Here is a 121,896-nt window from a genome sequence, read left to right on the forward strand (position 1 = left end):
CTATATTTATTATTCTATTGATGCCGTTTATTGTAGGTGGGTGAAAATCAGCCGGTTGATATGTACAAAGAGAAAATAAAGCTAAAAAAAATACACATTTGCTTGAAAATATTGTTGGAAATAATACTAACAAAAAAACAGTCATCAACATCCCCCGGCAAAAAAAAAAAAAATGGAACAAGGGCAATAGCTCTGGAAAAAGCAATTGCGTGCTTCTCATTTTCAAACTCCATCAAGGTATTGATACCCCGAAGCCACACACCGAATGTGGTTATCCTATCTTAAACTGTTTCTGAGAAAAGCTGTCCCCTTTAACTCAGACAGAACCCAAACCTATATCCCCTGTTCACTTTGTGGCCAGGGATAATAAAGGACATATTATGAAAAATCCACTTTTGCAGTATTATTCAACACATATGAGGTAACTTGAGTGTCCACGGGCACACAAAATGTGAAATAAATCCATTCAGTCCTTTGTTTGTGGTCTGTGTAAGCCTTACAACGTAGAGAAAAATGCTCCGTTTCAAATTTTCTGAGTTTGTGACATCACAAGTTAAATTGGGCTCTGCTTCAAACTCCAGCTGCTGAAAACACAAGAAGGAAGTGGCTGGATTTAAATTTTAATGGCAATGCACCCTCCGTAGTTAGGAAATACTTGTTAGTGTGTGCCAACCACGACTGTTTCTACAACCTTATAACTCGTTTCGGGAAACCCCGTGGAAGAGAGGGGCTGGGGGAGGGGGGAAAAGAGCTGTTTTATACCAGGTCTTAAACCTCCTCTTTTGCTTGACTTATGTTATGATTTGACCAAACCCCAGCACAGATATGTCATTTAGACCACAGGGAACTGTTTTAAAAGGTGAAAAATGGGTATAATATGTCCTATTTAATAACAAGCGAAAATACCTGGAAAGACTATGCACAAAAAATACTTCAGTATTCTAAAAAATTTGTTCTCATATTTTTTTAAGCAATTTGTGGTTAAATAAAAAATATCTAAGAGAATAAGAATGATGATCTCTTGGTGAAAACCTCTCAAATTTAAGAATGATTAAAAGTATGGGGGGTGGGGGGGGCTCTAAACTGCCACACTGGCCTCATTTGACTGCACACAACTCACTGACTTCCTTGTTAAAGCATGATTTTTATGTCACACATGGTCCAACCCTCTCACGTTCACTCTGATGCATGTGAGACAAAGTGACACATGCACGACGCTGTCAGCTGGGCACGTTCCATACTAACCTGATTCACCATGACTTTGGAAATACTCCTGATGAGCCTGTGGATGCAGGTTCACTGCAATGATGTGAGTCATCTGTCAAAAGAAGGTAGGGCTCAGCCTAGTATATACTCACAACATGCTGCTTGCATGCAAGACAATTTTACTACAGAATAAATGCATTGAGCCGCAGATTTGGTGACATTTTTAACTTAATTTTTTATGAATATTCTAGACTTAAACCAATTTATTATTTATTTATATTTTGAGGATTCTTTGTTGATTTTGAAAATATTGAACCCCAAAAAAAAAAAATATCTATAAAAGGAATTTGTAAACAATCCAGAATTCATCACTCGCCGGTTTTTTGTTGTTTCTGGAACAGATGTTTTGCTTTTAAAGCACGAGCCGAACCCCAGATGTTTCACTCGCACAGAAGAAGATTTCACCTGCTTCTTTGAAACAGCAGACAACAACACGTATGATTTACTCTACACATTTCAAAGGTGGGCTTTAAAAGACTTAACTGTAAATAACGTGCAGAAAAAACGACCACAGCTATAGGAACTAAATCTTTTAACAAATAAAGGCATCAATCCCTAAAAGTCAACCATATATTTACTTTGTATATTTGATTTATTTATATTTTCTTTTTGTCATCTTTCGATAATTTTCAGTAAGACTTAAAAAAAGTTTGTATTCAAAATGCTTCTTTTGATCAACATTAATATAACTCGCTTTTGCAAAAAATTACCATTCAACCATGGTTGTGTTTATTTTTGTGTGCATTAGCTTAGCTGTTAGCTGTCAATTTGTGATTCAGGACCCACAATTTGGCCGTTTTCATTGGGTCTCAGACAAAAAAACACCCCAAAGAAACCTTTTGTGCTTTTATTTTGAATTTAAACTTGGTCGCCTGAAATGTCTAGTAATAAATTTTTAATTTTATTTTTTAATTATTATTCTTTTTCAAATTAAAACAACCCACAATCTTAAACAATTGTATTCTTTGCTTTCACTTTGTCAAAAATAAATTTAGTTAATAATAATTAAAGGAGGATTAAAGGGGAGAGCTTTTTGGGGTCCATCCATAAAGTCATCAAAATGATGATCCATTGTTCTATGAATGTGTGATAACCATATTTATTTATAAAAATTGTTCAAAGTGTCAATATTGGCAGAAAAAAGTCGAAACAATTAATTTAAACTGGCAAATATTGGGCCTGACAACCCGTGAATGTGGTTAAATTGGCAAAAAAAAAAAAGCATGAAATATGGTGAAAAGAGGTTAAAAGTGACAATAATGGGTCAACATATGCAACATTAGGTGGAAAAAATTGTGGGAATGGTTTATAAGTGCTGAAAATGTTTTGAAAGTGGACAAAATGTGCAGAAAAGGCATTGAATTTGATAAAGAAGTGGAAGAAATGGGAATAATGTAGCAAAAATGCATTAAAATAGCAAAAATATGGTAAGAAAAAATTATGAAAATAAGTTAAAATATGGCAAGTTTGGTGTCGTTGCGGATAAATGATCAAAAATAACCAAAATGGGTAGAAATTGTTAAAAAAAAAAAAAATCTAGTTCCTTGAAGGCATCTGGTGACCCCCTTCCAGGGTCTTGCAACCCCTATGTTGAGAACCCCTGCTTTAACAGAGCAGTGGAGAATCAGTCTTCATCTCTTTTTGAGTTCTAGGAGTGGGATTTTTGAGTTTTTACTGTACTTTTTTTTATAAATATTTTGTTAATTTACCCAACTCTTTATTCTAATATTCATTTGACACATTTTTTAAATTCTCAATGCACGTTTATGGATTTGTTGATTTGCGTTGTGTCCTTTGCGTCACAGTCAACCCACTGAGAGGTGTGAAATGTCAGCACAGGAAACAGAAGAGGGAACCTTCCTCCATGTCTGTGTGTTTCCAGACTCTCATGTGCTGCTGTTTGTGGATCTGCTCCTTGAAGTGGTGGAACGCAGAACCAACAGCACCACCTACACCCGCAAAGTCAGTGTGGAGGACAATGGTGAATGTTCAATACCTCTTATTTATATTTATTTATTTTTCTGTATTTATATTTGTTTTTCTGTGCTGTTTTTCTTGACTCATATCTGTTAATAATTCTATTTATTTCCTTAATTTTCCCTCCTGTATTTATATTAAGCCTTCGTGCTTGCTCTTTGGCTGCTGAAACATGTTAATTTACCCACTGTAGGATAAAATAAAGTATAATGTAATATAAAATCTAATCTAAAACACACTTCAAGGACACAATCTTAACTATATATCACTCTATGACTTTGCAGGAGCTTGTTTTCACACATGAACACATTAACTGTACAGTTTCTTTGCCAGGGGCAAGTATTTCATATCTCTGGTAAATAACTTTATAAGGTTTTATATAATTAATGATATAAAGCTGTGGTCTGTGCAAAACTAATTAGCTTTAAACTAATGCTTTTCAGATACAGTTTGATGCTGATATTTGATATCAGATGAAATATTTGTGAGATTGTTGAATCTGTGGACTATTTTGATTCTCCATAATATCAATAAAATAAATAAACAAAAAATGAAAAAGATAACGGTCCAAAAAAAAAAAAAAAGTAATTAAATGGAAAATAAATCAAATTAAAAATGAGTATCAGATTATATTGGCCTGCCTCTAAAATCTCCAATATAAGCACTTTGATACATTGTAGAATGTAAATTGTAGAATATGCTTATTTCAAAATTAAACTAGTGCTTATTTTACACTTTAAAAAAAAAAGTTTTATTTGATCTTTTGATGTTATTTTTCGGGGTTTTTTAATTTATTTTATTCAATGGTAGAATAATCTTATGTTTACGTTAAAAATTGTTTAATAATAAATCGGTCAGTTTTTCTCATATATCTATGTTTTGAGTAATATCATTTGATCTACCCTTTTCTAACATTTAACACTACAAAATAAGTATTAAAAGCAAAAAATATGGACGATTTCTGATGATATTGTATCAGATCGATATCAATATCGACAAATACCCAAAGATGCACTATTGGTTACATATCGAAAGTGAAAAAGTGTTATCTGATCACTCCGAGTATACCCCGGGTACATCTATAGACGTTCAGTTTTGTTTTATCACACACAGCCTTAACATGAGAAGCACATTGTGCAAACCTCCATCAGGCCTATTTCCTGCTGTGGTGTGACTTTGTCTTTGTGTGTTCAGTTCTTTTAGACGCACCCTTCAATGTATCCGTACAGCCAACAGGAGAAGTGGGACAGCTGGACGTCTCATGGTCCATAAAACTCAGCAAATACATGAGGAGAAAAAACACAGTGCACAGGATTCGATACTCGTCCAGGACGTTAGGAGAGAAAATAAAGGTATGAAAAAAAAAAAAAAAAAGAAGAAGAAGCAACAATCACTGAGAAAATATGTATCGAATATGGAACACACACCAAAGCAGACATGGGCAACTGGTGACCCGGGGACCAGCTGTGGCCCTCGATCTGTTTTTGTGAGGCCCACAAAGTAATCGCACAAACACACAAAATGACTCCAACACAAACAAACAAATTTAATACCAAATCCACAAAGTGACAAGTAAACACAAAAATAACAAACAAAATACACAAAATGACAACAATTCAAATCAACTGAAGAATTTACAAAAATAAAACACAAAATGACCTCAGAAACTGAAGTACACAAAATGTCTAAAAAAACACATAAAAGAGGAGAAAAATATACAAAACTACAACAAAAACTCACAAACCCATTGTTTTTACAGATATTAACACTGAAATGTGTCATCATTCTAAACGCTGACACAAATGTTGATCATGTGACCTTTGGATCAGATGGTTACAAATTTGCTAATGTTTTTTAATGCATTCTCTTTTTGTTTAAAAAATGGATTCCTGCTAGTTTTGAAAAAAGGTCATAAATACAGAACTATACAGTATATATAATTGTATACGCGTGTAACCCAGATTATACTGAGTCACACTAATCTAAATGTAAGATTATCTTAAGTTTTTGTGTGTTATGTGTACACCCTATAAGATCACCTTATATGTTCCAGTATTCAGGAGCTGATGCATCAAAGTCATGGAGTATACTTTGATGTTTCAGGCAAAGGGCCACGTACTGGGCTCTCTGGTTCCAGGCGAGGAGGTTGAAGTCCAGGTTTGTGTGAAAAGTTCTTCAGATGTTGGACACTGGAGCAGCTGGTCTCGCTCCGTACAAGCCGTGGCTCCTCAAAGCGCAGGTGCAAATGGCCTCAGATGATGATCTCATATAAACAGCAACAGATTCATGACTTTACATTGTGCTCTCAGATGACGTCTCACTCAAATGCTTCACCTCTGACCTGCATCACATCTGCTGCTTCTGGAACGGGAGCAGATACGGAGCAGAGATTCACTACAAGCTTTCCTACAGGATGAGTCCCAGGTTGCAAAAATAAAGATACCTAGCATCAGTACTCAAAGACATATTTGATCAATCATAATTTTCCTAATGATAGACCATCTCAAATGAGATTTTAAAAACCACAGAAATTGGTTAAAAGTTGCAAATTGTGGGTAATGGAATTTTAAAATGTAGGGAAAATGAGTTTAAACTGGCAAATAATGGGTATTAGATATAGCGAATGTGGTTAACTTGGCAATAATAAACATAAAATGTGGTGAAAAGAGGTTAAAACTCACAATAATGGGTCAACATATGCAACATTAGGTGGAAAAGTAGTGGAAAAGGTTTATAAGTGCTGAAAATGTCTTCAGGAAAAAATGTGCAGAAAAGGCATTGAAATTTGAGGAAGTGGCAGAAATGCAGTAATGCAGCAAAATTCTATTAAAAAGGAGCAAAAATAAGGCAATTTTTTTTTTTATGAAAGTAAGTTCAAATATGGCAAGTTTGGTGTAGTTGCAGAAAAAGGGTAAAAATAAGCAGAAATTGGCTCAAATTGTTCAAAAAATATTCATCATTTCTTGAAGGCATCTGGCGACCCCCTCCCAGTGTCTCGCGACCCCAAGGTTGAGAACCCCTGATTTAGCCTGAACTCAATGCAAACATTGATCATCATAGGATCTCTGTACATTTTAAAATGCAGACAAACCTTTTAATTTTGTTGGGATTTATTTTTGAACATTCGTAGTGAAGTTGGGAGCTGGACGGAGTGGAACCAGTGTCTTTTTGAAGGAAACTTCACTGACCTGTGTTGTTTCCATGGAGACGAAAGCAGAAAAGTCAGAGGAAAGCTGATCAGTATTTCAGGTCCCATCACCAGACTCTTCTATATCAAAGAATTCACTCTCAATCACTCAAGTAAGACGAGAAAAGCAACAAGATTACAGGACTATTTTGATCTAATTTACCACGTGCAGTAAATGCTTCATAGCTTAAATAAATGTGGGACCTGTTGTCTCTTTCTAGTTAAAACATCTGCACCAGGTCATGTGAGAGGAGTGATGGAGAAAAACAAGCTGTGTCTGGAGTGGGAAGCTCCTCTTCCATCTCTGCTGCCTCATCTGCAGTACGAGGTGGACCATCAGACCACCAGAGGTGAAGGATGGAAAGTAAGTCAATAACTTCATTTCCACTCATTTCAATCACATGCATTATTTATTTTAATGTCCTCTTTATCAGACCACTGTGTTTAAGTCGCCTTGTTTCATATATTCTCCTCTAGTCCTTATCTTTAACTATGGGGTCAGTTCATATCATTTTAACTCATTTTAATCCCAAGCACTTTGGTCTCAATTTTTGTTTTTGTTTTTGTTTTTACTAATTGTTCTTTAATAATAATAACAAATAATAAACAATAACTTTTTGGGTCCCATCCATAAAATCAGCAAAATGATGGTCCATTGTTATTTATTTATTTATCTGAATAATATCCACTGTTATCCAGGAAGTTTATTATCATTTGTGCCATAGTATATAGTCGTCTTAAAGATGTAAATCCATTTTAATCAGAAATAAACTGGGTTAAAAGTGACCAAAAATGGTGGAAAAGGTGGTGAAATGGGATTTTAAAAACTACAGAAATTGGTTAAAAGCTGCAAATTAGAGTGGGCAAAAACTGACAGAAAAAATGGTTTTAAAAAAAAAAAAAAAAAAAAAAAAAGGGTGTAAAGTGTCAATGTTGGCTTTAAAGTGGCAGAAAAAAGTAGGAACAATTAGTTTGAACTGCCAACTAATAGGCATGAAAAATGAATGAATGTGGTTAAGTTAAGCATAAAATATGATTAAAACAGGCTAAAAGTAACAATAATGGTGCAAAAAAAGGCAGTGAAATTTGATGGAGAAGTGGCAGAAACAGGAGTAATGTAGCAAAAATGCATTGAAAAGGAGCAAAAACATGGCAAGAAAAAGTGTTGATTTTCATGCATCCTTATTTTTCTTCCATTTTCAGTTTCCAATATCTCAAAAAATACACCAGCAAAAAACTAATAAACAATAAATGATTATAAGACATAGAGGCAAGCTACAATGACTTCATGTTAAGGATTTTCAATATCGGCGAGTGGTGAAATAACCCCAAAGTCGGGATCCAAAATAAAAGACGTTGCATAAAGAAAAAATGTTTCATATCCCAAGAAAGAGTAAACTTTACACTATAAATTAAAACATACCATATATGGACCACTTTCACCCAAGAACCAATGCATATATGCTGACTAATCATTAATGATGTGAACAGTCTATATGTACACAACTCAAAGCTGATTAAATTACAGGGAGCTGAGGCTAAAGTTGTTTAGTGAAGAACCAAACATGTTCCAGACCCAAACACTGACAAACTTTGTCCCAAATGTGAGGAGTTGACATGTCCACCAGATAAGATGTATAGCAGATATTTTTATGTATTCTGAGAGTAGGTGGAGCTGTATTACTATACCAAATTACAGTTTCCTATGTGGTGTAGTTAGTTTATCGTACTTTATTCCTTATGATAGTTATATTATAAATGATAGATTGAATGAATGGTGTGTTCCCCTCCCCAGAGGATCACGGGCCCTGAGACTGAAACGTGTGTTGAAGTTCCATCAGGATCCCAGTACAGTGTAAAGGTCAGAGCAAAACCCACTGGTTCCATTTACTCTGGCCACTGGAGCGACTGGTCAGACGTCCTTACTGGGGACTCCCCGACTGAAGTGGGTAAGCTTCAGGTTTGTTCTGATGAGTGTACCCTGTGAACAATGGTTCATTGAACACAATGCATCCTCTGTGATTGTTTAGGCCTGTGGCTGGTGCTTTGTATCCCTGTGTTAATGCTGACCATGGCCAGCGTCCTCCTCTGCTTCTTTTCTTCATATCTCAGGTTACATTTTTAAACTCATTCTCCTATTATCCTCAAACATTACTAACACATTTTACACTTTGGGTCAATCTGACCCCAGGGATATTTGCATGGAGAAAATGATTTTCAGAATATTGTTGACCAAGTTTAGGCACTTTATTTGTTGAATACATACATAAATAACCCCTTGATACTGGCTGCGTTTAAATAGTCCCTCAATCTCTGTTTCTTTCCGACAACATTTAAAGGGACACGCACAACCAAGCTCTTACGGAAACTCACAATGACCGACAAGGCACTGAGATCAAGTAAATTACCAAATTTGTAATTTTTTCAGCACGGCAGACGTCACTAACTTTTGCCGCCACCGGATTATTACGTCAAATATAGAAGTGCGTCTGATTGCAAGTACATCCAACTGCAGCAGTACAAGCAACGCCCCCTACAAACCACGAGCACGCAAGCAATTTTTCAATGTAAGCTCAAATTTAGCCATGAAGTGGAGGCAGTAGCGGTTGATGTTAGTGGAAAGGTTCACGTGCAGGTATTGGCTCAGGTGGATCAATAGGCCGTATTTTGTAGGGGGGGATGGTATGTTCGAAGCGTGGTTTGTAGCTGCTGCGGCGGCTGCGGTGGCTGCTGCTCGACCCTTCTCTATGATTGTCAAAACAAACGCGATCACCTTTTCCTAACACCTTTCCTTAACCCTGTGATGTCATCCACGGGGTTATGGAAAAGTGGATAGGAAAGAAGATAGGAGGGACTATTCGGACGCAGCGCAGATAATGCTGACCCACAATTCCTTGTGGCGACAACATTTAAAGGGACCCGCTCTTCCGCGTGTTCACGGAAACACAACGACAGAAAAGAAACGCAGATCATGTAAATTACCAATGCAATAATATGCCTTGAACAACTTTAAATAATCTAAAACCCATATTCGAACTATGAATGTCATGTGGATGTTGTAAAACAAACACAGTAAAGTCAACTTTTTGTGCAGCCTATTCTCATTATTTATTTATTCATTCAGATTAATATGGACGCAGCCTTAGAATATCTTGAAAATCTTTCATCCAAATCTTTTCTAATTTGGGGTGAAATTTAATTACAGAATGAACCATATTGATTTATGTTTTGATGCCTAATCAACTGTACCCATCAAATTAGTAAAAGTCATGAAAAATGAAGCAAAAAAAAATTAAGTTAACTATTATTTTTTTGAATGATGAAAATCAAATGGGGTCCAATTGACCCCAAGGGTCGGTTAATATCATATTTCTAAAATTCAAATCAAGTGTTGAAAACGTGCTTTTATGTGTTTTCTCCTGTTTGTTCCACTTCAGGAAGCTCAAGCTGTATTTTTGGCCTCCAGTTCCAAACCTTGACAAAGTCCTGCAGAATTTCCTGATGGAAATCAGCCAACAGACATGGGTAAATCATACAAGCGCTTGGTTTAAAAACACATACGTTACTAATATAACATATGACATTGCTCAGCAATGATTGAAGCAACAAAAAGGTTTACATTTATTATTAGATAATAATAACAAAGCCTATGAATAAATAAAGCAAAAAACCCCATGGTTGGATTGTACCAACTGAGTGAGAATTTTGATGCGATCCCAAAATGCACCACTAGAGGTCTCTGTTTAAAAAAATAATAATAATTATAATAGTAATTATCCTGATTTGTTGTGTTAAGACTATCATATGTCATATCATATATCTTATGTTGTGCAGTTCCTCATTTATTTTCTATCTATAATAAATTTTTGTCCCTAGTTTACAGCTTTTTATGCTATTTTTTATATATTTTGTTTAATCATTTGAATAATATTTAGTGTTTATTACACATGTATATTGTTTAATTATTTTCTGTGTATTATTTCAACCATTTTAATTTGTTTTTTTTTTTTTTTACATCTTGCCCAGGCCGCCAAATTGCTGGGGGGCAGCACTGGATACCCTAAATACCCTTTAATTGTATATAGCATATATATATATATATGTATATACTGTATATATATATTATGATTATTCTCAGACTTCCTCCACCCCAAATCTTTTTTCATTGCAAAATCACCAAAACAAAACATACTTAAATTAATTAATCGCGTATAGTTATTACTTTAATATATTTATACATAGATATATATACATAAAGTTTTTTTTTCATATGGCTAAAAAAACAGAAAATTTTACTGTAAATTTACAGTAAATTACAGGCAACGAGTTGCATTACTTTCACAGTAATAAAATACAGTCTGTTCTTTAAAGTAATGTTCTGCTAGTAATTTAATGTCTGCATATATTTAACAGTAAATTCTAAATTACAACATTATATTGTGATTATTACAGTTGAAACCTGTACAGTGATGATTTATTATGAAATATTACATTTTGTAAAATCCATATCACAATGTTTTCTACTCATCTTCAGGATCCTCCAGTGACTGCAAAGCAATGTCTGGAGGAAACCATGTCTTCTGTGGTGGAGGTGATGACCAGAGATGAATGTCCAGGTTTGGGAAAACCATCAGTGGAGATTTCTGAGCTCCTCTCGGCAGAAGAACGTTCCTCCTGTAGCACTGGGGTCACAGTCGCCCCCGATTATGTATCCCTGAGTAAGGAGAATGTCAGAAACAGTTACATCTACGAGCAGCTTCACAGAGAGGGAGAGGATTCTTCAGGAGATGATCTTCACTGCTCCTCCACCGATGGCTCAGAGAACGTGTCACGTTGTCTCAACACAGATTTTCTGAACCAGTCCTACCTACCTCTCGCTGAGTGTGTCAACACATTTACATCCAAGGCCAGAGCAGAGAGAGGACCAGGAAACTGCTACACAGCTAAAGGCCATGTAAGATACATAGATTAATGTAAAATAATATGCACTGATGCAAAGAATAGAGCAACAATTAAAATATTGCTCGAAGGAAGGTAGAAGCAGTCTCTGATCAAATGGGGCTAAAGCTGTTTATAGAAGTCTCTGGGTTAAAGTCCTACTTGTGGAAGCAAAGTAGAGGTGAATGCTACGCATTCCCACGAAAAATATAATTTTAGGAAAGATTTTAGCAAAATTTTAATAGACAAATTGGGAATGTAGCTGCAGGATTAAAACTTTAACAGCAGGTTTTCCTCAAAGTTTATGAGCAGCAGCTGTTACACTCTAACAGACCTAATCAAGCACTCACAGGTTTGCAAAAGCAGCCTAATTTGCATAAAATCTTAAATAACATTAAAAGTAAGAGTGTTCGCATTTTACAAATTAGATATTATCATTGTCAAAAGACATTTTTGATCTTTGACTGGTGTAAATCAGTTAATATTTGCATGGAGCATGACAAACAGGGTCCATTAAAAAATGTATATAAAATAAGGTTTTATATCCTCTACAGATTAGAAAGTGGATGACATTTTAGTGCTAAAATTGTGTCTCTGAGTTTAAAATTAACAGATATATAGCAGTGTAAAAAGCATAAAACCTAATATTACATTAAAAATAAAAGTGTTAGCATTTCACAAATCACGTAGCAACATCGTCACTGAGCAGCGAAACATTTTGACATGGTGTAGATCCGTTGAGTATTAGCAGGTTTCACATTGACACAACTGAAGTTTAAATTTGGTCGCAGACTGCCATATATATTCACAGCTTTACTGAAAAGACTGAAGAAGCTTTTTTTTTTTAAATATAAGCGCATTGTGTCAGTTTACTCACATGTTGCATTTGTGACAGAATCTTTTGTTGTAATTTTATTGTTCAATGTTTTTATGTGTATTAATGCAGTTATATTAGGGCTATATTAGCTAAATCTAATAATAATAATAATAATCAGGCAGCATTCGACATATTTTGGTGATGAACTTTTGGCTTTTTTTTACTATCCAGGAATTAAAATAAAGGAAAGCGATGTGTGGAGGAGTGGTTTGTTTTTTTTTTTGTTCTAATTGTTTTTACAATTTTGTATCGAGTACCGATATGTAAATTATTCTGTTGTAAATAAAGCACTAAATATGAACAGAATAATTTACTTTGAAATAACTCACACAGGTGTTTTAGGAGCGCGATACTTTTCTCTACCACTAGGTGGCAGCAGAGACCAACAGGCGGGAGATTAAAAAGCATTAAAGGCTGGATTTGTTCACACTATTGAAGCAACACCACAAACATTTATTCTGTCAACGACTGTCAGACATTTCTAAGCCCATTAGTAAAGTTCAGACTGATTAAACCATTGTATATTCATTTCTTGAGGTGTAATGCTTGCAGTTCCAGATATTTGGAACTGAGCTATGCGTTTGGTAAGCTAACGGCTAATGCACGTGACAAAATTAAAGCCTTTGGTCCATTTCTCAGCCCTTCACAGCATCAAAGTTTGCTAATTTGAAAGAGAATGTAACTGGGAAAACAGGAGTTATGAATTAAAACACTTTAAAGTAATGTTTCAGTCATTTGTGTATCACTGGTTTGTTTTTGAACAGATCATTTATTAAGTTTAAATAGTCATTTACAATGATTAATGTCAACGTAAGCACAACTGTGATTTTAAAAAAAAAATGTATTTCCTTTGTAAAAATGCTCAGATTTAGTCCAATTGATATCAAAATGGGTTTATATGAGATCAAATGAGTTCGATATTTCAGAAACAATGTTTACGCAATTTTTCCTCTGAGTAAAATTACCCCGCGGACCAAATTGGAATGCTTTGTGGGCCAGATTTGGCCCCCCGGGCCTTGAGTTTGACACCTGTGTGTTAGATGATCATTTAATGGATACCGTCCCTGTGATGGACTGGCACCATGTGCAGGCTGTACCCCCACCTAGCCCAGTGTGAGCTAGAGATAGGCACCGGCAGACCACCGCGACCCTGAAAAATAGGACCAAAGGGTCTGAAAATGGATGAATACTGTCTTTATTAGAAATGTTTTTAAAATTACAGAATAAAATACAAAAAAAACTAAAACCCCCCAAACACAAATCAGTGCTGTATGTTGATTTATTACACAAGATAACAACAACTGATCAATCAAATCAAATTCATGCTATTCAAATATTTTTCAGGAAATTTAGTTGTAAATTTGCTTCTGACGTCTTTAAAACTGTCATCTATCAGTCTTCCTCAGAGGCATCTACTGATTGCTTTGATGTATCTTTCTTAAGTAAAGCGTCAAAATTCAAAGACACATCAAAGCAATGAGTACATTTCAAAGTAAATTTCCTGAAATGAGTTTGTCTGAATAAATGGCACAAAAAAGAAGACAAAATGAACTTGCTGGAATTAAAACAAATTCACTTTATTAGTTTCCATAAATCCAAAGCAGAGAGGAAATCGTCATGGGTTCAAATAAGAGTCCTCAGCTGCAGACGTGTGTTACGCGTTTGTTTCTTAAGCACAGATTGAGGAGGTTAAAGCATCATCCAGCCCCGCTCTGTGAAACACACTGATGTCACATGTTTATAGCATCCACAGGGTGGGCCCCAATGACTGATACAAACAATAAATTCACTCATTCATGAGGCAATGACACAGCCAGGGCTGGAGAAAGTGAAAGGTGGAGAATGGAGAGGAAGAGAGAAAAAGTCTGTTTTTAAAGAGTCAGTGTTTACAGGATTCTCTCCTCCCAACAGGAATTCTTTCCATGTTCCATCACCGCCAACTTACCCATACGCTAACATCCGTAGAGGGAGGCTGAATCACCTCCTGATGTCATTTCCTCAACTTTCACCAACAATCGCTGGGAGAAACAACGTGGGTTAGGATATTTTAACATTTAACATTCTAATATGTAAAAATATCACATTTAAAGAACAAAAAACTGGAATGACACAGATACACACTACAAGGCCACTACAGCAAATCAATAAGGCTCTAAACAAAAATGCCCTCATCTATGGAAAGCCAGTTGCACACACATTTAATAAAATTCTAATATTATCATCCATTTTATAATTTCTGCCACTTTTCTTTCTTTTTGCTGGAAGCCGAGACCTCCAACCACAATTTTGTTGGGTGTATGGAAACATGCATAAAGCACTAGTAAAGCTTAACTATTAACTATTAGCTTTAGTCGTAAACCAAAGCTTAGCTCGTAACATTTTTTAAGTCTATTAGTGCTACTATTATTACAAAATTGTCAACTAGTAGACGAGGTTTCTTCACTCCTAAGTAGAGTTGGGCATCGAGCATCAGTTGGACCCAGGACTAACTTTCGATGCCCTGCCTGCTGAACACCAACGAAGAAGTATCCACCTGAAGTGTTTGCGTTCCCGCATTTAGGTTCAGACTATTTCAACCAGAAATACCTCTGGTTAACTAGCACAATTTAAACATGTCAACTTTTTTTGACCATGCCTCTTAAAAGAATTGGAATCTGGAATCGTTAGGAATTGGAATCCGAACGAGGAATCAGAATCGTTCAAATTCAAACAATGCCCAACCCTTCTCGAAAGGTCTACCTGTGCACCAGTGCCCCAAATACCTTTAATAGTGAAACAAAGCTTTACTTTCCTCGTATCCTCAAAATCTCACTGTAGTACTAGTAGACTAGTTTCATCTATTAGTACTACTAAAGCCAAAATATTCACGAGTAGTACTCGTAGACTTCATGCAAATGAGGTAGAAGGGATTATAACAAATCCAGCTACCTGATTGGTTGAAATATTGCCAATGGCAAGCCTGAATTTTGTATTTTCCCGCCCCTTCATTAGTATACAAGGGTTACTAGTAGTAAGTCTAAGTGTACTCATGCACTAGTAAACCTAAGTTGAGTACGTGTACTGAATATGTGCACTGGGAGAGCTTTACTATGGTTGATTTCACTAATTTTCCAAAGCAATCAAAGCAACTCCATGCTTGTCCTGCAGGAGGAAAAACGCTCATGTTTCAGCAGTTTGTAAACTGGTGTAAAAGGCTAATTTTACAGCATGCTCTAACCATCAACAGCAGCGGCGACACTGGGAACGATTCACGCAGAAAGTCTGGGATGTTTTATGAAGGCGCTGTATATTCAGAGCAAAGGTGAGATTAAAAAAAAACCTCATTCCAACACATAATAATGACACTGATACCATATATTCACAAGTCAATGTGGATACCCAACTCGTGGTCTTTACTACTGATGCATGGTATTGGATTTTTGGTCGATATCTGATTCTTTACAATAACAGATGTTGATACCAATAATTAGACATTTGTTACCACCCTCTATTTAGCCATTTAATGACTGTATTTGAGTGGTAGGAGCGACATATTCACAATATCCAAGCATTCTGTGTCATAGTTATGAGAAAAAAAACTATTTAAACCATTTGGAAATGGGTACATTCAGTGACACTTGGAGAATGTTGATTGGCTCGTACCTCCATTGATTTCAAAGCAGTCCTGCAGTCTGCTCCACACACACACGAGGTATCTACGTATATAATGTCTATGAATTGATTGAAGAACAAAGTCGATATATCTGAGGAATTGCCGGTATCAGATAACATGCCGATAATATCGTGCATCACTAGTCAAGTGTTTGTTTCTCTAGCAGCTGGTTCAGGTACTAAAGATAAGAACGTTTAAGGGGGAAATCCAAAGAAACTTTTGAGCGCCAATTTTAACCTTTTAAATCTTTGAGCAAATGATCTTCTTTCTTAGTTATTAGCGTGTTTCAACCAACTTGAACAAATGCATATCACCACATGTTTTATTTCATTACTTTCAACGTCTGAAGGTTCCATTTTGCGAGTTGAATGGGACCTTGTTTTTCCCCAGTTCCATATTCAGAACAGCAAATGATCTTTGATTTATTGATCCACAAGGCCTTCACTATGTCTGATACAATAATAATAATAACATAAGATATACTCTCCTGCAGCTTTAAACGATTAAACTACAGAAGCACACACATTATTATAACACTTTAAGTGTTGTTTGCAAAAATTATGACACCTTTCCCTAAATGATGACACCGACATAGAGCTATGTTGGCATTTTCTGGGTTAGGTGGAGGGATCTAGTGGGGTTAGGTAGGGTTGAGATTAGGGTAACGAAGGGTTAGGGTAACGAACAACACTTAATGACAGCCTTCATGACACCTTATTCATGCTAATGACAGTTGTCATGTCATAATGACAACGTAATGTTGTATAAAACCTAAAGTAAAATGTTACCATTATTTTAATATGAAGCATAAACTACAAACAATCAAATCATATTTAATTGTTTAATCTTCAACATTTCAAGAACTATATTTCAGAATCCAAACAAAGAACATTAAGACTTTCAGTGAAACTGTGAACAAGGCATAGTAATGTTTGTTTTAGCACCGAACCAATCACAGGCAAACACAGTTCAATGGTTAAAGAACAGATTGTGGTTCACCAAACAAAACTCAGCCTATACAGTACCAGGTTGTGAGGCGTTTCTCTGAGAGAAAAAAAAGGTAAAAAGCTGAAGGTAAAGGCTCCAAGATGTCAAGCATCAGCTGAATAGTGTACTGTAGGTGGGAGGAGTCAAACTATTAATTCTACCTCAATTACAGTAGGACTAACTGACAAATTTAACTTAATTTTTTCAAGTTACAGAAAACACAAATGACAATCTAGAGCACAAACAGTCACATGCAGCATCATTAAACAAAATGGATTATGACACTGAATAGAATGGGAGTTTTTTCCTCCAATATACAGTTCTTGAAAGACTTCACAGACTAACAACTACTTTTCTATAATCAAGTCCAGTTTCAAGGCTTCACAGTGTACACACCTGCTCTCTCCTTTCAACCTCCAATGCACTTCATTCACTTAAGTTCTGAGGGTGTAAACAGTCGACACTGGCTACAACTTTGTCAACACACGACCATTGGGTGATCTGACAATTAGAATTCATTATTTTACGTATGATCAGGAAACGAAGCGAACAGCAGTAAAATACACTTTTTAAACCTTTGAGATATTCTAACACTGCAAACTTTAACAGCAAACCCTTTTCTTTCTGCTACATTAAACTTTTTTCCAATTGTCATTTGGGTGCTGGAATAGTTTTGTAAAACCTAAGGATCCACAGTGATGGAACGCTCGCTCCTTGTGAGCGCGCTCAGATGTTTGCCCTCTTGTTGATGAGCACGGAGCAGCAGGTGAGGGCTCCGTCCACCTTCACCTTCTCCAGATTGGACATGGGAATCAGCATGTAGTCCTGTAGCTTCTCAAAAACCTGTAGATAACACAAAGAGGAAAGCGTAGTTGGGACCAAAAAGCTCCGTCCTGCTGAGTCATGTGGTCATTACACAATAGCTTCAGTTTCACCTGAACAGTTAATTACAGTGTTGAGTAAAAAAGCTCAAAGGAAGTTGGGGTCTGTGTCTGTGTCGGGCAGGAGAATTAGCCAAACACAGCGAGTCATCCTAACGAGTATCACCTCAAGGCCTGAGAATACACCGTAACGAAAGCCGACATGTGGGACTGAAACAGAAGCAGGAACTTACGCAACACTTTTGCTTTGCTTACTTAACTTATAAACTTGTAATTTTCCCTGACACATGAAGCCCTGCGGTGCAGCATAAACTGTGAAGCAAAAATAACAACATGTCAATGTTTCCTGGTCTCAGCAAAACACTTATTTTTTTTTTTAAAAAAGGGAGTGAGAACTATTACAACATTCCCTCATGACCCCTGTGGATTCCTCGCTCATCCCGTGGATGTTTTCCAGAAGAAAAACTAGTTTTTTCCGCCGACACGTCCAACCTTGTTCTGTGACACTGGGACACAGAATAAACACTTATTTACTCTACTTCTCACTATAAGGACTGAGCAGATACTGTAGGTCAATCAACCAATGACATTACTCAACCAAACTAACAGGACCAAAGGGACCAGAACTGGATTGAGGAAAAAAACAGAAATCAACAAAACAGTTGATGAACTCAATGTTCTATCAACTTATTGTTATTAAACAAATGACAGCATAAATATCTTATTGTGCTACGTACTGCCTCCTACTGACAGGGAGTATTTAACCACTACTACTCAAACATTGAGGGCCTTGATATTAATCTGTAAAGGGAAGATGCAGATTATTATTTCCCACAGCACGGTGGTTAAAAATGACTGGACCAACCAACTAACTATCAGATTGACGACGGTAAGTAAGAAGTTAACCTGGAAATGGATGTTAGGTTTGGTCAGACAGTAAGACTTTGGCCAAGCCCCAAAATTTTCCAAAAATACACTAAAATATTAACTAGGGGGATGCACCGAAATAAAAATTCTTGGCCGAAATCAAAAACCAAAACACCAAGAAAATATTATACAAATAATTAGTCCCATTGCATTTCTGGCTCTGAATGTTGACCTCACGAAAATTAAAACATTGCAATTAAATGAATTAATGTTAATGCTTCGAAGTATAAATCAATTAAAGATATGAAAATATTCATTTAGCACATGCTCTGTGTACTTTGATAGCAGCGTGGAGTATTTCTTGTTCGTTTAATCCCATACAAGTAATGATCTTTATAACGCTGACCAAGTACAATAGAGAAGTTAGGAGGATCTCTGTGAAATGTGCGCTGACAGACTCTGAAACCAGTTTAATGCTGCTGATGGGCGTACATGTGTTAGGCCGCCGTGTGGTCCGTGTTGACAAAGGCTATACATAACTACAGTGTCTACGTGACACAGAAACATAACAAAACAAAAAAATCACTTTTGGGTTATTTTCGGCCAAAAATCTTTGGTGGCCAGCAAATGTCCTCACTCCCTTGGTCGCAGCAGCACAGGTCATAAATCTACCTTTATCTTCTATTTCATTGTTTGTTGCATAATTTCTTTACTTTAAAACTTATCAAGTGACAAATCTACCCATGGATCATCCACTAATCCAACACAACAATGTCTAACAATCAAACAAACCATCAACCAACTAATGAAGTCCTAAAGTTTAGGCAACAGTTTTGAGTAATAACTTAAGGAAACTTAATATCCACCTTTAACAAAAGCTAAACAACATGAGTGTACTTCCTGTTTCCAATAGAAATCTCACAACAAACTTGACACCAGGCCAAGTGCTCATTACTGAATTTCAGATTTATGAGCCTGGTATGGACGACAGTGCTTCACACAATAGGTGCAGTTATGTTCCACTGAATCCTTGGTCTACAAACTTTCATTATCTCTAAACAGAGCTCTCAGGCGCCGTCGCCACCGCTACCCATTCAAAAGGTGCCACCCCCCTGGCCCCGCCTTCCCCTGAACCTCTCTCACGACCCCCTCCTTTTGTTCTGTCTTATGTAACATCACAGGCACGCCGGAAATAGGCCGGACGTCTGGACGGACAGTGTTTAAAGTTTGAAAGCAGAAGCGTGTCTCCCTAATTGTGCTGACGAATCTCAGAACATGCAACGGTTACTCAGGTTTGTTTGCAGGTCTTACACTGAGCCAAAGCAGGTCACAATCTTACCAGTTCAACACAATCACAAAGACTAACACACACACACACGTTTTTGGACTGGAGAGACCTTGCAGAGTTCATTATATACAGGAAAAGATTTGTCTGGTACACAGTGTTAGATTCCTCTCAAAAGCAAATTTAGACGAAACCGTTAAGGTTTCATTTATTCAGGCAACTTTTTTTCAGAAAATTTGATCTCCTGACATGTTTCGACTGCCAACTGCCAGTCTTCTTCGGAGGCATCTAGTGATTGCTTTGATGTATCCTTACAAGTTCTTTCATAAGGAAAGCATCAAAGCATCTACTGATCGCTTTCATGTGTCCTTATGAGTTCAGAGGCATCTAAAGGCACTAGATGCCTCTGAGGAAGACTGATAATTGGCATTCGAAACATGTCAAGAGATCAAATTTTACTGAAAAAAAGTTGTCGGAATAAATGAAAAAAGACAAAATTAACTTTCTGGAATTAAATTGACTAAACCGCTTTAGCTTGGATCAGAAACCCTGTTGCACATGTTGATGAAAACCATAGCCTAAAGTTATTTTTTGGTATGTTTTGAACCCTTTTCAGGTCTAAAGTCGACCAAATCGCCATTTAATTCTCAACTTTAATAGGGAACATAATTTAAAAAATATACTAGTGCTTGCCCTCTCATAAAAAAGAAGTAGGTAAAGTTGTTTTCTTTGCCTCTGAGCCTTTAGTATCACTGGCTCCATGGCTTTGGCCTCAGCCATGACCACTAAAAGGTCACTTCACATCAAACAGCAGGTTCTTTTGTGAAGACGACTCCGCCCTGGCTGCGGTTGGTTAGCTCCAGTGGTGAGAGTAAAACAACCTATTAGGACTTTTTTTCCCCCCTGAGAAACTTATTTTTCTCTGAGGTTTGTAATCATGAGTACTCTTTAAATGCAAAACTTTTTAAAAGCAGCCCAGTTTTTAGCCATTCCTTTCAGGTCTGAGCTCATCAGTTGTGAATAAACGTGATTGTGTCAGAGTGCCTCCACTGGGGGGTGTGGAAAAAAATAAACCAGAAGAATTTGTGGTAATTGTTATCACAAAAAGGAGAAGAAGAAAGGGGGAAAGTGTCTGTGACATCCTGTATCCAGGTATTTCTCTCTCTTTCACGTTAGCTCAGCTGGTTAAGGTGTCAATGGTGAGTTTCTCAAGCATCTGACCACAGGTGTAAGTGTGCATAGGTGTGCGGGAGTGTGATCATTACAGTGATCCACTCTGTCTCTCAATTTTCAATTCTATTCAAAAAAGCTTTATTGGCATGACAAACATCTTTGCATTGCCAAAGTAAGTGTGACATTAGACAATGTACACAAAAAGACATTAAAGAACCATAATTTGCATAGTGCAAAAATAATAAATGTTAAAAATATTCATGCAATATTCATGTAGTAACATCTATGTATCCCTGTCTGTCTTCGTACCTCTGTGTATTCTAATTTATTGAATATTTAATAGAGACAATGCACATTGGGCCAGAGTTAGCCAAAAAAGGCTAGTTCTCATCTGTTGTCCTTGGCCAAATTTTAAAAGGTATGTCTCCATGTTTGTCTCTGTGTCCCTGTTCTGTCTGTCTTAAAGCTGCAGTATGTAGAATTTTGTCAGTGTAGCAGCGTCACCTTGGCACTCTCAGGGTATTGTTCCGCGGTGCAGTGTAGAAGCACGTGGCCTTTGTTGGGCAGGTTCATGTAGATGCAGTTGGCGGCGTAGTCATCGGGTACGGTCAGTTTGTCGTAGCGATGGTCACTCATTTGCTGCATGATCTACAGAGAGAGAGCAAAGCAGTGAAAGTTGAGAATACGTTTATAAAGCCAGACACAGTACAGCTACTGAAACAATCCGACTGTGTGAGTCAGAGTCAAGGCAGCACCGCATCAAACCGCAGGCCAAACCACTGTGGTTAACTATTGGGGGGGGGGGGTTAATGGAGAACACAGATACAGACGCACATTCTTTCTCTGTGGATGTCATGTTGTTTACGTAATGTGAAGGAGTTGAAGGTAGGATGAGGAGGTGGTGTAGAGAGAAGCTGAGAGGACACATGTGACACCAAGTGGAAGCAAGAGGGGCGGGGCTTAAGGATGACAGCAGGTTTACATTTAAATCAGCTGTAACGTGCCACGTTACAGATGTTGAGTGATTAAAAAAACGAGGCTTAAAGGAAAACAACGTCAGTTTATGTTAAAATGCTTCATTTTTTGTATTTATATATGTTCTTTTGTAAAAGCAGTTTTTTCATCATCTAGTACAGTTGAGTGGCTTTGATAAAAAAAGGGTATATCACCACTGAAAACCCACTAAACTTTGATTTGATTCATTACAGCAGAACTGGATTATTAGTCGTTTTCTGAAAATTCATAAAAATTTAGCAATCTGCTTTTGCAAATGAATACATTCATATGTAATTAATGTGTATTTTATATCAATGAATCCAGGTAAATGTCATTTTTCATGGATGAGGCCTATAATGGGCCCCTTAGTGGCTCATGGGTCCCTTTGAGTGCATCGTCCATATTATACAGTAGTTTGTAAAGGTTATTTATCAGTTTCAAACAAAACATCCAGTGTCAAAATGGACTTAAAACAGTGATTTTCTGTCCAATTTGTAAAACCGACATAGATGGAAAAAAAAGGCATTTGAACCACATTTGTAATTCATACATTTTCACATAAATGAATTTGAAGAGAATTCGACACAGATGGGAAAATTGCAACATTGTAGACAAACTCTAGGCAGCAGCAAAAGTCATATGTCACAGTGTGTAACCACTGATCAATGTTGGGTGTGTTGAGTGACTGGAGCAGATCTAAATTATAAATGACAACATTGTCTCTCACAGACGCGAGAGGATTAAAAACGCTAAAAGGGTGTCGACATGAACTCCACCTAAGACGGATTCCGACTTACTTCTGAGTTTGTGCCAAGTAAGAGGTGATCAAAAATGTCCCCTCCCATTTTTATTAACCTAAATCACATGTGTCAAACTCAAGGCCCGGGGGCCAAATCCGGCCCTTTAGAGCATCCAATTTGGCCCTAAAGACAAGTTGAAAGGTCAGAAAAAAGCATTAGTTATTACCTGACAGCATTTTATATCTCAAATAGCTCAAAGAACTCTTAATTTTTCCAAAAATCGTGCATTTAAAAAAAAAAAAAAAATGTAAAAGATTTGTTCCTTTTAGTGAAGGGAGTCAAATCATGGAAACTCTCTAGTATAGTCACTCACACCCTTCAACAAGAGTAATAGTACTACAGCAAACTAACAGACTACTTGCTCCTGCACAAACTCTAGTAAATACCCAAAGTGGTATCTGGGCAACACAATGTGCTCAGTCAGAGCTCCCAAAACTAAATATTTACTACAAAGCAATTAAACTGGCTCTGGGAAACCACAAACTCAAGCAGTTGCAAAACACAGTGACAATGATACGTTATCTGCATGAAGCAGGTAAAGTTTTTCTGGGTTGAGTTTGCATGTTTATGTGTTTCTTCAGAGTTTGTATGAATTATTTCATATTTAAATCTACACTTTTAGGCTGCTGGAGACCATTTTTAATCAGAAAAAGACAGTGTAGGCCTCATGGATCAATAAATCAAAGATCATTTGCTTAAAAGAAGATGTAAAAGGTTAAAATTGCTGCTATAGAGGTTGTTTTTTTAATCTCCACTGTAAATACTTGGTTTATTCACATTGTTTGTTTTCATCTCCACTCTATATATATTGTCGCGCATTGCATTGTGGGATGTGGAGTCCCATAAACGAATGCATAAAAGTATTTTAAATTCCTTCTTACTGTGATTCATTGTGCATTTTTTTGCCAGATAAGGAGGACAGTGATTTCTTGACACAGTTTTGTTCTCGTTATTCCCAGTGATATCACATCACTCCATAAAACATTCAATTTCGGCCAGATTCAGATCTTTCTGTGTAAACCCCAAAACAAACATCTACCATTGTTTTGTCAAAATTTTCAGTGAAAACACCAGAAATGTGTTGAGAAGTCATTCTGGCAGAGTTTTTGGAGCCAAACACAAGAAATTCCGATAAAAAATGAAGTAAAAACACTTCTATGCATCCCACAATGCAATGCAGGAAACTTTTCCGACAATGTCTATAAACCCAAGTGTTTACGGTGGAGATCAAAACACACTTTCGAGTGGCAATTTGAACCTTTTACATCTTTTTCAATCAAACTGTCTCAAGATTTATTGATCGATGAGGTATAAACTGTGTCTTTATCTGATTAATTATCATCCCCTCCAGCTTTAAGCAAATATTGATTCCAGTTTAAAGTTAATGTGGAACATCAAAGCTGCTCTACAGTTTGAATCAAGTCCTCGGGCAGTTCAAACGTCAGTCCTCACAAACACACTTGCCAATGAGGGAACCTAATAATCTATCTATAAATCAGTGACTATATAAGCCATCACCGTATGAATGGAACAGGCCTGTATTCAATGATGTCTAACGTCTGAGCGAATGGGTAGTGGGCTCTCAGCGTGAGTGAGTGAGTGAGTGAGTGAGTGAAGGGAGCGGGTGTTTCAGCCTCTGACGGATGCTGTATTTTAGGACGATGACTTCATTCACGAGGCTCAGCAGTGACTGCAGCAGATGGACCAAATCCATCCAGTCAGGAGAGCCGAGCACAGATGAGCCTGATGAGTGCAGGCGAGGCTATGATGCAAGTATAACAAGGGCTTTACACTGACAAGAGCTGGAAGAAAAACACTTTAAAGAGAACATTTGAAAACCAACAGTTTTCACTTGCTTTCCTCAAAACAAAGTCGGAACAACCTGAAGTTTTATGACAAATTAGAGCAGATCTAATAAAAAGTAGGCTTTAATTGTACAAATGTCCGTATCCATAGCAGAAAAGAACAATATATATATATAAAATAGATAATAAAATCATATTTGTCTATATTAACTTGTTATTGTCTCCTCCCCTCACAATTTAAAAGCACAATACCATTATTTTAATTATTATATCACACACACACACTTACTGTATTATAATGTATAATATTTGTAAATACTGTCTCTGTAATTGTCTCTGTGCTTGTGTTGTATGTGGGAAAATAGTAAAAAAAAAAAAAAAAAAAAAAACAGTAAAAAACAAATATCCAGTAATGATACAGGCTTTGGGGTCGGGACCCCATATGGGGTTGTCTGAAATGTCTAGTAATTATTATTTTTCTAAAAGTGTATTTGCTGATTTTTTTTTTTCAAATTAAAACACAATCTTAAACAACTGTGTTCTATACTTTCCTCTATACATTCTAAACTACTGAAATGTATTCACAAAACAGCTCTAGGTGTCTAATGATGTATAATCAAAGCTTCTGAATACAATTAATTAGGATATGTTTGAGTAGCTTTACGTCCTCTATTAATGTATATGTATATTACTATATAACCAATCATCTGACGTTATAAGTCACATGTTAAAGGGATTGTTAATTGGAACTAAGTCAGACTGTATGAACGTTGTTTGTGTTTTGTTTATTGTTTTCGTGTGTGATATGTTATATTTATTTGTATACCGCACTAATAATACAATTGTACAACAGTAGGATTTATAAATGTCTAAAGGGATCGAGTGTGACAGCCTTTTTTTTTATGTTTTCATTTTGTGTTTTGTCATAATGTATGTTTTTTTTAATTTTCCTTGTATGATGTGTGATATGTTCAATATGTTCTTTACAAATAACACAAAATATTGTTGGAAAAATAATAAAAATACATACAAATAAGTAAAGTTCAAATAAAAAGCAGTAAAATATCTGAGCTGGCACAACTTGTCACTAATCCTGGCTACTCTGTATTTGTAATACATACTGTACAACAATCAATCAAAAACTGATTCTAGAAAAATGATGTCCTGAAATTCTTGATATGAAAATGGGGTCAATATCCAAAAAAGGTGGGGAACCACTGCTTTAGCCACTTTATTTCTGACACCCCTGCTTTGACACACGCTAAACCAAACACGAGTGAGACATGACGCTTATTTTTGTCAAAAAAATGGTTGAATTTTTCAAGCTCACAACAAATCAGGTCCTTTTTTCTCCGTGTAGCAGCAAACTGAAGCTAAAGATAGAAGCTCCCGTTTTAACCCCGTCTTTGTTCCACCGTTGCCACACGACCTGCATCCAAAACAAGCACTTTGTCCTCATTAAACGTGCATTCATACAATTGCACCTCCACTAAAAGAACATCGCCGCCTACATTTAAAACAAGGCTTGTTAAGAGTCATTTTAAAAAATGAGCTAATTGCAGCAGAAGGTGATGTCAGCTATAATTAGAAAAGCAAGCACTCTGTCATGAGGCCTCGCCAACAGCCACTCCTCACACAAGCTGATTAATATGGGCGAGAAAAAACAAAACAAAAAAATCAAGATAATTAATGCGTCAACACTGGGATTTAAATGATCATCCTCGAAAGCACATGCACAGATTCCTGTTTTTTTTTTTATTGTAGTTTAGTGATCAAACACTGACATGCAGAGTTGTTTTAAATACTCTTCAGAGACTTCAATGAATTGTGACTCATTCAGTTGTGATTGCTGCACCGGTAGGTGGAGATGTAACACCAGATGTGCTCATACAGTATACTGTGCATGTAGAAGGCTAGGATTACTAAACTCCATAGGTGAAGGTAATAGAAAGAAAACCTTGTCTGAATAAACAAAACCTTAACTTAACATGTTCAAAAAGACGACTAAATTAATATTGCTGGAACTATTACATGGAAGACAAGTGAAACTTCAAAGGAAACATCAAGGGCAATCAGCAGAACTGCTCTGATGAAGACTGGCAGTTGACAGTCGAAACATTTTTTTTAATTACATTTCTAAATCAGTACTTGTACTTTAGAATGGTTTAGAAGTAGTAATAGGTTACATTTCAACAGCAAAACATTACTGAGTAAATTATTTTTTGTGATAATTTCTTCGATTATATTCCCATTTGATTGAACATAATCCATATGTTGCTATTTGTGCCATTTCTGATCAACACCCAGACATTTTCTTGGGTTCATGTTGTTACCACATGGCACTGTTTTATAAATGTAGCTATACTTAGAGCCTGAGAATTATTTTTATCTTGAATTAAATTCATTGGTGATATTTTATTCAGTAACACTTTACTAGATGTTTTATACATAATGTTGATATTATGGTGTCATTATTAAGACATGACACCTGTCATTAACATGAATAAGGTGTCATGAAGGCTGTCATTAAGTGTCGTTTGCAACCCGAAATCTAACCCTTCATTACCCAAACCTCACTAGATCCCTCCACCTAACTCAAAAAATGCCAACATAGCTCCAAAGGTGTCATAATTTAGTGAACAACACTTAATGACAGCCTTCATGACACCTTATTCATGTTAACGACATATTATGACAGCGTAATCTCAGCCTTATGTGTAAAACTTCAAGTATATTTAAAAAAGAATTGTACATTTTGACAAACTTTTTATTTTATACAGATGCCTTTGTGGAAAATAAATTAACTTTTAATTGTGCAAGATTTAGTCTCTTTTTATTACCAAGATTTATTACCAAAAATAAATGTGGGGGCGGTGAAAGTAACTACAGTAGTAACTTTTACTTTAAGTAGTATTTAATTTAGCTACTTTTGACTTGTACTTTCAATCTAGTAACAGTACTTCTACTTGTAAAAAGCTTGCATCAAAAGATGGAAAGATCATTAGTGCATATTTGGAAGTCGGAGACAAATTTTTATGATGCACTCCCTGGGTTTTTTTTTTAAATCGCTGAAACCAAACTCAATCTTCGTGCAGCAATGAGAGCAAACGTGTGGAATAGAAACTGTAGTTGTTGCAGACAAGTTGAGAGGATGAATAGGTTGTTGCGGTGCGTTTATCCAGCTCTGAATCAACATGTGCAGCGCCCCGTCTTGTAGTGTTATTCCTGCTGAACACTTTTTCACAGCATGAGAGAGAGAGAGAGAGAGAGAGAGAGAGAGAGAGAAAAAGCCAGAGACAGCAAATACTAACAGAGCAGCCAGCAGTCCAAATGAATCGGCTGCGTCGATGTGCGTCATCGCAATGAAAACAATGCCAATACATTCATTCACTGGTTTGTATGAGTACAGCCAAGGGAATAAACACACACATGTCATACTTTGAGGGTTTTCTGTGCTGGTTCACTGGATCCAATGACAATAAGCCCTGGTCCTCCCATGCTGCAGAAGCTCTTCAGATGAAGCCCTTCAAGCACGGGCACCGTGGAAACGGCATAGTCCTGAAACACACGGGCCAAAGGTGAATTACGCTTAGTCAGCAGCCATCCATCCCATTTTTACCAATTGTTCCTTAATTATTGAATTGGCACACTGTGATTTTGTAGTTTAATCGAATGACTACTTTTTGAGATAGAGCCAGTTTAGTGAGGGGGTATCTGTCGATTTTCATGCGTCCTAATATTTCTTCCATTTTCAGCTTCCAATATCTCAAGAACTACACCACATAGGAAACTGTAATTTGGGATAGTAATACAGCTCCACCTACTCTCAAAATATGCAAAAATATCTGCTATACATCTTGTCTGATGGACATGCCAGCCTCTCAAAAATTGAAAAATGTTTGTTGGGGTTTGGGTCTGGAACATGTTTGGGCCTTATATGCCACATATGCCTCAGCTCCCTGTAATTAGATCAGCTTTGAGCTATGTACATAGACTGTTTACATCACTAATGATTAGTCACATACAGTATATGGATTAGTTATTGGGTGACAGTCTCTTGAAATCCAAAAAAATACTATTTTCATTTGTCCATAACTGCATGATGGAATGTAAGAAAAAATCTGATCTGTTTTAATTTATAATATAAAGATGACTCTTTCTTGGGATATAAAACAATTTTTCTTTATGCAACCTCTTCATTTTTATTTTGGACCCCAATTTCACCACTCGCGAATATTAAAAACCCTTTACATGAGGCCATAGAGTCAAATGAGTCTGTGAAAGCTCTCAGACTCCTCCTCAAACTTACATAAGTTCAAAATAAACACATTTGTGTTACGTAATACTTAATATTCAACTCTGTCTTCCACGTTTGACAAATTACATTCAAGAACTTCCTACTTCAACGGCCCAACCAGTGCAGCATTATTAAATGGTGCCTAAAGTGGCCATTAAAAAGGAAGTGGACAGCTCAGGGGAGGAAACAGCGTTAACGTCCAAAAGATGAAGTCACTGAAATTACAGAACCACTAGCTGCGTTTCCATTACCCTTGGAATTACGCAAAATCTAAATAGCACAATAAAAACTGGTAATGGAAACACCTGAATTTTGGAAAAACACTCAAATCAAACACTCAAATCGTTAAAAATTATTTCAGACCTTTCAATATTGAAATGTGTCGCAAAAGTGCTCACAGGACATGTCGTACATGGTCACATGACCACTTCTCTTTGCGAAAACAAGGCGCGTTACATGTAGACAGATGAGGAGACGGGGACATTTCTTATCATTATCCTTAAAAACTGCCACATTAGACGTGAAACAAGGAAACAAAGGAAAACAGTGTGTTATTAGGAGGTTTCCTGCAGAGAAGTCTCACGAGTTGAGATTTCACTGGAGTTATGAGGCTCCAGCCCAAAACAACGTTCAATGGAAACACATTCAAAGGGCAATTATACTTTGTCAACATTTAGAAACATCGCTTTTATTGTGTGAAAATCTGTAATGGAAACACAGCTACTGACTAGAGATGGTCTCTCTACTGTTATCATGGAGATTGTAACCAAAACATGATGTAAGAGATAACAGAACATACAAATACCATCACTTTTAGTGTTATTGACAACTTTATATGGCTGGTGATCAGATAAAATACTAATTAATATAATAAAACTCATGTTTATCAGCCATCTACAGTTAGCACAAACTATTCTAAAGCATTTGTTTCAATAGTGGATGGATGATGGATGGATAGATGGATGGATGGATGGATGAAACAGATATAGTGGAAATAGGGCCTCTTTTCTCTTCATTTAATTGTTTTGAAACCACTGAGCTGTTGAGTGAATTATGGTCGTATATGAACTTTGGACTTTATTTTTTATTTTCTAGACTTTTCCCTCCTGGTTCAATGTGAGAACATGTTGATGATCCTGTAAATTCTAGTTTCTTCTTGGGAAAAATAACTTTTACAAGTGACATCTACAGTATGCGATTTCATAATCGCCCAATACGTTCCAGGTCGTTTTTTTTAAGGGGCTGTGGTGTCACAAACTGAAGGCAGTATTTGTATATGTTCTCCATGGCTGCACTCCATTTTTTTTGCATTTTACAGTGGATGTTAACATGCATCAGGTCAATCATCATTAGGCCCTTTTCCACTACTGGGAAGTCACTGTACGTGCGTAAAATAGCATTTGGCAGCGAAGGGAAACTTAAATGACCTCAACGATCATTTCCTGAACATTTTTCTTAAATCCTGTTGAGGAGATCTGGTAGGTTACGATGGGAATTATGTAATTGCAACGGGAAATTATGTATTTTGTGTGTTTAATGTATGAAAAAAAATTACATTTGAGTAAAATGAAGTGTGAATGTTTTGGAGAATCATCAAAAAAACGCTCAGCCCAAACTTTAGATTATACATTTAACATTTTCCACTGCTCTTGAAAAGCAGCTGTAATAGCAGTGACTGCAACTTTTGAGTATAAAGATAAAAGGTAGAAAAAAAAGATGCTCAGTTTGTCTAAGGAATTTCTGTAAGTCCGTCTAAGTTCAATTTGTAATTGCGTTGGTATAACTATTGTGGCCATACTAGCCTGTCATTGCCCGATCCCGTTAGATCTCTGAAGCAAAGCAGGTCTGGGCCTGGTTAGTAGTTGGATGGCGAAAACTGAGCATTCCTGGTGCCACAGTGAGGTGGCAGTCACCTCAGTGGTATCTGTCATTGTGTCCTTGGGCAAGACATTTCACCCACATTGCCTAGTATAAATGTAGTGTGTGAGTGAGTGGTGGTGGTGGTCAGTCTGCCCCAGGGCAGCTGTGGCTACAATAGTAGCTTACCACCACTAAGTGTGGAGTGAAAGAACAATCCCTTATACAGTATCTGTAAAGCGACTTTGAGCGTCCAAAAAAAGTGCTATATAAAATTGATGCATTATTATTATTATTGAGTTGCGTGCAACAACTATTCTAACGGTACCAATTAAACAATAAAAAAACATCAGAAACCCCCCACATGCAGGTTGAAACGCACCGTAGGTGGCGACATCACACCGTAGAGGATCAAAATGACACCGTGGGGGCCCCTATGCTCAACAACACTGGCGAGAACCCTGTGCATGGTGCCTCCTCAAGCAGCCGACAGAAAGTAAAACGTAGACTATTCAAGCCTCTTTTGTTGAAAATCAGTCAATGGGAGTCTGTGTTCTATTTTTTCACTTGTTTGCAGCCCCAACAAACTGGAGACCGTTAATATTTTTTTTGTCTTTCTGGAATCTTCATAAACCCGTCACATTGTTAGTTTAGTTCTTGTTGGATTCCATTGTTGTTTTACCTTTAAATTAAGATACTTTACAAAGGTCTTTCTGAAAAGTAGGAAATGCATCAACATAGCAGTGATGAGTGTGATGTTTTAATCAAACAACATGTAGAACACTAAGAAACTACATGGCCATAAAGTAATAAACAAAAATGACTTTTTAATTTGATTCATCAACTGTGAGGTTAATCATTATGCAGCGTTTACAACAATACTTCATTAAACATGCTTGAAAACCACCTGAGACCCATAACCAGATGCTAACAGCTAAATGCTAGTGGGCCTCCTGGCAGGAACACTCATCAATACTTTTTTTTTTTTTAGCTATGCTATGTTTAAATTACAGCTATGCAGGCTAAAGGTCAACAACATAACACGAAGCTAACTACTTTAGCTGCAGTGAGCATTGAAAATAAAGAGCTTTGATGCACTGTATATTAATTTCAAAGACTAACTATCTTGTATGTTTTAATGTTTTGCTAGCTAACAAACTCAGCTAGCTTTGACTACAGAGCAAATGCTGTTGAGAAAATACAAGCAGAAGGAAAAGGAAAGTTCCATGGAGGAATGGAAGGGTTTAAATCGATGCAGAGATGGAGAGAGAAAGTAATTACAGTAAGAAAAGCAAGACAGATGGAGTATTATTACCTTTCAATTGTGAGGCTGCTCATTCAGCCCCTTCCTGTTTAATGTACATGGTTGCTGGCAGTGAGACTGTGTTTACAGATGTAGAAAAAAAAAACACCAGTGGATTGATGATAAGTAGACTACTTTCTGTGTAATGTTAATGTAAGGTCCAATAATTGCATTACTGCCTGACACAGCAGTGGTTGCTATATATTTGGCCATAAGAGTTTCACTCACGCAACTAGGAAGTTTGAAGTATTTTAAGTTATGATTATACGTTGTAAGTACAATACTGAACTTGAAAGGATCCATATCATGATATTTTAGACCTTCCAAAGTCAACTACAGCCACATTTGTAGTACGGACTAAAAGAACAGAAGTTGTTCTGGTAGCTGGAGAGGTGCCAGGGCACTTCTCAAGCACTGCCGAGGTACCCTTGAGCAAGGCACCGACCCCAACACTGCTCCCTTCATTGTAAAGCGACTTTGAGTACCCAGAAAAGCGCTATATAAAATTGATGTATAATAATAATAATAATTTGGTTAATATTTAACATCTGGCAAAAAATAAAAAAAAACAAATTTATTAATAAACATGACTTATTTTCTTTCAACCCGGAAGTTGAGACGCACGGTTCTTCTGGAGCGCCGCCTCTCCCTGAGTGAGTGCCGCCCACTTCATGAGGAAGCCCTAGAGCCCCAGTGAAGCAGCATGGCCAACGAGCACGCCCACAAAATTTGGTAAACACATTTCTAAAGATGGAGGAGACCCCGCAGACATTTAATCGGTAAATGAAAAACTAATTGGTTATGTGTTTTGTGGTGTTGCATTTCGTAAAGCCTCATAATTTGTGGAGTTTTAATGTTTATCATGCATACACATTGTAAAGAGTGTAACAAATAACCATATGTTTTTACTTATGGCTGTGGCCTCTCCATCAGTGGGCTTTATTGTGGGAATCGCTCCAGTTTGAAGAACTAATTTACTGGACAATCCACTTTGGAACTGGCCAAGGTTCACCAATAAGTCTTCTGTAAAGTGACGGTCACAGATACTGGCAGGTGTGTCGCATGCTCCCAGAGATAAATTCCAACCACTTCTGGCGGTTAGACTCTTCTTTAGGAAGATTGAACAAACTCTGAGGACTTTTGTAGCCAAACACACGTTTTCGCTTACCAGACATCAATGTTTTGGTACAAAACCAAAGTCCGACTATTTTCCCTGTGCAGACTGAATAAGAAAGGAAACAATGACAATCAAAAATGATGTTCTTCGGCCACTCGTATGCGTTTCGCTCCGAGAGAGTGGGCGTGTATGTTCACTGTGGCGGCACCGACAGCAGGCACTTCCTGGAGGGGGCGGTTCAGACTTTAGTGACGTCAATTGCGCTCATTTTTCAGAAGAGGACAGAGCAGCAGCTCAGAAAGCAGGATTAGTGAGGATTGCTCAGAGATGCAGGAAGGAAGCCCAATAATACATTAATTATGTTTTTCATAAGGAATTAATATTGTAACAAGGTTAAAAGCTCAAAAAAAGTTGATTTAGCATGATATAGGACCTTTAACCTATGGCACATCATAATGAGGTACCGATGCATAAAAGTATGACTTACATTTATAAACCAGTCACTTTGCAAACTGTGAGTGATTGGTGACTAAATTGTGAACACATTGTGATGGGTTAAGGTACATGTGTCAAATAAAAGGCCCAGGGACCAAATCTGGCCCTTCAGTGGTTCTCAAACTTGTTTAGCTCAAGTACCCCCGTTCTCTCATTTCTGAATCCAAGTACCACCTTTGTCTAACTACAACATTTTGCTCAGAATTCTATAAAAACAAAACCATTATAGAGCATGATAATGGAATGACCCCCGCCTAGCGCCCAGTGTGAGCTGGTGATAAGCACCAGCAGACCCTGCAACCCTGAAAAATAGAAACAAATGGGTCTGAAAATGGATGGATGGATGGATGGATGAATGGATAATGGAATGAAAGAAAGATCTAACTTTGTTCTAACTAAATTTAGTGCCTCACGAATATGTTTGTATCATTTCCTGTCATCTCCTGCCTGTTGTGGGACCAAAACAAACCCTTGTATTTTCAGTCCATGTTCTAATCAAGATAATTTTCATCCTCATTATTATAAGTATCATTTTAAACCAAAATTACACTATTGGAAATCCCCATATTTTTCATGCTTTTGTTAATTTTCCACTCTCTCTCTTAAGTACCCCCTGTAATGCCATCACGTACCCCTATTTGAGAAACACTGCTTCAGAGCATCTAATGCAATCTGCTGGACTAATGAGTGAGAATAACAGAAAAACCATTAATCATTGTGTGAGTCATTTTTTCAATATTAAATTGTTGAAAGAACTCAATATTTTCAAAACCCTGCAAGTTTCCTTAAATTATTCAACAAATTTTTCCAAAAAGTGATAAATGTCACTTGTTGCTTTATTATTAATGGTACCTTACATACTTTACATAGGGCACATTAATGTCCATATTGCTCGTTTTGCCAACCTAAAAATCAGCGACACACTTGGTCCGTGTTTGGCCCCTGAACTAAAATGAGTTTGACACCCCAGGGTTAAGGACATCTCCAGTTCGTACTTGACCTTTTGACCTGATCGCTCTCCAAGCTGTTAGAGTGAATAATGAGTGGAATGAAACCCGACAACTCACCTTAAAGGCATCTGCTAGGATTTCTGCTCCTTTCTGATTGGTCCGTTTGGAAAGTCCCACGAAAAATTCTCGACCTGAAGAACAAATTATTTAAATGAATTTAAACCAGTACAGTACAGTCTATATTAGTGGTTCTCAAACTTTTTTTGGCTCAAGTACCCCCTTTCTCTAATTTCTGAATCCAAGTACCCCATCTGTCCGACTAAAAAAATTTCTTCAGAATACCAGTAATAGTGATAACATTTTTAAACTTAGAATTTTGCAAAGAAGTGGAATTAAACAGTATCTAGCACAATGATTCCTAACCTTTTTTGGGTCATGACCTCATTTTGATATCAAAAATTTGTGTTTTTTTAATTTCAAAAAGTCTATTTTAACCAGTTACAATGTTGTATCAATTACTAGACATTTCAGGCGACCCCATTTAAATTCCAGACAACCTGATTTAGTGCCTTCAGAATAGATTTATTTCTATAGTTTTTATCATTTCTGGTCATCTCCCACCTGGTGTGGGACAAAAATCATTATGATTATCATTTTTAACTAAAAACTCATATTTCTCATGCTCACATTTGTTCATTTTCCACTCTCTCTCTCAAGTACCCCCTGCAGTGCCCTCGCGTACCCCCATTTGAGAAACACTGGTCTATATAAGTATATTTAAAATCTTTACACTGGCTCCCAGTCAGTCTCAGAATAGACTTTAAAATTCTGCTGCTGGTGTCTACATGAGTGAATGGGTTTGGTCCAGAATACATCAGTGAAATGTTAGTCAGGAATGAACCCAGCAGGTCTCTCAGATCTATGGACACAGGTCAGATAGTGGAGCCCAGAGCTCACAGTAAACATGATGATGCTGGGTTTAGTTGTTATGCTGCAAAGAAGTGGAACAAACTGCAGCAGAGCTAAAGTCAGCATCACATGTGAACATTATTAAATCAAAGTGAAAGGCACTTTTTTCCTATACTGCGTATGATTGAGAAGGAAATTTTTGGTCATGTTGTTGTTTATGTTTGTTGATGATTTTAAATGATTGTACTGATGATTTTAAATGATGTTCTTATAGATTTTAAGCTGTTGAATGTTTTCTGTTGTACTTTTTGATCATGTAAAGCACACTGAGTTGCCTTGTGTATGAAATGCGCTATACAAATACATTTGCCTCTGTCTATATTTTGGATCAAAATGAGGATTTGAAACTGCAGTAGCTGCTCCACTGAGGCAGGGTCTGCTGAGGGTTGCTGCAGCACAATGAGCCCAGCGATGGGATCCTAAAACTGCGTCTGAGCCTTTACAAAACGAGCCACTGCCAACAGGAAATGTTTTCAGCACTGCCACATTGAAGTCGATTTCAGCTGGAATGAACGACAGCACCAGGCCTCTCTGTCTAGAAGCTCAATTAGGTGTACCGTGCTTCTTACCATGGGCCTGCACAATGTAGAAGACATTGACCCACATTTCAAGTTACCACATGACAGTAACAGAATGTACAGAAAGTCCAGCAAAGACCATTGCGTTCATTCTCCAACGTTTCTGCAATGGCGAGACCTCATGATCTGCAGGACGGCACACATCGGTTGTGCAACAGATTGTTTTTGAGACAGATCCTACTCGTGCACTAAAGGGATCAGGTCACCCAGGTCATGCGCAGGAATGTTTGTGGAGAAAATCTCAAAACCCAGATGGATGCTTACAGACATGCTTTCATTCTTCCACTTACTTCAACATACAGTATATATATGACGGCGTGCCCTTTTTCCACTGTAACTATATGCTTTAATTTAAAGCAGGAGAAACGTCCCTATGCAGTCCTTATATCAACTGTACATGTGTAAAAGCTCAGATTTCTATTAAAACAAGTTGGGCAACAAGATGTCCTCGGAAATGGGGTGGAAGTGAGAAAATAAAAGTCTCAAATGTGGTCATAAGTCTCAACTAGTATTGGTTTCAAAAGCTATTTTAATTTCTTTTTTAGGGTTTTGTGTGACTTGTCAAAGAGGGGCAGGTACAATTTTTCTAGTAACCCTTTACTTGAAGTTTTATACATTAAGGTTGAATATACAGTGTCGTTTGACCCCAAACCTTAACCCTACCTAACCTCACTAGATCCCACCATCTAACCCAAAAAAATGCCAACATAGCTCCAAAGGTGTCATAATTCAGCGAAAGATGCCAAATTTGAGCCAATGACACTTAAGGACAGCCTTCATGACACCTTATTCATGCTAGTGACAGACAGGCCTTTATGTATAAAACTTCAAGTAAAGTGTTATAGTTTTTCCTTACAACCAAAGGTGTAGCATGAACTTTTCCCTTTATATTGTCTTTTTACTTATTTGCTATAACCAGCAAAAAGGTAACGAGACTGAAAGAGTAAACCACTCATTAAAATGAATGTCAGGAATGGGCCAGTTATTGTCTTTAACATATTAAAGAATAGATCAGAGGGATGCTTGTACGTTGCCGTCAAAAGCTCCTCCGTTTTATCTTAGATGTGATCTATTGGGTTGAGGTTTTATTAGGCACACAGTAGTTTGGTCCATGGGTGTTGATGTATGCTGGAAGAGAAAGCATACATTCCCAAGTTGTTCCTACAAACGTAAGAGTGGTAACTTGTCCAAAGTGACATTAAACCCATTTTCTTGTGAAGAAAAAACACATTCTTACAAATATAATCTAATGCACAATAGAGCTAAAAAAAAGTTTTATTTCCAACAACCTTTGACATATTTGATAAGGGATTGTCTTTTCTATTTATATTAAGATCTTGAGTCCAAAGCGCTTTGAGGTGATTCAAATTTAAACTGATGGTTGAAAATGTGATTCTCTAATCAACAAAGTTAACTACCTGTGAACAGCACATCTCCTCCATCCAGTGTTGCATTCTCATCCGTCATTTCAACGATGTTCAGATTCAAACTCTTCAGAGCGCCCTTCATCGCCTCCGTCTGGAAGAGCCACAAGAACAAAAACTCTGTAAACATCTGCCAACATTAAACAAAAGACTGAGCTCTGACGTACTTCAGCATTTCCTTCAGGATTAAAACAACAATATTTATTCAGACACCGGTAAACAACATAAGAGTCATGTTCAGTGTTGTCATTTTTTGAGTTTTGTAACACACACTCCTGGGACAAAATGCAAGAAAAACATTACCTCCAACAGGTTGAGATGACATCATTTAAGTGAGCCGTGAAATCAAGTCATTTTTAAAGGGACATTTAAAAAGTTTTACGAGACAAAGGCAGTGGAAAAAAGGTATGTTGAAGGACCAGCACAAACTCTTTCCTGTCCTCGTGTTCTGGGTCATGAGTCTTGCATAAGAGGGAAAGCAAAGACTCGCTGCCACCCAGATATCATCAGCATATATTTTGAAACACATCCCCTGTTGTTAAATTACAGGAAACCCATGTGCATGCCATGCACAGCCTCTCTGATGAACCCTAAACCAAGCATGGAAAGTGGAGGATCTTTTCATGTTCTCTGCTGTCTGACCGCCCAGTGAAATTTTACTGTCCTGTTTTCTGGGGTTCCTGTGAGAGTAGTTTCCGATTGTAGCCAAAAGCATCAGTGTTTCCACAAGTCCTATCTCAGAATGACCTCAGCCTTTCTCACTGAGCGTTTTGGTAAACATAACGATCCTGGTGTTTTTCAACTGTGGAACGATGCGGTCATCCAGGTAGATAGGCCTGAACAACAAGATAGCTTAGCAAAGTCTGCATGAAAACACAAGCTTATACACATTGCAGGTTGTTAAACACAGTAGAACAGGTAGTTGTCAGTCATGGTAAAGCACTTATTACTGATTTACCGTCTTTAAATACTAAAAGAGAGTGGCCCACTCTGAAATACCGGTACTCATTTCTGCCTTATGGTGACTTCCATGTGGCTTTTTTTTTGCCAGCCCTTCTGAATGTTGTGAAACCAAGTTTACCAAGTGACCATAGGTCAACCACTAAGAGGAAACATAGGCCTTGGGCCTTTGTGCTATGAATACATTTTACAACCTCCGATGGATAAAAGACCAAGCCACTGAGCCAACGGTAGGGCTGGGCGATATGGACCAAAACTCATAGCTCAATATTTTGTCAAAGTGGCGATATATGATATGAATCTTGATATTTTTAACTTATTAAAGTCTTACCAGAAAGACAATTCTGGGTTAAATTTGCTGACACAAAATGCTACACAGGCACATATATTAACTAACAGTTGCACAATATGTGGCACTTTGGTCTTTTTCTCCTCTAAGGGACAGCATGTGCGAGTGAGTTGTGTAGTGTGGCTTGTTTAAGTGAAGGTCTAGGTAAGGATGCACTCGACCTAGCCAACGACTGGTCAATTTTGGGCCGAAGGCATGACATGTTAAACTTTAAGATTGACTGTCTCCCTGATTTGTGATATTCTTACAAATATTTTAGTTGTGTGTGACTTGAAAAAATAATAAAGTGTGCCTTTGCAGAGGTGTGTTAGACCATCACTGTGATGCCATTGAAGTCAAGAGGACACAACTAAACCCCTTGTACAGTTGTCCCTCGCTATATCGCGGTTCACCATTCGCGGCCTTGGTGTTTCGCAGATTTTTTTTTTTTTTTACAGCGTATGAACGCGCATTGTGTTCTGCGTCCTGATTGGCTAATGCTGCGTTCACCCACCAGCGACAAATCCAACTCGGTGAGTTTCACTGCCTGCTGAAGCGAGGAGTTGCGCTCCTTTTTCTCCTCTCATAAACATGAACCACCAGTGAAAAGAGCAGGTGTGATTAGCGGCTAATGCTATCTTAGCTCAGTGCTACAGAGAGAATTTTTACCTGCTACTACCACCTCCTCGCTGATTCTCCTCCACGCCAAATCCTTCCTAGTCCGGTCCCGGTTATAAAGGCTGTGTCATACAGATCCAGGTGGTCACACACAGCTTCTACTCCATGGTTGAATGGGTGAACAGACCGGTATTCGTGTTGACGTGGCGTCATCGTTTGAATGTGTTCAGCATCAACGTCTGATCGCTAGCAGTGTGACTCTGAAGTGATGCATGTTTGAAAACAGGTATATGTTAAAATCTACAAAGATTTGGACTTTGAGAGTGTTTAAACAAGAGAGAAATGTTAATTCCTGTCTGAGAAAAGTGTATAAAGTGTGTGGTGAGGGGTTTTACAGCCTTAAAACATGTATAATAATTGTAAAAAATAAAGTTGATGACTTCGAGGATTTCGCCTTTTGCAGGTAATTTTTAGAACGTAACCCCCACGATAAATGAGGGACTACTGTATTTCTAAATCTGGGAAATCAGGACATAAACGCTGTAAAGATGATTATCTTTCCTTAGGCTCTAAGCACTAAACTGACTATTTTCCCTCTGTGAGCTCATTGGTGCCACATCAGACCCCTTAGTTTGACACCGGTCATCTTCCCTGGAATCTACTGCACTTTATGAGGCAGGCCTTTACCTCAGCACTCTGGCATTTCCTCCAACATCACAGGAGGTGATACGACCCAAAGGCTGCTCACGCTCTTCAAAACAACCACATGAAAACCTAATTGCCTCTAATCAGACATAACAGCTACTGTGTCGGACAGGCGTTTACTGTCTGACATATACAGTACATGCTTTACTGTAACAAAGCAGTTGGTGTTCAGGGAGCAAATGATTTAGAAAGTCAACATATCTGTCAACCATTGCATCACATTTTAGTGTTGACTGCAAACCTGCTACACAAATAAGTATTACACAATATAGTAAGGTGTGTAAATTTGTAAATGTCCTTTTGATTGGTATACAACAGAGTAGCCCTCGCTTTAATTTTATAAGGCCCCCAAAGTAAACTTACAGAAATACACAAAGACTTCTCCAAAAACGCAAAACGACGACACAAATACACAATATGACTCCAAAATGCATATACTTGACAGGAAAAATACGCAAAAGAACAACAGAAATGCACAAAATGTCTCATAAAGAGCAAGACAACAACAAAGTATAAAAACCCTTTGTTCTTTCCTGTGTTAATGCACACATTGGTCATAATTCTAAAGGCTAACATGAATGTTGATGATGTGGCCCTTCGATCAAACACATTTTCGTGGCCCTCGCTGTGATTGAAGTTGCCCATCTCTGGTATACAGCATTGTAACTGCTGAGTTTATACTTGTAACTACAGATGAATGATTATGGAACATTGATACTGCAATAAAGGCTTTTTCAGAGCAGAACAATAAGGGCTAAATTATTCTCTGCATACAATGCTTTACATTAGAGCTGTTTACATTAACCTGCATAACCTAATTGTCTTTCAGTGTTCACCATTACATTCTTCTTTTTTTTTTTAATGGCACTTTAAGAGGAATACTTTTACTTAAGTATCTGAATTCTTCTCGGAGCTCGATTTCTCACATCTAAATACTCTTTTCTCTTCAGGCTAAGCTAAAGAATGCTCTTTTCCTACTCGTGCAATGCAACCCATTATGTCCACCGTGAGGGACACCCAATACCAAACCCTGTGCAGATGCCAACTCACTCTGCCAGTACCACTTTTTCTCCCCTTTCTCCACAAAAGCGAGTGGTTCTTCTTCCCTCCTCTCTCGTCTTTCCTCCCTGCTTGCTTAGTCAGGCAACATGCTGTTAGCCTGCACCCTGCTTTAAATGAAAAAAGCCCTTTTGAAATTCATTAGAGGCTGAAGGCTCTCAGGGCCAGTCCGTCTGCCTGCCACATTCCTGCCGTTCCAGGGCCGGACAGGGGAGACGGGGCATAGAGAACAGCCTTTTATTTGGGACTTTTTATGGACCAATTCTTCCCCCCTCCAGCCCTCGGTACCTGAGGATATCGCATTCTGCTCGGAGAGAACATCGAACTGATAAAGCTGGGTGCATTTGGGAGGGGAATCAAGTACACAACAATAGCATTCTTGTGGGTGTTCATAGTCTGCATGAACCGGTCCCACGCTTCAGTATAAAAGACATTGCACCCTGGGCAGTCTAAATATGAGAAGGTTAACAGTTTTTGATAGACAAACCCCAATCGTTTATAAATATGACTGATCAAACATATAGACACTCTTGTATCAAAAACAACTTGGGTTTCTGCAAGAACTGCAAAGAAGCTGCTGGATACAATGGCTGTGTTTGAAATCACATACTTAGTATGATTAGGATGATGACGGTTCCCACTGAAGTATACTTTCAAGTTTCCCAAGATGCATTTCGAACAACAACGACAAAAACCTGAACACACTGAGGCTAAATATCTGTTGATTCGCCACCTTTAAAAGTTCTGAAAACATATTAAGTGAGAAAATGACCAAGTAGAATATCAACATGTGGTCATTTGATCCATAAAACTTGCGGAAACACATTTCATGCAGACATTTCAGAGATTTTCGGAGACCTGTCATTATGCTACTGATAGAGCCCTATTTACAAAAGAGTTAAAAACTAATGGAAGACAAGAAGAGATGCTTTTGTTTTGAAAAGAGGATGTTTGACTTTTAGATTGAAGCCGGTCACAGGATGATTTTATATTCCGCTCGCAATGCATCATGGGGCAGTTGGTAGCATACTTGGGAAATGTCCCAATACAGTATTCATCCGGGTATATCTCGCGTACTCATCTTTTCAGACTATCTAATGTTAACACTTTTCATACTCATATTGATGTCAGACTTAGTATGAGTAGTACTTTAGTATGCGATTTCTAACACAGCCAATAACTTTTTTCAAATTTTGCATTGTGGGAGGTGGAGTAGACGGATGCATAGAAGTGTTTTTACTTCATTCCTTCCGTGTTGTCTTGTGACTTCCCAACACGTTTCTGGTGTTGTCACTAAAAGTTGCAGCAGACGTTCATTTTGTGTTCAGTTTACACAGAAAGATCAAAATCCAGCAGGAAATAAATGTCTCTCGGAGTGAGGTGATATCACTGGAAATACCGGCAACAAACTAGAACAAAAATGGTGTCAAGAGAATCATTGTCCTCATTGTCTGGCAAAGAAACAAGAAATCACAGTAAGAATGACGTAAAAAAGCTTTTATGCATCCGTCTACGCTTCGGGACTCCACATCCCACAATTAATGAGTGTTTACAGAGGTGATGAAAACAAACTTTCAAGTGGCAATTTCAAACTTTTACATCTTTTTTTGAGCAAATAAACTTTGGTTTATTGATCTATGAGGCCTACACTATGTCCTGATAAATGTTTTTATCGATAGACGTATCACTGTCATCACTGCCAATGTAGTAGAAGTACAACAAGCATGCAACAAATGATCACATGTTCTCCACACCTCTCGAAAGGCTCAGTCTGGATTAAATGAACACGCTAACACAGTTCATTCCAGCATTGTAGAATTAATACATATTTCACTTTGTGCCTCAATGTTTCCTTGAATGAGGAATGTGCTTCGTGTAAAACAGTTGCAGTGGAGCTAAAGGTCAATAAAAAACCACAATGCATTTGGATCCATAACAGAATATTATTGATTTGAAAAGGCTTGATTAAAAGAATAATAAACCGTCAGTCAAAGTTGGGGAAAACAACTGACTTGCTTGTGAGTACAAGTGGATAGAAGTTTCAAAAATGATCCTTGTGCGTCACAGCTGAAGTCTTGGCTGGACATTGGGGTCACGGACGATGACGGTAACAGATAGAGGGAGTTCAAAGACACGTGGACAACAACAACAACAACAAAAAAGAAATAAAGAAGATAATAACAGCATTTTAAGACAAAAGATTTAAATGACCTCCTCAGATTTTTTAGTAGATAAAACTTCCGTCTCGTCTCCCCAACCCACCCCCACCTGTGCCTATTTGGGGGCAATGAGCACAGGTAGGGCTTGAAAGTTCACCTTTGTTCAAAGTTTCAGAACCACTACTACAGTGCAATCTTTTGGCGACAACTATGCATGCATTTTTTGAGAGAAAAACAAAAAAACATTATATTGCATAACTGACCATTACCAGCCCTGTCTAAGGAAGGGTTAATTATAATTTATTGGGGGGGAAAGATATAAAGAGAGGGCAGTGTTACACCTGAGGGAGGGAGGAAATATAAGAGATGCATTTTAATGTGTTGCTGATATTTATACATCCATTCACTGTAATTCAATTATATTAATCATTTGACTTTGATGCCAAATCCCAGTATTCATCTGTGTCTTGAATGTTCTCTTCTAAACAGTTATTTGTTTTCTTTAATATTCAAATATTAAGTAAAATTGCAACCGAACAATGGGCAGACACACTGTACTTTGTATAAAAATATATTTAATTGTCCTAGTCTGGCACAGTCATGGTGTTTAAATAACACATTCCTACAGACTTCTGTTCTCAAAGCCGTAAACGATGGGGTGAAATGAGCAAAAGTCACTCTGCAGCAGCCTATCCCTACCTTATCCAAACAAATCCTTACAGTATGTTGAAGCATACCAAGCATTAACACCTCCCCAACCCCACCCCCCGCAATAGCTTTCAGCATTACATAAATGTTGAGATGTGGGTCACTGAGGAAAGGGCACATATTTAATGGCAGCAGACGTGGAGACCTGTATATACCACATGGGCCACAGAGACCTGGCAGCGTGCCGCGGGTAAAGAGAAAGACTCGTCCTTGCACAGCTCTTTTCTGGGCGCTTAGAGGCATCGGATTTCAGATAAGTAACGCATGAGCATATTTTTACAATCATCTGAGGGATGAGATGTTAGTATGGAACGATATCATAAAGACTTTGATAACATAGGGAGTAAAAGTGCATCAGGTGTGATGCTGTGGAATTGACGTGGAGATAAGAACATATTATTATATACACTATATACAGCTGTAATAATTTATTCAGAAATAACATTAACACCACAAACTAATAAAGGTTATGGTTTAAAAAAAAATATTTATTACATAATTTAAAACTGCTAACCTGATATTTTTTTAGTAAATAAACTTAATGACTAACATTATTTACTCCAAAAAGATGGAAAAAAGGTCAAAATAGTTTTCATCTCCACCCTATACATATTTTTGCGCATTGCATTGTGGGATGTCCCATAAATCTTTAACCTACTTCTTACTGTGATTTATTGCGTGTTTTTTGCCAGATAAGAAGGATAGTGATTGACTTGACACAGTTTGGTTCTGGTTTACTCTCGTCATTCCCCATGATATCACATCACTCCGTAAAACATTCAATTTCAGCCAGATTCAGATCTTTCCGTGTAAACTCCAAAACCTTTGGGCCATCGTTTTTGCCAAAACTTTCAGTGAAAATACCTGAAATGTGTTGGGAAGTTATTTTGACAGAGTTTTTTGGGGCAAACACAAGAATCCATGATAAGAATGAAGTAAAAACACCTCTACGCATCCGTCTACAAGACCTCATCCCACAATGTAGGGCGCAAAACTTTTCTGACTTGTAAATACAGTTTTTACAGCGAAGATCAGAACAAACTTTCTAGCTGTAATTTCAACCATTTACATCTTTTTCCAAGCAAACCGTCTTAGATTTATTGATGTATGACACCAAAGCTATACCACTTATGTTGTAGAAGTATTACTTCTATTTACCCGTCTCCATTACTCTACATCCCACAATGCAATGCGTGAAAACAAACTGAATGTTTACGGTGGAGATGAAACCAACTTTCAAGCAATTTTGCCCCTTTTTTTTTTTCTTTGTGGAGTAAATGATGTTTGATTCATTGCACCATGATTTTATCTAACAAATTATCAAGGGTAGCAGCTAGGGCTGGGCGATATATCAAGATTCAAGATATATTGAGTTTTCTATTATGGAATTTTGCCTATACCGATAAATAGATTTTTTGTATTATACTCATTTTAAGAGTTGCTGCTTCAGCTACTTCTCAGAACAGCATTAAAAGCTCAGTTAAATTGATTTCTGAATGCATCCAAACACAAAACTACCCATAAACATCCACACCACAGAATTCACTCACACATGCTTTTGGTTTATATCGCCCAGCCCTAGTAGCAGCTTTAATGCAATACACTATCTCAATATGACAACTGCAGCACTACAATCTTTTACATCATTGATTTATAATCTGTTGTCCAACCCGACTTTGTCTGTATTTGCCAAGCTTTGTAACCCTAGCGGCTCCTTGTAATGATTAAAGATGAGGTGGTTCCTCTGTTAAATAACACGAGTGGATCTCTCTTAGATAACACGCTCGGTCATTGAGATTAGTCCTTATCAGGGCACAGGGTCCTGCAGATTACTGTGAAATCCTAGGAATACACCACTGCTTTTTAGATGTGTATCGACTAAAGAAATGTAACTCATGCATAGGTATTAGCTTGTTTTTTTGGACACTTTGTTGGTCAAAGCAGATGCTCAATGTGAACGGACACCGAAGCATGGCTGAGCACTATGAAAATAAACTGAAATATGAATCTTGTTTGACAAGCCCAGTGTCCTTCCCAGAGCAAATAAAGAGCTTTGGTCAACGAGCGGGGCTATGGAGAGGCTCTCACTGAGACGGCTCCACAAATACAGGAGCGCTGGGGACTAGGAGCTGCTGGAAAGCACAAGCATGGATGTGCTGCGGTATAAACATTTTGGAGCCTTCACAGTGAGGGAAAACAAAGGGGGCTTCAGCAAACACATCTCAACTTGGCACCGACTCCTGCATGTTTATTGGCTTTGACCCCCACAGATTGGACTCGGCACCACCGGGAGGGGAAAGCCAACAAACTCACCTACATCATGGAGAAATATGTCACCCCCCCTCCCCCCGTCACATCAGCCTATGCTGGTTAGATTAAATGTCTCTCCTTAACCCTCCTATCTTATCAACCTCGGGGTCAAATTTGCTCCATTTAATATTTATAATTTAAAAAAAAAATTGATTTTATTTTTGCTACATATTTTATGACTTTTCCAAATTTGATGGTTACAATTGATTAAGCATAAAAATATCATGATGTTTTTTTTGTGCTGAACACATATTGCACGCATTGGTGTTCCTCTAGGGTCAGCTCTTTCACAGTGAAAGTGACGTAGACTGAGACAGAGGATTATATAGTGAATAACCCAAAATATGTTACAAAAAAAAAGGGTAAATAAATATGTTTATGAGAAGAACTGGGGGTGGGGGGGCATCATGAATGTGCACCCCAATTTAGAAAAGATTTAGATGAGAAATTTTCAAGAAACACTAACTCTAAAACTGAAAGTTTGTTCTGATGGTGGCACTAAAGTACAGGTCAAGGTTTTATTATATTATAGTTATTTATGTATTCAATAAATAAACAAAGTGTCTGAAACAAAAACTTGGTCGAAAATTTTCTGAAAATAATTTTCCAGAGGCAAATATCCCTGGGGTCAATCTGAAATGTGTTAGTAATATTTGAGGATAATAGGAGGACTAAGAACGGCAGCCCCTGATGCTGAAATATCATTATGCATTACATGCCCAAAAAATATTGCTGAATTGCGGTTTTAATAAATCAAAAGATGGAAACACGTGTTAAGGATTCAGCATGAACGTCAGCAGTGTCTGTTTATCCTCTAAACTGACAGAATTCATGGCCTACAGGTCACTCTTCACTTCAGCACGGACAAGTAACGCCTTTTACTGCGTTTACCACAGAGCACTCCCCCGTGTTCAATTACACCAAAAGGAAAAAAGTGAAATCGAGTTAACAGGCTTCATTAAAATCCTACATTTCCTTGTTTTCAACAGCAGTTCCCTTTATCTAAAAGCTCTACATTAACATTAAGCCAGTGACGGTATTTAATATTTTACAGAACAACAGCAGGACAAGTAAACCAATAACGTTTAGGTCTATAGATGTAGTTAAAGGTGAAAAAGCTGGAAAAGTGCTCCTCAATCTGTTCTGTCTCTTTAACTCTCAGAGGAAACCCGAGTGGGAAACCCCACTCGCCATCACCTTTGGCCCACCTGAGCTGACAGACGTGCACCGACCACCCACATCTCCACAGAAGTGTGGGTGTTACTACAGCGTGTCAATCACTGCATCTGCTGCACAGAGGCTATAAAAGACTGTTTTTGTATGGTAGGCAATATATAGGGCTATGTGATACTGACAGGCCTAAAGCAGACACACACTTTGGATTTAGTAAAAAGTTGGCAATGTCCTGCATGGCAAACGGTGGCCAATACATGTAAAGCATATGAGATTATGTCTTTAAATGGGCTGCTGAGTTTTAATCAAAGTATAACAATGGTTGGGTTCAAAATCACATTTTAACGTACTACTCATACTAAGTCTGCCGTTAAAATGAGTATGTAGTTGGTACACATTAGATAGTATAGAAAGATTGAGTATGCGAGAAATACTCGGATGTATACCATTGGGACATTTTTGAAGTACGCACGGTGTCACTAGTCATACTCAACCGACCCATGATGCATTGTGAGCGGAACATAAAATTGTTCTGGGACCTGCTTCATGCTAAAAGTCAAACATCCCCTTTTCAAAACAAAAGCATCTCTTCTTATCTTACATTCGTTTTTAACCCTTTTGTAAATAGGTCTCTTGTTTTGAAGTTAACCAGAAGTTTTGTCAGTAGCACAATGGAGGGTGTTTCCGCGAGTTTTATGGATCAAATGAGCACATGTTGATATTCTACTTGGTCACTTTCTCACTTAAAATGTTTTCAGAACTTTCAATGGTGGAGAATCAACAGAGATATTTAGCCTCATTGCAAACACAGCCTTTGTGTATATCGCGCAAATTAATACAAGAAAGAAATTACAGTAGGTTATAAAATCCACTAGAATTAGCCTCCATTTGGCCCTAAAGATGCATATGAATGTGTCTATCAGTAGGGCCTCCAATTTTCCATTTCAAAATTTCTCAAATTCCTTTTCAGGGTTCATGTATTTCCATTTCAAGTTACAATTTAGTAATCTCTCTCTGTCTAGATGACTTTACTATAGGATTAATAGAATCAACTGTTATGTTTACATTTTATATGCTTCAAGTTTACGTAAACAAGATTTTTCGCTGAAATCACGCAAGATTATGTTAGCCCAAATGCTAGACCCTCAGCCACCCGTTCAAGAGGAAAAATATAATGAATGTGATATGGTCCCAAACTAGTCAGAAAATCCTGTACAGCAGAGCGATTGTGGATGCTTCTGCCATGACGCGTCACCAGTTCAACTGATATACCAACAACTAAAGCTGTTTTTGTACCACAGCCTCTTTCAGATTTGAATGCAGTAATAACAATCTGAACTGCTTCTTCATCACAATACATTAAAAACACTCTTCAAATGTAGCTCTGCGTGTATTTTCAATCACAGATCACTACTGAACAGGATTATGGGCAGAACTGTAGATATTTGTCAGTTTGTCACACTTTCTAAACTTTCAATTACCCATTTTCCGGTGAAAAATAGCGTGTAAATGTGAGGCACGAGAGGCATTTCTGTGTCATGTTGGGTAACTTGGGCTAGATTGTTTTGAAATGTTTTCTCAGTTTTAGAACATGAATTCTGTTTTTTCTTTCCATTTGCTGCGATCATGGAAAATAAGGTTCTCAATCTGCCTTCAAGTCCTTATCAGGGTTGCATGTAGATGGAGCCTATCAATGCTTATTTAACCTGAATAGCTTAGTTCATCCTGGACAAGCCACCAGTTTATCACAAACAATTACAAGCAGATTTCCTCATTGGACACTATAAACACAAGTTAATTCACTATCGATGTTTGTAGATGGTGAAGGCAGCAGGATTACCTGCAAAAGACTCATTTACTTTACCCTTTTAAAACCCAGCTGTATGATTTTAGAGGAAGAGGCTGTTTAACGTTCATGCATGTGACTGAATGACATTCGGAAACAATGCACTGATGTATCCTGGTAATATGTTTAAGGATGCACGACAAAGGGCGGTTTGGTTTGAAGTACATATGGTCGAAGATCAAAAGTGGAATGGAAAGTTGAAGATCTGACAACTGTCACCAGCAGCCATTTCACATATCCTGTCAGGCTTTCCAAGCTCTGCGGTTAACCAAGGCTTATTACCCATTCACAGGCAAATCTCGGTGTCCCTCTCACGTGTACAAGAGATGATTCAATTGAGATGATTTGAGTAGGAATCCCCATAGTTTTTGTTTTTCTTCCATGGGTTGAGGCCTCTGGAAAGCCAAAGTAAAAATACCCAAAGCTCCCACATTTTGAAGCTGTTTCAACATTAGCGAGGCCCAAGGTGTGCCACAGAACAGAATGTACAACTAAACCGTCTCCACAAGGGTTTGTCTGGATTTATGTGACCCGCGGTCTGACCCACCGTGACCTTTTCCACCAGTGAAGAAAAATACTTGCTGCTTTGGGAGAACTGAGCTACAAGGGAGTAAAGTGGCGGAGAGGGAGAGGGGTTTGGGTGAGTCACATTTTTTTTTAAAGGATTGTGGAAGGATTCCCCGTCTTTCTCTTCCCGCCCACGCAGGGACTCCTTTAATGTATGATGCTGAGGAAGCCCCCTGTTAGCTACAGGTACATTACTATTATTTTCTCCCACACTTAGTGTTTTATGATATTTTTTAATATGATCAGTTCAGGTACAGCATCTCTTCTCTTTCTGCAGCCACAGCATTCTTTCTTTGCTCTTGGAAAGTCTCCTGATGCCCTTTCATATCTGCATTCTCCTCATTGCTGAGGTGTTCCAGCTGTCGTTCTGCTGTGCTCCGTCCAAAAAACGATGGAAACACATTGCGTTCTGTGCAAGGAAAACACCATCAAACCAAACGGCTACACCCACACTTTCCAAAGGAATGTAGTGGATGCAATCCCAAAGGGGAAAAACATCACAGCTCGCCAAACAAAGTATAGATTAACTGACCATTAAGAGGGATTTCCCCAAACACACATGTGAAGTCAGACATGTGAGAGGGGCTGGATTGGAATGGAAAAAGGAAAAAAAAAAGTGTTTTTTAATCTTGAAAAGGGGGGAAAAAGATGGCCAAAAGGTTTCCCATAAGTGTTTAAGGGCTTTCCCAGAAAGACTTTTTCCCTTCGTTCGGCCTAAAACAGGAGGTCAGGTGTTAACGTTTAACAGCAGGGCTGGATCCTGAAACCTGTTTTTTTACAAATAAAGGAAAGTCATGTGGAATTGACCTTACTACTGATGACAAGTCAATGGGAGCATGTGTGCATCACAAAACAAAGCGTATGCAAGAGGACACAAGAACACTTTAGTATGAAAGCACGTGTTGAACAATCTGTAATGTGGAGTATTCTCAGATCGCTCTGGCCTCATATTTAGAATTGAGTGTAAAACATGCATGTTTTTGTGCCCTTTACGTTAGTGATACACCGAAATTCCGGCCACCAAAAAGTTTTGGTCGAAAATGGCCCAAAAGTGCATTTTCTTTTTTCAGGCAAAACACTTTCTTCACCGAAAAAAATCAGACCGAAACAGGATGTTGTGATAATGTTGGAATGTAAATAAATATTTTCATATTTAAAATGTATTTATTCTTTGTACCATTAATATTGATTGCAATGTTTTAGTTTTATTGGAAATAGTGCACATTTACACACAAATAATGTGCATAATAACTTATTTTGGTGTTTCGGTTTTCCATTTTCGGTTTTGGCCAAGAATTTTCATTTCGGTGCATCTCGAGTTTAAATAACTTGTTCGTCTATTTAGCCTTCGAAAACTTTGTCAGTCACCAACATTTCCTGTGCAGAAAGCTTTAATAAATCCCGCTGCAGGATTTGTAAAAAAGATTCTCGGGCTAACAGGAAAGGTGCGATTTGGGAATGATGAGCTCGATCTAGTATATACAGTATGTAGATGTTTATTTTGCTCAGAAACTAAAAGAAACAATTCACCTGTGGGCTTCTTAAAACTAGTTTTGTGTCGTAAAGTTGAGGTCAACTACGGATAAAGAGGAATCAATCAATACCGATACATACCAAATTTCTGACACCATCTAAAGAAATAAAGATGCAAAACAAGAATTATTTCTGCGAGGCATCACATACATAAACATGGCTTTAAGTCCATTTTGAGTAAATGTATGGTCAGCACTGATTCCAGGTGTTACTTCTGCAACACGGCACAAGTGCAGGCTCGAGGTATGAAAGTAAAGTATCACACGTCACAGTTTTTTAAAAAGCGCCACAGGCTGAACTCAATAAATTTTGTTTTGAGGAGCAGGTTGAATAACCCCTTGGCTTTTGCACTGTGGTTGCTTTTAAAATCCAAGCAGTAACCCCTAGTAACCGCTCCTCTCTGTATGCTAGATACCACAACTGGCTCAGCCTTGTGTTTTGAAACGGATAAATTGCAACCCAGATACGGATGCTATGATCGCAGGAAAGTCCCAGTCTGGAGATTCTAAAGAAAGATGTTAAATGTTCAGTTTGCATGGTGTCATGTCATGTAGGGTCAATGAAATTATAGTGGCAGCATCTTTACAGAGATGATTTGTGGCTCTGACCAAAGTGAGTTTGAGCTCTTATTCTTCACTTAGATTTTTGAGGCCCTTACAGGTGGTGCATTGTCCGGGAATTTGGCAGGACCGTATTGCTTGGTCAAACATTTAACATGTAGCTTTTTCATGCAATTTTGGGACTCAATAGCGCCACCTAGCGCTTGTAACTTTCCACGGGTTTGAACTAGCTGGATGACATTTGGTAGGTATATGTATTGGACCGTGACTAGTAAAAATGTAATATGGACTTATAACCTAAATCTAACAGGAAGTCTGCCGTTTTGACTTTATCGTGCCAAATTTGCCCCTTTTTCCTCAATTTTATCTGAGTTTTTGTTGAATCAACGAACAGGTTGACAGTTTTCTGGCAATAACTATCTTCAACTTGATGTAATCTTTCAGCTGAAATTCAACTAGGCGTGACCTGTATTTGTTAAGTGAATACGTATTTGGCAATTGAAATTTGAAAACATTTGCAAAAATGACAACCTGTATCTGGATTTGTTGACAAGTTTGTTCTTATTACTAATTAAATTGAAAGTAAAAATGCAGGAAAAACAGAAGACTGACCTTGATCTTAAATATGACTGTGTGAAGGTCAAGATCACACTTAGAAAGGAAATGTTGTTCAATGGTACCAGTCTGAGCACTGTATCTCAATTTGTGTCCAAGTTATAGGGAAAAAAGTTTTTTTTTTTTTTTTGTGACATCATGAACTTTGACCCCTACCAATCTTTATACTGGTAGGTCGTACAGCTTTGGTCCAACAAAATAAAACACTCCACCTGAAATGAGCTTTTTATGAATGTAAGCATCGGACTTGTATGATAAATATTGGTAGAGATATTGAAAATTTTGGTGTTTGACATTTGACGCGACCTTGACCTTGACATTTTGGCTCCAAAAAAGGTTGATTACATATCCTTGATATTGCCCCTATGAGATGACATACATGTCATTAGTGCTGCATTAATAGCCTAGGAGGAGTTACACGACAAAGCAAGAAAAAAAAAACTCCTACAAGAACAATGTATTTGGCAATTGAAAATTGCAAAAAATCACAAAATTACAATTACATTTAGCAGACGCTTTTATCCAAACAACATGAGCTTTTAGGGTTAATTTACTTACTCAACTTCACCAGATTGGATTCGAGCTGGTTATCCTCGGATTATAATCCCATATTCTTAACCGTTATGACACCAACACTATTTGTAATTTAAATTTACATTTATCTACATCTTATATATTTGATTTTTGTTTTTTTTCGTTTGAAAAACACGTTAATTCTATCATACCAGGTAAGAAAGAACTAATTGGCTACATAATCAAACATCAATTGAATCAAACAAAGTGTTCATGTTTCTTATGGACACAAAACAAGTCACAAAACTAATCCAAGCCATTGTAATGGAAGTTACAGGGAGACCATAAAACTACATAAATAACTTTTGATTCAGGCTTTTATTTTGTTAGAAACTATAAACATAACAGAAGTGAAGCTGTTCAAAACAACATGTGAACAGAAGCATATGTTGGGCACATGACCTAGCTTTTATGAAGCCTGAAGAGCCGCAGTGAACCACATCAAGCCTTTCCATGTCAGCCAGTTCTCCCATTCTCAGGTAGGTTAAGCATGACATCAGGTCTGTGGGTGGGGCTGCAGAGCCGTTATGAAACCAACATATGGGACGTATTACTTTCATAGCAGTCCTAACGATGAGAGACAATTGAAAAAATCTTTGGTTCAATGTTCTTACGTTAGAATCACTTGTGGAAATTCTAGAGAATGACGGTAAATACGGTGATAACTGTCTGTAGTTAATGTAGATATAGTTTTATAGCAATAAATAAAAAGCAACGTCTCATTTTACCACTAACTTTCTACAATAATCAAGGAAACAATTATCTATATTGATATGACAATGATAACAGCCCTCATCTGGTTGAGGTGGCCACGTCCACACGCACATGTACACGTGCTCACAAGGCTATACTTCTCACATACGGGGCCTCCATAAGAAAACAGCGTGTGCTGCAGCAAAGCAAGGCGGTCAGTAATGGAAACAGCACACTTTCCAAACACTTGAGGGAACAGTAAGTATCGCTGCTTAAGTGCGCAGGAAAAAATATACAACCCATGAGCCGTGACCCCTGCTCGCGCTTATTCCCGTCTCAACTAATATGAACACTTGCTGAGCCCATGCCAGAATTGTGAGACGACATAATAAACAAAAACCTAAGTCAAAAACAGAAAACAGCTGTGCATGTGACCAGGCATTGTTTGTAAAGGTGATGGCTTGTGATCCATTTGATTTGAAATGTTCTTGAGGCTTGTATATATAATGGTGCAGTGACATACTGGGATAGTGAATCAAACATGGACAGTTAGTGAGAGTTGTGAGAATAGGAATGAGATTAACTAAAAGATAAGGAAGGACATGTCAAATGCATGAACACCTTTCACGTTCTAAGAGATTTTGACTGAGCCCCAAATCTGAACCTTTACTCTGAAAGTCCCTCTTGTTTTCCGAGCCTTAGTAGCAGAGGCTCATAAATACGTTATGTAGGCGTGTCCAGAACTTATAATGATAATGACATTTCACAAATGACCCACGGACCTCAGTTTCAAAAAAATCTGAGGTTTTCACCAATTCTTTCCATGATTATTCAATAGAAACACTGTAAATGTTTAGTTTGATCAGATGAATACTTTGAGATAATTTAGCGAGGGGGGGACGATTTTCACTTGTCCTTATTTTTTTTCCGTTTTCGGCTTCCAATATATCAGGAACTACATCACATAGGAAGCTGAGATTTGGTATAGTAATACAGCTCCACCTACTCTCTCACAATATTACTATAAATGATTATAAGACATAGAGGCAATCTACAATTACCTCATTTAAAAGATTTTCAACATCTGCAAGTGTTGAAATATTCCAAAGTTGGGGTTTAAAACAAAAATGAAGAAGTTGCATAAAGAAAAAATGTTTTATGTGCCAAGAAAGAGTCATCTTTATACAATTAATTAAAAAAGAAAACAGATTTTTTTTCTTACATTCCCACATGCAGTTATGGGCCAATGAAAATATCAAAAAAAAAAGTTTTTTTTTTGGATTTCAATAGACTGTCACCCAAAAATCAATGCATATATCCAACTAATTATTAGTGATTTGAACACTATGTTCATAACTCAAAGCTGCTCAAATTACAGGAAGCTGAGGCATATGCAAAGTTATTTACTGAAGGACCAAATATGTTCGAGCCCCAAACCCAGACAAACATTTTTTGAGGAGCTGGCATGTCCATCAGATAGGATGTATAGCAGATATTTTTGTATATCAGAATCAAAATCAGAATTCCTTTATTAATCCCAGGGGGAAATTGCTTATGTTACAGTCATAGAAAAAAAAAAAAAAAAACACGGATAAAATAATAAAAACGTTAAGAAAGACGAAAGAAAGAATAAACAATAAATAAGTGTATAATTAAGTAAAAGACTGGTAAAAATAGGGATCAGATACACACACAGTACAGTAGTAGAAAATAAAGTAGGATAGATAATACTAATATTATTATTAGTAATAATAACAATAATAATAATAATACAAATATGATATTTACAAAATTCTAGAAAAATCGACACCACCTCACTAAATTGGCCTTATCTCAAAAAGTATCGATCTGATCAAACTAAAAATGTACAGTCTGCCTATTGAATTATTAAGGAAGAAAAATTGTTAAAAAAAATTCTGAATTTTTTTCTGAATTTTTTTTTTTTTTGAAAAAATTCTGAATTTTTTTAGCATCTGAGTGGGTGGGAGGTCCTGGAAATTTGTTGAAATGACTCAGAATGACCCAAATGTCAGTCTGATATCAGCAAAGAAAAACATTTGTAGATTTGTAGAATATTCATATATTTAAGTTAAACTAGTTGTTATTTTGCACTTTAAAAATATAATTTGTAGTTTTTTGTTAAATTCATTATGGTTAGGTTACAAGGCAAAGAGGTACATCGCTAGCCTTCCACCGTCCTCTCCTCACCGATATAGTAGTGGATCACATTTCGACCTCCCCCGTCTCTCAATCAGCCCCCTTCCATCTGATAACACACAGTGTTGTTCAGTAGCTCCTAAAACTCATCATGCTTCACATTCTCGAAATTCTGGATGCTGTGACCTCATTGGGTGAACGAAGGTGGTAGGAAAACAGCCCACGGCCGAGACTTTGCTTCAACATGGAAACTTAAGCTAACAAAGAATGCATGACTATGTGCAAACTTGACTGTGGATCGCACTTGTGAGTGATAACAACATGTTTTCCTATGTGAGCGTGCCCGTACTTCTTATGCTGCACACATTTTTGCAGGAACAAGTGGATATTTAAGATAGCATTTGGGTCATGTTTAATGGCTGATGAGATCCCAGTGGGAGAACATGGTTAATGACATTTATATGATGAAAAAAAATGATTACAAATGGAAAGGTTTACCCAGCTTTGATCAAACTGGATATAAGATATTTTGGAAAAGGATTTGTTGCTGAATTGTCCCTGTATCCATTTGTATACTAAATGTGTAGCGTACACACTCCTCAGTTATGGTTGTAAATAGTTATTAAAGTCAAAGACTCAAAAATTAAAATAAAAAACCAAACAAGGGAAAAGTGTTTTAAGTAAGTCATGTCAGAAACATCTTATTTTACTGTGGTTCTTAGTGGTGTAACAATACATAGATCTACATCGATACATCGATTAATTATCTAAAGATCCAATTACATCGATGCACGATGAAAACATCGATAAACCTCGTCATCTTATACGCCTTTATTTTGAAATTCACACAGCACGTCTGTACGTCCATGCCACCAATTCCTGCGCGAGGATGGTGGCATAACGTAACAAATGCCACGCGACAACAAAGCCTTGCAACCTTTGCTGCCACCCACATTTGTACACGGTATTATGCAGCCGCCGACCATTAATGCCCCGTTGCCGCTTCCTGAATGTGGAGCTAACCGTTATAAAACAAAAAAATGCGGAAGTAACCCGAGAGCGGCATGGAACCTGCATTGTTTACATTGTTGCTCGGCACAGCGAGGAGTCAAGGAGAAAAAGCCACGCAACTAAAGAGGTAAAAATGATCAGAATCAGAATCAGAATCAGAAATGTTTTTAATGGCCATGTACAGTTTTAAGGACAGTACAAGGAATTTGTCTTGGTAGTTGGTGCACAAAACAAACAACAACAAAAAATAATAAAAAAAACAAAGAACAACCCAGCAACAATAATAATAATGATAAATATAAAGGATGAGGGATAAATAAAGGATAGATAGAGAATAAAGGATGAATAGGATAAATATAAATATATATATATATACAGTGCAGCAGATAATGTCATGGTGGTGATCGGGTGGGGTAGGGGGGTTCAGTGGGTAACTTTGGGTGTGTTCATGTGGATGGTGGCAGAGGGAAAGAAGCTGTTTTTGTGTCTGGAGGTTCTGGTCCTGATGGACCGAAACCTCCTTCCAGAAGGGAGAGATTAAAACAGTTTATGACCAGGGTGGGAGGGGTCGGCCACAATCTTTCCTGCACGCCTCAAAATCCTGGAGGCGTACAGGTCCTGGAGGGAGGGCAGATTGCAGCCCATGACCTTCTCTGCAGAGTGGATGATACGCTGCAGTCTGGCCTTGTCCTTGGCCGTAGCTGCAGCGTACCAGATGGTGATGGAGGAGCAGAGGATGGACTGGATGATGGAGCTGTAGAAGTTCACCATCATCTTTGTTGGCAGACTGAACTTCTTCAGCTGCCGCAGGAAGTACATCCTCTGCTGAGCTTTTTTGATAAGGGAGCTGATGTTCAGCTCCCACTTGAGGTCCTGAGTGATGATGGTCCCCAGGAAGCAGAAGTACTCCACAGAGCTCACTGTAGAGTCTCCCAGGGTGAGGGGGGTGAGGGGGGCTGGGTTCTTCCTGAAGTCTGCTATCATCTCCACTGTCTTTAAAGCGTTGAGCTCCAGGTCTGTCTCCCACCTGTAGTCAGACTCGTCTCCATCAGAGATGAGACCGATGGTCGTGTCGTCTGCAAACTTCAGGAGTTTGACCGACTGGTGAGAGGAGGTGCAGCTGTTGGTGTAGGTGTAGAGCTGGGATTATAGTGTTGAAAGCAGAGCTGAAGTCCACAAACAGGATCCTGGCGTAGGAGCCTGGGGAGTCCAAGTGCTGGAGGATGAAGTGGAGAGCCAGGTTTACAGCATCGTCTACAGACCTGTTGGATCTATAGGCAAACTGCAGGGGGTCCAGGTGGGGGTCGGTGATGTCCTTGATGTGGGAGAGCATGAGGCGTTCAAAGGACTTCATGACCACAGATGTCAGAGCGACGGGTCTGTAGTCATTAAGTCCTGTGATCCTCAGCTTTTTAGGGACAGGAACGATGGTGGAGGCCTTAAAACAGGCTGGTACGGTGCATGTCTCCGGTGAGGTGTTAAAAATGTCTGAACACTGGAGACAGCTGATCAGCACAGTGCTTTAAGGTGGAAGGAGAGACAGAGTCCGGTCCACAAGCCTTACGGGGGTTTTGTCTGCTGAAAAGTCTATTTACATCTCTCTCTTTGATGGAGAAAGGTGTCTCTGTGGGAGGGGGGAGGAGGGGGGGGAGGGGGGGAAGATAGGGGAGAGAGCCTCTGTAAGCAGCTGTGGTGAGACTGTAGCTTTGATGTGGGGGGTGAAGGTGTTGGAGTGAGGCTGGTCAGAGGTGTGAGGGGGGTTGGAGTCAGGTCTGTCCCATTGTCTTTCAAATCTACAATAGAAGTTATTCAGACTGTTGGCCAGGCAGAGGTCATTAGCAGCAGCAGGGGCTCTGGGCTTGTAGTTTGTAATTTGCCTGAGCCCTCTCCAGACAGAAGCCGAGTCATTTGCAGAGAACTGATGTTGTAGCTTCTCTGAGTACAAACGTTTGGCTTTTCTCACCTCCTTTCCAAACGTGTACTTCGACTCTCTGTACCTGGCTCTGTCTCCACTCCTGAAAGCGACCTCTTTGTCTGCCCTCAGTCCTCTGAGCTTCGTTGTGAACCAGGGTTTGTCATTGTTATAACTCACCCTGGTCTTTGATGGAATGCAGCTGTCCTCACAGAAGCTGATCTAGGACGTCACAGCGTCTGTAAACTCATCCAGAGAACTGTTCACAGACCTGAAAACATCCCAGTCAGTACAGTCCAAACACTCCTGGAGTTTCTCCACTGCTTCACTGGTCCACTGTTTAGATTCCTTCACCACAAGTTTACAGAGCTTCAGCCTCTGTCTGTATGAAGGAATCAGATGGACCATCAAATGGTCCGATAGGCCCAGTGCAGCACGGGAAACGGCGTGATAAGCACTGCTTAGTGTGGTGTAACAGTGATCTAGTGTCTTCTCCTCTCTGGTCGGACAATTAATTAATTGTCTATATTTGGGGAGCTGGTGTGAGAGGTCCCCTTTATTAAAGTCACCAAGCACAATGATAAAAGAGTCCGGGTAGGTCCGCTCCATGCACAGGATCTGGTCGGCGAGTGTGCGCTGTGCCTCGCGCACATCAGCTGACGGTGGGATGTACACACCAACCAGGATGAATGAAGCGAACTCACGGGGAGAATAGAAGGGTTTGCTGTTGATAATAAAGGATTCCAGGTGAGGAGAGCAGTGTTGAAGGATCACTGTCACGTCGTTACACCAGTTGCTGTTCACATAAAAGCAGATTCCTCCACCTTTCCTCTTCCTGGTGAGCTCCGCGTCTCGGTCCGTTCTGTGAAGTTGGAAGCCGGCCAACTGCAGCGCAGAGTCCGGTACCGCTCCACACAGCCACGTTTCCGTGAAGCACAGAACAGAAGATGAGGAGAAGTCTCTGTTTCTACCCAACAGCAGCTGGAGTTCGTCCACTTTGTTACACAGTGAGCGCACGTTAGAGAGGAATATCCCTGGTAACAGTGTGCGTCGGCCACGCTGGCGGAGGCGCACAAGCGCACCAGCTCTTTTTCCTCTCCTCCGGCGCTTTACTGCGTGAGCAAAGGTGAGCGCACCTTTGAGTAAAATGTCCAGTAAATCCACAGAGGAAGCGATGAAAGTGGGAAATAAATCTTTGGGGATTGTTGCCCTGACGTTCAAGAGCTCTTCTCTTGAATAAGAGCAGCCAGTTGCGGATTTTACGACAAAAACAAGACAAAAAAGTGCGCGCCAACACACCACAGCAGCCATCCGCGGCGCCATCTTTTATTTATGAACTATATATCAGGAAAATAAATAATAATGAAAGCACAGCGCTATAGTAGTGATGAGGATTTTAAGACGATAAGAACTGAACAGAAGGTTGTTTTGCTAGGGGTTTAGCACACACGTGAGTGCACAGACACGCAAACTGAAATCTGATACTTTCAGTATTCGGCTCGTGCTCGTGAAAGTAGGGGACTTTGTTATTAATTTTAAATTATTCTTGGTATGTTGGAAATTACACAATTTCAGCTAATGCTGCATCGTTGATACGTTTTCATTTTCATGAACTTGTGCAAACCAGGACTATTTAAGCTCTTCCGTGCTGCTTAGAGACATTCTTCAGTGACACCATCAACAGGCCATCCATTAAGTAAGTGCTAATTAAGCAAGTGTGCATCCCTGTATGTGAAGTTGGGCATTACTGTTGCTGTACGTGTGTGGCGGGCAAGCCACATGCCTTTCACTGAAGCACATAATTACTAGCTGGTGATACAAGATCGGGAGGGGTGGGGGGGGGGGGGGGGGGGCATTGAAGGATAGCTGTACCAAGAGCCCTCATTCCAACAACGGTTTATTGAATGACTGTTGGTGAATGAGATTAGCTGCACAGGTGGGGGAACAGGCATGCCAACGCTGACATACAGATTGTTGTATACATGCATACATGAACTAATTTGGTAACACTTTACTTGAAGTTTTATACTTAAAGCTGACATTACGCTGTCATTATTATGGCATGACACCTGTCATTAGCATGAATAAGGCGCCATGAAGGCCGCCATTAAGTGTCGTTCATTACCCCAACTTTAACCCTAACCCCACTAGATCCCCTCAACCGACCCCAAAAAATGCTAACATAGCTCCAAAGGTGTCATAACTTAGCAAAAGATGTCATAATTTACATTTAGGGCATGTTACCATTGGCGGTATCAGCTCTACACAGCTCCTGCCCTCCTCGCTTTTGGGACCTGACACGCAAAACTGCCAGACTCCACGGATTGCACTTTTTTGCTGCCATCCTGAAAAGATCACCAACAAAAACGGTGGCCAGATACTTCCTCTCTGTGATGATTCTCTGATCCAATCTGTGTCTGCTTTATGCCTACATCACATTTTCAGACCAGGGTTGCTTTTTTTGGAACCTCAAAAAGGAGGCACTAAAAGCAGCACCAGGTACCATGAAGGAGGTCATTTTTCCCAGCAGAGTCGAGCCGATACCACCAGTGGAAATGAATGACATCCTTCATGCTAATGACAGATAATGCAGCGTATTGTCATATGTATAAAACTTCATGTAAAATGTTACTGACATTTCTATCCCAATTAATAACAATACAGGAGGCTGAAATGTATGTGAATCCTCATTGTTTTTGAAACTGTGGAGTAGATGAGGAACTAACCTGAGTAAATTAAGGCAAATTTCATAAAGATAAGTGAATTTTTAAAATTTCACCAATGATGAGAGATTGGGTTTTTTCTATTTTTAAAACTGATACAGAATCACTATATTGACCTGGATCCCCCTCTATCTTTGGTTAAAATTTTGTCCAAAACACGTTAAGTACCTTTGACCTAATCCTGATAACAGGTGAACAAACAAATGACAAAGTATTACCTCCTTGACAGAAATAAATATATGAAACGCATTAAAAAACAGAAGGTGAAGTCTTACATCACATCCCAATGTGCAAGCCAAGCTATAATCGATTTTTTTTTTTTAATCAGATGAAAAAACAAACCCAAACACATTAATTTTGTCTGACTCTGCTGAATCATTTAATAACAGTATGAGTAACAAATTGGATAAGCTTAGAGTCTGGCTTTTACGTAATACCAGCAGCCAGTCAGTCAGAACCACAGGATGCATACAGCGAAGCATGAAAACAAACATCCAAGGATGTCCTTTCTTTGTACCTAATGCTTTTCCCAGCCGCAAATACCAAAGTTAGCCCAAGATGCTGCAAAACAGATTCACTGACGTTTTACCTTATAAGGGTCTCAGTGCCGTAGGTCTACGGGGGTATGTGTGTGTACGTGTCGGTAGGCATGCTGCAGGAGCAAAGTTTGACACAGCTGTTGGTTCTTGTTGTCATTCTACGTTGGCGTTCTGGCAGCATAAGCTGTGGTTTGGTAACGCTCGATGCAGATGAAGGAAAGAATTCAACACTTGCTACGTCTAACGTAACGCTGCCTCTGTCCACAGGTCTTTGGCAAACGACGTGCAAGTAAAAAAAAAAAACCCACACGTGGCCGCTCTGAAGTACATTGTTGATGGAACTTTTGCAGCGTACGATCCCAAGCCTCTTTACTTAAGTTTCTTGAAGGTTCTGCACCATTAAGCCAAATGTATACTGGCATTTATGTGGGAAGCAAACCGTTTACCATTACCACAAGCACAAACCTCTTTAATCACTCTCACTGGAATAGGATTCCTAAGTTTAAAATACTTAGAATTAAAAAAAGAATATATAAATGTTTTTTAAAAAACGTAAATACAATGATGTTTTCTTTTTTGTTTGCCTGGGTTGTCTTACTGACGAATGTTGTCCTAGTCACTGTTAGCAATGCTGATTTTCTTATATTTACATGACTGCTTGTATCAGTACCATAAGATGACCTTTCACTAAATAAAGCTTGCAAGCTGTTGGAAATTCTCATTTGCCAAATTTAACCCATCCCACCCAAGTGTTTTCACTTCAAAAACACGTTGGATAAACATGGCTTCTGGAAAAACTAAATACTCAGAATATTCATATCCCAAGTATTTCAATGGTTGCTCATCAGAGGACCAGACTTTAGGGTTTCAGGTGAAATATGTTATAATAACCTAGTTCAAAATGGTTTTTATTTGGTGGCTGTATTTAATAAATTTAATTGAAGATAACAAATACATCTTATAATGGGATGATTAGATTTTCTGCTTCAAAATGACTGAATTTTTATATATAAGGGGTTTTTTTGTTTTAGGTTTTTTTTTTTAACCGCAGCATAAATTGTCTTATTTTATATTGAAAGGTCAGAGTTTCTGCAGAAAACATCCAATAATGATGTTAAAACACACAAAACAACAGCAAAAATGTGCAAAATGACAACACTAATACACAAAATGACTCCAATGACATACATTACAACAATAATTTCCAACATGACCGAAAAATATACAAAATTACTCCAGAAACATTATGAAAACAAAAATGCACAAAAATACTCACAAGACGTGCACAAAAATACAGAAAATGATAGAAAAATACACAGAACAACAAAAAATAATTCCCAAAATGATAGAAAAATATAATCACCAAAACAACAAAAGGTGCACAATAATTACTCTAAAAACACTGATAACAAAAAAATACACAAAATTACTCCAATACCATAAAAATATGAATTTTTAAAAGTTGAGGTGTTTTTATTATGAAACGGAAGCCAAAGAATGACCGATCCAAAGCTGAAACCCAACACTGGTGAGCACACCAACACATGAATAAAGCTGACATATGAACAGGTGACGTGAGGTGCCCTTGCTATAGCAAACATGTGTGAGCATAGCATTCAGAGGGCTCTGCCTTACAGGGTCAAAGCCACGAGGGTCAACTTTAAGGTGACGTGCAGGGTGGGCACACGCAGCGAACGGCAGAGACACCAGTTGTTGAGCTCCGGTTCAATCAGCTGCTGCTGCTGAAGAGTCTCAACAAGTGTCAGCCTCGTGCCAAACAGAAGAGTAATGGCTCTTCTTCAGTGGTGCACGGCAATGTTGCACGTGACAACAAATACTTTTGTGGGTGACAAACAAATACTGCTCAGCTATGTTTACCCTCTTAAGTCATCGAGTTACCTCACCTCCAGGCATGGTGTAAAAAAAAACTCTTAACACACTCTGAATGCTCTCACCTTTGAAGAAAAAGTCAGATGAAGGGTCTTCAACATTACAATTAAAGAGATTCTTAAATACGCAACATCCCAATGTACAAATAACAGCATAAGTGTCATACTGAAGGCCCAATCCAGCCCTTGAGAACAGTGTTTCTCAAATGGGGGTACGTGTGTCCCTGGGGGTACGTGATGGCACAACATCGGGTACTTGAGAGAGTGAAAAATTGTGCCAGTCTTGGTCCCACCCCCAGGCGTGAGATGACCTGAAATGATACAAATTATAGAAATAAATCTATTCAGGAGCCACTAAATCAGTGTTTTTCAACCTTGGGGTTGGGACACCATGTGAGGTTGCCTGAAATTAAAAATAAAATAAAATAGACTTTTGAAATTTTCTATTATTTTTTTAAATTAAAACACCATCTTAACCAACTGTATTTCTATACTTTTATTTCATGAAATATAAATCTAGCTGAACTAAAATGCAGTTAATTACATATAGCTCAAACATGATCAAAAACTAATTCTGGGGAAAAAAAAAATTCTTGATATCAAAATGGGGTCACAATCCAAAAAAAGGTTGGGAACCACTGCATTAAATACTGTTTCTTTCCACTTATTTACAAAATGAGATTCTTTAAAATGTGTGTTATCACTCATTCATTCCATCATTATGATAGAGTTGTTTTTAAATAGTTTTCTAAGCAAAATGCTGCAGTCGGACAAAGAAATAAGAGAAAGAGGAGAAAGTAAAAAATTATAGATCATGAATCACTGGGGAAGTTACCAAATAATTTAGTTGTATAAATCTCAGTTCCTCTGAATTTTATTGTTTACATGAATTGACTGCAGTCATATTTAATCGCAAACTGTGGAAAGAACTTCATTTTTTCAAATTCTACAATTTCTTACTAACAATGCCACAACATTTCTCTAAATTACACAAAAAAAATGATTTTTGAAGTAAAAAATCCTGCGAGGAGTGATATCTGTCATTTGGTGTTCGGATATTGTAGACGTTGATACGTAGAAGTGCTGTTGGCTTTTGTAAGTGCATTCATTCTGCGTTCTTTGAGAACAAGCGGCTGCACAGAAAACTATTCTGCCGTTCTAGCTGGTCCCTCCTCGTCTTTAATTTATAATCCATTTGTTGTTCAGTCTTTCAGCTCAGATGTTTGAAGCATTTATTTCAGACTGTGGCTCATCCCTGTGACTAATCGGGGCATAACTGCTTTAGTTCCACTTATATTTATCAATGTCTCAAAATGCCCGAGCTGGACGATGAGGGGGATCAGCATGACAGTTACAAAATATATTATATTAGACACTTAAACGATTAAAAAAAAAACAAAAAAAAAAACCCCTGCTTATTTTGTGTGGTGTATAATATTTTATTTAGTGATGAAAATAAAGCAAACAAAGAACAAACTGTTAGATTTACCGCTTCAGAGGAACTTTGGTTGTAGCAACATGTTTTTGTCCTGATTTGAGGTTACCGTGAATATCTAAACAAAAAAACTAAAAGTAAACAAATTAAATACGACCGATACAAAGACAGAGCATTAACTTCTGCTATTTAGTTAGCACACTGCTACCAACAAGGAAAAAAAACAGATGTGCGAAAAACATTACATTGGTACATTATTGCAAACCTTGCCAAATCCTATAAACCTGTCTATTATCGTTTTACCAGAAATTTTTGAGAAGTTTTCCCCTAAACAACGTCAGCTCCTTTGTTGTTATCGGGCAATGATGTCATAAATGTGAAGTGAGCGAATTATACCAGTGTTTTAACTGTTTACATGTGAATTCGTCCGACGAGCTACGGGAAGAATGACTCGGAAAGTTGGCTTCATAAAAAAGGTCTTCGTTCTTACAAAGGTTTGTTTGGATAGCAAATTGTGGAATTTTTTTCATTTCATCCCGAAAGCTTAAGGATATAAACTAAACCAAAAAGTCTGTCACAATGCAAGGAGGTACAGTCAAGATGTCATGTTTCCTACCAATAGAGGCACAGCGCACACACAAATACTTTCCTACAATCCGTCGGTCATTCCCTGGAAGAGGAAATCCCACTGATGTAAAAGACTGCCACTGTTTCATGGAGGAAATTCCACCAACAAAACAAAGCACAAAGGACTTACGTCAACAAGTAAATCACGTCACGTTTTGCACAAAATCCTGCCGTGACGTGACACTCGGGGTGTGTATTGCCTGGCATCTGGCGATACGATTTGTATCCCGATACATAGGTCACGATATGATATATCCAGATATTAAAGTATAAGGCGATTATTGCAATTTTTTTTAATGTATGTATATATATTTGCACACCTTCATGAGAACTCTATGTATCAAATATATTTTATTGGCATATTTTAAACTCAAAACATTGGCTTTAACATGCCATGTGGCCACAACTTGAAATAAAAAATAACAATCTGACTGTGGCTTTGAAACCAACTTTGACTTTGTGCAACTTAACTGAGGTAAATGCCTAGAACAACAAATAAATGCAGAGAGTTAGTACTTTCTTTTTAGATTTTTTTGAAAAAACACAAGCTGGTCAACATGCCCAGGTTTCAGTGCATTTCTTTGTGTAGATACGATGTATCCTCCAGTGGGAAAGACTTTCCTTAAAAAAAAAAAACAATATGAATACATTTTGAATCGATACAAGAATTGCGCAACGTATAATCGCGATATATCGCCAAATCGATTTTTTTTCAACACCTTCACGTGTCACCAGGTAAAACTATCTCGCTAATACACCATGAGCTAAACCCGTCTTTGTACCAGTGCATTTTCAGATTTGAATGAAATCTTAATAATCTCAACCGCTTGTTCAATACAAAACAGCTCAGCATTAGTTTTGAATCACAGGATAACATGTTCACTACTCCAACATTAACACGAAGCTGAGCTCAGATTTCCAACGAGATTATGGGCGGAACTGGATATATTTGTCCGTCACATTTTTGAGACATTAATCAGCCATTTTCCAAAGAAAAATTAAGTAAATTAGGGGTGCACTGAAACCAAAAATTAATAGACCAAGACTGAAAATCATAACACCGAAAGAAATTATACAAATTTCCATAATTGCATTTATGGCTCCAATTGTGTAATAATAAATATGAATATATTTATTTAGAAAATGCAGTTTTCAGCCAAAATTTTTTGATGGCCGGAATTTTGGTGCATCGCTAGTGTAAATGCGTGGTTTTGTCCCAAAACATGCATGTGAGGCATTTCCAAATAAAGTGAGAGAATTTTAAAAAAGGGATCAGATTCCAATTTTTCCTTTGATTTTCAGCGATTGCGTAAAATCCACGGCCCTACGTATGCAGGGTTACAGATTATGCCAAAAACTTTGGAAAGTCTTTGTCTTGTCTAAGAAATACTGTACACCAAAATGTGAGAAGAAATCCACATCTTCATTGACCCAACGTGAATAACTTGTTGACGACATTGCTATTGAGACCAAGTCTATGTTTTTAGCAAAACAGGCTAAAGGCTTTACTCTCAGATCTTTCAGTCTGTTGATCCGGCAGATTTTTCCTCTCACGGTGATTTGGGGCAGAGAAGAGTTAGGAATTAAGGGTAAGGGTCATTGTCATTTTGGAAAATAAATCTAGGCCTCAGAAGATTACGCCCACATAGCTCAGTCTAGATAACTAAAGCCTTTTAATACACCCACACGTCACTACTGATAATGAAATCTTATATCTGCGTAACCAACTAAAGACATATCTACACCCACACTGGATGGATGGGGTTTTGTCTCGACATCAAGTGAAGTTTACTTTAAAGTAATAAAATCGGTATTGCATCCAAGTGCATATTGTGTTTTCTTTATACATAGATATCTATTGTTGCTTGAATCCATGCATTTTTCCTGTGAACATCTATAAGGATAGCTGAGCGTTGGGCGCAAGGATTCGTGCTTCATTACATAATACAAGATTACCTGATTTGGTTGTACTGTAAAAAGCCTTTGATTGAAGCTAAAAGCATGAATTCAAAACAAACTAAATCCTTTAAGGGACGCAGTCATAGCCAAACAAAAATATTTAGAGTTTTGTTTAATTATTTCATGAATAACCTAATTTTTACATTTTATATACTAAAAACAACCTATTAGGGTGACCATACGCATACGTCCAGTTTTATCCGGGCTGTGCAGGGATATTTCACAAATTAATCAAATTATCCAGGTTTCCCATGGACCTTGAACGCATCTCAGGAAACACGTTAATTTAAATGACGGCGACTCCACTAATATTTGCTCTATCTGAGAAATTCCACCAGTTTCTGAAAGCTCTGTATAGCCAACATGGTGTCATTACGATGAATTCACACACACGTGATGGAATAATTGAAGATGCTGCTTTGTTTTGACAAAAACGTCACACATGAGGAAAAGAGACCGAGAACCAATGTCCAAGAGAACGAAAGAGAGATTTAAAGAGACCAAATAACAAAAAAGGTTATTTATTGTAGTGTATATTTAATGATTATTTCCTGTTCTGTAAGCCTTGGAGTTATTTGTTATAGTTTTAATATCTATGTTTCAACATTTCAATTCTCACAGTTTTATTGATTGAGAGTATTTAAGAAGGTTTACAGTATATGAGATAATTCAAAGACAGATTGTTAAAATGCTTAATAAAGGTAATTGTAGTACTTGGAGTACGTCGAGGTCAACCTAAGTCTCAAAATATGGTCACCCTTCATATGTATACATACTATACAATTTATATATAGTAATGTAAAGTCATTTTAAAAATTCATATTCAAAGAAAAGTTTGATTTTCTTCTTAAATTTTTAACCCATCATGAAAAAATAACATAAAATAAGCTTTGAAAACTATTCATGTTTTTAAAATCACCAATTTGTCATACACACAACTGTTCAAACATCCGAATTAAGTCGAGTACAAGTAATTATTGCTAAACAAACTGAAGAGAAATGGTTTCCTTTTGATGAGACACAAGGACTGATCAGTGAGCGTTCACCAGATACAAAACTGACTCATGGCCCATACTGGCACCACAGCCTTACATAGTCAAGCCTTCCTGTTACGTGTCCCAGGCAGACATGCCGACTCGTGCCGAGGAAGTGACGGCTGAGAGCTGTGTGACATTCCAGAAGAGACCTTGATGCCACGCCGCCATGACAAGAGCATTCCTGTGGGTGCACAGCATGGCCCACCATCTGTTTACTGGTTTATCTGAAACGTGGCCGGAATGTTGAAGGGCAATGATGTAAGTGCAGAAAACACGATGACAGACGAGGCTATATTCAGATTTCTACAAGGCTCAAGTTCACATGATTCACAGTGAAGAATGTGTGTGTAAAGCAGAAACAATGTTTTAAAGGGATCTCCACGGTTTTTATGAGGCCTAAAACCATTGATACGTCCTTATTAGAAGATCTATGGCTAACAAAACACATTATTTTAAACCATATTCGTTAATGAACTTTTAAAAAATGGGACTACTTTACCCTGTGCGCCGCCATGTTGAAATGACGTCATTGATGACATGAATCGCCCCTTTTAGTCCATTGAGTTCAATACGAGTGAAGCATTCAGGATGATTTCACAGCCTTTTCAGTCTTAATGACAATTTGTGCTGATTTGGGTCGCTCTACTTCTCTTCTGCATGGCATCTACGAAACAGCAGAGTTGGAAATGTCGCCCCCTGCGGTCACAGATTTTTTCAGGTCACGGATTTTGTTTATCAAATGTTGGTATTCTGATTTTTAGAGCAACCCAAAGCAGCACAAGTTGTCATTTTGACTGAAAAAGCTGCTAAATGATCCTGAATGTTTCACTCAAAGAACTCAATGGACTAAAAGGGGCTGATCACGTCATCAATGATATCATTTCAACATGGCCGCGCAAAGGTTCTAAAACGGTAAAGTGCTGTAGTCCCGTTTGTAAAAGCTAATAAAACGAATATGGTGCAAACAAATGTGTCTTGTTAGGCGTAGATTTTCTAATAAGGACATTTCAAAGGTTTTAGGCCACATTTGTAAAAACAATGGAGGATCCCTTGAAATGTGTAGAGAAACATGTGCTTAACAGCACAACCTGTCAAACCTCAAAAAAACCTCAGTATTTTAGAATGCAGTTTTAGTCAAACTGTACAATATGGAAAACTGAGTTTTAATGTAAAGAAATGTTGAAAATATGAATGTTGGTTGGATGGATGGATGGATGGTTGATAATGGAGACCACAAGTCTAAACCCTTAGAGCAGGGGTGACAGACTTATTTTAGTTCATGGGTGAAATACGGACCAGTTTGATCTCAAGTGGGCTGCAGCTTATAAGTGGGAAATTAATTTCAACATCAATGTGCCTTAGTTTGCACTTCCACGTATAAATAAAAATCATTGTCTGATCAGTCGCTATTTATTTTAGAAATTTTGTGGAATAATTTGAAGAAAAATGTAGGAGTTTGGAAAACGTTTGAGTTCCTTCAACAATTGCATTATTGGAGTTTCATTGAATCGATAGCTGAGTTGATAATTGACATGATTCATATTTGTCATTTTTTCCTGCATGCTGAATTGGTGTTCCCAAAGGGCTGGATTTGGCCATTAGAACAAGTAATGGGTGTTGAGGAGTTTTCTGTTTGTACCATGAAATAAACTGCTTTAGCCATGTTTGAAACGTTACCACAAATCAATACCTGCAAACCATAGGGTTTTAAGGTGATCCATCTCACTGGCTGTAAAACAACTCACTTATTTCCTCTCAAATTGTTGACATGATTAGCAAAAAAGTAAACAAGCCTTTAAAATTCAAGGTAACGTTTTTGTATTTGTAAACTGAGTGAGATCGTATAAAAGCAGACATGCTGTCAGAAGGCTGGAATGTGAATTTGAGCTTAGTGAGAAGGTGTCTCAGGTCCCAGTGGGAGCAGTGTGTGTGTGTGTGTGTGTGGGTTTGGCAGAAGAGATACACAATCATTGCTATGGTCCAGCTCACATTGTAATCCCTCCTTATAATCATTCAATCACCACCTAATGCTGGTAAACAGGTAAGAGGACAATCACTAAACACCTTAGCCAACCAAACCTGACCTCTGCCAGCTACACAAACACAAAGAGCTGTGTAGTTTTCAAGCACAAATACATTTTTCCAGGTGTGTTTCTGTCATCATCATTCTTTGGGTAGCGCATGTTTGAAGTGAGCAGGCCGTAGAACAGCAAATCGCTCACTCGGCTCCGATCGGGATGGTTATGAAGGTCTGATGGAGAAAGCAGCCGCTGTGATGGAGCTACTCGGGGGGAATAGAGTCAGAAAGGAGATGGAGGAATGAAGACAAAGGGGGCGGCAACAACAACACAGAGCTTTCTGACCCCGTTTCCTCCACTGGACCCCGACTCTGTCTGATTGGTTTTCATTTCAACTTCTCCTCTCGCCGTCTGATCAGTGGGTTTAGTCTGACGCGCCTCTGGAGCGTATATCCATCTGTCGAGCTGAGCAGCAAGATAGAGTCAGGAAGTTGAGCTGTTATTTTAATAGTGGTTCAGACTGGTGCAAAAACACCATGGCAGCTCATTAAATTAGTGGTGTTTAGTCCAAGTTCAGCTGGTCTCCAGCAGCTCCTCAATGTATGTTCTTCTTATGGTGGGCAACATGATGTATATAATCGTACAAAAAGTAGAATTATGATTTGTTGTACCAAAGAGGACAAGTGTACAGCATGATAGTATAGTGGTGCCAAACATTTAAGGCAGAGGTGGGCAAATTGTAACACAGCGGGGGCCAAAAAGATGTGTTTGTTTGATCTAAGGGCCATATTATCAACATTCATGTCAGTATTTAGAATAATGACCAATCTACTGTAAGCATTCATACAGGAAATAAGAGTTTTTATATTCTTTTAGTTTTTCAGTCATTCTGTGTATGTTATCTTGCTTGTTATGATTGCATTTTGCGAATTTTTGTTGTCCTTTTCCTGTAAAATGTATGTTTTTTGGAGTCATATTGTGTATTTATGTTGTCAATTTGCATTTTTTGGAGTAGCTTTTGTGTATTTCTGTTGTCATTTTGCTTGTTTGTAGTACTGTGGGTTTGAGGAGTATTTTTTTTTGTTTTCTTCTTGTCTTTTTGTTGTCATTTTTTATTGAATTCTTGCTTTTGTGTTCAGTATTTTTCCTTCATTTTATACGTTGACTTTGGGGGTAGCATAAAATTAGACCGAGAGTTGCATGTGGCTCCGGGCTGTCAGTTGCCCATGTTTGCTTTAAGGTGTCTAGCACCAAATTTGGATATTGTTCTGATGAGGTAAAAATGTACTTGTTTAGATCGTACTGTACCTCTCTGTACACTGCACATTTATGGTAGCACTACAAAAAAGCCAGCCTTCAGAGACCGCAAGTGGCTTGTAATGATGAACTCAGATTCCTCTTAAAAAAGCCCAGGTGAACCAGTGCCAGTGAACTATGCTTGAGCCTTTAAGAAACTCTATGTACAAATGTATCTGTTGACGAAAAGAGTCCAACAACAGAGTTATTCTTATTTTGATCAACATTGTATGCAGTGCTGTACGTTACTCCTCCAAACTTTGGAAGCACTTGTAGGGCCTCCCGAAAAGATAGGGTCTCTCTTTTTAATGGACTCTTTTTTTCTGTGGTTTCAATATATTGTCAGTTTATAATATGAACTACGAGTCTGGGATAAAGCCTATCTATCTATCTATCTATCTATCTATCTATCTATCTATCTATCTAAGCTTTGTTTCCATTACCCTTGGATATGCACAAAATAGCGCAATATAAATGGTAATGAAAACTAGGGATGCAACGATTCACTCAACTCCCGATACGATTCGATTCACGATACTGGGTTCACGATACGATTCTCTCACGATTTTTTCATTTACAAAATGGGACTGTAGACAAATTTTTTTAGAAAATACTGAATTATTTTTATTTTATTTTTCATTGTCAAAAGAATTCCTTGATAAACTATTCAAAACAATGCAATTTAACTAAAAATAAATCTTGAATTAAATAAATAAAGGAATAATACAAATGAAAATGAAGCCTATTAATTTAAATTCTGGTTCTATAATAAACAATGAAAAACTGCATAATAGTTCTTTTTCTTTTAAAAGTGCAACTGAAAATGTATTTTGTGCCTTAACAATTGGACTTAAAAAAAAAAAAAAAACGTCATTGCACTGATTTACGTCATATTTGTTTGGACCAGCAGAGGGCGCTGGTAATACAGTGATCGGTTGGCATGCAGATATCTTGCAGTGAAGAAGAGAAGCTATGCTAGCAGACAGAGCTAATAGAAAAACGTGACTTTTACAGATATTCAAGTAATATTACAGATATTCTTTCGGTGCTATTAACATATTTAAGAGTAGAAGGCAGCCAGAAAGAAAATATTAGCAGACTCCGCCCGCCAACACTTCCGGATAGCGCCCTCTGCTGGTTAAAAAAAGTACTGCGATTCAATTGTCAGAAAATCGATATCAACCGTGATACCTATGAATCGATTTTTAACTGCCTCACGATTAATCGTTACATCCCTAATGGAAACACATTAATTTAAGAAAAAAAACACTCAAATGTCGCTACAAAGTTTTTTTTGCTTTCATGAGGTGATATTCAGATGTTTCGATATTGAAATGTTTGGCAAAAGCGCTATGGAAACCCTGTTTTCACAATTACACGTCACAGAACATGTCGTGCCTGGTCACATGACCACTTCTCTCTGAGAAAAACATGGTCTCCTCTTCTGTTTACACTTACCGCACCAAGACATTTGTTAGCATTATACTATAGTAATAAATTATTACTGCCCCATTAGACAGCAACAAACAAAGGAATGCAAAGTGTTTTAAGGATTGTTTGAGTGTTCATTGTCCTGCAGCAAAGGGATGAGATTTCAAGCTTCAATGGAAACATGTTTAAAATGCAATTATACTTTTTCTACATTTAGAAATATCGCTTTTATTTTGCAAAAATCTGTAATGGAAACACTATAAGGCTTCATGGCTGAAAATACCTGTGAACTGACGATAATCTTTAGGTGGCTGAAAGTCAAGATTCAGTGCAATACCTTGTTGTGTAGAAGAGAAACATTTATTCTAAAACTGACAAAATACATCAACGGTTAAGAATCCATCGGTGAATTCAAACATGCAAGTTTAAAAGCAGTGAGAAATTGCGACAGTTGAGGGAAAAATGGACATAGTATCAGTCAATTCAAACCGATTGGAGAAGTCCAAGACACATTGGCGAGTATGTCCAGCTCATCCTGTAGTTACGTCACTGACGGTCTGACCTCATAATAGAGGAATGGCCAAGTTTCCAGATCACTCCAACAGTGAGCAAAACACTGATGAATGTTATCAAAGAAAAGGCTGTTCTGATCTCATTTGGCAGGAAGTGATAAGTTGCAAAATGCTACGAAATGCAATAAAAAAAATAAAAAAAACATTTGTGGTTGTTGAAATTATGAGTATGCAGCATGAGGGATTGTGGACTGTTACATTAGGATCACTACAAATAAATATTACAATAAAGTAAAAATCTTTGCAACACATAATTCCAAATAGCTGGCTCCTTCTCCTCAGTATTTATGTATTGTTTTAAACGTTAACAGGCTGAGCTCTTAGTGAACAGACTTGGACCGCAAATCAAGTGCAAACACAGCAGAGGAAACCAAAACAGGCAATGGGGCTATTTAGTCTACGCGTCTCCCAACAGATATGGGACTGATGTCACTTTCCTCTCAGACAAGAGGCTGGACAAACAATAACAGACGAGCAAAAAATGTGGCATTTAAAAGAGGGAGGAAAATATAGGGCAAAGGTGACATCAGGGTCGCTAACCAGACATATTAGAGGCTATTTCTAAACATACACGCAGAGTAAACAGGGTAATATAAAGAAAAGCACAAGAATAAGAAAAACTAGAAGACAGTCATCAACATCCCCGCCAAAAAAAAAAAAAAACGGAACAAGGGCAATAACTCCGGAAAAAAAATAATTGTGCGCTTCTCATTTTCAAACTCCATCAAGGTATTGATACCCTGAAGCCACCCACCGAATTTGGTTATCCTATCTTAAACAATTTTTGAGAAAAGCTGTCCACTTTAACTCCGACGGATGGACGCACGGAGCTCAAACCTATATCCACCTTCCACACCTTGTGGCGAGGGATAAAAATACAATCTCACCACTTAGTGTAGGCATAATTTTTGGATAACTCAATATATAACCAGCTGCTGAACAAAAATAACAAATCTGCAGAGTCAAAACTGATTTCTGATTTAATTAACAAATTAAACGCGAGTAAAGCTGTTGATATGTTTCAAATAATTTCTATCCTTGGTTTTCCACACATGTCGTAGAGACCAACTTCACAGAGCTACAATATAAGGGAGAACTACCCTAAACCCAAACAGCACAAAGAGATCACTGAAGAAAAGCAAGATTTCTGTATCAAACTAAAGGCCCGGGGGCCAAATTCGGCCCTTTAGACCATTGAATTCGGCCCACAGGAGAAGGTTAAAACGGAAAAACTAACTAATTATTGATTAAATTACAAAATAATTCAGATGTAATACTGTAACAAATCAATGAAATCCTGAAAATCCTGCAGGGACGGATATCTGTTACTTACAGTATTGCCTGGATATTGCTGGTGCCTTACATTCCTTATGTATCATTTATACGTTGTGTAAAGTGCAAACTTGGGGACATTAATGATGAAATTGCATGTTTTTCTGCCTAAAATCTTAAGATCAAACTACTTCGTATTTGGCCCTCGAATTAAAATGAGTTTTGACACCCCTGAACTAAACGGCAACAGGGATGTTTTAATCATGTTGTGAGGAATTAAAAGCAGTCACCAAAACTCAACAGAAGATAACTGAATTAACACCTAGTCCCAAACTAGACACATACTAAAAACAAGCTCAAGCTCTCATGAACAATATTTAAGTTACATTTGTTCACACCAAATGCCTGCAGCATTTGTTTTTCGATTACATAATGCAGCTTTGGCTCCTAACATGGTGTGTCATCAAACTAATACACAGGACACTTTGTGTCTGGTTGCAAGAGTGACGGCATCAGGAAAATGTATCTTCTGATATACAGAAGCTGCCAAAGAGTCTCGCTGTTATTGCCATTGTGACCCAATCCAAGTTAGATCTGTTTAGCATGCTGAAGAAAGTCACGTTTCACAGCTCATTCAGACAGTGCTTGAGTGTCTTGGTATGAGTGTTAAACACAGACGAGCAACAAGAATAGCCTCCCAACAACCTCACAATTAAACTACTGAGGAAGAACCCTAAAAAAACCCTAATTGTTCATTAGAAGCCAATAGATGAGTCTGGATTTGTTCTTACTCATGCGTTTTTGTCTTCTTCACATGCTTGATTTGGGAAACGCTGTCCTCTTATCTTCACTGATTTTTCTAAAAATGACATTGAGCAAAATCTATTCCACAGGACTATCCTGGTGTAAAAGCAGCCTTAAAACTACTGAGAAATGAATCAAAGCAAAAAAAAAAAAGCTTCTAGGAGAGGTTGTGGCTAGGCTGAAGTGGCTGCCAACCTGTAGGGTCAATAACAATGTACCACAACCCTGAATGTGAAGCTACCCCTGTGATAGACTGGAAACTAGTTCAGGGTCTAAATCAGGGGAGTCAAACGCATTTTAGTTCAGGGGTTAAATACTGAGCAGTTTATCTGAAGTGGGCCACAGATTTTAAGCAGAAAAATTAGTAAATTAATAATTTTTGTGCTCTAGCTTGCACTACCAAGTATAGAATATAAGTACGGCACTGATAATATCAAAGCAATAAGTGACAGATATCAGTACCTACAGGATCTTCACTTTCAATTCATTTGATTTTGTGACCCATTTTTATGTAATTTGGGGAAAATTTGTGGAATAATTTGGAAAATTTAACAGTTTGTGATTAAAAACAACTGCCATCATGTGATATATGCATGGGGGTAAATGTGAGCCCTAATAATATTGTGAAGTTTCATTGAATTTGTGTATTTATTTTGAGATATTTGATAATTTACATAATGATTCATGGTTTATGGTTTCTCTGACTTTTTTTTTGCTTGCTGCTGCGGGCAAAATTGAATGCTCTAAAGGGCTGGATTTGGTTCCCGGGCCTTGAGTTTGACACGTGTGGTCCAAATGAAGCAGATGAACTCTAGAACTGAGGATTAGTGTGAGATCGATGTGCAGAGATCTCCAGCATTGCCACATAGACAACTGTTGATGACTAATTGCTTTTAAGGTTTCAGATTAATTAGTGTGTAAGTGGCAAACACAGATAAATGCACAACGCAGACACAAGAGTAGCTGACCTAAAACACCCGGTTAAAAAAAGGTCAATCCATAGTATCGCTCAAATAAAGCGCCACTGCACAGTGAGTGGAGCTGTGAGGAACGGGAAACTGCTGTTCACTAAGCCTTATGGCTCAGTCTGAACAAGCTTCAGAAGAAGTGCTAGTCTTGGCTTTTACTATACCACAGCTTTTAGGATTAAATTGTGTGCAGTGTTACTGTCTGGCTTCAGTGCTGTGTTTATCTGAAGTCTTCACTCTTAGTGTTCCGGGTAAAGAAAGTCCATCCAACACATGAAAGGGGAACCATGGACTAGAGCTCAGCATGCTTCAAACACTCCCTTCCAGACGGCTGATGTCTTGGTTATTTGTCTGGTTGGTACAAAACGTTTTCAGGGACTCAAAGTGAACAGAGCTCAGAGCTATTTTTGATTGAAGGTTTTTATTGCTGAATTTAATGTTCAAATGAGAAAATCTTGTGTGATTTTTAAACTGATTTCTGTTTCAATCATGTAAAACATTGAATTACCTTGTGTATTAAATGCGCTATACACATAAATTTGCCTTGCCTTGTCTAATGAGACATTATTACAAAATAAAACTAACTCTTAATGTCAACAAGCGCTAGAAGTTTGTTCGTATCCCAAGTGAAACAAGAAGAAAACATATACATTTTAGGATAATAAGTTAACTTAAACAGTATAACATCTAAAAAGCCAGAGAACAGTTGTTAACTTTGTTTAAAACAATCTTGAAGGGTTTGGGGAATCAAATTAAAATATTATTTAATGCCTTGGTTGATGGCTGTGAGTAATAAACCTAAAAGAGTTGGCTGAACACAATACAAATATCTCAAAAAGTCAGAGTGATGATAGCTGGTGAGGTGGTGAAATGCTTTGGGTCAAAGTTGACGTGAATAGTGATACTTTGTGGGACTGATGCACTCACAAGCTTAAGTGGCAAATAAAAAATAAAAAATACAAATTTTTTACGAGGCTGCAGCTCAGTAGTTGTTAGTTAGTAGTAGTTAGTAGTTAGTTAACACTACTGTACAGGGTCACTGGGGTCTGCTACAGGCAATTAAGGTGACATAAGTTGCAAAAAACCCAAAACAGCTTTATGAGTTGGCTTTCCCCGACTTCTACTTCCTCGACTTCCTCATCCAAAAGTTTTGAAAGTATCTGGTCTGTACAGAGCAAATACTTCTGTGTCTATGCTTCTACCACTAACAGGAGCCAGAGTTATAGTGGATTTGTCCTTTCATTATTGAGTTATTGTTCCATCTCTGCATCGGTTAGTGTCAAGTAACCCTATTTCTGTTGATGCAGTGCATTATCTCTGGCAAACAAGACACTAAACATTGGCTACATACTCCTGTGCATCTCACAGTTGTTCTCACTGTAAAAGGCTTTGCTTCATAATGCGACAAATGCTTCATGACAACTGTGTGAGCTTCCTTGTAATTGTTCCATCTTGGAAAGCATTGGATGTGAGGCTCAGCTTAACATCCAAACTCAGAAGTGACAGGAACAGATGCCACCCTTTAACAATGTCTGACTTCATTATTAAAACACAATTATTGCCCCATGCAACTGCTTATAATGTGTGATTACCTCCAACCTGTCAAGTACGTTCTAGTTTGTTCCTGGTATTCACCTTACAGACATTCAATTAAGGCCAGATTTGGATCTTTCCTTGTAAGCCCCAAAATAAACATTTACCATTGTTTTGCCACAACTTTCAGTCCTAGAAAACACCAGAAATGTTTTGGGAAGTCAATTTGGGTGAGTTTTTGAAGACAAACACAAGAAATCACAGAAAGAATGAAGTAAAAACCTTTCTATGCGTCTGTCTTTGGGACTACACATCCCACAATGCAATGCACGAGACTTTGTCAGCCAACAAGTGTTTACAGTGGAGATAAAAACTAACTTTAGAGCAGCAATAGCAACCTTTTACATCTTTTCTTCAAACAAATTATCTCAGATTTATTGATCTATAATGCGACACCTGTTTGAGCTTCCTTGTAATTGTTCCACCTTGAAAGGCCTTGGATGTGAGGCTCAGTTGAAGATCCATACTCAGAAGTGACAGGAACAGATGCCACCCTCCCTTCAACAATGTCTGACTTCATTATTTAAACACAATTACTGCCCCCATGCAACTGCTTATAATGTGTGATTACCCCCAAGCTGTCAAGTACGCGTTGCTTGCAGATGAGGACTATTTCCAATGTATGACAATAGTGTCCCGTCACCTCTATTCAATCCATTAGCTCCCACGTGCCATGGAGAGCAGTCAAAGGAAATACTGGCAAACTCTTCCCGATAGCTTTACTCAAATGACCCTGGCATCTGCCAGAGAGTGTACTGCCTCATCGGGGGAGCGACTTGGCTGTTACTCGTTGAGCATTTTAAACACAGTAATCAGCTGCCAGGCTTTAAAGAGAACTAATGACTAATATTGTCCTATCAGAGCTTCTTTTGCTTTTAGTCATCATCTCTCTTTGAATCATCAAAAGATCCTCTTGAGTCATTACTGTAGTGAGCTTTTCACTTACTACAAGCTGGACAAGACACAAGATAGTAAGTTTGTAGATTTCTACCATGTGAAAGGCCAAAAATGTTCCTGACATTTTTCAGATTTTAAGGGGTTTGAACACTTTTTATAAACATTTTTACTGTATATAAGAAAATTACACACAGCACTAATGGAACCTTAAACAACTCCCCACTCTGTATTTTTTCAAGTAAATGTCAATCAAAACAGGTGCTAACCTAGCTAGCACTAGTAGCATAGACGGATGCATAGTGTTTTTACTTCATTCTTACTGTGATTTATTGCATTTCAGAAGAGGACAGTGATTGGGTTGACTCCATTTCTGTTCCAGTTTGATCCTGGTATCCCTCTGTGATATCACCTCACTCCGCAAGACATTCAGTTTTGCCACAACTTTCAGGCCTTGAAAACAACAAAAATGTGTTGGGAAGTCAGTTTGGTAGAGTTTTTGAAGGCACAGTAAGAAAGAAGTGAAAACACTGCATGTATCTATGGGACTACACATCCCACAATGCAATGTGCAAAACTTATCCAAAATTGGCAGCCAAGGAGTGGCATTTGCAACCTTTTACAACCATTTTCAAGCAAATTATCTTAGATTCATTGAGCTATGAGGGCTACTCATTGGATTTATCTGACAGCTTTAAGATGGAACTACATACAGTATAAAAGGAAACGTGAGAAACGACAATCTAGAAACATGAAACACGAGTATGCTCCAACTATGTTGTATCTCTGCAGACAATCGTATGAAAATTGCCTGGACATGGAAGGAAAGAGGCCAAATACTAATTTCCTCTGAAAACAACGACGTTAAAAATAGATACAAATGTTCCTTTTTTTTTCCTCAAACCACTACCAATAGAGGTCAAATGGTCATCATACACCAAACAGTAAGTGTGCAGTAGAGCTGCACTTAGCCTTTAATCGGCCTCCTGCAGTGTAAATGGGCTCATCCCGTCTGCTGATAAGAACTTCCTGTCCAGGCCAGAAGAATTCCAGTTCACCACGTTTCCTCCTGACCCTACAGCCCTGTTCTGTGATCACCTGCCAAGACCAATTCCAGTAAGGGTGAGAATGGTTTGGATTTCTACCCCCTGGAGCATGTTTATGATTAACATGATCTTGTGACAAAGATACATGAGCAAGCTTATGCAAACACACAAGACACATAATCGCTTAAGAAGAGAAGAGCCGTTAGAGAGTGTCGTTTAGCTTTAAATGTTTAGCTAACTAAACATTTAACCAACACGCTTAACACAGTGAATGGTGACCAAAGATAGCATACAGTAAATAACTGAACCATGAGAATGTATCTTTGAGTCGCCTTGTTTATTCTGAACATTTGTGTTGTGAAACACAGAAGTTTAGAGGTTTGGGAAAACTTTTTCTGTGGAAACGTCATCTTTACTTGTAACACAAATATAAAGATGACAAGGAATCCAAAATTGGTTGGTTTGTAAGGTAAAAAACTATGTGGCTGAGAAATTAGATGGTCTCCTTAGTTGTAGGTAGTAACAATAGTTGTTGCTTAGTTGTCCACAAAAGGAACTGCTGTGAGATCTTGGAAATAAGTGCACATGAACACATTAATTATGTGCTTTGTATGCAACATAAATCAACTGCTGTTAATACAGTAGCAAACTTCAAACTGGTCACAATGAATAAATAGGCAAATTTAAGTAATAGCACGCTCTGATGCAGGTAAGAATGTTTAAGTTGTTCCAAATGTGTTTTTATTATGCACATGTGAGTAAGTGCTGAATTGTTTTAAAAAGTTAAAACACTGTGGCACCTCCACCATTGTTGTTATGGGTAAACCACAACTTTTTTCTTTTGTAACTAATTCAATTTTCAAGCGAATCCGCTGTAGCTACAGACCACCTCATTCCTCAGTGGATAAGATATTACTGTGGGTTTGAATCTCCAAAGCAATTAGATGAGTTGATGGTAAGCAGGAAGAAGGCAGTGAACCCTGTCATTCTGTCAGAGACAATTTCCCTTAAGCTGCAAACACCGACCTTTCTGGGTATCCCCAGGAGTCGACGTGGGCTAAAGGAGAATTTATTTTTTCCCCACTGTCGGTAAAATGTTACTTCCTGTAACTACCTACTGTTGAAAAGTGACCCAAGTTAAAACTGTAAATGAACGAAGGACTAGCGTACTACACTTCCCACAATTGTGGGAAAGCATATGACTATAAATTCAGGTATTTTTGAATGCTTTAGCATTGCTGAATGAAACGCAACTTTCAATCATGCACAACATCTTGCACCATGAAGCCTCATACCACGTGATCCCAAGCTAATAGGTAACGACTTGTTCCGCTTATGTAAACACTTGTTCAACATTCAACTGAGGTTTTTACGTGGAAAAATATGGTACATTTTTTTTATTTGATCCTTGAACCTGATTGGCCATTAATGTGGGACTTTTTAAACTTTATATATGCAGTAAGAGTAGAAGAAAAAAATTGTTTTAGGAATATATTGCGATATTTCACTGTGCGATTATCTTATCGATCCGCAAAATGTCCTAATCGATTTTTTCAATCATGTTTTTTCACATTTAATTGCGTTGACATATATGCATACGCCGGATCACAAGGTGTCAGTGAAACATCAGACCTTGGTAAACTACCTCACTCGTCAATGCATTTTAGTTTGGAAGTTGATTGCACTTTATTTTCATAAACCATACTGCGTTCAATTATAGATGTATGTGGTTACTTTTTAAGAATTTAAGAACTTAACAGAATCAGAATCTGTTGTAGAAGCAAAAGTTTAACTGTTTTGAAAAATGTAATTTGACAGTTTGATAAACATTATATTGGTACTTGAATTACAGTTAGTAAACATTTACATGTTCTCAAAAGTTTACAAAAAAATAAATAAATAAATTGTATTTAATTTAATGTAATTATTGATATCGCTATGCATATTGTATTGTTTAGTATCGTAGAATCGCATCGTTTCACCAGATTCATGGCAATGCACACCCCTAATGTGCAGTAGGGAGTTAAACATGCAAGTAAAGGTACTGTATATTATGTCATGTAGCTATTTCTGATTCAGGAAGAGAATTCCATGATTTATGTCCATTATCCAATTCCTAAAATTGGAAGCTCAACCTACCCGTTATCTCAGCTAATGTGCAACACAGCCTGCACATTATGAAGTTTGATTTATTCCAGGTTAAGACAGATATTTTTCAAGTAATTTAATGCACTTATTTTCACCATTATCACACATTCTTCGATGTGGGAGGTTGCAGGTAATCGTCGGCCACAGGTGGCTCTTTATAAACCATATGAATTCAAAATATACCAACAGGATCAAACAACGGTGAGCTATTTAACCACAGATTCACACAAAGGGGAAACAGCGTAGATCCTTTCAAAACGGGGGAAAAAAAAGCCCTTGAAGAGAATTCTCTGCGTGAATGAAAAAAAACCTTTGAGGTTGCACCACCCCATGCTGTCCCCTGAGCATTTCCCAACTGTTGATGTCTTTTTTCCAAGTGCAGTGCCAACAGAATACTTCATCCACTCCACCTCAGAGGCCCGCATGTCCTCCTGAGCCTCTCCATGAGATTCACCTCTTTACTAAACTATTTGCTGGAAAACTAAATAAACACAGTTACACAATGGAAAGAGAGGGGGGGTCTTATATAACTGACACGGCTATACTGTGGCTCAAATGTAACCATTTTCACAGCTCTGAGTCTGAACTTGCAGAGAGACATGCAGAGTTTTTACCTTTTACATGCAGGGATTATTGAAAGTGTCTGTGCCGGAGAAAATTATTGGTTATTCTGAATAAAATGCATTAAAACAACCACCAAACAGTTAATATTATTGCATTAGTGCACATAATGATATAGAAAGCCAAGAATGACAAAAACTTGTTACACCATAACATATATTACGCATAATAATTTATAACAACAAAGTGAAAGATTTTCTATAAAAAAAACACATGAAAATATACAATACTGCATGGCAGATTTTCTTTGTTTACCTTTTTTTTATTCACGGTCACTGACGGTTGTATAGATACAAATTCTGGTGTTTTGGTAGTATGCAACATCACAGGTGCATTTTACCTTTCATTGCAAAACATCCTCAATTTTACTTGCTTTTTAGGTCTTGTTTTCTGCAACAAAAAACAACAATACAAAATGTAAAACTAACTAAATATGTTTCACTATCAGGAAGTCATTTTTCTAGACCATTATTTTAATGGAACAGAATAACTGGTCTGGTAATGTTAAGATAAATAACTTAAAATATGAAAATGGAAATATATAATACTACATGGCAAATTATCTTTGCTTTGACCTCCTTTGTTTTGCTTTTTTTATTCACAGTCACTGACGGTTGCATACAAACGAGTTCTGGAGCTTAAAGGTGTAGAGGAGGATTTTCCCCATTTTATTTGCATTTTAAGTCTCGTTTTTTGCAACAAAAAAAAAATAAATAAAAAGTTTTTAAAACAATAAAAAATGTAAAATTAATTTTTTGAAAAATTAGTTTCACTATCAGGAAGTCATTTTTCTAAACCATTATTTTAATGGAACAGAGAATGTTGCCAAATCAGAAATGAACGACTTCTTCTAATGACTAATTATTTCCGGCACATTTCTGCTGCCTCAGCAAGCTCTGTGCGTGACTTAAAAGAAAAAAGCTTGCGGAGAAGAAGTGTGTGTTTTCAGTCTGATCCTTGGCGTGAGAACAGGTCGAGAGTGGACATCACACCACACTGTGACAAGCCCAGCGCAGACACACACTCACACACCCAAACACCCAGTGCTCAGACCCATCACCTGACTCAGTGTCGCTCAGTTTCTTAACACCATCATAATAATAATAAATAAATGGGTTACACATGTTCAAAAAGAAACAAATATATATATTTGTGTTTATTCAATTCTGCCTCACAAAGTATCACAAATTGTAGCCAGACTCACTGAAATAATCCAAATATGATCAAATTTGAAGTGTTTTTTTGTGATGTAACAGATGTTGGTGGGTCATACCGTTGCATAAACTATAAATAGGTGCTAAAAAGGCATCAGGTGACTCCTTTTCCTCGAGGCCCCCGTCCACGTCTCGACACTCAGAGAACGTTTTGACACCAAATCGACAAATACTGTCCCACTCAGACTCATGTGGAAAAATGAAGGCAACTTCCTGCGTCTAAAGGCTCTGTGTACACGCACCCAGGAGAGACTTTCCTATACAATTCATAATTACATCTTAAGCATATTTTCCATTAACAACTATAGGACTATATACACACAATTTTTTTCAATATATAAATCTTTGTGAGAACCAGGATACAATTGTGCCAATGGGAAGGCACGTTGACCAGCATTGCCAGCAACAACTGACAATTTGAAGAAAAAAAAAAACATAGACTTGAACAAACCCTTAACAAACACATGCTGTCTATGTTCAAAAGAATAAAAAAGGGTAAAAGACCCTAGGCATTGATGCTCAATATATATATCGTATATATACACACACACACACACAGGTATATATATATATATATATATATATAAAAAAGGTGTAATAAAAAACTGATTTGGCAATATATCGCAATATTTCATCATGCAATTATGTTATCAATCCAAAAAATGTCCAAATCAATCGTGTTTTTCTTTTAACAAAAAAACATTTAATTGTGCTAACATATGCATAGCACGTAAACTCCAGTACCCATGAAGTAGTAAGATGAAAGGTCGTTCTCTTATTATTCATTTCTTTTAAAGTTAAGATGTATCAACATATTGTTTGATTAATAAATACATAGTTAAATAAAATAAAAATTAAATAACTGCTTTCAACTACGCCGGGGGCATGCCGTCAACGTAACGTGGAGGTTGGCCAACTGTACTTCTGCGTAGGGGGAACGCCTCGCTATGCGATTGGCCGCCCTGCCGCTAGACGGTTGTGGCTGTGTTGTTGTTGTTACAAATGAGCATTAAAAAGCCCTTGCTTATCTTCTGATCACAGAAAATCATGTTTTATGATTTTAAAGCATCTTAAAATGTAATTATTTCTGGATTATTACTGACCTACTGTACCTAACCATGGGTGTTTTGTTGGACACAAACATTAAAACAACGGTTTCAAAACATGCACATTATTTTTCAATATAAACATAGGAAACTCTTAAAAGTGTAAAAGTGTATGGAGCGCACTGTCGACTGCTCCGGTCAACAGTCACACCAGGGGTGAGGGGGCCCCAACCCTGTCGTAGAGCGGAGAAGGAGCAGCGAGATAACCTGGTCCACGGGCCCGGGAAACGGACCAATCACAGCCCTTGTGTTTCACGCCAACATAAAGCGCTACGTGCGTCAGGCTTTACTCTCGTATCCGAAGCAGCACGTATTGATGACGTCAGGTTTCTTCAAAATATGTCATGTCGTGCTTTAGGTCTTGAGGCCTTTGAGTCTGACAACTTTTATTTTGAAGCCTGAGGCTGTCATTGGCCAATATTTCATCTGACGGAGGTTTTGCTGAGACATTTGGTCTGATAAATGACAGAGGTTTTCTTGTGACCTGACGATGTCTTAAAATGTACACCGTACACAAATATAGAATATTGTTAAAAATATTCCAGTTCTGAAACCTACACTGTATGAACTGCTATTGAGGACAACTGTGCCAGACTCAAACACCACTATGCTGGAAGAGTGTTTCTAGGAATAGGAAAAACTTGCTTTTTAAAACCAGGCTGTACTGTACATCTACAGACTTGTCTCATAAAACCGACAGCTTCTCAGGGTGAGCATAACGCAGGGAAGAAAGCTAGCCGGGCCTTTTCTTGTGCTCTCGTCACTTCTGTTTTTTTTTTTTTCTTAAGGCTGAAGTAATTTCCCACGTTTTTAAACGCACCACAGCAAAGTCATCAGAGGGTTGACAACACATCACATACTGTTCGATGAAGCCGTTAATCTGATTAATGTTAAATTCCCGTAAGCGTTTTCATCTTTTTACGGTTACAAAAGACCTGGCTGGCTTCAAACAGTGACGATGAGGTTAAAAGCCACCTGGGGCAGCACAGTTTCACACGGAAACAATGTCCGGTTTCAGCGCTGTACTTTCAACCCACGCCAGGCGACATGTCTGCATACTCACGGCTTGATCGTGTGCAGAATCACATCATTTCTGGTAGCGTGAGCTCATTGGAAAGCAGAGCTTTTAAGTAAGCAGTCTGATGGAGGGCTGCTTTGATGTGCAGGCAATTGAAAACCGCATCTGGGGGAAAACAAATGGTGTCGACTTCCTGGTGATGATTAATACATGCAGGATATGGGAAGAGTTTGGACAGGTTCACACCTGTAGATCCACTCTGGACGCATGGCACATTTCTTCAGATCAGTTACATTTCTATCCACATTCATAGATGCATCAAACTGGTGATTATCTGTCTGCATGAACACCCAAACCAATCGTCTCATTTTCCTTAGATATAAACAATGCCTTGAAGAAGAAAATCGCAATTTGTTGGAAGTTGTTGTGTAATTGACATGTTTGTGTCATCCAGGACATGAATTCACTGAAGCATTGAAGCACACTATGAGCAACATTCCATGGAATATGTGTTACATTACCATTAAAGCTGATATCTGGAGTTTCTGAGAAACGTCTCGATTTCCTGCCCTAAACAGCTTCACTTCCTCCTACTGCCTGTGCAAATTTACCTCTACTTTTCTGCACGCGCATCGTGGAACATAACAAGGTTGCATTGATATAGGTCTATGGGTCAGGTAAGAGCCAAAATCATATTTACCTGTTTGCTGTTGTGACGCGCAGCCTTGTTTCCGTGCATAGTTCCGCATTCATTTTGATTGACAGTCTCCGCTACAGGAAGTCGAAGCCTATTGGGTCTATAGAACGAAGGCGGGACTTATATACAATGAATGACCACTGGCAGTAGACCATAGTAAATGACTAGTTAGATATTTTTTCCCATTTCAAAAGAATCATACATAAACATAGATTTCTCAGCTTCACGGGGATGTATAAAGCTGGTCCCAGGACAATTTTAAGTTCCGCTCGCAATGCATCATGGGGCGATTGAGTAGGACTAATGTTCCCACCGTGGTTCAAACTAAAGACTAAAGAACTGTACTGAGACCACCTCCAGAGGTCGGTCTCGGTACGGTTCCAAGCGGAGTTCAGTGCGCCTCGTGTGTGGTGAGAACACTGACTGGGCTCTGTTTTGCAGCAGCCTTTTTGGTCTACGGAGGCTTCCGTAGCACGCCGCACGGTGTATTTTGGGAAGCGCTAACTTCATTTCTTCACACGAGTTTGGTTTGGAGCTAACTAGAGATGAATCGGGGATAAACGTGGCAGAAAGATGAGGTACAGTGCCTCATGGAAATATGGGTAGATGAACACATTAGTCAACTGTCACCCTTAGTATGAGTAGTACATTAGTATGTGATTTCAAACAGCCTATATCTTTATCTGATTTTAAAAAACATCAATAAAACGTGTAAGAAAGACAAAAGCCACTCTGTGGATGTTATAAGTCCTTTGAAGTTGGTAAAATCCATAACCTCCCAAGCCATGTTACATATAAGATTTGATTTATTAATACACAGGATCCTTTCAATAAGTAGCACCACATAGTTGTGTAGTATTGAATTTGTTTTGTGTACATTCATACAAATCCATCTCAACTCTGTAATGACTTGAATGTGTGTGTGTGTGTGTGTGTGTGTGTGTGTGTGTGTGTGTATGAACAAATCGTGACAGCTTTCTCTGATCCCCGCTCCTCACGATCACCTCAGCCCCGCCCACTTTTAGCCCCAGGTTCACCCATCGCATCCCCTCCACACCACCACAGCAGCCCAGTGAGACAGCTGCTGCACGCCCAGGAACAGGAACTCCTCACAGGGTGACCCGGTCACACTCAGCCGTCACCGTGGGTGTGTGAATGTCTAGTTTGGTATGTGAGACTGAGCGGGCGGAAGACGCAGGAAGTTGGCCCGGCGTGATGGTGTTTGTGGGGGTAGGTGAGGTGGGGAGTCTCGCTGAGGTTAAGGAGGTGAGCGTGAGCGGAAACAAAGGCACATTTTTTACCCACTGGAAGCTGCTTTTTGTTTCACAGACGGATTAGACTTCAAAGACAAATCCCCAGATGTGTGATTCAAATGATTAAAATAGGCCTGAAAACCAGAAAAAATGTCAAATATTTTCCTGATCCCTAAAGTCCACTTTGAATGAAGTTGGTTGGTTTGTGTTTCACTTGGCAACAGTGATTTGTGCTCTCAGTTCTGTGCACACATGCAAACGTTGCACTTTGATCTGACTGTACTTTTGACTTAAGCGTGTTGGGGTGAATTCACGCCTCAAAAAGTAACAAAAGCAGAGTGACTGTAAACTCAATGCTTTTGACTGTTAAAAGTCATTAGTGATGCTTAAAGGTTGAATCAGGGGTCGCGTTAGGTAAATATGTTCTGTCATTGACCGGTTTTAAGAAAAACAATGACAGAAAAAAATCTAAAGGCAATCTGTCATTTTCACACATTGCAATTCACACCACTGACCACTTGACGCTAAGTGATCAAGTGTTTGCAAAGTCATGCATGCAATTGATTTAAAAGTCCAGTATTGTGCTATTTTTCACCATTTGTTCTAAGAACCCCAAAAACATAGTATTTGAGGTTAATTTTCCCAAACTCACCTGTTTTCTGGAGTCTTAGCCCTCTGAAAAGTCAGAGCTCTCCTAAAAACAGGCTGTTTTTTTAGCCTTCATGCATATGCATGAGTGGGCGTAAAGACACATGCTGCTTCACTGCTGCTTCAACGTGTGTTTATCACAGCAGCAGTAAATCATTAACAGTCTTTCTTTTCCTTTTAATTTTTATTTGATTTTATTCTATTGTAGAATAACCTTGTGTTTAAGGATCAAAATTTGTCGGTTTTTCCTCACACCTACTGTTGCCGACTGTTCTCTTGTTGTTGTCACATGTGACAAGCCATTGCATAACATTACACACTAAAAACAAAATTTAAAATGTATAATAAATGTGGATATCGTATCAATATCAGTAACAGCTTATACTCGAGGCTGCAATATCAAAATTGTATCAGAAGTGAAAAGGTTGTATCGCGACACCACTCCGGTTTTCCGTAAACTTGCGACAGTCAAACGTATAATTGCAGGATTGTTGGTTACTGAGATAAAGTAGAGCTGTTCAAACATCCCTGCTGTTCAACATATAGAGATTCTCATTCAAATCTTTTGATATACGTCACATTCAGATGATCACAAGTCTTGCGTGTAGTTTAAGAGGTTGGACTTTCCGTCGCACAACAAAAATAGCTGCTCCTTGATGTATTTTCAGTATGAGCCCAGCTTTGAGCCAACACACAACACTTCAACAGGGTTGTATTTTACGAGCGTTTATATCCTATTCCTGGAAATCAATTACTTTTTCCTGAACCTACACACCACAGTCGAAGGCATTACTGCTTTCTTGGGAGACCATCGGATGCTACTTGTGGCAAATATGACTAAATCTGAACGCCACTCCAACAAGTTCATTTGAGTAAGAGGTCCAGCAGGTCTGATGCAGTTGTTCAGACGGGAACAGGAGAGGTCTCCAAATGAAACATCCAGACAAGGACTCAGACAGACAAACAGCAGGTAGAATGTGGTATGAATGTGGCACACAGTTAGGGAAAGAATGTTGACCCCCATCCCACATGCTGCGAGCGTGTTCCAGGTGTCTCAGCCAAGAACTCAGCTCACACTCGGATGTCAAGTCTCCGCGGAGGAAACCAGGTCGGTTCCAGAAAGGAAGTCATATAAGAGGAGGAGCACAACAAGGACCCAGCCTCTACCGGCCCACTAGTCAAAATAACACTTCTGTGCTGCTCGCTGTTAGCTCGAGGGTAGTAGCTACGTGAGGCTTGAACGGAAAGGGGCCCACATGGTCACATAAACTGCTCATGCTGAACCTAAATATTACGTCTATGAAAACATGACCTAAATATTGTGTCTGCGACGCACATATTTCCATCCTGTCTCCAGACTTTAAGACACTGACGACTTTTACACTTGTTATGAGAGATTTTTACGACTATTATTTTCCAGACTTTTGTGAGCTCAACTTACTGTAAGTGCTAACAGCAGTACGCCATTATAACACACAGTAAGTACCAAGTGGCCCTTCCGAAACTGATAATCGCAGCACATGGAAGTCATCAAAGCATCACCTGGTTCAAAACGGCTTGAGCTTTCACATTATAGCGTGGCACAGTGGTTGAAAAACAAGGATGAAGACTTCTATGAGAAGGTTTTTGGGCAAAACATGTCAATAGTCCAGCGACACATTTGGAAAGATTGGAAAAAGGAAAGAAGGTCCACAAATTAAAAAATGCTCTTTCACTGCAAATATGTACTTAACTAGTTGGAAATGTTCCAAAGGAGATGTTAGCAACACTAGGGGTGTGCATTGTCATGAATCTGACGATATGATACACGATTTTGCCCTATACGATATATCCAAATATCAGTAATTATAAATTTCACATTTACAAGTACAAAATGGTATGAAATACAATTTATTTAATTTTTTTTAAGTTGCAAGAACAAGTAAATTTTATCTAACTGTAATACAAGTACAAATATCAAAAACAACTGGTATGTTTATTAAAATATTAAAATAAATTTTTTTCAAATAAGTTGAACTTTTTCTTTTAAAATTGATTCTGATAAATTATTAAGAAAAAGTAACGACAGTATCCATCCATCCATCCATTTTCAGACCTGCTTGTTCCTGTTCCTTGGTCGCGGGAGTCTGCCGGTACTTATTCTTGTTCTATCACCTGTTTTCATTATTTGTTAAATATGTTTTACTTGGTGTTGTTCTACCTCACCTTTGTTCATTTCAATAAATGTTCCTTTTATTAAATTGAAACTTGTACCATTTATCATCATCGTGTATTTTTTATGTTGTAAATTGAGGGAGCAAAAGTAGTACCGGCTCATGAAAATCAGCAGTCCGTATCGGCCATCGGCTAAGGCTGATAGAAAAAAACGGTATCGGCCCTAAAAAACCCGTAACGGTCGATCCCTAGTTCACCGACACCTAGTGACCGGGCGTTTACATGCTATGCATTTGTTAGTGTTTTTTTTTTTTAATCGATTTGGACATTTTTTTGGGCCGATACGATAATCTCATGGTGAAATATCCTGATTTCTCGCCAAATCAATTTTTTTCCGAAGCATTTTTAAGTATCAAACCACATCAATTATTTGCGATAACCTCCCATTCTAAAGCAATGATATTCCACTCAAACTCTTGAAGTTTACAGTCTTTGTCAGTGTTGATGAAGCCCAACTTTCACCACAAGTCGCCACTAAATCTGATGCATCGTGTGGAGTCAGATGACGATGTCTGATTCATGAATGCTTTGTAATTGCATCACACTTGTATTTCCTGTGGCAAAACTGAAGAAGCAAACATTTCCCTGAGTCACCATGTTTTTCCATTCAAGTTTTTTTTTCCATTCACCATATAGAAATCAGATTAAACAATTCATTCATTTACGCCAGTGCTTTTCAACCCCATTACCTGATGTTCGCCACATGGCCCAAAGATAAGTTAATGCAAAAGACAAGAACACATTTATTTTAATACGTTCATTTATTTCTGCTCCTCACTATATGGAATCAGAACAGTATCATAACGAATGAACTCTTGCAGGGTTTTTCACAAATGCACATGCTTTGTTTCACAGTTGTATTTCAGATTCACAAATGCACACAATCTGTTTCACAAATATTATTTTGAGGCACAATTGCAATATAAATCCACAGATAATGCAAATTGCTGAATGTGCATTTACAAACCGCTTCTGTGCTGTGAATTTTGAGACCGCCCTGACGTCGTGGGTCAACAAACGTCACCATTGGCTGATAAAACTGACTGACAGATCATATGGCTTCTTACATTTTCTCCACACTTTTCACAAATCAGTAGCTCTACAATTGGTTTAAAAGTGTGGAGGAAATGTAAGAAGCCATTTGATTGGCTGAATGCAAACACATCTGACTGGCTGATGAATCTGTCAATCAGTTTTATCAGCCAATGGTGACGTTTGTTGACCCACGACGTCAGGGCGTGAACCAGAGTGTGTGCATTTGTGAAACAGATCGCGTGCATTTATGAATCTGAAATACAAAGCATGTGCATTTGTGAAAAACCCTGCAAGAGTTCATTCATTATGATACTGTTCTGATTCCATATCACTACTGCATTAGCCTAATACCTGTTGAACAATTCATATTAGTATCTGTGGCAGACAGGAATATGCACATTGTACTATTGAAAGTGTCACTTTAAGTCACTCATTGTCTCATTGTTTACTGTTTAAGTTGTGACAGTGTGATAAAACAGCTTCTATATGTGAGGAATTGGTTCCTGTTCCAATCTGGTTCCAAATCCCAACACGACTTGTGAAAAGGCCTGTTTTCTTGTTGTGCTTTTTAAAAGGCTACAAAGAAGTTGCACTGTGCGATACGGAATTGCAGCTTCTTATTTTCTATTTACATCTTTGGTATAATTTTGTTGCATCATGTTGAATTGCATCGTATCGCACAAAATCGCATTGTATCGCATTGAATCGCCATCAAATAGATATCAAATCGTATCGAATCGGGAAAAGGGGTGAATCGTATTGCATCGTATCGCCAGGGGGCTCAATATATCGCGAAAGTATCGAGAAGCATATCGAATCGATGTCAGTGATGGAGATTCACATGCTTAGTTCAAACACTATTCCTGAAAATAGAATAAACATCAACATTAAGCAGAAGTTTACCACCCCTAATGGGTGTCTCAGTTGACTTCATTTTTGGTAGTGATGATCACAACGTCAATTGAAACAAGGCAAAAAATGATCTGACACTTAATGTCTGCAATAACTCGATGCCAATGCATCTTAAACTCTCCACACCAAGATGAACTTTGCATCCCAAATTGATTTTTGTTAAGCTGTCTGTCAATAAAATATGTACACAGGCAAAAACTTGCTAAATCTGATTGGCATGAGAAGTGCTTCTACAGTTCAAAACCTGCTTCACAGCGGCTTCATCATAGCAGTCCATACACGTGCAACAGTGAAGTCAGCTGTGAACTTTCCCACACCACATCTGACGCTGCTGCACAGCATTTCTGCCCAAGCAGAAAAAACGCCTGAGGACGTTTTTCAATTACACCATTTAACATGCCGTTGGATGTACTTTTTCTTTAGTTTACAGGCAACCATTTTAAAGTTTGGATCACTAGAATCGGTTGCTGGGCAACTAAAACAAAGTCAAAGCAACAGCTAACGTTGCCCTGTTACGAGAAAATACCAACTTTTATGTGAAGGTGAATATTGGTGTTTAACCGTATTTATTGCCAGTATTTAATTTATATCCAAGTTTTTTGTTGACATTCACAGGTTTTTCTTGTTATCATTAGCACAGAAACATGTAGGGACTCTTGATTTTTGGGACAAAAAAAATACAGAATTAACTTCCTGAAATAGAAATGTTATATTTATAATAATTTATTTTAAAACAAAATCGAGAGGAAATTGTAAAATGACAGGAGACGTTTTTGGGACAATATCACGATTTTACACAGAATGTTTTACCACAAATAAGTCGGCAGAGAGATGGAAATGTCTATTTTCTGGTAAAATATGATGTATTATGAGTTCACATCCTGAAATGGAAATAGCCATATGACATGGACTAAACCCTCACTGACTTATTTCGTGACAATCTCACATTTACGCACAATTTTCCATGGTTAAACAAGTGGCCTGATGTGTAGCAACTTTAATAAATGGACGGGTCAAACCTCATGTAAAATCTCATTCAGTGCACTTTGAGATAAATATAATAAATTGGAGTTCAACCAACTAATTATACACGATTCCGGGAAGTGTAAAAGTCAGTTAAGACATCCGATTAGAAAAAGCCAATGAAACTGAAACATATGAAAAAGGAATTGTGGAAATTTGAAAACGTAAAACATAAAAAATACCTGTGTTGACGTCTTTATTGAGGTTCAGTTAGCTGATGACACCCAAGGACGGACTGTCTCACTGCAATGCCGCAGGTTTAAAAACCTTAACACATTCTTTTTAAACGTTGCTGTGATGCCATCGGTTAAACATGTAACCAAGAAAATATTCAATCAGTGCTTGAGTTATTTGATTTTGGTGTGTTGGCTAACCCTGTGGCAAAAACACAATCTGTGTGGAACAGAAACAGACCTTTTTATCTTTATGGGAATGTCTTCATTTAAACTGTGCAAAGGTTTAAGAAAAGACAGACAGTTTATGTTTTTTGAAACACGCATAATCCCTTCGATTTATTTTCAACTTAAACAGTTAGTGGGAAGTCAAAGGTCCCGAGATGACATTAAGCTCTTCAGATAAATTCCTGCTTAATACACATTTTGTTGAACTTTGGCTATTCATTGGACTGATTTGAAAAGGCTTCAGTCAGGAGTCAACAATAGTGCAATCAATCAGTTAAAGCTCAGAAATACATTTACCAGGTTTTCTCTTGCAAAGAGTCATCAATGGATGTATAGGGACATAAACATCCCTGATAGCACACACACATCTCGCCGACGTCGGCACGATGAATGAAGTTGCATCAGCGAGACGTATTATGGAGAACGTTTGCTCATTGGGAAGACGAAAAATCAATGGATAGAAGGTAAATTAATATAAATATGGATGAATAGCTTAATTTATTGGTGCTGAGAGAACCCGTTACCACAAGAGGTGTGTAATGATTTCCCTTTGTGCTTTAAACTGAATTTTTCAGATAATAAAGCACTGGAGAAATCCAGACCACAGTCAACACACAGTCAAGGAGAGTTGTACAAAGTCCAAGTGTTCAGAGATAGACATACATTATCTCTCCTGGTTAATGATAAAATCATGCAACGCCTTCATTTTCCCCTTCAGCACCTTTAGCAAAGTGTTGAAATATCACCATCAAGCTTCTGGAAGCAATTTAAAGGATGTTTCTGTTGTAACTGACCAGTATTCACTCATCCTCTAACACACACTCACCTAAGTCCAACTCATGACTACTTATAGTCACAGTTTGATTAAAAAAAACACATTTATCCACCAATAGAAATGGATCCTGTAGGAACCAGACACCATCCAGCCTGGATTTAAACCAACCACCCTTTCAGAAAGTATGATAAGGGTGTCCAATTTTCTGTGATCGCAAAAAACAAATGAAAAAAAAAAAAACAAAAATCTGAATTCACATCTTGAAAAATCAATCATACACAAAAAAAGGAAAATTGGATCCGTTTCTTTTTCCTCTGTTTATTTAAAACTGGGCCCAAACATGACACAGAAATGACTCACATGCATGTTTTGGGGCAGTAACATGCATTTACATGTCATTTTTCAGCATAAAACGGATGATTGAATGTCTAGTTCAATATCTCTTGCAACGTGTTATGGGCCGAGTAGTGATCATGTTATCCTGTGAATGAAATTGAATGCAGAGCTTCGTCTGTAGAGGGTTTTCAATGTGTTGTGATGAACAAGTGGTTCAGGTTATTTATGACTGCTTTCAAATCTGAAAAAGGCTCTGGCACAAAGACAGATTTAGCCGTTGGTGTATTAGCTGAATTGGTGATGAGTTTACCTGGTGACACGTCACGGCAAAAGCATCTCCAATCACACGGCTGCGAGGGATTTTGTGTGAAACGTGACGTAAATAATGCTTTGGAACCATATTACACATTTCCATAGGATTTTTCACTTTTGCAACATAATCTTGCATGATTTCAGCATAACATCCCATTTTTTTTTAATAACAGTAGTTGCCAATAACCCTCCATTTCTAGTTTACACTATTTGGTACAATTTCAGGCAGTTTAATAATCAGTAAAGTCATCTAAACGAGGAAAGATACTGACAAAAATGAATTAGAAAAGTGTAAAAACTCACGGAAAAATTGGTAAATCCTGTAAAAGAATTTATGAAATTTTGAATTGGAAAATCAAACCCTCTAAACTCATAGCAATCATACACATTGTATGTTTGAATCCCAACATACTGTTGACTTTTCAATCATACCAACAAACGCACCCACCCACACCCACACACGTCTAAACAGCACCATCAGTATCTGGAAGAGTTCAAATGTGATTGTCAGGAAGTTGATACACAACACAAAATTATTTTTCACTACATTTTGCCAGATCGCTTTTTGTCTTGTTCCAATTGACATCGTTAGCATCAGTACCAAAAATGGAGTCAATTGCGAAACATTTAGAGGTGGCACACTTCTTGCCAATGGTGATGTTTTTTCTATTTTCAGTAATAGTGTTTGAACTGCTCTAATGTTTCCACTCATTTAAAATAAATACAGGGAGAATCAATTAATCACCATACTTACATTTATATTAACGTTTTTTGATATCTGTGAAAGTTACACAATCTGCGGTTGAGCAATACCAATTGTGAAAAAGTGTGCCACCCTTTACTGACGTTATATTGGCTCAATTTTTGGTACAGATGTTCAAAATGTCAATATGAACAAGGCAAAACACAATATGGCAAAATCTGGAAAACTTTTACTCATACCATCATATTGTGAACCACCCTAACGCACATGCATGCAAATCCAGATAAGCATCATGATTGGCATGAATGAAAAGTGTGGACTGAAGGTAGCAGCGCTGGGCTTTTCAATCAATGAGGCTGGGGACCATTAGCAGCGGCCGACCAACTAAAGTGATTGTTATGTGAAATGACAGGGCCTTTCAGAGAGCCCGTCCAACCATTTCGCTCGTTGTCAACTACACACAGATGCAACAAAACACACACACACACCATTGAATAACCTACATTGAAGCAGCGTTGTTCACCACAGCAGCCATAAACACGCCTCCTGCTGGATTGTATTCAATAAATCTCCGTGGTTCAATCATTTACTGAGACGATTCTCCTCCGAAGCACATTTTCTGGTACCTGGATCCAGGGAGCCAAAGGTTGGGGTCAAATAAACCAAATAATATTGTTATTATCCAGTTCTAGTTCATGTTCTCGCTAACAAAATAATATTTATATCCATCCAATTCACCAAATGGAACAGGTATCAAATAGTAATGTATGCTACATACTGTATATTGTAATGCACATAAAGGGCTGCCGTGATGAAAACAATGATAACTCAACTTTCCTCACTTTTTTGGAAGGAATTTTTTCTTCTAATGTTGTGTTCACACCGAATGCATCACGAAATGTTTGTGTGTCCAGATTACATACAAAGTCAATAGACATGCGTCCCAGATGCAAAATCATTCCTGTGTGGCGGTGCGGTCCGATCTGCGCGTCAAGAGCGTTGGCCGTGCAAGCGCGCTCCCAATTTTTCGTCGTATTTGCAAGAGTTGAAAATATTGAACTGCTGCGACCGTTTCGCATGACGAAAGCCAATCAGAGTCTTTGTTGTTGATGACGTCAGGCCGTCCACAAGGACACCGGTCTGTTCACCCATTCAATCATGGAGTAGAGGCTGTGTGTGACCACCTGGAGCTGTATGACATGGCCTTTATAACGGGGACCAGAATAGGAAGGATTTGTCGTGGAGGAGAACCAGCGAGGAGGTGGTAGTAGCAGGTAAAAGTTCTCTCTGTAGTTTTCATCTTTGAAACTCAGCACTGAGCTATCAGCATTAGCTGCTAATCACACCAGCTTTTTTCACTGGTGGTTTATGTTTATGAGAGGAGAAAAAGCAGCGCAGCTCCTCGCTTCAGCAGGCAGTGAAACTCACAGAGTTGGATGTGTCCTGGTGGGCGGGGCTTCGCTTCAAATGCACATATGAAGCAAATGGGGAGATTTTTTGATTTTTTGATTAACTTAAGTTAAACTCACACTTTCTGTCATTGCATCCGTCACATAGTGCTGAGCATAGGCTTTTATGCAATTAAGAAGCAAGAGCTGTCATATAAATATACACAGAAATGCAAATCCTTATTGGATTCTTACTTTTGCTAAATGCATTTATTTTCTGCTGAAATTATTAGTTTTGTCATTATTTTCATCTTCACGATGGGCGTGGACCATTGCTATGTAATCAGAGAAAGTTAAAAAAAAAATGTCATAGAAAACACTAATTATTGGAAAAATTATCAAGAAATCCAGATGTAGTTACAGTATCTCAAATTCACCAATTTAATGAAACTACAATATTTCTAGGGGCTTGCATTCTTATTTGTTTACATCACATGAATGAAGTCACTTTTAATTGCAAATTGTGGAAAGAACTCAATATTTCCACAAATCTTGGAATTTCTCACAAACAATTCCATTAAAAGAATTGGTCATAAAATCAAGAATATTTGAAGTGAATTGAACTGATATTTAAAACACCTATAATCTGTGGCCCACCTGGTCAGTATTTGGACCCTGAAGTAAAAAGAGTTTGACACCTCTGATTTACTTTAATATTAGACTAAATAGGTTTATTGATATTAACGTGCACGCGCAGAGGTGCAGGTCTCCTCTACACGTGCCACCTGTTATTATATATGTATATAATAGAAGAGAATATGGTGCTGGTGGACCTGGTGGTTCTTTACCTCTCTCCAGCGGCTCTCCGCCCCGGGTCTGGTGATGAGCGCCGTGTCACCGCAAACCACCGCCGCGTCCTCCACGAACACGCAGTCCGGCAGCGACTCGTCGGCGGGCAGCTCCAGCACCTCCAGCCCGAGCCTGGTCCTCAGCACCTCCACGTAGACCTCATGCTCCCGGCGCGCCTCGGACAGGTCCACCTCCGCCTGGCTGCTCCGGAGCGCCTCCTTGGCCAGGGACACCGGGATCCCCCGCACCACGGCGTGCGTGTAGAGTCCGAATCCCGCTGCCATGAGACCGGCCATGTTTCTGCTGTTTGGCTTCACTTAGTGCGAAACAATCTGGAGAGAAAGAAGCAAAGCAGGGGAATGAAATGAGCCCAGCTGTAGCAGTGGATGAAGGGAAACACTGATGCTGCTTTATTCTCTGCTTTTTTAATCTTATAGACGCTGTCTGTCTGTCTGTCTGTCTGTCAGCTCTATATGCTCCGGTGTCCAGGAGAAGCTCGCGCTCCCGTGACGCGCACCGATCATCACGTGGAGCCAGTGACACAAAAAAACACTCGTGGACCCTGAGCTCGATCAACATTCACATGCATCGATAATGTCAACCCAGGCATGTCTGATAGTGATCAAATATTAATGATCACAATAGCCGTCCATGCACAGATTACCCACCTGCTAGAATCAACAACCTCTGAAGCCTGTCTGTATAATTCATACATGTCAAACTCGAGGCCCGCGGGCCAAGTTCGGCCCGCCAGAGTATCTAGTCCGGCCTGCTAGGGCCGGGCCTGATCTTTACAACGCATGAGCGTAGTAGAGTATGCAACATCCTTCACTCCTGGGACGTAATATTTGAATGTAATGTTAAATATTTTAATAGTACACATCTAAATATGTGACTATTTTATTATTAATTGTTAATAAAAAAGATTTTTTTTAAAAAACACAGCATAAATGGATCAAAACACAATACACAACATTGACAATTAAAAACCAAACAGAAAATAAAATAAAAACCTAAATAAATTGGAACTCACATACATTTCTAATTATTTTTAAATAGCAGGGTTTCAACTTTTTAAATAGTACACAAACTGCCGTATAATAGGCCGACCGACCGGATGTAGAGGAGTTTCGCGCATGCGTTGAAAGGATCGTGCACTGACACGGCCCACCCCACAGAACAAACAGACGTTGTGAAGTAACATGACGGTCTGATGTTGAGAAGACGTCTCTGGCGGGTGCAGAGTGACAGTTTTGACATCCCATATATGTTTTCAAGCATGGTTCCTTAACCGTAACGCCACCGTAGCGACAAATAAATACGTGAGATCACAGCATATGGTCAATTCACATTAGCACGAATTAGATTTATTGACATTGTAGAATAAAACCAAACGTGAATCCTTTTGCCTGCATAGTTTTTGTCAATTATTTGAAATCTTTCCCAAATTATTTGTCTGAAATACTTTGACAAAATAATATAATATAATATATATATATATATATATATATATAGCTTTATTTGAACGAATGTCAGCAAAAAAATAGATGTACTATTACGTACATATTGTCAAATCGCATTAACCCACCCACCCGCCTACACAGGTATCACTTTCAAGGATGTGCAACTTACTGGTAGACAATCATTCTACAGATGTATATTTACAAAACAGAAATAATAAATATTAAAAAGGAGTAATAATAAGCAATGAAATATATACTTTAAAATAATTCAATAACTAATATAAAAACACATAAAGGTATACAAACAAAATTAGTCATGTTCAGCATTCTTCTCATACAGAGATATTTGTAATTCCTCAAAATAGTTCAGAAAAAGGGTCCAGGTCTCTAAAAACTGCTGAGTAGTTGTTTTTTTTTAGAGTGAATCTAGATTGCCATTTCTATTTAAGCAGGATGCTTCTCCTCACAATGAGAGCGGTGAAAGCAATGACATCACGTGCATTGCTTGGTAAAGTCAACGGGCTAATTCCAAATATAGCACTTATGGGACTCGGAAATACTCTTTTCCCAAAGATTTTTGTAAATGCATCAAAAATATTTGACCAGAAAATGGAGAGCGCGGGGCATAACCAGAACATATAGTATGTACAGTATGTGGTCTGATGGTTGGCAATGCAGCGAGGGCAAGAGGGGTCTCTGTCAGGATGTTTGTCAGCCTTGCATTGGTGAGATGAGCTTTTAAAACCACCTTCAACTGTATCAAACCATGACGCCCACAGGTTGAGGATCCAGGTATACGTCTGAGAGTGGCCTCCCATGTTTCATCACTAATTGTTAAACTCAGATCAGTTTTGCTTCTTGATTTCCTCAAGTGAGGTTGGATAAGCATCATATATTGATTTGTACAGGATAGAAATTAATCTTTGCTTTGCAGGTAACACTGAGATAATATTGTCTAAGGTATTATTATGCGGTATGTTTGGAAAGGAATATAGTTTTTTTTTGACAAAGCGCCTAATTTGTAGGTATCTGCAGAAACTTGACTTTGGAAGATCAAAAGTCTCACTCAGTTCAGAAAATAAACAGAACTGTCCATCTGAGAACAAATAAAACAGAAATGTAATGCCTTTAGCGTGTCATGCTTGATAAGATGCATCCAAAGAAGCAGGTGGAAAAGTGTGGTTTTCCCAAATGGGGGCATACTGTATAGAGAGATATTTTCAGGCCAAAATGCCTCCTAAACTGTATCCATGTCTTAATAGTTTGACTAATGATTAAGTTTGACTGTATGGCCACAGGGGCTAAAGCAGCATTTACCAATGAACCTAAAGGCAGGTGAGTATTGGCATATTCTATGGACACCCATGACTCCCATTGATCTTTGTTGAAATGAACCCAATGAAGAATCTTTTGTATATTACAAGCCCAATAGTAATAAAGTTTGGAAGTGCTGGTCCTGCCCTTTTTTTTGTCTCTGCAGAGCAGTTCTTTTTATTCTGTGTGACTTTCCTCTCCAAATAACGGTAACTATAAGCTTGTCAAGTGAGCTAATGAAGGATTTTCTAATGAAAATGGGAATAATTTGGAAAAGATAAGAGAATTTTAGTAATACAATCATTTTGATTATATTAATCCTTCCTGCAACAGATAAGGGAATGTCTTTCCATCGGTCCAAATCTAGTTTACATTTCTGAAGGAGGACAGTAACATTTTTGGTGAAAAGAGACGACAAATTCAAAGTCACATCCACTCCATGACGTTTAAAAGAGCCTTTGGCTATTTTAAATGGAGGTAACCTGTGGTGTCTTCTTGTTTCAGTGGGAACAGCAAACTTTTTTTCAGGTTTATTTTATGTCTGAGAACTTCCCGAATTGATCCAGCAAGTTGATAATAGAAGAGAGAAAAAATTTTGGGTCAGATACATAAAGTAGCAAATCGTCTGCATATAGAGAAAGCTTATGCTGTGAACCGCCCCGCTCTATGCCTCAAAAGTTATCAGCCTGCCTAAGAGCAATGGCCAATGGCTTTATAACAACCACAAAGAGGAGGGGGGACAGCGGACATCCTTGGCGGTTGCCCCTACCAAGAGAGAAGTACTGAGATTGTTGCCCATTAGTTATAAATGTTGCAACCGAGTTCAAGTAAAGTAACTTTATCCATGAAATGAAACCATCTCTAAAGCCAAATTTTTGGAGTGGAACAAATAGGTCAAAAGCTTTCTCTGCATCAAGAGATAAGATCATTTCAATGCTTAGACCGGGTGGAGTATTTAAAATATTAAGTAATCTTCTTACATTGGCCGTGGAGCTTCTTCCCTTAATAAAGCTAAAGTTGTTCAGGTAAAAATATTCGCAGCAGAACCCTCTCCAATCTACAGGCCAGAATGTTTGCCAGTATTTCATAATCTACATCAAGTAGCGAGATAGGGTGATATGAACTACAATGGAGTGGATTTTTATCTTTTTTTTTTTAGCAAGACTATAATTGCAGCCTGACATAAGGTTGGAGGGAGAGGACCAACTGATAGTGATTCATTAAAAAGAGGAGAAAGCTGATCCACACAGTTCTTGTAAAATTCTGCACCATATCCTCTTTCTATTATGAATATCTCAGCATCAAGTACAGGCACATTTTCTACAGGGATGGTGGGAAAAGACAATACATCAAGGAAACTAGTTTTTTTCGGACATGTTGCTATGGCTTTCAGATGTATACAGCTTTACATAAAACTGTTTGAAAATACATTTTATTAACTGTTTTTCCCTGTGAGAGTATACAATACCATTAATGACAGTATTGTAATGTTAATATGTAATTTTGACATTTTTTTTGTGTGCGTTCATTGAATAAATCTGACCAGAAAAGCATGATACGTGAATGTTACTGAAAGTCAACTGAATACAATATATACAGTACTTAGTGACTGTAGATAATACTGAACAATGAATTGTAATAAACAGTAGCACGTGCACACATGCTATGTGCGGGTTTGCAAGGCTGTTAAAATTTCATATGAGAAATGAGCAGAAATTGCTTCAAACGTTGAATGTCGTATAGACGTGCAGATGTGATCCGGACCGACCGACTCGATATGGACGTGATCTGAAGTCTGCCGACATCAGATGTTTATAGTGGGACAGGAAGATTTTGTTAAAACTAAAGAATACAGCAAAAAAAATGACCTTTTTTTAATTATCATATTGAGTTGTAGATTAAATATGATGGAGGTTGCAGTACAACAATATTTACAGTAATATTAAATCACAATTATTTAAAATAATAACAGAGATAGCGTGTGAACCTTAAGCCCTTTCCTTCTCTATTTGATATCTATTCTGAAACCAGAGGTTGTGTAAACCTATGTATCCACTTTGCTCTTGACAGACAGTGAGAAATAATCAACACAATCTTCAAGTGCAAAGAATATATTCAAACAGAGGCTTTCTGCTCGTGGGAAGTGTCGGGTAGGATGGATGTGAAGGGTGGGGTGGTGTTAGGTATACATGTGTGTATGGCAGTAATATAGCGAGGGGTGGGGGGTTAAATTCCCTTTGGTGCCATCTAAGGAAGGTTCTGGGCCGTCTGAATGGATGGAATGTCTCTTTAGACGTCCCAGAAGCACATTTTTTTCCACTGCGGGTCCTCAGTTTGTCTTTTCTTGTTCCAGATTCACTCAATTATCCCAGACTGCTCTAAACATTCCAGCACATTCCAGGAGCCCCACATTCCTTTTTTCCACTCCAGCTAGGATCACCAACCAACCACCAGCAGCACCCGACAGTAACACCTGCCCCCACCCAGACGTCTCGCTTTTTTCCATCATTCCTCATCCTGGATGGACGCTGCCCAAGAAAAGACCCTCTCTTCTCCTCTCTTTTCTCTCCCTGCTGAGGAATGTGAGTTACTCTAGCTGAAGGAAAGCCCTCACGGTCTCGGCACACCTGGCTGGTACATTGTGTAGCTATAAAATCACATCAGTGAAAGTAGACACGCTCCTCCAACTGCAGATGAAACCACCCCCACAGGCACCACCTCTTTTATTCTTCTGCTATGATTGGAGTCATTGTGCGATACCAGACATCTAAAATCATGCAGACGTCCAAGATTGCTCAGGTGCAGAAAGTATATATGTAATGGTATATAACTCTCGGCCAAATTATAGGATATAAAGCAACAGGCAGATTACCAATTTATATTTAGAAAGAAATGAGTGCGAATGTTTAATTTTCCATGTTAGTCACTGTGGTTTCATGCTAGATGCTTGCACATCATGAGTCACTCTTTTATCTGCACTGAAAGGAGTTGTAATAGTAGTTATCACTGGCGAATGTGGAAAAATACCTATTTTACAAGTTTTTGTTTTTTTGTTTTTTTTTGGGGGGGGGGGCAATAGAGCATTTTCTTCTTAAACTATGATGTATCAGTGGTTCTCAAACTTTTTTGGCTCAAGTACCCCCTATTTCTTATTTTTGCATCCAAGTACCCACTTTGTCCGACTTCAGCATTTTGCTTGTAAAAAATTACTATATTATATCATATTATATTATAGTATAAAAACAACTATAGAGCATAATGATATACATTTGAAATAATCTCATTTTGTACAATAAGTTGAAAGAAACAGTATTTAGTGCAGTGGTTCCCAACTTTTTTTTGGATTGTGTCACTATTTTGATATCAAGAGTGCTCACATCATTTTTTAAACTGCATTTTAGATGAACTAGATTTATATTTCACAAAGTTAAAGAATAGAAAAACAGTTGTTTAAGATGTGTTGTTTTCATTTTTTTTTTTTTTTAAAGAATAATAATTTAAACATTTAAAAAATCTACCCCATATAAACTCCAGGTGAAACCAGGGTTAGGATTTAGTGGCTCATGATAGATTGATTTCTATAGTTTTATCATTTAGACTCTTTCTTTCTCTCAAGTAGTGCCATCGCATACCCCTAGGGGTTCACAAACCCTCATTTGAATTACTGAATTACCTGGCTACCTCATGGCTGCACAGTTGAAGAGTACCAACCATAAGTGTATGGGTGTGTTCAAAATCGCATTCCAACGTACTACTCATACAAAGTCTGACATCAAAATTAGTATATAGTGCATTCACGTTAGATAGTATGGAAAGATTAAGAATGTGAGAAATACCCGGATGTATACTATATAGGGACAAGAATGCATGGTGGGCACACTAGTCGTATTCAACCGCCCCATGATGCATTGCGAAACATCCCCTTTTCAAAATAAGAGCATCTCTTCTGGTTTTACATTAGTTTTTTTTTTTTTAACACTTTTGTAAAAAGGGCTCTTGTTTTGAAGTTAATTGGATGTTTAGTCAGAAGAACAATGAAGGGTCTCCGAAGATCTCCAAAATGTCGGAACGAAATGTGTTACCACTCGTTTTATGGATCTAATGACCACATGTTGATATTCTACTTGGTCACTTTCTCACTTAAAATGTTTTAACAGAGCACACGACCAACCATAAACTAAATAGTTTTGAAAAAAAAATAACAGGATTGACAGGAATACAAATAAAAACCCAAATGAAAAAGGAGCCGATGGGATTTGAACCAGGAACGTACAGATAACTGAAAACAAGACTGAAACTGAACCACTGCGCCACAAAAATACTAAGAAAGAAAAATAATAAAGAAAAGTAAATGGTCTGTTTGACCCTATGACGTACATTTCTTTATTTGTATTCTATCTGATTACCAAACAGGAAGTTGTGACCCTAATCAGGAAGTACAGTGATAATCACCCTGCTTTACATATTGAGTTAGCTAGGATCCTAAACAAAACAAAACAAAAAAAGATAAAGGCGTGAAGGAATAATTTACAAAGTTATTAAATTAATGTTTCGCAATAAACCCAAACAGCCACGAAACCGCGCTGAATGCACGACTTGTTCAGTGTCTCCATTAAAAGGGTGGAGTATTCTCAGCTTTACTCATCTGTTCTTCATTTACGGGTTACATAAAACTGCAATCAGCTCGTTAAGTAATACGAAAGCATCACACAATGACTCCGACTGTATCTCATAATGACAACATGAAGGTTTGTGTTGCACATTTGGACAAAACGAAAGCTTTTTCATAAGTCATTATTTGTTCGTCTTGCCAGTAAAACTCTCAAAGTGTCAAAGTAATGGTTTGGTATGTTAATATTACACGGCCTGTTTTCCACTGACATCATTTTTCAAACTTAAAAAAAAAAAAAAAACGGAAAAAAGCTAAGGTCAGCATTATATAACATACCTCAGGTCAGTCAGGCTCAACAAAGGCTGAACAGGCTTCATTCCAGGCAGATAAATGTAAAGCAGGAAAATTAGATATGGAGAGTTTTAGGGTGAACTCCCCGCAGTAAAGAGCTTATGCAGAACAAGAACAACTTGTGCTCATCGCGATTATGAAACATCTCCCTTTTAATCCACTTAGCTAGTTGTGACTTTAATATCCTCCCTGGATAAGTGACTCTAACATAAAAAAAACTGACTTTTATTATGATAAATAATCGTCTGAATTCACATAAAAGTTACATAATTGTTTCAATTATTCATACTCAATGTTGTATTTAAAAACTTGAATTAATTAGTTTAAATATTTTCCCAATAAAGAAGTCAATATTCTCACCGTTTTTGTGTGTAACGTAGTTCAATCTTTTCACGACTGCTATGCATGTTTTCTTATTGCAATGATATAAATACAATTATTTCATTGCATAGTTGTGACCATCACCAGCCCCCTCTCAGAATGAGTAAGATACATTTTATTAAAGGGAGAATATAAAAAGAGAAGGTAGTGTTAGACCTAGGTGAGGGGGGAAGGAACAGGGGAGAGGGAGTTAGGGTGGGACAGTGGAAGGGGTGGGTAGGGTAGGAACTATTTTGAGCTGAGAGTTGTTATAAAGGTCCTAATGTAATCATCAGCATGATTAAAAGCTAGTGGTAAATGCAAAACTCAATAGTTGAAATTAAAACTCATAATATTCACATGGATCTATAAAGGAAGGTCGTTAGGGAGCTGGAGGACAACTTGGTTTCCAGAAAATCGCCGTCTGTTATCAGAAGATGTTTGAGCATAAATGTGATATCAGTAGCTGTTTTTCCATTACAGTTTTACACAAAATAAAAGCGATATTTCTAAATGTTGACGCTCAAAATACTCTGCATTCCTTTGTTGTTTCACATCTTATGTGACAGTAATAATTATATATAACACTAAGAAATGTATCGTCTCCTCGTCTGTTTGCACGTACCGTGCCATGTTTTCTTAGAGAGAAGTGGTCATGTGACCATGGTCTGTGACATGTAATTGCGGAAAAAGCGTTTCTATTGGGATTTTGCAATACATTTCAATATCGAAACATCTGAAATACCACTTCATAAAAGCGTAAAAACATTGTAGCGATATTTGAAGTAAAATCTACGGAAGCTGACTAGGGCCAATTCACCATATACAACAACAGTCTCCATCAGAACTGACCCTAATTTGTTCCCGTAGCTCCTCAATAGCCACAGACGGACTGAATGCTCCACTTCTTCTAAACTTCATGGTTTTTCCTTCTGAATAGATTCAGTTTTTGGCAATAACTCTTCAAAGTCCTTAAAGACATTACAACGCTGTGTTTATGAGCTAAAAGAGAAAGGACCTCTTTATTATTAAACCCAACTTTTAAGTGTAGTTCAGCGCATTCATCAATACAGGGCATTTTGATCTGCTGTTGTACAATTTTAAATTTATTCTCGACATTTCGACTTTATTCTTCATTTGCCCAAAATTATTTTCTCTATCAAAATTGGCCTTAATCCGCTTCCGTCATTGAGTTTACCAGAAAGGGTCAAACAACTGTGACTCAGACTGTAGTGAGCTCAGCTTTGGCTCCACAAACTGATCAATACTAACAAACAGAAGCTCCAATCGGATTAGAAACTGATTCTTGTCTTTCACCAAAGGATACTTTTCTCAAATATTCATGATATCACTTTAACAAAGCTCGTGACGAGCACACGCACGCGCGCACACACACACATACAGCACATGTGCTCATAAGGACACGCCCCCTGTCCAAATAGGCAGCGCACACACAAACACACGCACCCGCTCCCAGACATGAGCAGGAACCTGAACGGACCATTAAAATAAGAGCTGCTTTGGTAGGAAATAATAAGTGTTTCCACAGCTTTGGATTGGTGTCAGTCAGTAAATAATAAAAAGGTTAGTCTGTCTGTGCACGATTTAAACTGGAAGTATGAAAAAAATAAAGAATAACTATCCTGGACAGGATTTAACAGTCGTGTTAGTTACAAGAACCTCGAAATCTGAGTTTTAGATTGTTGGTAATAGTTTGGAGACCAACTGGCACATGTTGATGCCTTCAGATGCGTCACCAAAATTAAAAAAAAAAACGGACAAAATACATTCCAAAACGTACAAACTCACCAGTAAAGACTTTCTGCGGCTGAGACTGTGAGCCAGTCTCCGATCCTTGTGCACACAAAGCGCGTGCGTCACGGAAGTCATCCTCCGTGGTTCCACAAACACCCGTTTATTGTGCGTCTTTACGCACCGCGTGTCCCTCTGATGGATGTTTGCGTTTCTCCTCTCAGGTGGAGGGAACTCATTGAAACCAAGCACTGATCGTCTCCCCCCACCAACACTACACTGACACACCACAACATCTCTTGTGGAAAATTGGATTCCTTCACCTTCTACAAAACACAGGACAAAGACGTGGACAAGATTACGTGAAAAAAAAAGCCCCACTAGTGCCTCAAGGAATGAATGCAAAGGAAATTCCTCCATGGAGAACATATTTAACAAGCCTTTAAGCTGTCAGGAATGCTTGGCCAAAAGGGAGAGAAATATGTTAATAATGTAGGCTACTGCCATACCAAATATGGCAATATTGTTACGTCTGCGCTCTGCATGGTGCGCATCTGGAAATGCTTAACGCTGCTCTGAATAAAGGCGCCGAAGAGACAGAAATAGACGCTGTTAAACGTATTTCTGCCCAAAAACACCTCCGACCTTTTTCCCCAAAACGTGGTGACGATCACGTCTCACAAAAGGGGTTTAATTTGTCCAATTTATTACATCACATGTTCAACTAAAACCATATTTGTGAAATATATTTCCAGTTTTTTGTGTTGAAAATATGTTATTTAAATGATTCATCTTCACAAAGTGTGAATATAAGCTTGTAAAGTCCGTATTGAAGATGATAGATGTGAGAAGCGCGCAGAGGAAGAACAAAATGAACGGGAGGATAAACAAGAAGAGGAAAAATGTGAGACGGAAAAGTGTGTTCAGATGGGATCCTGGGGGGAAAAATCCGTCGGGGAAAAGAAGAAAGAAGAAGAAAAAAAAGAAGAGAGAGAATGAGAGAGGGGGAGAAAAGGTTTAGACAGGGTGGAGCTTAGGTCTGGATGGAAAATGCGCCGAGAAACATTCCTGGCATAGTTTGGGAACAGTTCAGCAGGCAGCCCAGGAACGACGTCAGCTTCCCACTACAGTATAAAAGTCGGGAGGTGGCTGGACCTCAGCAGACTGAAGAGCTTCACCTCAGAGAGACACAGGGAATACATCTAGCTGAGGACGCAAGACTTTTCTTTAGCCGGGATTCCTCTTGAAACGCGCAACAACAACCTTTAACCAAGATGCTGATGCTCACTGTTACCTTCATGTTGCTGGGGAGCCTCAACGTGGTAAGTCTTTCTTTTCTTCCTTTCACCTTATTTAGTCTATTTCTTTTTCTTTTGATATTCTGTGTGGCACATGGCTCGTATATACAGAGTCTCATCCTGACCTGGGTTTTTGCGCAGGTTCTCTCCTCATCCTCTTGCCCCTCCGTGTGTGAGTGTCCACTGGAGATGCCTCAGTGCGCACCGGGGGTCAGCGTGGTCCTGGACGGCTGCGGGTGCTGCAAAGTGTGCGCCAGGCAGCTGAACGAGGACTGCAGCCTGACCGAGCCCTGCGACCACACCAAAGGGCTGGAGTGTAACTTCGGAGCGAGCTTTGCCTCCCGTGGCATCTGTCGAGGTATGTACGACAAACACAAAATGCTCCATATGTGCTCAGATTAATGTGAAAGGCTATTTTATTTTTTAATTTTTTTTAATGGATGTGTTGAGTTAGGAGTATGGGAACCTGTGTGAGTTCAAAAGTGTAGAAAACATTTGTCAGATTATTTTTTTACCATTCTAGATTTATTTATTTTTTTAGATTGCCTAAAGACTTTTTTCCTCATCCATCAATAATCAATTGTGGCACAACTCTTTAAAAGCTCTCTAAAATGAGCAAAACATCAGAAATAAATGAATAAAAAGGCCTATATTCAAGGTTAATGTAATGACTAGACACAGGAAAGAGTTTAGACGGGCCTGCAGACACAAATAAATAATGTATAAGATAAGCTAAGGGGTACATGTGATAAGAAAATAAAGACTAAGGGGTACATGGGGCTATAACGTTTGGGGAAACACTGGTCTAAAGCTCAAAGGACAGACAGCCCACTGTGGAGGAAAGGAGACTCCTCACTCAGGCAGCCTGAAGAATTTCACAGTTTAACTGATCCTTATGGTGCAGCCATGAGATGTCTTCAGCAGAGCGGGAAAGAATAACATTCCTTTCCTCCTGTTTTTCTCCTCCCTCCCCGTTTACAGCCAAATCAGAAGGCAGACCTTGCGAGTACAACAGCAGGATCTACCAGAACGGAGAGAGCTTCCAGCCCAACTGTAAACACCAGTGCACATGCATCGACGGGGCAGTGGGATGTGTCCCACTGTGCCCACAGGACCTCTCCCTGCCCAACCTGGGCTGTGCCAACCCCAGACTGGTCAAGGTGGCAGGCCAGTGCTGCGAAGAGTGGGTATGTGATGACGGCAAGGAGACAGACATCCTGGAGAAGATTTTTGGAAAAGACATTTTGACTGATGAGCTGGAACGGGACCTCACCAACAAGAATGAGCTCATCGATACAGTCAAGGCGGGACTCAAGTCCCTACCTGGTAAGAAAACACTCAGTTTTTGGATACATATCCTGCAAGAACGTGTCCAATTCTGCTTCATTCAAAGTGTGTAACAAATATTTGTTTTATTTTTACAGCATATACTCAAGTTGATGTCCACAACCACAAGTGCATTGTCCAAACCACGCCCTGGTCCCAGTGCTCCAAGAGCTGTGGTACTGGCATCTCAACCAGAGTCACCAACAACAACAGTGAATGCAAACTGGTCAAAGAGTCACGACTCTGCGAAGTGCGGCCATGCACACAGTCGGCTTACTCAAGTCTGAAGGTAAGGACGAGCTGCCATGAATGAAACGCGTCACCATGTGGTCCCAAGTGCCCAACAGACTGCTAATGTTCCTCGTGTCGTTTACCTTTTGCAGAAAGGAAAGAAATGCAGCAGAACCAAGAAGTCGAGCCAGCCGGTGAAGTACACCTACGCCGGCTGCTCCAGCCTGAGGAAGTACCGGCCCAGGTACTGCGGCGCTTGCGTGGATGGCCGCTGCTGCAGCCCCCACGACACCAGAACCGTTCCGGTCAAGTTCCGCTGCGAGGATGGCGAGACCTTCAACAAAAACGTCATGATGATCGAGTCTTGCAAGTGCACCTACAACTGTCCCCATGCCAACGAGGCGTCCTATCCTTTCTACCGCCTCTCCAACGACATCCACAAGTTCAGAGACTGATTGTTGCATCGGAGCATCCAGACCCCCTCAGCGCCATCAATGGCAGCCAATGGCCCGGCGAGACAAACGCAAGGGGGTCGTGAATAGGGCCAACAATCAATCACCAGCTTCTTGTTGTAACGAGATTCCCAAGGAATTGTGGGCTTACATCATGAGGACTTAATGAAGTGCACTGTTAGCTGTGACTACATCAGCGTTCTTAAACCTAATCTGCTTCGTTTTACTGGAGCATTGAAAGTAGCTTCGTTATGGAGCACAATGTAATTAATATTTGTACATTCTTCTTCTTTAGTTGCTGATATCACTTTGATGTGTATATTTTGATCTTTTTCTTTTGCATCGGACCCAAACTGTAGACTTGCGCGTGCGTATGTGTAAATATGCACGCGCGCAACTTCAATTAGCGTACCAGCTTGTATCCTAAGAACAAGACAATGAAATGTAACCTGTCGACTTGTTTAACAAGTGCTCGGTTCCATTCCTTCCTGACGTGGGCATTATTGTTCATGTTTTGTGGCAGCTATTGAACTCCCTTCATGAAAAAAGACAAAGCGAAACATGTCAAAAGAATGAATGAATGAATGTTATTATTATTATTATTATTGTTATTAATATTATTTATCTTTAAAAGAAAATGTAGCTACTTTATTTGGATATTATGTGTCATACTGGAATAAACTGTAAAATGATTTAATTTTATATGCTACAATAAAACTGATTTATTTATGAAATAGAACGATGCTTGGATTCTGACTTCTTCTTTCTGCAGAAATAAACACATGCCCCCATGCACGGAGAAGGGGAAGGATATTTAGAGCCTCTGTTATATCATTCAACCCACCCAACACACTTTTTTTAGAGACAATGAGCAGAGTCAGTGGGTTCTTATATAACTACCTTGGAGGCTGCAGCTTCTGTGTCTCCTGACTTTCTTTGCCATGGAATGCCCCTGCAGATGGCTCGCTTTGCTTTCATCTGATCTGGCCAAGCCACACACTCCACTGATTTGAAGATTAAATCCAGGAGTAGCGACGAGTGTGGGCCAAGAATCCTTAACAACACAGCTTTGAATGGTCTGGGATTAATACAATTAGACCAGGATAATGACTGTTGCATAATAATTCCAGCAAATTCATTTTGTCTTCTTTTTGAATATTATGTTAAGGTTTCATTGATATAAACAACTTTTTAAGGAATTTTACTTTGATCTCCTGACATGTTTCGACTGTCAACTGCCAGTCTTCTTCAAAGGAGTCTCCTGATCGCTTTGATGTTTTATTGACTTTCGCGTATTAATTCCAGAAAGTTCATTTGTTTATCTTTTTGAATAATAGGTTAAGGTTTAATTTATTCAGACAACTTTTTTTAAGGAATTTTACTTTGATCTCCTGACATGTTTCGACTGTCAACTGCCAGTCTTCTTCAGAGGAGTCTCCTGATTGCTTTGATGTTTTATTGACTTTCACGTTATAATTCCAGCAAGTTCATTTGTTCTTCTTTTTGAATTATATGTTAAGGTTTCATTTATTTAGACAACTTTTTTAAGGAATTTTACTTTGATCTCCTGACATGGTACAACTGTCAACCGCCATCAAAGTGATCAGCAGACGCCACTGAAGAAGACTGACAGTTGACAGTCAAAACATGTCAGGAGATCAAAGTAAATTTCCTGAAAGAATTTGTCTGAATAAATGAAACCTTAACATATAACACAATGACTGTGATTTCTTACATTCGTTGGTGAGCTTTTATGGGTTTTTCTTTTCTGCAGGGTCATGCTAAATAGTTGTACACAGGAGCAGAGGTGCTTTAAGTTCACCCTGCAGAACACATGAATGGAAATTCTTATGAGATTTAACTGAGGGTAAGAAAGGGCAGAAGAGTACAATTCATTCAAAAGTCAAAAGTATGCCACTAGAACAGAGTCGTGCTGCTGTCCCACAAACACAACCTACTGAGTGTTGTTTTTTTTTTTTTTTACTTTACTTAAGCACAAATAAGTCCTTCAAACTTTAAACCAGGGGCCACCAACTTTTCTGAAACTATTTCAAAGATACTGTATAATCTGAAGGTCTATCAGTTTGAAAAGCACTTGTTACTTACTAAAGTTTTTCCTCAATTAGAGTGTAAGACAATGAAGGAAGATTAGCAGTAACTTCAAAAGTTACAACATGCAACACTTTATTTCTTCTAAATCATGCAAATGTTTCATTTTCATTTTTAACTAAATTTAAAACATGTAACATTTGTAACAATTATGTAATATTTGACAAAAATCCACTTTGAGCTCATAAAAACACTTCACGTTTCAGTGGAATTCAACATTTATTGATGGTTCATTTGATACAAAAACTGATTATGTGCAGCAGTGTGTAGGTTCTATACCTACATCTGTCATCTGCTTTTATCTGTGTGAGTTTAAAGCCTTGACTCTGTGGTTCTCAACCTTTTCAGCCCGTAACCCCCCAAAAAAAGGTCCCAGAGACCGGGGACCCCCACTGTAGCTAAAGGTGGTTAAACACAGACATGGACAATGAAGAACAGTCATGTGGAGACAGGACCATCTATAAGGGGGAATAAAGGGGAGAGATTTTTGGGGCCCATCCATAAAGTCAGCAAAATGATGGTCCATTGTTCTATGAATCTGTGATGAACACATTTATTTATTTAAGTGAATAATATTCACTGTCATCAAGAAAGTTTATTATTATCTGTGCCATAGTATACAGTCATCTTAAAGATTTAAATCGTGGTTTTAATCAGAAATCAAATAGATTAAAAGTGACCAAAACAGAAATTGGTTAAAAGTTGCAAATTAGAGTGGCCAAAACCAGACAGAAAAAGTGGTAAAAAGGGTTAAAAGTGTCAATATTGGAGGGATTGGGTTAATGTAATTCAAAAAGTAGGAATGATTAGTTCAAATGGGCAAACAATGGGCATGACAAATGGTGAATGTGATTAAATTAGCTTAAAAAAAAGGATGAAATATGGTCAAAAGAGGTTCAAAGATAGAATTTTAGGTCAACATATGTGTTATATGCATTAAAAGAGCAAAAATATGGCAAGAAAAAGTGGTGAAAATAGGTTAAAATATGGCTAAGTTTGGTGTAGTAGCAGAAAAGGAGTAAAACTAAACAAAAATGGGCTCAATGTGTTCAAGAAGTATTCATAGTTTCTTGAAGGCATTTGGCGAGTCCGACCCCCTCCCAGTGTCTCACGAGCCCGAAATCGGGTCTTGACCCCAAGGTTGAGAACCCCTGCTATAGACAATAACAAACCAGCAACGTGAGGATGAATGTGAATGAAAAGCACCTTGTGTTTGTTGCTTTCTCTGTTTTGGGGTACTGGGAGCAGTACTGGGAGCAGTACTGGGAGCCGTACTGGGACCAGTACTGTGAGCTGTATTGGGAGCTGGACTGGGACCAGTACTGTGAGCTGTATTGGGAGCTGGACTGGGACCAGTACTGGGACCAGTACTGTGAGCTGTATTGGGACCAGTACTGTGAGCTGTATTGGGAGCTGGACTGGGACCAGTACTGTGAGCTGTATTGGGAGCTGGACTGGGACCAGTACTGTGAGCTGTATTGGGAGCTGGACTGGGACCAGTACTGTGAGATGTATTGGGAGCTGGACTGGGACCAGTACTGGGAGCAGAGCTCAGGGCCAACGACAGTGAAGACATGCTTTTTTTGATCCAGGTACAGGGAGCGGCTCAGGAATGCAGCAGTGGCTCAGAAAGCAGACGTCCTGATGGGCGGCAGATGTTGGAAAATATTTCAGAGCAACATGTTTAACTTGGACATTTTTTCTAAATTTACACAAACACAGTCAGTACTGACAAAAAAACAAACAAAAAACAACAACAAACAAACACTTGGACCTGACACTGCTGCAGATCAATGTGTTTGATGAGAGTTACTGTGATTGAGTCTAATACTGAGCAGGATGTCCCTACTGAGTTTTTACAGATCGCTCACATGAAAGGCCGCCGAGTTTTTGGAGCTTTTAGCTAATCACAACGATGTGTGGATGCATTTACGCTCACAACACAATGAGGGGGTTCTGTTTTTGCTCTCTTTTTTTTTCCTGTTGCTTCCAAAATAAAAAAAAAAAACAAGTTTCCATCCTCTCGTTCACAGTTTACTAACCACCACACAATCAGCATACCACCATTTGTCTCGATAACATAACACAGTTTATTGGGTTATGTAAGAACACATGCATATTACGTGAGCCATTTCCTTTGTAATTATGAGATGAGAGAAGCCTGAAAATTATTTGGCCTCAACTGGCTTAGAAAAGCCTCTCGACTGCAAAAAACATAAACTTTAAATGAGTAAATAACATGACGTGTTTATGTTACTGCAGTCCTGAGGTAAAGAGTATTCATTGTAATATCCCAGAAAGCATGAAATTGCAAAACTGATTGAAAGTCTGGCTGAAAGAGCAGAAATAGAAGCAACTTCTAGTTTGATAAAGCACCACCTACTGGAGAACAGAGGAAATAGCATCATGGCTTCATACAGACCTGCTGACATCAGCTTATTTTACACGTCCATTGGCAGGTAAAAGGAGCCAAAGCAAAGCAAACATCTTCAATTCACATGTTTATCCTTTGGAACACGTGTCAAACTCAAGGCTCGCAGCCTGAATCAGGGCCTTTAGAGCAGGGGTTCTCAACCTTGTGGTCATGCCCCATTTGGGGTTGCAGGACAATGGGGAAGGGTCACCAGATGCCTTCAAGAAACTAAGAATATTCTTTTTTAATAATTTGAGCTCCTTTTTGCTTATTTTTACCCTGTTTCTGCAACGACACCAAACTTGCCATATTTTAACTTATTTTCATCACTTTTTTTCTGCCATATTTTTGCTCCTTTTGATGCATTTTTTTTTTAACAGTGCAAGTAGTTTTCAAAGCCAGACATAAATTATGACCTAATAACTTAAATAGATTGTTTATGGTCAGAGAGGGAGGGTATAAACTGAGGGGAGGGCAAAATTTGACACAACCCAGTATAAGAACGACTAATTCCTCATGGGTTGACTTTATGGAATGGTTTACAAGAAAACATCAAAATGAGTAATAATGTCATAAAACTGAAGAAAAAAAATTAAAAAAACAAAACATTCATGAGATGTATAGTACACAGAAGGAATGAAAATGTTGAGGATGAATGAGTGAGGGAATGAAGGGGTGGGGGTGGGGGGTATGTATGCTAAAAGCACAAAATGGTGATTATTAAAAATCAGTAGGAGTAGGACATGAAAAGCCTTTGCTTCTTCTGACTCCTTTTTGGACAAAATATATTGTATGGGGTTTATTTTTGCATTATTGTATATTATTATGGTATTAAGTTGTTGTTGTTTGTCCGAAATAAATAAATAAATAAATAAACATTATAAACATAATGTCAATGTCTTTTCTGCACATTTTTTTCCACTTTCAAGACATTTTCGGCAATTATAAACCCTTTCCACTACTTTTCCCACCTAATGTCGCACATTGACACATTATTGTAACTTTTTAACCTCTTTTCATCATATTTCATGCTTTTTTAGCTATTTTAACCACATTCACCATTTGTCATCCCATTATTTGTCAATTTAAACTTATTGTTCTTACTTTTTAAATTACATTAGCCCAATCTCGCCAATATTGACATAGTTAACCCTTTTTACCACTTCTTCTGTCTGTTTTTGGCCACTCTAATCTACAACTTTTAATCAATTTCTGTGGTTTTTAAAACCCAATTTCACCATCTTTTCGACCATTTTTGTTCACTTTTAACCCATATTATTTCCAATTAAAACAAGAATTTACATCTTTAAGATGACTATATACTGTGGCGCAAATAATAATACAATTCCTGGATAACAGTGGATATTATTCAGTTAAATAAATAAATGTGGTTATCACAGATTCATAGAACAATGGACCATCATTTTACTGACTTTATGGATGGACCCTAATAACCTCTCCCCTTAATTCCCCCTTATAGATGGCCCTGTCTCCACATGACTGTTCTTCATTCTTCATGTCTGTGTTCAACCACCGTCAGGTACAGTGAGGGTCCCCGGTCTCTGGAACCTTTATTTTGGGGGTTACGGGCTGAAAAGGTTGAGAACACCTGCTGTAGAGCATCCAATTTTGCCAGGAAGAGGAAGTAATAGAAAAAGCATGAATAATTATGTAAATTACTTAGTTACCTCGTGTCACATGATGGCAGTTGTTTTTAATTTCAAACTCTATAAAAAAAAAAAATAAATAAAAAAATTGGTCACAAAATCAAGGAAATTGAAAGTGAAGTCTTCTTCTATTCTATAACGTTTTAGAAGACATAAAACAGGCTTGTAATCAGAGGGTCACTGGTTCAAATCCAACCTGTGGGATGTTGAGTAAATCCCTTCACCCTAACTGCTCGTGTTGTATCCGTTACTTTTGATGAAAGCGTCTGATAAATGAAACTTTAATCTTGTAATCTAGACCGCACTTGCCTGAACAGCATTTTTTATCTGATGAGCAGTAACATGTAACAACTGATGAGTAATAGATGAGTAAACCTCGATCAGCTTTCTTCGTCAGACTGTCGTGAGGTCCTCGAGGCACGTCAGTTACTGCTACGGATGTGGATTCAAACAAGCTGGGCAGTGATGGGAAAAGCTGTGACTCAGTATTTGGGTTCTTTCAGTCAGATGAAGGAGAAGCTGAAACCATTGATCTCCGTAGGGGAACAAACATACTGTATGCCAGCAGCTACAGCTAAACATGGCCTTTGTTGCTCCGTCTTTAGTTCACGTCTGCGACAGGTCACATATCTACAGCTTTTATTTCTATCTTTATTCGTCCTTGTTTAAAGGGCCCATGTTACGCTAAACTTTTCTGTGCTTTAAACATCATAAAGTGCTATATGGGCTTCATACACATGTCCAAAGTGTTTTTTTCATTGATTCCCACAATCGTTAGTTAGAGGGTGATTTGTTCCTTTCTTACAGCAGGGCGAGCCCAAACACCTCACTCCAATTTGATGACACGTTCCCACTTTGATGACAAATTTGAGCTGGAGAAGCCACGCCTCCAGGAAGCTTTCTGCCGTTATTGGCACGCCCACAAAGGTGAGCATTTCAGCGTCCTTTGCGCAGTACTATGTATGTATTTTCTACAGTCTATATATGTATCGGCGAATGCCCCGCCCCCACGCTCTGTCTCGTGTTTATAATGCAGCATGAGGTCGACTACGAAGTGGGTGGAGGAGGGCGGGCCGTCCTCTGGCCCTACGTCACCGTGCAGGGAGGAGGAAGTCAGTGTCCCGTCTTGAGACACGCCCACTCATGAATATGCATAAGTAGGCCGCAAATCAGCCTGTTTGTGTAGAGTTGCTCAGAAAATGACTTTTCAGAGGCTAAAACTCTGGAAAATAGGTGAGTTTGGGAAAATAAACCTCAAATACTATGTTTTTGGAGTTCTTAGAAGAAATAGCATAATATGGAACCTTTAATGCATTTAACTCAACACTGATTTTTCTTCTTCTTGTGTCTTGTTAATGAAAAACGGTCATCAGACACAATGACCTCAGGATGTAAAACACAACATGACGCATTTTGAAGAAACCGGAAATACACGTGACGTCATCAATATGTGCTGCTTCGGATACGTGAGTAAGTTATAAGCTTGTTATTTTCTATGTATTTTTAAAGGTTAAGATATATCAATTTTTGTGTGATGTGTTGATAAATCTTAACTTTTAAAAAAATAAACGTAAAGAACAGCTTTTCAACATATTTCTTCATGTGTACTTTCCTTCAAAATAAAATGCAATGTCGTGTTTTGTGGACTGAGGCGTTGAGTCTGACGACTTTTATTTTGAAGTGACGCCTTTTCATCTGACAGAGGTTTTGGTGAGACATGAGTCAGTTTTTTCTGATAAATGACAAAGGTTTTCCTGATACCTGATACCTGAGAATGTCCTAAAATGTACACCGTAAGCTTGACTCCACTTGACGTTGCATCAATTACATTGATTTGGAATGTAGTAATCTGTAATCTAGTCGCCAGAGTCGCTGAAGTCGAGTTCGGTGTGAACACACCATAAAGGTTACATGGATTAGTCTTTGAGGCCGAGTATTCATTAAAAGTAGAAAAACACGAGTGAGGCAAAAGATTGGATAAAATGTTCTCAAAAATGACTAAAATACTGGTTTGCTCCCTGATGGACTGGTATCCCTTTTAGGGTGTACACTACCATGTACCCTAAGCTCCAGCACATCCTGCCAGCCAGTAAAAGACAAGCAGATCCACATGATGATTGAATAAAAAGTATTACGGAAACTTACTTAAATTACTATCTAATCATATTAAGAACAATACTAAAAATACGCTTTTTGAAGGCTGACTTCTCTGATTTTTAAAAGTAATCTAATCTGTAAACAAAGCTTTTAGTGGTTAATGTTGCAAACCGCCAATAAAGCAGCAGTAAATGATTGCATGGAGCTCAAAAGCCTTTAGCAGGTACCGTACAGTGCACAGTGTACACTGACTCTTATGGTTTCTAATGGTCTCATTGTGGCCAAAGAACTTTACATGAGATCTGTTCAACATGTTTGTGTCTTGGTAGTCCTGTCGGAAATATTCCTCCTGATCGCCTGCTGACACTCGTTCACAAAAAGCTTGAAGGTCTCCAACCAAACCAGCTGCTTTCCTTCCCTAGTTCAAATGATCACAGCCCAAAGCAGCTCCTGCCAATTTTCCCCATTTGTGACACTGGAACGTCATGAGAAAAACTACTTTTTAGATGCTGGTCATCTCTAAAGAC

General features: G+C 38.3%; 3 protein-coding genes across 5 annotated transcripts; 2 read left to right on the forward strand and 1 right to left on the reverse strand.

Annotated features, from left to right (window-relative positions):
• Positions 1-1,190: 1,190 nt before the first annotated feature.
• On the forward strand, positions 1,191-12,153 carry mpl (MPL proto-oncogene, thrombopoietin receptor). 2 transcript variants are annotated; one of them, XM_028443833.1, is made up of 12 exons: positions 1,191-1,309; positions 1,608-1,728; positions 3,072-3,247; positions 4,438-4,595; positions 5,347-5,482; positions 5,553-5,667; positions 6,374-6,543; positions 6,652-6,794; positions 8,226-8,379; positions 8,461-8,542; positions 9,868-9,955; positions 10,965-12,153. In XM_028443833.1, the coding sequence occupies exons 3-12, from the start codon at positions 3,094-3,096 to the stop codon at positions 11,400-11,402; spliced, it is 1,638 nt and encodes a 545-aa protein (XP_028299634.1). In that variant the 5' UTR covers positions 1,191-1,309; positions 1,608-1,728; positions 3,072-3,093; the 3' UTR covers positions 11,403-12,153. The 2 variants fall into 2 exon arrangements, with proteins under 2 accessions (XP_028299634.1, XP_028299633.1); XM_028443832.1 differs by having other exon boundaries at positions 1,195-1,331.
• A 4,571-nt stretch (positions 12,154-16,724) lies between these two features.
• On the reverse strand, positions 16,725-110,106 carry ddah1 (dimethylarginine dimethylaminohydrolase 1). 2 transcript variants are annotated; one of them, XM_028443839.1, is made up of 7 exons: positions 109,834-110,106; positions 99,924-100,256; positions 37,676-37,775; positions 34,828-34,901; positions 28,130-28,249; positions 21,595-21,738; positions 16,725-17,727 (listed from the first exon to the last, which is right to left on the reverse strand). In XM_028443839.1, the coding sequence occupies exons 2-7, from the start codon at positions 100,218-100,220 to the stop codon at positions 17,611-17,613; spliced, it is 852 nt and encodes a 283-aa protein (XP_028299640.1). In that variant the 5' UTR covers positions 100,221-100,256; positions 109,834-110,106; the 3' UTR covers positions 16,725-17,610. The 2 variants fall into 2 exon arrangements, with proteins under 2 accessions (XP_028299640.1, XP_028299641.1); XM_028443840.1 differs by lacking the exon at positions 109,834-110,106 and adding an exon at positions 100,593-100,608.
• Positions 110,107-110,879: 773 nt separating this feature from the next.
• Positions 110,880-113,822, forward strand: ccn1 (cellular communication network factor 1). The gene is made up of 5 exons (XM_028443836.1): positions 110,880-111,098; positions 111,216-111,432; positions 112,056-112,400; positions 112,499-112,689; positions 112,784-113,822. The coding sequence occupies exons 1-5, from the start codon at positions 111,051-111,053 to the stop codon at positions 113,084-113,086; spliced, it is 1,104 nt and encodes a 367-aa protein (XP_028299637.1). The 5' UTR covers positions 110,880-111,050; the 3' UTR covers positions 113,087-113,822.
• The last annotated feature ends 8,074 nt before the right edge of the window (positions 113,823-121,896 follow it).

The sequence above is a fragment of the Gouania willdenowi genome, chromosome 4 (assembly GCF_900634775.1).
Source record: "Gouania willdenowi chromosome 4, fGouWil2.1, whole genome shotgun sequence".
NCBI lineage: Eukaryota > Metazoa > Chordata > Actinopteri > Blenniiformes > Gobiesocidae > Gouania > Gouania willdenowi.

Coding starts and splice junctions, on each gene's coding strand:
- mpl (XM_028443832.1), top strand. CDS start 1,256: ATGACTTTGGAAATACTCCTGATGAGCCTGTGGATGCAGGTTCACTGC. Junction 4,596..5,346: donor CGTTAGGAGAGAAAATAAAG/GTATGAAAAAAA, acceptor TTGATGTTTCAG/GCAAAGGGCCACGTACTGGG. Junction 6,544..6,651: donor ATTCACTCTCAATCACTCAA/GTAAGACGAGAA, acceptor GTCTCTTTCTAG/TTAAAACATCTGCACCAGGT.
- ddah1 (XM_028443839.1), bottom strand. CDS start 100,220: ATGGCCGGTCTCATGGCAGCGGGATTCGGACTCTACACGCACGCCGTG. Junction 28,250..34,827: donor TCCTAGCAGATGCCTTTAAG/GTGAGTTGTCGG, acceptor CGTGTGTTTCAG/GACTATGCCGTTTCCACGGT. Junction 17,728..21,594: donor AATACCCTGAGAGTGCCAAG/GTGACGCTGCTA, acceptor TGTTATCTACAG/GTTTTTGAGAAGCTACAGGA.
- ccn1 (XM_028443836.1), top strand. CDS start 111,051: ATGCTGATGCTCACTGTTACCTTCATGTTGCTGGGGAGCCTCAACGTG. Junction 111,433..112,055: donor CTCCCGTGGCATCTGTCGAG/GTATGTACGACA, acceptor CCCCGTTTACAG/CCAAATCAGAAGGCAGACCT. Junction 112,690..112,783: donor CGGCTTACTCAAGTCTGAAG/GTAAGGACGAGC, acceptor TACCTTTTGCAG/AAAGGAAAGAAATGCAGCAG.